The 144,179-nt window shown below is 40.0% G+C and overlaps 1 protein-coding gene across 4 annotated transcripts; it reads left to right on the top strand.

Moving 5' to 3' along the window:
- Positions 1–39,843: 39,843 nt before the first annotated feature.
- On the top strand, positions 39,844–132,609 carry A1CF (APOBEC1 complementation factor). Of its 4 annotated transcripts, none has more exons than XM_007520752.3 (12): positions 39,844–39,929; positions 75,510–75,653; positions 92,274–92,408; positions 95,250–95,380; positions 99,274–99,512; positions 105,961–106,125; positions 113,844–113,941; positions 115,589–115,862; positions 117,890–118,071; positions 120,445–120,581; positions 122,637–122,785; positions 129,845–132,609. In XM_007520752.3, exons 2-12 carry the CDS (start codon positions 75,555–75,557, stop codon positions 129,994–129,996), a joined length of 1,761 nt encoding a protein of 586 aa, XP_007520814.1. In that variant the 5' UTR covers positions 39,844–39,929; positions 75,510–75,554; the 3' UTR covers positions 129,997–132,609. The 4 variants fall into 4 exon arrangements, with proteins under 4 accessions (XP_007520814.1, XP_007520812.1, XP_060044573.1 ...); XM_007520750.3 differs by having other exon boundaries at positions 117,866–118,071; XM_060188590.1 differs by lacking the exon at positions 75,510–75,653 and having other exon boundaries at positions 39,850–39,929; positions 117,866–118,071.
- Positions 132,610–144,179: the final 11,570 nt, after the last annotated feature.

The raw sequence follows: 144,179 nt of genomic DNA, 5'->3' as shown, positions 1-144,179 counted from the left end.
TTGAAGTTTTCCCTCTGTCTCTTTCTGGCAGCCAGAGGAAGAGAAGATGGCTAAGGATTTTGACTCTATATGAATAAGGGGAATATAGAAGTTCTAATCTTATGAATGACAGATACCTTGGTCTTGGTCTTAGGAGGAAAGGGAATGTACAGGATGATGACTTCTCAACCATATTTCTCTATGTAAACTTGAATAAGAATTCCAGTGCCTAATTTCTTTTTGTTCTGTCTGATTTCCATCCTTTCTAAACTTCTGAGAACTTTTGCCAATGTATTTCAAGGTGAGTTGCTTTCTGGTTTTGGTTAACTGGTCCCTATGTTTTGATTGTTTTTTTGTTTGTTTGTCATAGCCAAGAGATCTGAATAATAATATCACTATCCTGATGCACACACACACACACACACAAACACACATACACACACACACACACACACACACACACACACAGTATGTGTGTCATCAACAGCAATTTACACAACCCATTTTCATGCCCAAGGGTGAGAGACCCCAGGTTTAATCCCTGCAACCTCAATGTGCCAGAGCTTAGGAGTGGTTCTGGTCAAATGAATTTTTAAAAATATAGATTTCATACAAACTTCTGAAAATTCATAGGAACAGTTGGAAGGTCTGAAGGCCATCTGGAGGGAACCTCATACCTTCTGGGCCTGCTCAAAAGGTGAGTCTCCGTGTTAGATGGCACCAAGGGACATTGTCAGTCCCTGAGAAACAGTCCTGATATCTACACTGCTCAATAGTCTAGCTAACACTTAAAGGAAAATCTGATGTCTAGACCCTTACACTCAACCACATATTTGAAATAACTTAGTCTAATTATTTGACTCTCCCTTTGGTTGTTTTATTGCATTGCCTCTAGAAGCATGCTCACACTGCTCAGGCATAAATTTCCATTAATAAAACCTAGAAAATGTGATTGGGGGTTGGGCAGCAGTTATGTAGTCAAGCACACACACTGCGAAATATGCCCCCTGTGCCCACCTGCAGGGAAGAAACTTTACAAATGGTGAATTTTCGGTATCTCTCTCGCTCTGGTTTGGGGTGTCCTCCAGGGGAAAGGTAACGGGCTGGTTCTTTCTCACTCACGACAGGGGTGACACGAAGTAAAAGACACCGGGGGACTCTTAGCATGCCTAGAATCTGAGTCCTAGAATCCTAGAGTCCGTTTATTAGCAAAGTGGACATGAGTTAAATAGAAAGACAACGAAGGGAATTATTGTTGAAATATGTCAGAAATTACAGGTTTCTTAACAGTCAGCATGCCCCTAAGGTAGGGGGCTGGTATGACAGGAATTGATGAGATACAAGACAGTTATTCTCCATGACACACGCAACTTAATTATCCAAAGGTATTTGAGAGAAGCATAGGGGTTAAACCCGTAGAGTGAGACAGAGAGAAGATGGATATCAAAAGGCCATATAGTTTGGAATTTCTCTTGTCTGGGGTCTGAGGTGTGTGATGAAGTGTGTGATAAGGTGTAAGGTGTGTTCTTCTGTGATCAGAAGGTGACTTTGAATGAGTAAATCTGCAGCCATGTGGCCTGCAGTTAATGGAGGGAAGTACTGGGGTTTCTGTGGGCCTGAGAGTCAAGAAGGAAAGAACCAAGTCTGAGTTTCCCCCCTTATGCTCACCTTGGTTGAGAGAGACTCACCAAGAGGGTATCTTCTCAGACCTCCATCCAAAGATGGGGGTGGTTCTCCCTAAGCTCTATCAGGCTTACACATGGTCCCAACAGTGAATGAGTGTTTTATATGTACACTTCTCTTGGTCTGTATTGGGGAGAGAAGCGAAGGGGAGAGGAGGGGAAAGGAGGGGAGAGGAGGGATAGGGAAAAGAGGAGAGGAGGGGTATGGAGGAGAGGAGAGGAGAAGAGAGGAGAGGAGATGAGAGGAGGAAGAGAGGAGAGGAGAGGAGAGGAGGAAGAGAGGAGAAGAAAGGAGAGGAGAGGAGAACATAAGGAAGCAAGGAAAAATGGAAGGGAGGAAGGGAGGATGGAAGGGAGAAATAAAGAGAACTACCAGAAGCAGTGAATTTTCCATATGCGCCAAGCTCCAACAATAACACTGATGGCAATGAAAAAGTAGAAATAAATATATCTTTCTTATGGAAGAATTAAATTCATATGTATGATGAGATTAAAAAAACTTATCGAACTACTGCCGGGATAGCCTGAAGGTGCTTCTTCCTGAGCGAGTGCTCTCTGGGTTGGAGACAACTCAACTGGAGCCAACCTAGGCTGCTGCGTTGGTTGAGGGATCAGGGATCAGGAACTCATGCTGAGCTAATGTCGCAGGAAATACACTCTGGAACTCTCAGAGCTGGAAAGTAATTCCAAGTATTTTTACTCAGAAAAGCAGCTTCTATATATACTAGCCAAGTAGGGTGGAAACAGGGTGTGACATAGAGAGGGTGGAGCAAAGAAAGAGATTGGTGAAAATCAGGGTGTGACAAGGAGAGGGGGTGGAGAAAAGAGACATCTTGAGTCAGTGGGGATTAAACCATTGCCCTGGAGGAAGGGTGGTGCTTAGTTAACAGCGGTTATATAAATAGATCTCAGCTTTGAGTGGGATCAACCAATCCCCTGCAGGCATGGTGGTGCTTAGCTAAGCAGGATTAAAGACAGAAGCTTTAAGCCAGGAATCTGGCATACTACCCAACAAACTACAAGCCTACTTGCCTCCTTCTTGGACCACAGGACATTCAAAGAATAGAATAAAAGGGTATTTGGTAATACAACCTAAAACAAAGGAATGAAATGTCACCAACAAACAAACAAAACAGATACATTGGAGATATTTACATTGCAGTGGGACACATGGCTCATCTAGTCTACCCAGATCATACCCACAGGGTCTGAGCATTTTCCTAGTATCACCCTATGACTCAGGGGGAAATGAACTGCATGATTGACAGTCAACATAAGACAAGAGGCAAGGCGCCAAGAGAGAGAGAAGAGGACAGAGACACTGAGCCACATTGAAAGGAAGAAAGAATGTTCCCCTGGGGATCTTGAGATGAGCACCTAAACCAGAGGACAATGTACATGGGAGGCTGTGACAAGTCCACACTCGCTGCATGTTGGGGGCGCTGGCAGATGATGGTAGTGAGTCCCTCTGCATTTTCTGTCCCACTTGTGAACTTCAGCTGAGTTATAATTACAAGGTGAGCTTGACTTGTGTTTTTCTGGACTCTGGAAGGCTTGCCTAGTCGATTATAAGAATATCTGCTAGTGAATTGAGCCCTTGTCTAGACGTCTAAGTGAACAGTAGGGCAGAAATATCTGGAAAATGAAAATTTATCTCAACTATTCCTATGGAGGCTGAGGCAGGAGGTTCAGTAGCTAAGAGTAAACCTACCAAGTAAGCCAAACATTTCTCTTTCCTCTAAAATCTAGAACTTGATTCATCATATCCCATGGGTGACCCACTTCCCACTCCAAGGACTTCTAGACACCAAAGACCCTTCAGAGTTGTGCTTATTTCAAATCCTGTTTTTTTCCAGTCCATGAAATTTCTGTGGAACCAACCAGATGATGCCTCAGAGGGACGTAGTGAAATGACTCTGGCCCCTGTGTGACACTGGTCCGACACCTTCCATCAAAATCACCTACAGCCTGACGTGACATCGTTTTAAAGAGCTTTGCAAACCACTCAAATGCTCAGCAGTTCTTGCAGAGCAGAGGGAGCTAACAGCCAACAACTTAAGCAGACTGGATCGGTGAAGCCTGTCGTATCTGCTCTCAGAGCTGTCTTCACTTGGCCGCCTTCCAGAAGACTTGATTAAATCACAACCTAAATTTATCACTGACCTGTTTTCCCACCCCTGGTATAGGCAATTAATGTAAGTCCAGGGCTCTTGTGTTATTTTTGTATAAGACTTGGGTTTAGCCTACTCTGTTTTTCATGTCTGAGTTTGACACACAGTTGCCTTTGCTCCTAGTTACTGTCAGAGTGGGCAATGATCTAATAGTGTGTGTGTGAGAGAGAGAGAGCTGTTCTGGTGTGAGGCAAGTAACAGCACAAAAGGCGTCTCTAGAAAGAATGTCACACACATGCTGCCAGGATCTTTCCAAGGACACAAGACAAATGGAAATTCAGAGAAACAAGCCTTGATTCTATTCAAGTTTTAAAAATCCATATAATTGGGAGTTGGGCTGTAGCGCAGCAGGTTAAGCGCAGGTGGCACAAAGCACAAGGACCGGCATAAGGATCCCGGTTCGAACCACAGCTCCCCACCTGCAGGGGAGTCGCTTCACAGGCGGTGAAGCAGGTCTGCAGGTGTCTATCTTTCTCTCCTCCTCTCTGTCTTCCCCTCCTCTCTCCATTTCTCTCTGTCCTATCCAACAACGACAACAACAATAATAACTACAACAATAAAACAACAAGGGCAACAAAAGGGAATAAATAAATAAAATAAATATTAAAAAAATTAAAATCCATATAATTATTTACTGGCACTGAGAAAATTAAAAAAAAAAAACTTATATCAAACCCCTATTATCAAGATCATGTCTGGTGAGGTATTCATAGCCTAGAATTCTAGAACAGGATATATGAAAATAAAAAAGAATAGGAAAGCTATCAAGGGAAAGGATGGGATATGGAGTTCTGGTGGTGGGAATTGTGTGCAGTTGTACCCCTCTTATCCTATGGTTCTGTCAGTGTTTCATTTTTATAAATAAATTTAAAAATATATCCATTAACATTAAATACAAATTGAGACATTAGTGATGTACTTACCCTAACGTTTACATCCTGAGCCAGAAAGATAAAGGTGGATTGTACTTAGGACTGAAAATAGAAAAGGAATTTGAAGAAAAAAATGGAAAGAAAGAAAATAAATATACAGCTCCTCTCTCTGCCCTAATCTAGCTTTGCAGTCCTGTTTTCAACTCTGACACCATCTTCCCCGTCAAGAGTCTTAGCCTACCTGCATGTTAGTTATTGGGCTCAGGCAAAACTAACTAAAGCCATAGGCCCCTTGGTATATATCTAAAATGGACGGCTCACCTTCTTCTCACACCAAGGCCCTAAATTCCATCTTCTCTATTCTGACTTTTAGGTTCCTGATTATTAAATGATTTGCCTTATATCTTATTTTTCCTCAGCCATCAAGTTGCAGATGCTACCATGATGCCAGCCTGACTTCCCTGGGCAGACGACCGCACCCATGTGTCCTGGAGCCTCCCCTCCCCAGAGCCCTGCCCCACTAGAGAAAGACAGAATTCTCTTTGAATTAGAGATATGAATCAACCTGCCAAAAGCCATGTTCAGTGGAGAAGAAATTACAGAAGCTGGACCTCCCAACTTCTGAACCCCATGGGAAATTTTGGTCCATACCTCCTGAGAGATAAAGCAAAGGAAAGCTTCCAATGGATGGAATTGTACCCTTCTTATTTTGAAATATTGTTAATAAATATTAAATCACTAATAAAAAATAAATACATAAAATGTCAATATATACGTACAGGTATTAGTGATTAGTCTTCCTAGAAGGACACAGAGGATCCTTAAAATTAGTTAATTTTAAGGGCTAGGGTGTTATGTTAAGTTCACTTAGAGTGTGAACTCTATTGTCTATCAATTACACAAATTGCCTTATTCTAGAGTCACAAAAACTACATTGAGAAAGCTCTGTGTATATTTTTAATGTCCAATGAAAAATCTAAGCATGTGTAAATGGATCAATAAAAATTCATCGCCATTTGAAATCTATTATAACTACTAAAAAATAAATAAATGAAATATGCAGCTCCCGGACCAAATGAAAGCACATTTAGTGGAGAAAGGACAAGTAAGCCTACTTACAAGATATTGTGTAGTTCTAAGGCAAGTCCCTACATGGTAGTAACAGAGAAGAATGGAATCCAACACAGGATGAAATGGCTCGAGAAGAGAGGTCAGAGGTGGACATTCAGAAGGAGAGATGAAGTAATGAATGCGAATGAGAAGACCTCTTCACCATCAGGGATAGCAGTGACTTATAAGTTCCTGTGGGCAAAATAATCAAGTTTTCTTTTCTTATTCTTACTTCACTTTAATCGGCAGGACAGAGAGAAATTGAGAAGAGGGGATAGAGAAAGACACTTGCTTCAGTGCTCGTGAAGCCACCCGGCTGCAGGTGGGGAGCAGGGGCTCAAACCCGGGTCCTTGCACGTAGTACTATGTGTGCTTGATCAGGCCTACCACTGCCTGGGCCCCTCAGTTTTTTCCCCAAGCAAATATTCCCAGGCCATTCCTTCTTTCACCATCAGCCCATCCCAAATTTTAATATTTACTAGGTCCTGGTAGATCCCAGGAATTTGATTTTTTTTTTCATAAATATTCCTAGCTTATTCTATTTCAAGTGCTCTGAGACTATGTTTGAAGAAATATTTTTTTTACCCAAGTCAGTCCCAAATAAACTGTCTCTGACCTGAGATGGGCAATACGGACAAGTCTGAAGAGGGATCATCACCACTGACCTTATTTTGATGTATATTTGCAGCTGCAATCTATTTAACCTGCGTGTCCCTCCCTCCCTCCCTCACTCACTTGCCCTCTTCTCTGGAAATGTGCTCTTCAATGCATACCCTTTGAAATGAGAACATTTTCCCCACCAGACTTATTGCTGGGGCTCAGTGCTTACATGATTCCACTGTTCTTGGTGGTCATTTTTATGCCTGTTTTTCTTTTCATAGAAGGTGAAAGACAAATAGAGAGGGAGAAATCTATATGAAAAAAGAGAGATTTGTAGCACCACCTGGAGTCCCTCCTGCAGGTGGGGACTGGGGACTTGAACCTATGTTCTCTGTCATGGCTGTCAGGCCTTAAAGCCAGCCCCCACCCCCTCCTCTGCTCCATGCTCCATTGCTTGATGCTGTGGTTTATTTACATAATCATTGTTTGTTGGTCTGCTTCTAATTATGCTTCTAAGACCCCTTCTGTGTCATTGGTTTAATCCCCCCTGCTTAACACTGTCTTCTATCAACATAACCACTGTTAACTAAGCACCACCCTGCCTCCAGGGCATTGGTTTAATCCTGCTGGCTCATACTCTCTTTTGCTCCGCCCCCTCTCCTTGTCACAGCCTGATTTCCGCCAATCTCTTTTTGCTCCACCCTCTCTACGTCACATCCTGTTTCCACCCTACTTGGCGAGTATATATATAAGGACAGGATTGTGATTATATATAGTTTAGATAGCTTAGCTTAGATTGTGCTGCATTCCACATGAGTAAAGAGATTCTGCTTCCCAGCTCAGCCATGAGTCCCTGGTCTTCTGTCTCCCACCCACGAAGCTAGCCCGGCAATTGTTTTGCCTGAGACCTGTCCTGCCTGCAGGGTATTGGTTTAATCCCATTGGTTAGAACCTTTGCAACAGCTGCTATGGAAGCTTTCTACCTTCATGCTCTATTTTCTCTACCCCCTCTCCTAGCCATTTCCTTTTCCGATTTGCCACTTCTGGTTGCTAAGATATAAAAAGCATTGTCTCTGATCAATAAAAGCATTGCATTGCATTCCCATTCTGCCAGGAGTTCCTGGTCTCTTTCTCTCCCACGTCTCTAAGTAAGCAGCAGCCCAAGTTGGCTCCAGTTGAGTTCTCTCCAACCCAGAAAGCATATTCCCGGGAAGAAACACCAGCCAAGCTCACCCGGCATTCCTGAAGTGTGTATCCATATAACAGGATGAGCTATTACCAATCCCCTATTCTCCTGTAGCTCCTCTATTATGAATACTACTGATGATAATCCTCAGGATTTACTAATGGCTATAAAAATTACACCAAAACAGATCATATAACACAACAGATTTATATTTTGCTCTCGTATCAATAGTTGTTAGCATGCCACGTGACAGATATCTTTCCTCCTCTAGTTTACTCAGTTTTGCATGTCTCTACTAATGCATAGACCTGTCCTGTACCCTCTACCACTCTAGGCCCATGAGAGAATAAAGAGTAAATGAAGAGATTTTAATTGGCCACAAATGGAAATGAAACACAATATTGTTGTCCCCATGCCATTTGTTGGAATTTTCTCACACACAGACAACCATCTCTAAGTGGGCCTGAGAAAAGGAAATGGATTTGATTAATAACTAGTGAACTCTGAGAACCCCTACCATAAGCAATATATAATCTGTCAATATAAAAGCAAAAGGATAAAGAAGACTCATCTGTGTCTTATTAGAAGTAAAAAAAAAAAAAAAGTTGGGGAAAATATATACCTTAAAGCAAAAGTGCACAATAGTTTGCAGTGAGTAAATATAGCAAGCAAATAAAAAAAACCTAAAAGACACCTTAAAGTACCTAATGAAACAGTTTCTGCTTAGACCTAGATACCCTCCTCACCTACCTCCTATTGCACGTCCCTCAGTCACTCCAAAGTCCACCTTGTCAGACAAAGTGAGGACTGCAAAAGCTTAGTAAGGGCAAGAGACTGACATACTTTAATGATGACTCTTTAATCACTACCAGGCCACCCCATCACCTGGGGCTCTAGTCAGGGCGTCCTGGGATTCCCACACAGACATGATGGACCTAGACCTCTAAGAGACCCCTCTCTCCACTGTCACTGGTCATCTCCATCAGGAACAACTCAGTAGACCCCTTTGTGGACCCCTATAGGACCTTGCCCTCAATTTGGATCTACAATGGTAGGGACTCTTCCATTCTCTGAAGGGAAGTTGAACAACATATTCTACCTACCACCCAAGGAAGATGGGTCCTGAAATTAGTGCAGCCTAGAATGTACCTACTCATGACCACAGGAAGTGAGCTCAGACCTACAGGGATGCAGAGGTTACATAAGCTCCTGTGCAGACTATGGGCCCCCAGATCAAATGGATGGGGTTTACAATATTTATACACTTTTCCCATATTTGGAAGCCACTCTCTTCCCTGATCCAGCTTTCAAATCCTTTTTTCAACTATGATACCATTTCCCCAGACAATAACCTGGGTCCACCTGCATATTAGATGTCAGGTGCAGGCAAAAACTAGTAAATTCATAGGCCCCTTGGAATGTACCTAAAATAGACCAATCTATTAGCTTTTCCAAAATGGAGACCCCAGATATTCATTTGCAATAGTCTTGCCTTTAGGTTCATGATTAGTCAAAAATTTGTTCTGCTATATATCTTAACTCTTTTTCAGCCACCAGGTTCCAGATGGTACCATGATACCAACCTGACTTCCCTGGGCAGACAACCCCACCAGTGTGTCCTGGAGCCCCACCTCCCCAGACCCCTACCCCACTAGGGAAAGAGAGAGACAGGCTGGGAGTATGGATCCACCTGTCAATGCCCATGTTCAGCGGGGAAGCAATTACAGAAGCCAGACCTTCCTCCTTCTGCATCCCACAATGACCCTGGGTCCATACTCCCAGAGGGATAAAGAATAGGAAAGCTATCAAGGGATATGGAGTTCTGGTGATGGAAACTTTATGGGAATGTACCTCTACTGTCCTATGGTCTTGTCAATATTATTTTATAAGTAAAAAGAAATAAAAAAATAAAGATTGGTTTTTAACACTGCCCATCTAAACACTGCCAGATAAGATCATTCTTCCTCACATGTACATAAAAGTAGTAAACCTAAATTGTAGTTTTTCCAAATATTTTCACCATTAAATATCTCAGTCTCACTATAACAACTGAATCCAAACTAATATCAGAAAGTAAATCTCCTAACCAATTTGAACTCTAAAAATTTTTATTATATTTTTTTTATTAGAGACAGCCAGAAATCGAAAGGAAGGAGATAAAGAAGGAGAGAAAGAGAGAGAGAGAGAGAGACACCTGAAGCCCTGCTTCACCACTTGCAAAGCTTTCCCCCTGCAGGGGGTACCTAGGACTTGAACCCGGGTCCTTGTGCATTATAGCATGTGTGCTTGGTCAAGTGTGTCATTGCCTGACCCCCTTGAACTTCTTTCCTATTTGTCTGCAAGATGTTTTAAGTCTTGAAATATAACTGAACAGAATAGATTCAGTTGTTAAAAATTAAGGTTTATTTATCTGTTTGTTCATGAAATAGAGGGGAAGGAGATAGACATTTTCTTCTATAAATGTTAGAGCTTCTGTTCTAATATCCAGACCTTTGACTCATTTTGGTGTGATATTGGTGAATGTGTTAAATGGTGATATAGTTTGACTGTTGTACAAGTGGCTGTCCAATTTTCCCAGCACCATTTGTTGACAAGAACATTTTTATTCTATTGAATGCTTTTGGCCCCTTCATCATCAATTAGGTGGCTATCTGTTGGGACTATGTGTAAGCTTGATAGAGCTTAGGGAGAACTACCCCCATCCTTGGATGGAGGTCTGAGAAGATACCCTCTTGGTGAGTCTCTCTCAACCGAGGTGAGCAAAAGGGGGGAAACTCAGACTTAGTTCTTTCCTTCTTGACTCTCAGGCCCACAGAAACCCCAATACTTCTCCCCATTAGCTGCAGGCCACATGGCCACCTACTTTAAGATTCACTTACTCAAAGTCACCTTCTGATCACAGAAGAACACACCTTATTACACACTTCATCACACACCTCAGACCCCAGACAAGAGAAATTCCAAACTATATGGCCTTTTGATATCCATCTTCTCTCTGTCTCACCCTACTGGTTTAACCCCTATGCTTCTCTCAAATACCTCTGGATAATTAAGTTGCTTGTGTCATGGAGAATAACTGTCTTGTATCTCATCAATTCCTGTCATACCAGCCCCCTACCTTAGGGGCAAGCTGACCTTTAAGAAACCTGTAATTGCTGACATATTTCAATAATAATTCCCTTTGTTTGGTTTTCTATTTAACTCATGTCCACCTGCTAATAAACGCCATCTGAGCACGCTGCAGGTCTCCCCGGTGTCTTTACTCGAGAAAGAACCGGTCTGTTACCTTTCCCCTGGAGATCACCCTGCCAGAGACCCCGACAGCTATCTATGTGAGGGCTCATTTCTGGGCTCTCAGTTTTGTTCCATTGGTCCAAGTGTTCATTTTTATTCCATTACTGCACTTTTAATCACTATTGCTTTGCATAAACAGTGTAAACTTCAGTATAAACTGAAGTTGGGGAGTGTGATACCTCCCTCCATTTTTCCCCTTTTTCTGCAGGCATACTCTGGTGATTCATAGCTTACTCTGGTTCCATACATATATTTTTTAGAAGAGTCATTCAATTTCCTTGAAATAAATACCTTCAAGATCTTGATAGGGATTGTACTGAAATTGTAGACTGTTTTTAGTAGAATCATCTTTTTAATAATATCTATTCTTCTAATCCGGGGGTTCACGTTATTTTTTTCAAGGCAGGTAGTAAATAAACAAGCAAATGAAATAAACAGATAACAACTAAACACAGTAGAATTAGAATGAGGTGTGTACCTTTACCAGTTGTAACAGGTGAGGGAACTGACAGTGGGGTTTATGCACTTAGATGAGTGTCACATAATTAGTTAACTTAAGAACTGAAGCTAAACCCAAGTATAACAACAACATCTACGAGCTTAAAAATGCTGCCACTGTGTCGTCACTGAAAGTCCAAGTGAGATTTACATGCAACTTTCAGGTCAACTTTGCTTATCTTTACTTGGAATTTCTGGCTTTTCAACCCCTGAGCCCATATTGATTCAGCTCAATTCAGATGCATTTCTCAATCTGTGATCTTGGCACTTTCAATTTATGTACTTGTTCTCTGACTTTTTATACTCAGTGGAGGGGACAGCGGCATAACAATTCACACTACCCAGAGGATACACAATACTACCCATAAGAACATTGTCAGACCACATCCATTTTTTTTGTTGTTCATGATTTTAAAATCCTATCAGCTTATCTTTAAAAAAAATGTGAGAAAAACTTACTCATCTGTATATATGATCACCAGTAGTACTTTCTTTAGTCTGTTCCCAACGTAAATCACACAATAAATTAAAACATAAATCCAATGTGCAGAGGAGATCACATATCTCAGATCAAGATAAGGGCAACCAATCTCTTTCCCAGGACTAGGGTTGATAGCCAAGGTTCAGTTGATACTTGTCTACTTGTCCACTATCAGCAAATATCCCCACATAGCAGTGTCTGATTTTCACAATATGTTAGAAACCTTACCTAACTGGGACCATCTGAAATGTGGACACCATGCATAACAGAAACATTCAAGTTCTAGATTCTCCTAACAACTAAGTCTAAAATACCATACATACTTGCTCCAAGAAATTACTTTAGGGGCTGAGTGGTGGCACACCTGGTTGAGTACACATGAATGCTCAAGGAGCCAGGTTCAAGCCCCTGGTCCCCACCTGCGCAGGGAAACCTTCACGAGTGGTGAATCAGCGCTGCAAGTGTCCCTCTCTGTCTCTCTTTCTCTCTCCCCACTCCTCCTGATTTGAGTGTCTCTGTCCAATAAATAAAGATAATAAATAATTTTTAAAAGAAACTATTTTCCAATTTCACCTACATTTTAATGTGACAACTTCATATATTTAAAGACATATTTTGTAAATAATTCAAAATTTGATACTAATGAATCAGACAATAGAAATAAAATTTGATTTTAATTATAATATTAAACTTCAAAAAATGTCTTCAGGACAAAATCATTTAACATTGTTAGTTTTGTAAACAGATTTATTCGAGGGGCCAGGCGGTAGTGCACCTGGGTAAGCGCTCACTTTACAGAGCTCAAGGACCCAGGTTCAAGCCCCTGATCCCCACCTGCAGGGAAAAAGCTTCACAAGTGGTAAAGCAGGGTTGTAGGTGTCTTTCTGTCTCTCTCTTTCTCTGTCTCCCTCTCGCCTCTCAATTTCTCTGTCTCTATCCAATAATAAATAAATAAAATATTTAAAAAATAAATAAACAAAAAAGATTTATTAGGAATAATAGAGAAGAGGAGCATCACTCTGGTAGCTATCTTTCACCTTTTATTTCACTAGGCATTTCCAGCACCAGTCACGTTTGCCCCAAAGAATGGGCTATATATTTAACGATGAATTTATTTATTTTTCAATCAGAGCACCACTCAGCTCTGGTTTATGTTGGTACAGGGTGCCGGGATAGCCTGAGGGTACTTCTTCCCGAGCTAGTGCTCTCTGGCTTGGAGAGAGCTCAACTGGAGCCGATCTAGGCTGCTGCGTGGGAGAGGGATCAGGAACTCGTGCCGCACTAACTTCCGCAGGAGATACACTCTGGAACTCTCAGAGCCGGAAAGCAATTTCCAAGTGTCTTTAATCAGAAGAGCAGCTGTTTTTATACTCTCCAAGTAGGGTGGAAACAGGATGTGATATAGAGAGGGTGGAGAGAAAAGTGACTGGTGAAAATCAGAGTGTGACAAGGAGGGGGTGGAACAGGCGAGAATCCTATCACTGAACCACCAATGCCCTGGAGGGAGTGCTTTATGTAAATGTAAAAGTGATTTATGTAAATAGACCAAAGCTTTGGATCAGTAAATCCCTATATAGGCATATGGTTAAGCAGAAGCCAGGGGGAGGTGGCATACTATCCAACAACAGGGGATTGAACCTGAGACTTTGGAGCCTCAAGCATGAGAGTCTCTTTGCATAAACATGATGCTATCTCCCCCAGCCCTATGATATAATTTTTAAATGTCACACCAGGGAATGAACCTTGTCTCATGCACGTCTCAAGTATGCACAAAACTACCTCTACGTGGCCTTCGTCTTCCAATGTTTTCATTCATTCGCTGAGAAAGCTGGAGAGAGAGAGAGACAGAGACAGAGACACAGAGAGAGACAGAGAGCAGTGAGTGAGAAATGGACACAGAGAAAGGAAAAATACCACAACACTTCTTGACCTTCCTCTGCCATCCTAGGAGCTCTGGCAATATTTTCCATAAACTTCCCACGTGGCACCGTGACTCGAAACCCAGGACTACAGGCACAGGAAGGCAATTGCTCTACTGGATAAGCTGTCCTCTAGTCTCATGTTTTGTTTGTATTTTATTTACTGGTTTTGTTGAGAGATAGCAGAGCAGTAAACGCTAGAAGAAGCACAACCACTATGTTCAGTGATGCCAAACTCGAACGCAGGGTCTCACTCCCGTAAGCCAGGCTTTCTATGCTAAGCCCCCTGGGCGCCAGAATTTATTAGTTTTAAACACAGATAAAGAAAATAATTGGGGGCTGGGTGGTGGCTCAGGGGGCGGGGTGGTTGGGCATCTGGTTAAGCATGTACATTACAGTACACAAGGACCCAGGTTCGAGCCCCCAGTCCCCCACCTGCAGGGGGCAAGCTTCACAAGTGGTGAAACGGGGCTGCAGGTGTCTCCCTGTCTCTCTCCCTCTCCATCTCCTCCTTTCTTTCAATTTCTGGCTGTCTCTACCTAAGAAAGAAAGAAAGAGAGAGAGAGAGAGAGAGAGAGAGAGAGAGAAAGAAAGAAAGAAAGGAAAGACGGAAGGAAGGAAAAAAGGAAGGAAGGAAGGAAGGAAGGAAGGAAGGAAGGAAGGAAGGAAGGAAGGAAAGAAGGAAGGAAGAAAACCATTGTAGTAGTCACTGGGTAGTTTTTTAGCATGACCATCTTTTACCTGTTTGTGTACCTGGCAAAAATTGTTCTTTTCCAACCTGACCATGATTAATTGATCAGAAGAATAAATTTCCCTCCATCAATAAGTACTGTAGGAAAATAGACCTTAAACAAGCAAGTCTGAACCAACATAAGCATGCAAAATACTGGCTGGGAAATAGCGTGAAGAAGTCTAGAAAAAAAAGACCTAATTTCCAGTCTTTTGGACTGGAGCATATCTACAACACTCCACCCACACAGCCTACGTACCAACACTTAGCTGCTCCACTAGGAAGATGAACACTCTGTTCCTGGAAAATGCTGACTCCTTACCACCTAGATGGCTGAGTTCTCCTACTGAAATATCATAATGACCTGGACAACTACTTTACTTTGTCTTTATTTGGGAAGCACTTTATAAGACAACTGCTATCATCTGTATGTAATTTTACAACTCTATAAAATATATGCTAGAAAATTTAACCCACCACCAAAATGTCTAGATAAATATTTTTATTCATTTTTATTTTTATTTTAACCTTTAAAAAATTTTTAATTTTTACTTATTAGATAGAGACAGCCAGAAATTGAGATGGAGGGGACGATATATATGCAGACACAGAGAGAGAGAGACCACTGCGGCCCTGCTTCACCACTCATGAAGCTCTCCTCCTGTGGGTGGGACTAGGGGCTTGAACTTGGGTCCTTGTGTGTGGGGCTACGTGTAAGCTTGATAGAGCTTAGGGAGAACTCCCCCCCATCCTTGGATGGAGATCTGAGAAGGTGCCCCCTTGTGAGTCTCTCTCAACCGAGGTGAGCAAAGGGGAGAAACTCAGACTTAGTTCTTTCCTTCTTGACTCTCAGGCCCACGAAACCTCACTGCCTCTCTTCATTAACTGCAGACCACATGGCCGCCTATTTTAAGATTCACTTACTCAAAGTTCACCTCACCTTCTGATCACAGAGGAGAGCACACCTTATCACACACTCTTAGCAGTGACCTTTGATGTCCTCAATTTGCATCAAACCTTGCTTATCTTCTCTCTATCTTGCCTTAACTGGTTCAACCCCTTTCCTCCCCTCAAAACACCTTGGGTAATTAAATGCCTGCATCAGGAGACTAATCATCTTGACCTTTATGTATCTGCATCAATTCTTGTCATACCAGCCCCCTACCATAGGGGCAAGCCCACCTTTAAGAAACCTGTAATTTCTGACATATTTGAATAATGTTCCTTGTTTGGTTTTCTATTTAAACCTTTGCCCACCTGCTAATAAATGAGATCTGAGCACGATGCAGTCTCCCTGGTGTCTTCAGTTCATGTCATCCCTTGCACAAGCAAGAAAGAACTGGTCCTTTACCTTTCTCTGGTGGTGATCACCCCACCAGAAAGCCAACACTTGTGCCCTGTAACATGTGCTCAACCAGATGTGACACCACCTGGCCACTTTGTTTTTATTTTATAAATAATAATACAGAATGAACAGAGAACAAAGTTAAGGTGATCTCAAAACATTACATTTAGTCTGTCCTTAGATCTAGATTTTTTTATACACTCTTTTTGCTTATGCCACTAAGATGACTAAAGATGCAAAATTTATTTTTCTAGTAGACACAGATGCAGTTTTTTTGTTTTTTTGCTTGTTTGCTTTTTATCGCTGGAGCTCAGAGTCTGCACTATGAATCCACTGCTTCTGGAGGCTATCCACCCCCTTTTTTGTTGCTTTGTTGGTATTATTGTTACTGTTATTGTTGTTTTTGGATAGGACATAGAGAAATGGAAAGAGGAGGGGGAGACAGAGGGGGGAGAGAAAGACAGACACCTGCAGACCTGCTTCACCACTTGTTAAATGACTCCCCTGCAGTTGGGGAGCCAGGGGCTCGAACTGGGATCCTTAGGCCTGTCCTTGCTCTTCACACCATGTGCACTTAACCTGCTGCAGATACCGCCTGGCCCCTGAAGTTTTTATTTGCAATATTTAATATTACCATATATCTTACTAGGAATATTAAGTCAGACTTCTGTGTTGTAAAATCACTTTAACAGCTATATTTAGTGATGCTAACTCTTATACACATAGATTTACTTGCTCATTTTGATCTTAAGTTATAGGAATTGCTTTTAAATTTTAATTTAATTTTGAATTATGTAAAATACTCAATTCTAAACTAAAATACTCAAAAGATAATATATTCAAAGAAGTGTAGATTCAATCCCTCCACCCTGAACTGGTACCCAGTTCTTCTTAGATAATCTTCCTATTGTTATTACTGCTGTTATTTGAATACAAGCAAAGATGTACTCCTTTGCCTTCCTGTCTTACACACTTTCATAGCTTAAAGTGAGACATCTCAGGTCACTTTTTTATTGTTTGTTGGTTGCTGACGTGGTTGATGAGGTAATAGCCATTTCACAATTTCTTTTCTAGCTCACTGTAGCTTGTGGTATTAATGCTATAAATGTACCACGGAAGATAATATAAAGGCTGCATCTTAAAGTTGAGTTATGAACAATGGGGGATGGATTTTTTAAATTTTATTAGTGATTTAATAATGATTTAAAAAGACTGTAAGGTAACAGGGTTACAATTCCGTACAGTTCCCACCACCAACAGAATGATCCCCTATCTTCAGGACTTCCTTCCTTCCAAAGATATCCTTCCTTCCTACCAAAGATATCCTTCCTTCCTACCAATGATATCCTTCCTTCCTACCAAAGATATCCTTCCTTCCTACCAAAGATATCCTTCCTTCCTACCAATGATATCCTTCCTTCCTACCAATGATATCCATTTGCCAGATTTTGACATGTCTGGAGGAGGCAATGACAGACTCTCATTGACAAACATGAGAATTTGTTCAATGTTTCCAACTGAGAAAACTGAGAAAAGCCAGAACCACTGAATCAACATCATACCCACTGCTGGTTCAACAGTGATTTGTAAAATATGTTTTAAGATGCTAAAACATGGGAAACAGAACCACTAAAATACCTTTATTACTGTTGGTGATTCAGTCACCATGAGAACCACATAGTGAAAGGTTATGCTCTTTCTTCTCTCTGACTAACAAATCTTTAAAATCAAGTCCAACAATTGTTGAAGTAATTGATGACAAAGGTGATTCATTGCTTGAACGATGAATCATTGGTGAACCTCTGAAATACTAGAAAAGACTTTAAAATTCTTGAAGACAGACTGGTAGTAGGTACTAAGATTGCTCTAGATTCCATTGTCCAGTGCATGGAAACTTTGGTTGAGTGTTGTCATGATTGGCTGTAACATAAAGGGAGCCTAGTATGACTGAAGTGAATAAGTGAAGCGAATAAGTGAATAAGTGAAGCGAATTATTAAATTAATTATTAAATAAATAAATATTATAATAATATTTAATAATAAATATTATAATAATGACTTAATTTAATAATAAATTATTAAATAACTATTATTAATTATTATTAAATAAGTGGAGCGAATTATGGTCTGAAATTAAGGTCATTAAAAATGAGTTGCCATGATTTTCAAAGAGTATGAGAAGTGACAGTTAAAAAGAACCAAGAAATTCTTTTTGAACTTTAAAATGTAACTTAATAGCAAATGCATTTGAGTTGCTATAGTTTGGAAGAAAATATCTATAATAGCAGATTCAAATACTAGGATTTCTCCTGCAAACTGCCATGTGTGATAAATGGTTGGAGGTTGCATAGTTTACATATGGAAGGGAGAATAGGGAACATCAATCTATTTCAGTGAAATTTATACTGACCTTTTGGGTTCCACTATCAACAATAAATAAATAGCATCTAGTTGTGTGTAAGTATGAATAAATAAACAAATGTAATGCTAGAAACAGTGATGTAGTGATCACAGCCAAATGGATATCATATTCGAATAGTTTATATATTTAAAGACCTTTACATGTTTCTGAGTCATAGCTGGTGTTTCCTATGTCCATAAAGTCAGGCAATTTGTGGCTCCAAGCTCTTGCTTACTGATTCTGCAACCCTGACCAAGCCCCTTAATTTCTCTGTGTCAATCCTTCTATCTGTACTACAGATTGTAATAATACCTTCCTTTCAGAGTTGTTTTAAAGTTTAAGAATGGTATTGTGATAAGCCTTACATGATGTCTAATAGTCCTCCACTCATTCACTACTGTAATAATTCACTAAATGTTCATTGAATAGGTATCTTCCTGGTAAACTTCTAAGTACTAAGAATATTGTGGTGAGTAACTAGATAAAGTAAGGCATATACCAAGCCCTCATTAATTTTATTTTTTATTATCTTTATTTATTTAATGGATAGACACAGCCAGAATTTGAGAGGGAAGGGGGTGATAGAGAGGAAGAGAGACAGAGAGACACCTGCATCCCTGCTTCACCACTTGTGACGCTGTCCTCGGGCAGGTGGGGACAAGGAGCTGGAACTTGTGTCTTTACACACTGTAATGTGTGTGCAGCCAGGTGCCCCACCACCTAGCCCCAAGGCTTTTTTTTTAATTTTGTGAGGAATATGTCAATAAACTTGTGTAAGGAATCAGACAACATGTGTATATGTTTGCAATGGTTAAAATCATACCTGGACATCATAGCAGTGAAGACAGTCCCCAGTGGTCAAAGAAACAATTTATGCAATAAAAACAGTCATGGATCATGACACAAAGCATAAAATGAATACCCATTCATTAATTCTGGTTAAATAAAAATTAAATGAATAGTATTCCAGATACATTGGGGGAGTCGGGCTGTAGCGCAGCGGGTTAAGCCACATGGTGCAAAGCACAAGGACCGGCGTAAGGATCCCGGTTTGAACCCCGGCTCCCCACCTGCAGGGGAGTCACTTCACAGGGGGTGAAGCAGGTCTGCAGGTGTCTATTTTTCTTTCCCCCTTTCTGTCTTCCCCTCCTCTCTCCATTTCTCTCTGTCCTACCCAACAACGACGACATCAATAACAACAATAACTACAACAACGACAATAAAAAAGCAACAAGGGCAACAAAAGGGAAAATAAATAAATAATATAAAAAATGTAAAAAAATTAATAAAAAAATAAATTATGTATATATCTCCTTCTATTCTCTTTAACTAAGCATGGTGATTCCAAAATGTAATATCAAAAAAGAAAATAAATGGGTTATTTTAGGGGCCAGGTGGGTGGTGGTGCACCTGGATGAACCCACATTTCACAGTGCACAAGGTCTCAGATTCAAGCCTCCAGTCCCCGCCTGCAGGGAGAAAACTTCACGAGTGGTGAAGCATCATTGCTGGTTGCTGGTGCCTCTCTGTTTTCTCCCTCTTTATATCCCCTTCCCTCTTGAGTTATAACTATGTCTATCCAATAATTAAATAAACAAAATTTTTTAAAAGTTTAAGCGTTATTTTAGGGGCCAGATGGTGATGCACCTGGTTGAGTGAATATACCACAAAGCATAAAGACACCAGACCAAATCCCTGGTTCCTACCTGCAATGAGGACTCTTCACAAGAGTTGAAGAACTGCTTCAGTTGAAGTTCAATAGGACTGAGCAGCACTTGAGGTAAAAGAAGCAGAAGAATAAAAAAATAGAAGAAGGAAGAAATAGGAGGGAAGGAGAAAGAAAGAATGAAAAAAGAAAGAAAGAAAGAAAGAAAGAAAGAAAGAAAGAAAGAAAGAAAGAAAGAAAGAGAGGAAAGAGAGGGGAAGGAAGAGGAGGTAAGGGAGGAAAGGAAATGATGGCAAACATTACTTGAGCTAGAGAATAAAGGTCAGTACCAGTAGTCACAAATAATGTCAAGATCATAAACTATAGGCATCATGTGATTAAAATAGGACTTTGTTTCCGTAGTCTTTCTAAAAATTAAAAACCCTAGTCCAATAATGAGGAAATTCATCACATCACTCTCCTCTCCTTTCACGAGTAAACTAGAAATATCAAAAGATCATCTGGGACCATAAAAGGATAAGACTAGCACAACTTCAGGAACCCAACAAATCCCCAGTGAGCGCAAATACGTGTGTCTCCTAGACAGATAGGTGCCTAAGGAGAGACACAGCAGCTGGTAGCAGTCCGGCTGTTTACCGGACTGGAGGTTTACCTTACTGGAGGCACCAACATCAGTCCAGCTAAAAGCTCCCCAATGGTTGAAGCACAGAATAATGAAGTCAACATCCAAACACTAGTTAAGGAAATAGTCACAGGAGGGAGTAAAAAGTTTGAAAGAATAGTCATCAGAAATGAGACACAACAAATGAGACTCTGGAAGAAAACACTAATTATCTCAAGGTTATTAGAGAGCTGAAAGCTGAAATAGCTGAGCTAAGAAGACAACTAGCTGAGCAACCTAAAACAGTATCAGAACAGAGTAACAAAATAGATGAACTCCAGAAAACAGTAGAAGAGAGAGAGAATAGAATAAATGAGACTGATGACAGAATTAGCAAGATCAAGGACGTACTACAGACAACCAAAAAAGAAGTAAGAGATCTCAAAAAGATATTAAGAGATACTGAAAACAACAACAGAGACATATGGGATGACATTAAAAGAAATAATATATGCATTATTGTCTTACCAGAGTAAGAAAGAGAGGGAGGGGAAGAAAGCATTCTTCAGGACAGAATCGCTGAGGACTTCTCTAGTCTAGACAACATAAAAGGCATAAAGGTTCAAGAAGCCCAGAGGGTCCCAAACAGAATTAACACAGACATAAAGACACCAAGACACATCATATTTAGAATGCAAAGGAATAAGAATAAAGAAAGGATCCTGAAGGCTGCAAGAGAAAAACAAAGAGTCACCTACAGAAGAAAACCCCTAAGATTAGCAGCAGACTTCTCCACACAAACACTACAGGCCAGAAGAGAATGGCAAGATATCTATCGAGTGATGAATGAGAAAGGCTTTAAACCAAGACTACTGTATCCTGCTGGACTTTGATTCAGACTAGATGGAGGCATAAAATCTTTCTCAAATAAGCATCAGTTGAAAGAATCAGCTGTCACCAAGCCTTCCCTGAAAGAATTTCTAAAAGGTCTCCTATAAACAGTCAGACCACCATAAATATGCCATCTATCAGAACACTCTAAAAATCTACAAGAATGGCATTAAAATATCTTCAATCTTTGATATCAATAAATGTCAATGGCCTCAATTCACCTATTAAGAGGCACAGAGTTGGAAGATGGATCAGAAAACACAACTCAACAATAAGCTGTATACAGGAAACCCACTTTACTCAACAAGACAAACACAGACTCAAAGGATGGAAAACTATCATACAAGCCCCACAAAATAAGGTAGGAACATCTATTCTCACAACTGAGATGATAGACTTTAAAATTAATAAAATTTAAAAAGATAGGGATGGACATTACTTAATGCTCAGAGGATCAGTCAATCAAGAGGACTTAACAATTATTAACATCTATGCATCCAATGAGAAGCCATCTAAATACATCAAATATCTACTGAAAGAGCTACAGCTATATATATGAACAGCAGCACAGTCAAAGTAGGGGACTTCAACACCCCACTCTCTCCACTGACAGATCATCTAGGCAGAAAACCAATAAAGAACTGAGGGAGCTAAGTGAGGAGGTAAATAATCTAGAACTATTGAACATTTTCATAGTCATTCATTCTAAGAAACTGAAATACACAGTTTACTCGAGTCCACATGGGTCATTCTCAAGGATAGACCATAGGTTAGTCCACAAAGACAGCATCAGCAAATTCAAGAGCACTGAAATCATCCCAATCATCATCTCAGATCATGGTGGAATTAAACTAACACTTAACAATCAACAAAAGACTAGTAACAGTCCCAAAATGGGGAAGCTCAACAGTACACTATTTAACAACTATTGGGTCAAAGAGGAAATAAAGGAAGAAATCAAAATTTTTCGAGAGTTCAATGAAAATGAAGACAAAAGCTATCAAAATATTTGTAACATAGCTAAGGCAGTTCTGAGAGGAAAGTTCATAGCCACACAATCACACATTAGGAAACAAGAAAAATCACAAATAAACAACCTGACTGCACATCATAAAGACATAGAAGAAGAACAAAGGAACCCTAAAGCAACCAGAAGGACAGAAATCACTAAATTTAGGGAAGAAATAAATAACACTGAAAATAAGAAAACCTTACAAAATATTAGCAAAAGTAAATTTTGATTCTTTGAAAGGGTGAACAAAATTGACAAAACGTTAGGCAGACTCAGAAAACAAAAAATGGAGAAGAACCATGTAAATGGGATCATAAATGAAAGAGGAGATATCACAAAAGACACTGCAGAAAATCAACATATTATGTGAGGCTTCTATGAATAACTATATGCCGCCAAGCTACAGAACCTGTAAGAAATTACGATTTCCTAGATACCTATGAACTTCCAAAATTAAATAAAGAGGAACTAGATAATATGAACAGGCCTATCACAGATAATTAAATTGAAACAGTTATCAAAACCCTTCCCAAGAATAAAAGTGCTGGACCAGGTGGTTTTACAATGAATTCTACAAAATCTTCAAAGAAGAGTTAATACCTCTACTTTTAAAAGTCTTCCAGAAGATTGAAGACACTGGAATACTCCCTTCCAGCTTCTATGAAGACAACATCGCTCCAATATAAAAAGCAGACAGGGACACAACCAAAAAATAAAACTACAACCAATATCTCTGATGAACATAGATGCTAAAATATTGAACAAGAATCTAGCCAACTGGGTACAGCAGTATATTAAAAAATTGTTCATCAAGAGAGTCGGGTGTAGCACAGTGGGTTAAGCGCACGTGGCGCAAAGCACAAGGACCTGCGTGAGTATCCTGGTTTGAGCCCCCGGCTCCCCACCTGCAGGGGAGTCACTTCACAGGTGGTGAAGCAGGTCTGCAAGTGTCTGTCTTTCTCTCCCCCTCTGTCTTCCCTCCTCTCTCCAGTTTTCTCTATCCTATCCAACAGCAATGACATAAGTAAGAACAATAAAAAAACAACAAGGGCAAAAAAGGAAATAAATATATATATATATATAAAAAGATTGTTCATCATGACAAAGTGGGGTTTATCCCAGGGATGCAACGTTGGTTTAATATAAGTAAATCAATCAACGCGGTCCACCATATCAATAAAAACAAGACCAAAAACCACATGGTCATATCAACAGAATAAGAGAAAGCCTTTGACAAAATCCAAAATCCCTTTATGATCAAAATACTACAAAAAATGGGAATAGATAGAAAATTCCTGAAGATTTTTGAGTCTATATATAGCAAATATATTACTATTCAACATAGTGTTGGAAGTTCTTGCCATAGCAATCAGGCAGTAGCAAGGAATTAAAGGGATACAGATTGGAAGAGAAGAAGTCAAACTCCCTATTGCAGATGACATGATAGTATACATAGAAAAACCTAAGGGATCTAACAAGAAGCATTTGGAAATCATCAGGCTATACAGTAAGGTGTCAGGCTACAAAATTAACATTCAAAAGTTAGTGGAATTCCTCTATGCAAACACTTAAGTTAGAAGAAGATGAAATCCAGAAATCACTTCCTTTTACTATAGCAACAATAACAATAAAATATCTAGGAATAAGCCTAACCAAAGAAGTGAAAGACTTGTATACTGAAAATTGTGAGTCACTACTCAAGGAAATTGAAAAAGACACAAAGAAGTGGAAAGATATTCCATGTTCATGGGTTGGAAGAATTAACATCATCAAAATGAATATACTACCCAGAGCCATCTACAAATTTAATGCGATCCCCATCAAGATCCCAACCACATCTTTTAGGAGAATAGAATAAATGCTACAAATGTTCATCTAGAACAGGAAAGAACTAGAATTGCCAAAACAGTATTGGGAAGAAAGAACAGAAATGGAGCCATCACACTCCTAGATCTCAAATTGTATTATAGGGCCATTGTAATCAAAACTGCTCGGTACTGGGGGCACTGGATGGCTTTAAGACCTGACAGGGTTTCTGTATTGCACCAAAGTAAAAGACTCTGGGATGGGTGGGGAGGGTTCAGTTCTTGAAAAAGGATGACAGATGACCTAGTGGGTGTTGTACTGTTATATGGAAAACTGATAAATGTTATGCATGTATAAACTATTGTATATACTGTTGAATGTAAAACATTAATCTCCCAATAAAGAAATATATATAAAAAAGAAAATTCATCTGATAAGTCATAACTAAGGGGTATTGTACAAAATCTATGCCTAGTATTCCAGAATGAGTGAAATTTTCAGTTTAGATCTGGAAATGCTATACTGTTTACATTTTTTTGTAAATACAAAATTGTTCAAGAACTAATTCATTTTAAGTTATTATGTGAAAGGTAAAAATACTAGATAGCTTCGTTCATGAGTCAGATAGAAAGAGACAAAGTAAAGGATCAGGGGCTGGTTGTGGTACAAGTGGTTGTGCTCCTGGTCCTCACCTGCAGGGGGTAAGGTTTTGCAAGTGGTGACGCAGGGTTGTAGGTGTCTCTCTGTCTCTCTCCCTTTCTATCATTCCCTTCCCTCTCGATTTCTGGCAGTCTCTATCTAATAAAAATAAAAGAAAAGAAACATACATTTTAAAAGTAAAAAAATGCACAAATTCAATACAAAACTACCCTTTAGATTCTGATATCTGAACTGGTTGGGCTGGGGAGTGCAGGAGGTACAACATTGAGGTGGTCCAATAGACAGCAGGGGAGAGATTTTAGCACAGCTGCAGTGAATGTGATATGGCCACTTTGTAAAAAAGTAAGGGGAGACACCACTGAAATATATATGGTGGTGTAACCAGTTGTGTAATCTCAAGAAAAAGATATTTTTTAACAACTTAAAGAACATTTTAGAAAAAAGAAAGTACTTGTTCTAAATTTTAATAAACTTTCCCTCAAAAGTTTCTTCAAAGTCACCCTAAACCAGCACATACAACCAATCACCCTAAACCAGTAGAGCAGGCATTATATTCCACTTCTGATTTTTGTATTTGTATATAAAAGGATTTTCCTGGGGAAATGCTGGAAGAACTAAATTTGAACTTATTAAAGAGTAACTGATACTTTATTTCTGAGAAACTTTACTTTAAAAAAAAAGTAAAAGAAAACAAAACATCCCCCTTCTCAGCCAAATATCAACACTACTAAAAGTTCTTCATGTGAGTTATAGTAACCAAAGGCCATGACCTGGGGCAAGAGGTAAGATTAGTAACTACAATTGTTTTCTGCAAGAAACTGCCATCAAGTGGTGAAAACCTGTGAGCCCAAGATGATTGCAACATCTTGAAAGGGAGCTCCTCTTACTAGTCTTAGCACTTTGTAGATTAAGCATGAAAATTTCAGCTGAGGCAACCACGGTTCAAAAATTATAAAGTCAGACTTAAGCCAAAATCTTCCTGGCTTCATGATTTTTATGTATTTTGAATATTCTCTTAATTTTGAATGATACAAAGAACATAGCCTTCATGAGATGAAATCATTTAGAAAGGCCTGAATGATCTAGCCACAGATAGGAGTGAATGCATTAAGTTCAGAGGATGGCGAAAACTTCACTGATTTTTAAAAAAAGATGTTTAAATGAAGAAAAACAACTCTCTTTGGCCTCAAGTTAGCAGTCATATGTTTGAACTTGAAGGGACTCAGCAAAGTAGGTCTTACTGAATTAAGTGTGCCTCTAATTAGTGCTTTGCTTGAATGTCCTTTTTCACAGCAACTGAGTCCACAGTACCGTGACACTTGCTTTCTAACTGAGTGAAGAGAACCGAGTCAAGTTGTAAAGTTTGGTTGTTCTATTTTTAACGGTGCTCAGCTGTGTGAAGTTAATGGGTTAGAAGTAATCTGTGTGGACAGACCAAACTATTTCCAGCAATGAAAACCAGAAATATTTTAGTTGGCCAAAGCAAACACAACCTGAATCATATTTCACACTCTGAACAATCTCTTTCTTCAATCCTTCACCCCAGGGCTCAAGCATAATAGTACTACCCTGGTTTTAATTCATGTTTTGACATGAGCTGAATATACTGGGAGTCTGTACACTATTTCTTTCACAAATAGTGGCTCAAAAAGAAATAGAAAGGAACTCTTTTAATTAATAGAACTTCCTGGTTCATGAACTAATCCTACCTTTGTCATTAGTGTGTCACTTCAACCATTGATAACTCCCGTCATTAAATACAAAGTACACACTTTTGAACTACACACTTTTCAACTAGCTTGTGTGACAGAGAGAAGTAAGTCAAGCAAGAAGACCATGGAAGGTAGCACACACAGCTCGAGAGGCCACAGGTGCATGCCCTACCACCACATAATGCAAGAGCTAAACAGTGCTCTGTTCTTTCTCCTAACCTTTCGTTCCCATTAAAAAAAAATCTTGATGGAAAAATAATTTTACCAAAGTTTTGCAAGGGGGTGAAGGTGAGAATCTAAAGAAGCAAGCAGTTTAGCTTGTGGGACTGATTTTCTAGGTATTAACAAGGAGTCATTTCCTTCCCACATTTTCCTGCACTGGCCTCTCAAAACTTAGACCTGGATCCTGCCTAGTAATCAAATTGGGATTCAAGATTTGAGGGTCTCTCTCTCTATCTCTCTCTCTCATTTTTTCTTTCTTTTCTTTCACCTCCAGGGTTACTGCTGGGGCTCTGTACTGGAACCACAAATCCACTGCTCCTGGCAGACATTTTTTTTTCTATTTTATTGAATAGGACCGAAATTGAGAGGAGAGGGGAAGATAGAAAAGGGAGAGAGACAGAGAGACACCTGCAGACCTGCTTCACTGCTTAGGAAGCTTTTCCCCTGCAGGTGTGGAGCCAGAGCTTAAACCCAGATCCTTGCGTGGGTTTCGATCCCCCCCTAGGTGCTTATCTCTTTATCTTTTGTCTTATGTTTTAGTTGTTTTGGGGGTGAAGGGGGTAATGGACCTCAGTACAGTTGTGGGCACATGGGCACAGTTGCTCATCTCCCTGTGACAGGTGTCTGCAAAGCACTTTCACCCCCAGTTTAAGTCTCACTATCTCACCTTGGAATTGAATGCTGTGGAGGTTTCCTGCTGTGCGCATTAAAAATTACTTCCACCTCCAACTCCACCAGGACCCAGAGAGAGAAAAGGAAAAAGGAGGGACATTTAGATGTGGTAACAGGTGTAGGTGTGACCTGGAAAGGAAGAGAAGATGGGACCATGGGAAAAAAGGGCAAATATAGACCAGCATAGACAGACAGTTGGAGAAATAACAGTCAACCCATATCTGCAACCTTAAAAGAATTCTTGTAGCTTTGAATGGAGGGTTTGGGGACCCAGAAATCTGGTGGTGGGAATAGTGTGGAGTTGTACTCTGGTTATCTTGTAATTTTATAAATCAATATTAAATCACTAATAAAATTAAAATAAATAAATTGGGTTCACCATACATCTGTCGTCTTGGTTTCAACAGCTGTGACTCATCTGATGGTCACTAATTGTTTGGACAGAAAAAGTCCATTATAATTTTATTTATCTTGTTTCTTTCTTTTCTAAGTGAAGTCACATGGTGTTTGTGTCTCTTCTCCTTACTCATTTCACAAGACACAATACCCTCTAGTGCTGTCCCTATTGTAAGTGTCAGGTGTCACCTTTCCGTAGATGAACAGTGTAGCATACCATGTCTTCACCAGTTGAGGAGGAGTCATGTTGTTTGCTGTGCTCCTTTATGGTAAATAATGCTTCCCTGAACGTGAGAGTCCAAAGTTGTCTTTGAATCAGTATTTCTGTGTGGAAACAAATTAGAAGATAACCTAACATACAAAAATTTCTATTTTTAATTTTTGGAAATCTCTATCCTATTTCTTTAAAAGCTGCATCACTTTACATTTCTCTAGACAGCGGATAAGCATCATTTTAACTCCACATCTTCTATAGAACTTGCTATTTATTTCTTCACTGTTAGATAACAGTCATTTTCACAAGTATAAAGTGAGACCCTACTGTTATTTGTATTTGCATTTCCCTAAGACAAAGAGATCATAAGCATCTCTTCTTGTGTCTCTTGGCATCTGTATATCTTCTGCGGAGAAGTGTTGCAGACTTCGGAGAAGTCTGCTGCCCATTTTTATTTGAGTTCTTTGTTGGTGTTGAATTGTCTGAGTTCTCTGTATATTTCAGAAAGTTGCAGCACACAAATATCTTCTCCCACTCAGTCAGTTATCACTTTGTTGTGCTTTTTCTGTCTCTAGGCAACAGGCATTTTAGTTTGATGCAGCCTCCTTGGGTTTTGCTTTTATTTACCTTGCCCCTTGATTATCCTAACACATCCCACCCACCCCAACTGTCTGCCAGCTCTGCTTAGGTTTTTTTCTTGCTGGTACTCAGTTTCCTCAGTTACAACACAGACAGTTTTCCAAATCTCATATATTCCCCCCCCTCTCTTCTCTCTCTTTCTCTCTTTCTTCCTCTCTCTTTCTTCTTCTCAATGTGGCTTGGAACTTCTGATTTAGTGGTCCACATGACAGCACACCCGAGGTTCTCTGCTCAGAATCCCAGCAGTAAATGTGATCATTAGGAGTTGAGAATACAAGAATATCACGGGGTGGGGGGATGGGGTGGGCAGTAGCACAGTGGGTTGGGTGCACATGACCAAAGCACAGGGATCAGCTTAAGGATCCTAGTTTGATCCCCAGCTTCCCCATGTGCAGGGGAGTCACTTCACAAGCCATGAAGCAGGTCTGCTGGTGTCATTCTCTCCCCCTCAGTGTCTTCCCCTCCTCTCTTGATTTCTCTCTGTCCTATCCAGCAACAACGACAGCAATCACAACAACAATAATAACAACAAAAATAATAAAACAACAAGGGAATAAAATAACCTCCAGGAGCAGTGGATTTATAGTGCAGGCGCCAAGCCCCAGCAATAACCCTGGAGGCAAAAGCGGGGGTGGGCAAAGCCAACATGGCTTCTTGGAGTCAACACCTGGTGTGAGCTGTGCAAGGAAGCTGCTTTCAAGCTGCGAGCTTAGGGAGAGGCCACCAGGTTCCAGATGCTACCATGATGCCAACCAGACTTTCCTGGGCAGACAACCCCACCCATGTGTCCTGGAGCTCTGCTTCCCCAGAGCCCTTCCCCACTAGAGAAAGAGAGAGGCAGGCTGGGAGTATGGATCCACCTGTCAACACCCATGTTCAGCGGGGAAGCAGACAGAAGCCAGACCTTCCACCTTCTGTACCCCACAATGACCCTGGGTCCATACTCCCAGAGGGATAGAGAATAAGCAAGCTATCAGGGGATGGCATGGGATGCGGAGTTCTGGTGATGGGCATTGTGTGGAGTTGTACCCCTCTTATCCTATGGTTTTTGTCACTGTTTCCATTTTTGCTGGGCTAGCTTCGCGGGTGGGAGAGACCAGGAACTCATGGTGACGTGGTGATACGAGTCTTTGTTCATTCAGGAGCCCCAGAGTCCAGTGTGAGTACAGCAGGGGTTCAGCCATGTGTACGCAATGACCCACTCCCGCTCTGCATGCCTGCCCTTCTTCAGGTCTGAATGCAGGAGAGGAAAGAGAGGAAGAGAGAGAAACCAGAAACAGAAGTGGCTTTATAGGGTAAAACCGAGAGTGGTAAGTCGGAAAGGAAATGGTTAGGAAAGGGGGTGGAGAGAGGCAAAAGGCATGCTGGTTATTGCATATTGTGCTGCCAAGAACATGTGTGTACACAGATCTTTTTGGATGGATGTGTCTGGTTCCTTAGGATCTATCCCCAGGAGAGGAATTGCAGGATCATAGGGTAGGTCCATTTCTAACCTTCTGAGAGTTCTCCAGACTGCTCTCCACAGAGATTGGACCACTGGGGTGGGTGGGTGGGGAGAACATAGGTCCAAGAAGGATTCAGAGGACCTAGTGGGGGTTGTATTGTTACATGGGAAACTGGGGAATGTTAAGCATGTGCAAACTATTGTACTTACTGTTGAATGTAAAATATTAATTCCCCAATTTAAAAAAAAAAAGAATAGGAAAGCTATCAGGGGAGGGCATGGGATACGGATGGTGGTGGGAATTGTGTGGAGTTGTACCCCTCTTATCCTCTGGTTTTGTCATTGTTTCCTTTTTATAAATAAAAAAATTAAAAATTAAAATTTTTTTTTTAAAAAGGCATGCTGGTAAGATGCAAGCATCCTTCACAACTGTTGCGATGGTTTTAACTGGTGGGAATTAGCAATACCCTGAGGGGATAACGTGGTGGGTTATCTTTCAGGCAAAACAATGATTATGTAAATGGACCATAGTGTCAGCAATGGTGCATGGAGCAGAGCTGGGGGGGGGGGGCTGGCTTTAAGGCCCGACACATTTTATAAATAAAAATAAATAAACAAAAAGAATATCACAGAAGTTGACTGCAGAAAGGACAGTGAATACTTAGAGGGCGCTGGTGTCCGTCCAGTTAGGGGCTGGTGAGAAGCGGCTTCTTGCAGCTTTCTGTGCAGGACAGTGCTGCCCCTGGGCTCTAAGAAAGCTGTACTGAGGCTGCTTAATCTTCTCTCTTCTTGACTGGGATTCACTCCAGCAAGCCGAATATAGCTTTCTTTCTTTTTTTAAAAATTTATTCTTATTATTTATTTATTTATTTATTTATTTTAAAAAGGAGACATTAACAAAACGATGGGATAAGAGGGGTACAACTCCACACAATTCCCACCACCAGAACTCTGTATCCCATCCCCTCCCCTGATAGCTTTCCTGTTCTTTATCCCTCTGGGAGCAGGGACCCAGGGTCATTGTGGGATGCAGAAGGTGGAAGGTCTGGCTTCTGTCATTGCTTCCCCGCTGAACATGGGTGTTGACAGGTGGATCCATACTCCCAGCCTGTCTCTCTCTTTCCCTAGTGGGGGTGAGACTCTTGATTCCTGGCTGCCTCTGTCCAATAAATAAATAAAGATAAGTAAATAAATAAAATAATTAATAAATAATAAAAATAATAAAATAAATAATAAATAAAGATAATTTTTAAAGTTTTTTTTATAAAAGATATAATTGAAGATACCTAGTGACCCAGAAAAACCATTACAAGGCATGTATTTAAAGGTCCTGAAAATACTATGCACCCCTATGTTCACAGCTGCACTATCCACAACTATCAAAATATAGAAGCAACCTAAATGCCCAGCAGTACTGACTTAATTGATGACACAGTTGTGGAACAAACATTCAGTGGAATACTGCTCTGCAATTAAAAACGGCACTGTGTCCTTGGGGGTAAAATGGATGGAATACACAGTGAGGTCGGGAGATGAAAGACAACTAGCAGTAGTTGGTTTTGTTAAAATATAGAACCCAGAGAACAAAAACACATGAACTTGAAAAAACAAACAGACAAACAAACAAAAAAACAAGCTCATTAACCACTATTAAATCACTGAATAAAAAAGACATATTTTGCTCAAAACACTAAGTAGAAGACACAGATATGGTGATCATTAACAAAGAGATTATGTCATGCCACTTTTTTTTATTTATAAAAAGGAAACATTGACAAAACCATAGGATAAAAGGGGTACAACTCCACACAGTTCCCACCACCAGAACTCCATATCCCCTCCCCTGGTAGCTTTCCTATTCTCTATCCCTCTGGGAGTATGGACCCAGGGTCATTGTGGGATGCAGAAGGTGGAAGGTCTGGCTTCTGTCATTGCTTCCCCACTGAACATGGGTGTTGACAGGTGGATCCACACTCCCAGCCTGTCTCTCTCTAGTGGGGCAGGGTTCTGTGGGAATTAGAGCTCCAGGACACATTGGTGGGGCTGGTTGTCTGTCCAGAGAAGTCTGGTTGGCATCATGGTAGCATCTGGAACCTGGTGGCTGAAAAGAGAGTTAACATACAAAGCCAAACAAATTGTTGAAGAATCATAAACCTAAAGGCTGGAATAGTGCAGATGAAGAGTTGAGGGGTCTACCATTTTGTAGATAGCTAGTAGGCATATTTTAGTTATATTCCAAAGCTTCCTTAAAGAGATACTCTTTAAGGGAATTATTTTAAAAGACCACTCTTTAAGGAAGTTATTTTAAAAGGAGTGGAAATCTTTCTGTTAGAATTATTTTCAGGTAGGCAAGTATAGGTAGCATAATGGTTATGCAAAGAGACTCATGACTAAGGCTTCAAAGTTCTAGGTTCAGTCTGCACACATCACCATAAGTCAGAACTGAGCAGTGCTCTGATAAAATATATACATACAGCTGTCTTTTCCCCCCTTTTGTTGCCCTTGTTATGTTGTTGTAGTTATTGTTGTTAATGATGCCATTGTTGTTGGATAGGACAGAGAGAAGTGGAGAGAGGAGGGGAAGGCAGGGGGAGAGAAAGACAGACACCTGTGAAGCTGCTTCACCAACTGTGAAGTGACTCCCCTGCAGGTGGGGAGCCGGGGGCTTGAACCAGGATCCTTGCTTCAGTCCTTGGGCTTTGAGCCACGTGTGACCCCCCCCATACAGTTGTCTTTTAAAAAACAGTAAGGAAAAAAGAGTTATTCTCTTTATTAACAGAGCATACGGCACCACAAATCAAAGACCTAACAGTGTTCTGAAGTATTGATAAGGTTAACAACTAGATTTGGTAAATGGATTTCATTTTCTAAAATTGTGCTTTTTTTTTTTTTTTCAAAATTCAGAGTAGGTTTCTGGGTTAAGTTCATTTTGTTTTTAAGCAAGACATTTACAGCTCTAATTTCAGTAATGTTTTTAGTGGGGAAATGCTTTCTTTACAAGACCAGTATTGTCATTTTCTCATCTCTCCAAAGCACCACCAAAAGATAAAACTCTCCCTCCCTCTCAGGGAAAATTCAGCCTCAACCCCATTCCCTCTCCTCACTTCAGTGCCTCATGTCTGCGGGGCAAAGGTCAAGGATTCGTTTCTCCGCTTGTTGGTTCTCTTCATTTTGTCTCTCTCAGAAACCCCACATGAGGAGATCAGTAAGTATTTTCTCATGACTTATAAACATGATTGCCTTCAATTGAATTCATTTTCTCACAAAAGACAACATTTCGGTTTCTTTCTTGAGGCTGAGTAGGATTTCATGATGCTTAAGGACCAATTTCCTCTTCCACTCACCCAGGACGACTGGACTCGTGGCCTTCCGAATGTTGGCTATAGTAAACAGTGCTGTGGTCCGTGTAGATGTGCATCTCTTTTGTCAGGTTCATGTTTCTGTCTTTCAAGAGCACTGAGCATGAGCTCAGTATGTGAAAGGAAGGAAGAGGAATTGAAAAGCAGATCCACTGAACCCATGCTCAGGGCCAGAATCACACTGCACTGGCTATAGTGGCTTTTAGGTTTGGATTAGACTAGATAGTCTCATTTAACCCTACCACTATATGATCTTTAAAATATCTTTCAAAAGAAACAAATACAACTTCTTACGAAGTAGAGATGTGTGCATATGTGTTTTAATCAGTTCAACACTAGATGGCTCTAGTTGCAAAATCAATACCTTTTCAAAAATCGAAAACCTTGGGTTGTAGCATTATGGCAACAGATAGATTCTAATGCAATGAATCAAATCCTGCTATATTTCAGCATTCCTGAAATTAAGGAAGGCACCATCTCCAGTAGATCAGGCATAAGCCCTGAAAGCTTTTATTTCAGAAATTAAATCGTTGTGTTATTATTATTTTTTCTTTTTTAAATTTATTTACCAAAGCACTGCTCAGCTCTGGCATATGGTGGTGCAGGGCATTGAACCTGGGACCTTGGAGCCTCAGGTAATAGAGCCTTTTTGCATAACCATTATGCTATCTACCCTCTGCCGCTGTGTTATTATAACTAGAGAATATAGATCTAAATTGTTCTATAATTATTTCACTAGATATTTCCATGTTGCTCTTTTATTACTGAAATAATTTTCACATATACTAACTTAATTGACCCTATCAACAATCAGTTAGGTAGGTAAGGGAAGTGGGCATTTTCCTCTGAAAGGTAAGTACACAGAAATTCAAAAAACAGACATCAGCTGAACATTAAACAGTTTATAAGTATCAGTACTAACCTACCCAACAACCAGTTCCTAGATCATACATAGTATAATCACCCAAGGGGAAAGAATTTCACTCTTTGGAGTGTGTCTGAGATCATCTTTTCATTTAGAATTATTTCTTCGGACACTTCAATGTCCCTGCTCAGCCACCAACTACCTAAAATAAATGTTTGCTTTTCACATTTTTAGTGAGATTCGTAAGTTGCTTACAAGACCGCACAGCCCTTAGGGATTCACCTCTCAACCCCTTGTGTGGTGCCAACGTGTCACCACCAATGTGTCTACACCCTGCTCAGCGCCCCTCGCCTCTTCCTATAGGTGGGGAGCTGGGGGCTCGAACCAGGATCCTTATGTAGGTCCTTGTGCTTTGCGCCATGTGCGCTTAACCCGCTGTGCAACTACCCAACTCCCTTGTGTTTCCTTCCTTCCTTCCTTCCTTCCTTCCTTCCTTCCTTCCTTCCTTCCTTCCTTTCTTCCTTCCTTCCTTCCTTCCTTCTTTCTTTCTTTCTTTCCTTTACTCTGTCCATCTATCTGAAAAAGCCTAGATCAGTCTGCCTGATAACAAAAAATAAAATAAGAAAACATAGGTGAGCACACATAAACACACATGTATATGTTTACATTTACAGACTCAATTATTCAGCCATGCAAATGAAGGAAATCTTGCCACCTGTGACAAGTGAACAAACCTAGCAGAGACATTATATTAAGTTGCCCACCTCCAAGGCAAATACTGTAAGAAAGATCTCAATTATATGACAAAATTTAGTAACAATAAAAATTAATTATAATACAAGCCAAGGTTATGTCATATACTCTTTGGTGATAGAATTTGTATATCTGAAAGTTGCTAAAAGATTTAATCTTGAAAATTCTCATAAGAAAATTAATACCTGTGGCACATCTGATTAAATGCACACATGACATTGCATAAGATCCAGGTTCAAGTCCCTGGCCCCCACCTGCAGGGGAAAGTCTTCACAACTGGTAAAATAAGGTTGCAGGTGTCTCTCTCTCTCTGTCTCTCTCTCTGTCTATCTCTCTCTCCGTCTCCTCTCTCAATTTCCCTCTGTCTTCATCCAATAATAATAAATAATTTTAGAAAGAAGGAGGAGAGTAATACCTGTGTAACTATGATGATGTGTACTAACCAGGTTTATTGCAACTGGTCCTTGAAGGATATAAAGATACTGAAACAGTATCTGGCGTCCCTCCTGAAACCTAATATTGGTCAGCTTAATGTAAATACGATTTGTAATTTTAAAGGAACAAGATATGAAAAACTAAGCATGTGAAAACAGATTTTTTTTGTATGTGAGAATAACTGGTGAGTTACCATTTCATAAGTACTTAGGGATGTAATCAAAGTCCATTGTGCCAACTTCTTCCATTAATTCTACATCCAAACACACCACTCTAATCTGAATCTCTATCACTTGCACCTCTTCTAAGTGATCTCTCTGCTAGATACTGTTTAACTCCCACTTGACACACACACACACACACACACACACACACACACACACACACACACACACACACACACACTTTTAAAGACCAGAACACTGCATAGCTCAGCCTTACACTGGCACTGGAAACTGAACCTAGGACTTGAGAGTCTTGGGTAATTTAAGTTTCTTGCATAACCATTATATTATCTCCCCCACCCCATATTTTTATTTTAAATAAAGAACAGAGATAGGCAATATGATCCCATGACAATTTTTCCCAACTCTATTCCCAGAATATATATACAAATAGAGCATGCACATCACCTTTGCAAAAACATTCCTTGACTTCCCATTACCTCAGGAAATACTGAAAATATGCAGCACCTTAGCATGTGCCTCTGCAGCTAACTTCCTCCTTCTCCATGACTCTTCTTGGAGCTGGCCTATTAGTGATTCGAATTTGCTAAACGCAGGACATCTGCAGGACACATTTTCTCCTACTAGAATGACTACCTTTCCACACAAATGTACCCCCAGATTTCAGAGAAAATAACTGAAGTGCTAGAAGGCTCTTCTCACCTCCTTCCCAGTCTGAGTTGATTGTCCCTGTCTTTTATGCTGTTTAGTATCCTATGATTTTGCTCTCCAATAGTGATCACTATTACTATTACCTCACTGACTGGGAGGAGTACTCACTCAGCATGACAGTGTTTTGCAAAATACTGGATTCTTACGGAATCACAATCTTTTACAAGCTTTAAAATTATACTACACAGCAATAATAAGTCATATCATATGTAGTAAACACACACACACACAGTGTAACTGAAGCAAAGGCTTTATGAATACTAATCAGACTTTCCAGAGGCAACTCACTTAGTTTTCCCACTTTATTCTGGTTTTTATTATGTTGGGAACAACTCGTTTTATTGACCTAATTGCTTACTAATAGATCCAACTCTAATTTTCAATAAATATGCACCTCACACAATGCCTAGGACATAGTAGTTTCTCAATAACCATAAAACAAACAAATGAAAAAGAAAATGGAAGTTGTCAGAGCCTATTTAAACCAGCTATGTTTGTTTTGTTGTATGAAATTTTTATAATCAGCTTGTCTCTTCTAAGTGAATGAAAGACTAGCAGAGCTAAACCTGGCTTATTTTTACAAAGTAAAAGCAAATCTTGCCATCTTGGGTACAATTTGCTCCCTTGATTAGAATGATGAGATCAAGGCCATGAATTTACTTTTATCATATCAGTTGGTTCTTCTTTGCCCCAAAACTACAGAATGTCCTCCTAAATAACCCTCAAAAAAAAAAAAAAAAAAAAAAAACAGTGCAGCTTTACTTTCATTTTTATCCCTAAGGCTTTATTCTTTTCAATGCAACCAAATATTGTTTTGAAAGCTAAAAAAGCAAGAAATTTTCATCATGGCCATTGGTTCTTACGAACAATCTATGAATGTCCTACCTGAATGGTTCTGTTTTAGGGATGTTTTGTCTTATTTCCAAACACACTGATTTAGATGAAAATACTCCTGCTTTGTTGAATGCCAGGACCCATCAGATAAGAATAATATTTGTATAACTAGTAATTTATTCTTGTCTATGTGTTTTGCCTTTTCCTCCAGATGCCTAAAAAGCCTGGCTTTCCTTTATCTCCGTTTCTTAATATCCTGGTATCTACCACACAAAACAAAGGAAATCCTTCCAAAACAGATAACCTTAGAAAATTCTTTTTAAGTTCAGGAAAACTCAAGATAAGAATTTCCCTTCCTTTTGAGAGCCACACAAACCCAGACTGAGCTTTCACCAGGAAAACCAGTTACACAGCTTGGTCCCAGCTCCCCTTGATGGGAGTGAGGGAGGTGGCAAGGCTGGGGAAGGATGTGAGCTGTAAGTCATAAACTCTTCTGCAGGTCTCACTCCCGGGACAACGCAGTTTCAGGGCTTAACAATTTTTTCTTCAGTCTTGTCATGTGCTGCTTTGGGGGAAGCTGAGGTAAATTAAGGCATTTTCAAGTCTGAGAACTAAAAACTGTAAAACAGGGCTGGCATTCTGATAGGATGTTTTCAAATATTCATGGGTGCATTCCCTTGACTGTTCTTCCTCAATGTCTATATTTTGAGCTTGCTGTTCGTTCTGTGCATGGCTAGAGGTAAGGAGCTCTCATTAGCAGCTGGTTCCTAAAAATAATGCGATTCTACTTGCTAGAATGGAGGCCAAGTGGCTGTGTCCTCTGATTTTAGTTTGGGGGGCACGGTTCTGTAAACCTTTATTCAAAATTAGGACAATAGTGTTGTGACTTTTTTAAAAAAATATTTATTTATTTATTTTCCCTTTTGTTGCCCTTGTTGGTTTTTATTGTTGTTGTAGTTATTGCTGTGGTTATTGCTGTCGTCATTGTTGGATAGGACAGAGAGAAATGGAGAGAGGAGGGGAAGACAGAGAGGGGGAGAGAAAGACAGACACCTGCAGACCTGCTTCACCACCTGTGAAGCGACTCCCCTGCAGGTGGGGAGCCGGGGGCTGAGCCGGTCCTTGTGCTTTGTGCCACGTGTCCTTAACCCACTATGCTACCTCCCGGCTGCTGTGTTGTGACTTTTAAAAAATATATATTTATTGCAGATGATCTATGGTTTTGTTGATGTCTCCTTTCTTAAATAAATAAAATTATATATATATATATCTATATATATTTATTATTGGATAAAGACAGAGTGGAACTGAGAGGGAAGGAGGAGATAGAGAGGGAGAGAGATAGAAAGATACCTGCAGCCCTGCTTCCCCCATGCAGTTGGAGACCAGGGTCTTGAACGCAGCTCCTTGCTCACTGTAACGGAGCATTTCACCAGGGGTGCCACCACTTGGCCCTGCAAATTATATTTTAAAAGTCGGTTTGAGGAGCCGGGTGGTGGCGCAGCGGGTTAAGTGCACATGGCATGAAGCACAAGGACAGGCGTAAGGATCCCAGTTCGGGCCCCAGACACCCCACCTGCAGGGGAGTGGCTTCACAGGCCGGGAAGCAGGCCTGCAGGTGTCTCTCTTTCTCTCCCTCTCTCTGTCTTCTCCTCCTCTCTCCATTTCTCTCTGTCCTGTCTGGCAACAACAACAACAACAGCAGTAACAATAAGAAGGGCAACAAAATGGGGGGGAAAATGGCCTCCAGGAGCAGTGGATTCATAGTGCAGGCATCGAGTCCCAGTGACAACCCTGGAGGCCAAAGAAAGTAGGTTTGGTTGCCCTTAGGAGTGCTCTATACAAACTGGAGTTCTTACTAGAGACTTTAGCATGTAGATTCTCTATCTTTGCCAAAACTTACTCCCCAAGAAAGACAGTGACCACTGAGATTTTGAGCACGGAATACAGAGCCCCTGTATGTAGTGCATTATTCTGCATTCACAATGATGGACCCCTCTTAAAATCTGAATAAACAATTTGTAAAAAAAGAGACACTTGATCTGGCTCTCCACATGATCTGACTCAATTCACTTGGTTATAGAAAGGCTTTGTGTATTTTATTTCTGCATGCCAGTCTTTATCTACACACTTGACCTGAAATCCTGCTTTACTCCATGGGCTATAGAAATGTCAGAAATGCTTTTTTGGAAAAAAGAAGAAGGAGAAGAAGAAGGAGAAAAAATCATGTTTCCCAAACTGCAGTGGATTATATTTAAAAATATATCTCTAAATTTGTTTCCAAATAACATTCATTTTATATTAATATTTTACCACCACACAAAATTTATTTTGATTTATAAATAAACAACAACAGTAGTTTTGCAGATCATCTGGACTGTAGTGACCCAATTATCTGGTCAAAGGGCTACATGGATGCAAGAGACAAGGTGAGTTAAAGTTTAACTCTCAGGAATTGTAAACCAAACCTAAGCCACTGAACCTTTGGAGTTTGATATGATGATTAGGGCATAAGCAGAGTGACATGTTGAATTCACCATAATCAAGGAAACCTTTTCCGGGTGGGATCTCTGAAATCATTCAGGTACGAACCATGCTTTTTGATTTTCTATTTCAGCTCTGGGAAACTGTGCAGTGTGAATCAGTGAGACAGTTTTTACCCTCTTCTGTCACAGCGCTTGAAACGGGGGATTTTTACTCACTATACTCATGAAACTATCTGAAAACAAAAGAATACATAGTTGGGGATCATGTAATCTCAAACTAAGATGCTAACTCTCTTTCAGTCATTGATTTAGACAATCTCTGAGGTTTAAAAATGTAATTTTCAGAATATAGTTGCTATTTCTTCAATGCTTATTCAGCAACAGATAAACAGCAGGGGACGTCATGCTATATTCCAGTCCTAGGAGCCGTGGAAATAGAAAAATGTAATTAACAACATAATTAACAACATAATCTTATCATCACTAGCAGATTCTTAGTTTTCTGTATTCTGAGTTCTTATACGTTAGACTTTAACTCTGTTGTTATACTACAAACTGAAGGAGCGTCTTAAGATTCACTTTACATTCTAGTAAAAAAGACAACAAATCTAGACATGGAAAATGACTGGCTTCAAGTGTGTTAGAACTCAAACTTGGGATGGCTAATGATTAGAACTCTTCAGTTCAGGATGACCTAGACAACTGCTACAGTAGCTCTATTTTCATGTGATCATAATGGTCACTCCAAACAAGGATGATGACAAGCAGAATATAATATTTTACCTAAAAATAAAAAAGAAAGAAAGCAGGCACTTGCCAAGAATATGTCATTCCTACCACCAATCTTGAACCCTCTAATTGAAATAGATACTTTCCATGATGAACAAATAAGACCCAAATAGCATGGGTGCTCAATCGGACATCTTTATGTCCTGCAGACCTTTTGGATGTGTACTGCATATCTTCATCAGGGTAAAAATGCAGTGTTATTTATGCATTAACAGTATGCAAAACTTATTGACAAGCACAGTGTGATGATAATCTAGATGCATCAAGATATGTTGATGGAGTCTAGAACAGATTTTTTTCTTTAGAATAGGTTTTGTAATATGTGGTTACAAACAAGAAACAGGAGAACAGACTGGCAATGAAAGTGAAGTCACTTGTCAGAGTGCTGAGTTTCTCCGTGGCTGAGGACTGGTAATAGATGAATTGCGGGTTCATATTTGAGTCATATTTTTCTGGTATAATGTTTACATTGTCCATTTTATATAATTTCATATTTTTACTGTTTCCAATTATTATTGACCAAGTATGAGAACAAAGGAAAGGTAGTAAGAACAAGAACATAGTGGAGGTGGGCAGGCATAATTAATGATGTGACAGGTATGAAACATTGATAATTTAATTATTAATTTCATTAGGGATAAGACAAAATGGATTTGGTGTCATTTGAAACATCAGCTCTCCCTACACAACATTAATCACACATGAAGAAACATGGGTCAAAAATATGACTCTTGTGAAATAAGTTGAGGAAACACTAGTTAGATAAGTCCAAGCAGGTTTTGTTAATCCATGTGTGTTCTGAGGAATAACAAAAACAAATATTTCTTAAGTACTGTATCTGTATTCACAGTTGAATTTAGTTTCTTTGCATTTGTTTTGTCTCACATCATTCTTAGGACAGCTCTGTAAGCTAAGTGTCCTATAACTTTGAACACATGAGAACATTTAGGAACAGATAATTTACCCAAGAAACTCAGTCACCCACTTGGCAGTGCCAGATTCCCCAGGCAGATGGTCTGACTCATAGAACCATTACAGTGTAGACACAAGGCTGGGGAGTTACTCTGTGTGTAAATATGTTCATTCATGGTGATGACCTATGTGAGTGGAGAAGGTTTAAACAGACATCTGTAGCATCATCTACCTACAGCTCTCAGAGAAATGATGTTCTTCTGAGCCCAGACGAAGAAGGGTCAAGGCATTCAGAACTATGCCCAGCACTTAACAACCAGATCAATTTAAACCATCATGGTTGAAAATAACTAAGGGATGATACAGTCTAGCTACGATTTATCAAACGGGGCCTTGCATATTTTACAGGCTTCTAAATTAATTACAAAAAAAGAGAGAGAGAGAGAGAAAAGAATGAACTTTTGTCCTGATAGATCTGGAGTGCAATGCTTAACTCCAAAACTATGTAGGTTTGTACTTTGAGTATACTATTTAACTTTCCGGAATCTTGGATCCCTCAGTTGTGAAACAAGAATAAAATCTTTTCTCCAAAGAATTTAGTAATGATTAAATAAGATAATATAGGAAAAATAGTCAAATGTGGTTTCTGGTACATAATAAAGACTCAACAAAACTCTTGAGTTTTTTTTCTCTTACCTTTTCCCTATATGAAATGGCTTTCAGAGGCTTCCTAAAGCATCCCAGATTACTCCTGTGTTCTTTGCTGTCAGAGCAATACTAATAGACACTTGAAATACACATAACTATGTTTTAACACCTGTCATAGTCACAAACACCTATCATTCTTTTTCTGAGACAAAATATTGTTTCTCTTCTAAACATGCACATAGTATGCTTGTATCTTAGAGAATGTAGCTCAAGAAAGCAACTTAGTTGAAAACCAATATCTTTCTTTTTTAACTGACACTGATGAGGCCCTTTCATGCTATGTGCCATTTCGCCATACAATCAGTTGATGTAAAAATCTGTTTCCATCACTGTCTTTTAAAACATTGCCATCCCTGGAAAAAAAAAAAGCTGACTAGGACGCTGGGTACTATTGCACAATTGTTTTCATTACCTTATGTGTCTCTGACTCAGTAAGTTCAAACAAGACAGTATTGATCCACAGAGGACAAACACCATTTTATCTAATTCATGGACACAGTCACCAGGTCTCTCTAAAGTGCGGTTCTAACAGTCCAAACCTCCTCCTCCCCTCCCCTACCCCGGGGGAAAAGTATCTGGAAGAGAAGAAGCACTGCTGTATTAATGTTTTCTTTTTTAAAAAAATTTTTAAAATATTTATTTTCCCTTTTGCTGCCCTTGTTGTTTAACATTGTTGTGGTTATTGATGTCATTGTTGTTGGATAGGACAGAGAGAAATGGAGAGAGGAGGGGAAGACAGAGAGGGGGAGAGAAAGACAGACACCTGCAGACCTGCTTCACCACCTGTGAAGCGACTCCCCTGCAGGTGGGGAGCTGGGGGCACGGACCAGGATCCTTAGTCTGGTCCTTGCGCTTTGCGCCACCTGCGCTTAACCAGCCATGCCACCGCCCGACCCCCTTGTATTTAATGTTTTCTATCAGCCACCTGAGTCCCTGATCCCCCTTGCCTGGTATTGTAAAAGCCAAGCAGATATTAGTGACACAGGCTTGCCGACTGCGAATGGAGTCACAAGAGCCGGCTTGTTATTTCATTATCAGCTCTAAAAAGTATTTGAGTGTGATAAGAGTTTCTGTGAAATGTTTTCGATGAATCCAAACATGAAATCTCTTTTGTGGGAATTATTGCTTTGATTAAAATATACTGATATCCAGAGCAAAGGAACTTGGCATTTTAAAAGATGCACAAACTAGGTGTTTTTTTCCCCCTCCTTTTAATTGAATATGTATGTGAAAAGTGTGTATGTAAATAACAACAACAACAACAAAATCATATGGAAAATCTTTCCCAATTTGCTTATTCCGGTAAGGCTTATTTCTTCGTAATATTAAGAAGGAAGTAAAAATAAAGGCTAAGGAAACACTAACATGCCTAGCAATGTAAATTGTATCCTCTCCCGGTCAATATTGAGACTGTAAGAAATTAGCACGTGAGTAGTGAGTTAGACACCTACATACACTCACACAAACATGCTAGACTCCATATCTAAAATCTTAAGTTTTTCAAACCATTGTTTACAAAAACAAACAAACAAAAAAACCTGGTGAGGCTGGGCGGTTGCACAACAGGTTAAGCTCACTTGGCTCAAAGTGCAAGGGCCTGCAGGAGGATCCCTGTTGGAGCCCCCAGCTCCCCACCTGCAGGCGGTGAAGCAGGTCTGCATGGGCCTACCTTTCTCTCCCCCTCTCTGTCTTCCCCTCCTCACTCCACTTCTCTCTATCCAACAGCTACAACAAGGGCAACAAAATGAGAAAAAAAGGCCTCCAGGAACAGTGGATTTGTAGTGCAGGCACCGAGTCCCAGCAATAACCCTGGAGGCAAAAATTAAAGAAAAAAAAAAACACCTAGTAATAAAATATCACTAAAAATAGTTAGCATGTGATAATTTTCCAGGAGAAATGATTTAGTGAGCAAATTTGTCTGCAATCCATAAGATTTCACCTTTGCTGACATTCACTATCTTCTCTCTTCCAACTGTTACAATATCATCACTGTTTGGGAGTGCTCGGATAGGCTAAGGAACACTAACTTTACAAAGCAAACCTCGTTACAATGATCCTTTTTTTTCCACAGAATTCTCCAGCTTACAAATATTTCACAGAGACCAATTTAGATTGTTTAAATAATTTTTTTATGAGAGAAAGAGATACAGAGAAAAGCACATAAAGACCAAAGTGTTTCTTTTTTTAAACATGTGTTTACATTATTTCTTTTACTTATTTATTGATTTATTGGATAGAGACAGACAGAAATCCAAAAGGAGGGGGGTGATAGAGAGGCAGAGAAACAGAGAAACACCTGCAGCCCTGCTTCACCAGTCCTAAAGCTTCCCCCCTGCGGGTGGGGGCTGTGTATAACCTGTGTGTTCAGCCAGGTGCACCGCCACCCAGCCCCAGGTCCTGAGCATTTCTCAGCTCTGACTTGCGATGCTGAGGACTCAACCTGAGACCTCAGAGCCTCAGGCATGAAAGTCTTTGCATACCCACCATGCTGGCTCTCTCGCCTGATTAAGACTTTGAATGGAAATTTTCTTCATTGTCCATTGAGTGTACCACATACCATCCAAGGAATTGAGTGATATTTTTTTCACTCTGAATTTTAAAAACTGGTCCATGGAAATATACTTTCATGGAAAGTTGAACAGCCTACTAATGATTATTTAGTGAGTCTACAACTGCTATGCTGGACATTAACCGATCTACTGGTGAAGTCGAGACAAGATGAGTGCATGAAGACAAAACACAAGAGTCACAGATGGAGTGGAAGGAGACCCAACCCCATAAATCCCACAAGTAAATGTCTCCACAGAAGGCGTAAGCCAGAAGATGCTGTAACTAGCAGTATGAGAGAAGGGGTTCTGTATGTCCTGAAAGACTAGCAAGGACCTGGTGGGTTATGATATATAAATGCAATCATTTGTCATCTCTTTTTGTCTTTTTTTTTCCAAAAGGGTTATTGCTAGGGCAGGGGGCTTGCACGATTCCAGCTTTCCTAGTGGTTTTTAGTTTGAAGGATAGAGGTGAGGCTTAGCAAGAGGTAGGGGGGCTCGGAGAGAGAAGGAGAGGCACCTGCAGCCCTGCTTCACCATTTGTGGAGCTCTCCCCACACCCCCTGCAGGAGGAGGAGGGCATGAAGCCGGGTCCTTGCACATATGTGTCTCTCTCTACTGGGAGAGTTACCACCTGACCCTTAATTTTTTGTTTGTTTGTTTTCTTTTCTTTTTATTACCACCACACTGAAGTCATTGCTGGAGCTTAGTACCTGCAGGACAACTCCATTCTTCCCAGTAAACAGTTGTGAGTGGTGTTTGGTTTTTTTTTTTGTATTTTTTCCTCTTCCTTTTTTATATGATAGGAAAGAGAAAAATTGAGGGGAGAGGGTTAGAAAGAGAGGAAGAAAGAAAGAGAGACCCTGCAGTGCAGCATTGCCTCACCACTTGGAAAGATCCTCCCTTGCAAGTGGAGAGCAGAAACTCAAACCTAGGTCCTACGGTAATGCCTGCCCTACACTGGCTACGCCACCATCCCACCCCTTGACCGTCTTGTTTTTTATTTCTATTAACATATTTGAGTTCTTTGCTACTGAGTTGTCCTATCAGAGTTTCTTATAGAGATTCTCTTTTCAGTTGGGGATTTCTGAATGAAGTGAATTGGCTTACTGGTGTACTTATCCCTCTAATCTCTGCACATTTGTAGTGGAACTCAGAAATCACAAAATGATTATTATAAAAGGGGGAAATGTTTGAATGGCTAGATGAGCGTTTTAGAACTTCTCTTTAAAGTACTTTCTTGAAGATTACTGACTGTGCTTCATGGCTCAGGCATTGATGCCAGTCAGTTAGAAATATCACCTAATTATGATAGCAGATACCAACTCCTCCATCTGTCTTTAACTCGTGTGCTATGCCAGGCTCATAAAAAACAACTTAAGTCTTATGGAATCTGAAAACAGGTGCTACTGCAGTACCTTTTCCCAGTAAATAAGTCTTAGGGTATTGGGGAAATCTGCTCCAGGTCACACATTACGTGATTGGATCCAAGCAGAAGCGAACACACATTAAGCTTGACCACCACTCTCGTGAAAACAGTCTCCATGGAACGTGAAGGAGTTTTGAGTCTTGGAACTCAAAGGAGACTGCAATCCTTTGACAGAAAGAAACTGAATGTGGTTCCCAAGGATAGATTCACAATATTGCAAGCACTTTCCATTGTACAACTCCTTAATTCCTTGATTTTATAGCAATCGTGAACATCAGATTGACAGGACAAACACAGGTCAGAGAAATACTCTCTTCACTCAGAATCCCATCTACTCTTGCAATACCCAGACCCAACACATGACACAGTCAGTGATCAGTAGAAGGAAGCCCACTGTGTGACTTTGAGAGCCTGCCAGACAAAAATCACAAGAGGACATGTGTGAAGGGTAAGACACAACACAGAGAAGATAACTCCAGAAAACAAACTGTCCTGAATGACTTGACTGTCCTACACCCAAATTCTGAAGGGGACAAACAGCAGTTACCTGGAGGGCTCCCACTGTTCCCCAGAGGCATGGTAATCAGGCTGCTAGGTCTGGAGACACCAAGGGAGTCCCATATTTAGACTGACCTAATTTAGAGCTTTAAATTGATAGCTTCATGCCCTAAAATAGCAGCTCCTGTCTCAATAGAGTTACTCGTTTCTGATAATAAAACTGTGTTTCTAGAAAAAAAAATCTTGTTAAAATACAAACTAGTTGGAACAGAGTGTGAGTGATAAGGATACTTTGAGCTGTTAACATGCAGGAGTATCTTTAGCCTAAAATCACTTAGCATATAGGTTAACCAGCCTAGTAAAGTCTTTTTTTCCAGAGCATTGCTCAGCTCTGGTTTGTGGTGGTGTGTGAATCTTGGCATCTCAGAGTGTCACGTGTGAGAGTCCTTTTGCATAACCATCATGCTCTCTTCCCTGCTGGCCTGGTCAAGTCTGCAGAGAATACTGCACAGGACAAATAGCTGTTAATAGCAGGGAGGCCAGAGACAGACAGCAGTGGGGTTGCTGTGAGTAACCAGAAGACAGTGAAGTGTCTGAATGGCACGTATTACATCTGTAAAGATGAATTCACTTTTCTTTTTCTTTTATTTATTTGTTATTGGATAGAAACAGAGAGAAATTGAGAGAGAAGGGGGAGATAGAGAGGAAGAGAGACAGACAGCTGCAGACTTCCTTCACCACCTGTGAAGCAACTCCCCTGCAGGTGGGGAGCCGGGGGCTTGAACTGGGATCCTAACCGGTCCTTGTGCTTTGTGCTACGTGTGCTTAACCCGCTACGCTACCCCCCAAGTCCTATGAATTCACTTTTAATGTATTAAATAATTTTGATTTCTCATTAACGACATTCTCACAAATTGTATCTCACTGATACAAGTTGTTTCGTGTCTATACTTTAGTATTGAGTAGGAACTTAATCCAGGAGCACTAACATGGTTAGCTACATAGTGAAATTCCGATGCCATCCTATGGCCCCCTGAACCTGTTTTAAGAGAGTGAGACAATGTGTCTAGAAATTCTTAGGCTGACTTGCCTTTCAAACTTAGTCAAAATTTCAAATATCTACATAAAAATAATAATTGAATATTTCAAAACTTTAAAGATTTCAACAATTCTTTTTTAATTTTAAATTTATTTACATATTTATTTATTTATTTTTATTTTATTTATTTATTCCCTTTTGTTGCCCTTGTTGTTTTATTGTTGTAGTTATTATTGTTGTTGTCGTTGTTGGATAGGACAGAGAGAAATGGAGAGAGGAGGGGAAGACAGAGAGGAGGAGAGAAAGATAGACACCTGCAGACCTGCTTCACCGCCTGTGAAGCGACTCCCCTGCAGGTGGGGAGCCGGGGTTTGAACCGGGATCCTTATGCCGGTCCTTGTGCTTTGCGCCACCTGCGCTTAACCCGCTGCACTACAGCCCGACTCCCTATTTACATATTTAAATGAGATAAAGGTAACAGAGAGAACGATACAAACACACACACAGAGAGAGAGAGAAATACCAGAGCATTGCTCAACTCTGGCTGATGGTGGTGCTGGGAATTGAACCTTATCTCCCCAGCCTAATTTCAGTGATTTTAAAGCCCAATGTACTGGTTCATTGACATGGAAAAGAAGAAATAAGTGATTATATTGTTCATTAGAAGGCTCTAGAAGCAGAATATATTCTGATCCTACCACAGTGAAGGGCTCTTATGGCCTTCAATGAAACCTGGTTCATTTGCAGAGAAGCACCAAAGAAATGTGGGTACTCCCACCAGCGCACATGCCTTTTAGGCTCTGTTATTTTTCATAGTGACAACATAAACTTATCAGTACTCTAAGCCACTAATAAAGAGTGTGAAGCACTAAACTGGTTATTGGTAAGGATAAAATTATCTAACCCACTCAAAGTAGAAGTAAGTCCCCTGCATAAACTTGTCCACAGAATCAGAAGAGAAAATCATTAAGGAGAAGCTGAAATGGGCATGAGAACAGCCAAGCAAGAGATGAGGAACTAGTGCTCATTTAGATTGAAGTAGTTCCGAGAAAGGGATTATTACTATTAATGGTTTTACAGAAGAGGAAAGAGGTTCACAGAAGTTAAACAATTTTCAAATAGATAAAAATAGGTCAAAGTTGTTAGAGCAAGTTATTCTGAGTTTAGGTGTTCTGAGTCTTAAGGGTTTTCTACTAAGCAGCATAGTCATCTCTTTCTTTACTTGGGATGATTAAGTTGTTTTTATTATCATTTTTATAAAAAGAAAACACTGGCAAAAAAACATAGGATAAGGGTGGTACAACTCCACACAATTCTCACCACCAGAACTCCGTATCCCATCCCCTCCCCTGACAGCTTTCCTATTCTTTATCCCTCTGGGAGTATGGACCCAGGGTCATTGTGGGTGCAGAAGGTGGAAGGTCTGGCTTCTGTAATTGCTTCCCTGCTGAACATGGGCGTTGACAGGTGGATCCACACTCCCAGCCTGTCTCTCTCTTTCCCTAGTGGGGCAGGGCTCTGGGAAAGCGGAGTTCCAGGACCCATTGGTGGGATAGGGTCGTCTGTCCAAGGAAGTCTGGTCAGCATCATGGAACCTGGAGGCTGAAAAGAAAGTTAACATACAAAGCCAAACAAATTGTTTACCAATCATACAAAGCCAAACAAATTGTTGACCAATCATGGACCTAAAGGCTGGAATAGTGCAGATGAAGTGTTGGGGAGGGGGTCCTCCATTTTGTAGATAGCTAGTAGGCATATTTTTGTTATATTTCAAAGGGCCTATAGCAATACTAGTTTTTTTATTTTCTCTGAGCCTGAAATCTGATATGCAGGTGGATCCAAGTTATTGTCTGGGGAGGTGATGTCATGGCTGGAAAAGGGACAGAAAGCTGGATCAGGGAAGAGAGTAGCTCCTTAATATGGGGAAGGAGTATAAATATTGTTGACTGTAAACCCCATTGATTTGATTTGGTCTGGTGCCCATATTCAGCTTAGGAGCCTGTGTGACCTCTGCATCCCTGTAGATCTGAGCTCACATTCTGTGGTCATGAGTAGGAACATTCCAGGCTGCTCCAATATCAGGACCCATCTTCCTTAAGTGTAACATAGAGTATGTTATCCAGCCTCCCTTCGGAGGATGAAACATTCTCTACCGTTGTTGATCCGAGTTGAGGGCAAGGTCCTATGGGGGCCCACAAAAGGGTCTTTTTTATTGTTCCTGATAGAGATGACTGGTAACAATGGAGAGAGGGATTTATTTGAGGTCTAGGCCCATCATGTCTGTTTGGGAATCTCAGGACTCCCCGATTAGGGCCCCAGCTGATGGGGTGGCCTGATAGTGACTAAAGAGTCATCATTGAAGTATGCCAGTGTCTTGCCCTTATTCAACTTTTGCAGTCCTTGCTTTGCTAAGGTTAGCTTTGGAGTGAGTTCGAGAAGTAATAGCAAGTAGATGAGGAGGGTATCTAAGTCTAAGTAGACTCTATTTCATTAGGAACTGGATATTGTGTATTTTTGCTTTCAGGTATATATTTTGTCCTAGTTTATGGATACGTGTGAACATCTGCTCTATCTCAGGGGACCTGGTCTATATCTAGGTTTTGGGACTTTGTTAGGAAGTGAACCTCCTGGAATGGAATTAGAGAATCCTATGAAAGGAAAGCTCTCACTCGAGTAATGAAGCTGAAGGGCTGACATTCCATGCCTGAAGTCTCTGGACACAGTCTGAAGTGATGCATGCTGAGGTGGTATTCGTTGCATTGATTAGGTTGGGATTGGTGGATGCAATATTGTTTGGTATGAATTGAGAGAAGCATGCAGGAAAGTGCACCCCACCCTAAGGTTCCATGACTGGGGGAAATATAGGCCATATAGTGGAAATGTGAGGTTCCTGCTGTCTTAGAGTTCAAGAAGACAATAAATAGTTATTGTTATAATCACATTATTTGGTAATTGGGTTAACTTTGAAAAATCCCTTTGTTAGGATTTGCTGTATAATACCCAACATCACCATAATTTATGTCCTTTGACATTATTTGTATATAGCTGTGCCACCAGTTGCTTCTGTTCTCCCTGGTCTATGCTTTTCAGAGAGTCAACATATCAAAGACTCAGCCTATGCATTAAAAAGACTCAGTCTGTGCTGTAAAAGCTTGAGACATACAATCAATTTTCCCCTCTCATATCAATTAAAATGTGATTTATATGACCACAAATTAATAGGAGTGTGCATAAACACCATTCCCACCACCAAAAGACTAAGTCCCATCCCACTCATCCACCCCACCCCTACTCGCTGATGCCCTGGGAAGCGAATATCCACCCTCACCCTCACCCTCACTGTCACCTCACCCTCACCCAAAACTCACCCTCACCCTTAACCTCACCTCAACCTCAGCCTCACCTCACATCAACCTCACCTTACCTCACCTCACCTCACCTCACCTCACCCTCACCTCACCCTCACCTTACCCTCACCTCACACTCACCTCACTCTCACCTCAACCTCACCTCAACCTCACCCTCACCATCACCTCACCCTCACCTCACCTCACCTCACCTCACCATCACCCTCACCTCACCATCACCTTACCTCACCCTCACCCTCACCTCACCTTACCTCACTCTCACCTCACCCTCACCATCACCTCACCCTCACCCTCACCCTCACTGTCACTTCACCCTCACCCTAAACTCACCCTCACCCTTAACCTCACCTCAACCTCAACCTCAACCTCACCTCACCTCAACCTCACCTCACCTCACCCTCACCTCACCCTCACCTTACCCTCACCTCAACCTCAACCTCACCTCACCTCAACCTCACCTCAACCTCACCCTCACCTCACCCTTACCTCACCCTCACCCTCACCTTACCTCACCCTCACCTCACCTCACCTCAACCTCACCTCAACCTCACCCTCACCATCACCTCACCCTCACCTCACCTCACCTCACCTCACCATCACCCTCACCTCACCATCACCCTCACCTCACCCTTACCTCACCCTCACCCTTACCTCACCCTCACCCTCACTGTCACCTCACCCTCACCCTAAACTCACCCTCACCCTTAACCTCACCTCAACCTCAACCTCACCTCACCTCAACCTCACCTCACCTCACCCTCACCTCACCCTCACCTTACCCTCACCTCACCCTCACCTCACTCTCACCTCAACCTCACCTCAACCTCACCCTCACCTCAACCTCACCCTCACCTCACCCTCACCTCAACCTCACCTCAACCTCACCCTCACCATCACCTCACCCTCACCTCACCTCACCCTCACCTCACCTCACCTCACCATCACCCTCACCTCATCCTCACCTCACCTCACCCTAAACTCACCCTCACCCTAACATCACCCTCACCCTCAACCTCACCTCAACCTCACCTCACCTCACCCTCACCTCACTCTCACCTCAACCTCACCTCAACCTCACCCTCACCTCAACCTCACCCTCACCTCACCTTCACCTCACCTCACCCTCACCCTAAACTCACCCTCACCCTAACTTCACCCTCACCCTCAACCTCACCTCAACCTCAACCTCACCTCACCTCATCCTCACCTCACCTCACCTCACCCTCACCTTACCTCACCCTCACCTCACCCTCACCTCACCCTCACCTCACCTCACCTCACCCTCACCTCACCTCACCTCACCCTCACCTCACCTCACCCTCACCTCACCATCACCCTCACCCTCACCTCACCATCACCCTCACCCTCACCTCACCCTCACCTCGACCTCACCCTAAACTCACCCTCACCCTAACTTCACCCTCACCCTCAACCTCACCTCAACCTCACCTCACCTCACCTCATCCTCACCTCACCTCACCCTCACCTTACCTCACCCTCACCTCACCCTCACCTCACCTCACCTCACCTCACCTCACCCTCACCTCACCTCACCCTCACCTCACCTCACCTCACCTCACCCTCACCTCACCTCACCTCACCTCACCTCACCTCACCTCACCATCACCCTCACCTCACCTCACCTCACCCTCACCCTAAACTCACCCTCACCCTAACTTCACCCTCACCCTCAACCTCACCTCAAACTCAACCTCACCTCACCTCACCTTCACCTCACCTCACCTTCACCTCATCCTCACCTCACCTCACCCTCACCCTCACCTCATCCTCACCTCACCTCACCCTCACCCTTATCCTCACCCTCACCACAGGGTTTTTAGTTTGGTGTCCTACTCCACAGTGTTTCCTTTTTATAAATAAAAATTAAAAAATAATAATAAAATTGAATTAAAGAAAGAAAACAAATGCTATTTGCTTGATAAATTATGAGTTCATGAAAAACAAAGCAAAAATTTTAATTGTATGATCTGACATGGTTTCATGCATATTAAAGATACATAATGCGATTTGTGGGATAAAAGAGTCAAAACTGAAAAGACATGGAAAGGGGGAGGGTAGTTAAGAAAAAATAGTGAGTGTCATGTGCTAACTTCTGGGTTGCATACTTTCTCAGCGTCACTGTAAATCTCTGAGCTAGACACCAGTATTTTCAATTGTCAGTTGACATAACTATCATCTTATTAAGTAACCCAACATTTCTGCAAACTTCTGAAGTGATGAAATGCCAACATTCAAGTCTAACTTAGTCTGAATTTATGCTACCATTTTCCTAGGACACAGTTATGTTGATGAATCAATAATGAGCAACACACAGCTGTAACTGCATATTCTAGAACCTAGGATAAGCGTATCTATTATGAAACTAGCAAACAAAAGGAACAAGAGCAAAGTCTGGAATATTCAGAGGGGTCATATGAAATTTCCACCCAGTTCAACAAACACCCATCAAGTGCCTACTAAGAGCTCGGCCTAGTGTTAAAGACATGAACTAAAAATCTGTGTGTAGTTTCAGGGAATCTGTAAGATTCACTTTCTTTACCCCCATTATTATAGTTCTGATATGCTTTTTATTTCCTGTTTTTCACTAGACTAGTCTTTCTGCCTCTAATATGCTCTCAACAAAACTCAGAAGTGTCTTGTTAGAACGATTCCATTCTGACCCCAGTGACCTCAACATAAGACCAGAGCATTGCGTCAGACTAATATTGATTTAATTGTTGCCTCATTAACCAAATTACCTGTTGCTGCCCCAGCTCCTTCCCAGTCTCTCCTATCAGCTTTTCTTCAACATTTTCCACATACTCAACCTCACACCATCTATGCTTTTTCTTACACCTCTAAACCATGAAACCCTTTCTTCTCACTTGTTTTCCTAATTTCTAACTAGCGTGAAGATTTGTCTGAATAGAGAAAAGGTATACACTATAAGTTGTATAGAGAACCAAGTTGGAGAGTTCATAAAACAGAAAATATGCCAGTACTTGATTAAAAAATGAACAGACATTAAATTTTAATAGGAGACTGTCATAGCAAAATATACAGAGTTGAGAAATTGATTCCACTGTTTGTATTAAATTAGAGCTTGAATGAAGACAATAACTAGGTATGAATTAACGATTGTTAGATGGTAGTTAATGGCAGTGGATATCAAAAACCAAAAAGGGTAAACTATCAAGATGCAGTGGCTGATCGGAAATGAGTAGTCAAGAATTTAGCAAGGGCAGATTATGCCATTTCATTTATGTTAGCATAAATCAGAATTTACATATTGGGTTGTGAGAAAAGTTATGATACATTTTTGCACAGAAAAATATGTCATAGATTTTCTGACAACTCAATCATATCTTCAGGAAAATGTAAAATGTTCATTGCCATGCCAGGTTGCCTTAGGATCACTATTACAGAACTTTTCAAAGTGGGATGTGGTATGGTTCACTAAAAGAACAAATGTATTCTGTTAGTTAATGTTTGGCAGTATTGGTGAGAAATAAATTTTAATCTTAAATTTTCCAAGTTGATCTGCGGAAACTATAAATATCAGCAAAGTTCAAAATAAAAAAACCTCAGTAAGAAAAAAAAAAGAGATGAGGACACTTAACTACTAATGAGTGAAAGATAGTTCTTAAAACTCATTATCACAATCTGTGACCTTTCAATTAAAGAATCGGTTCTGGTATCACTGAGTAAGCACCTGCTTTACACTTGAGTTTGTCTACATTGTACCCCGTGCTTAGATCACTGATACAGAAGTCTGCTCACAAATTAAACATAATGCAAACAAATTCTATTCTTACTAGGTTAAACCCTGTTAAATTCTCCAAACTCTTCCTACTTGTTTCTTTGGGACAGTGAGAAGAGTTGGATATCATGATTGCATGAAGATACAACAATAGCATAGCTGTATATAGTTGACAAATTACAGTATCCAATGAATGTAAACTCTAATAACTGGTCTTATAAGTATTAGGAAGATAACTAATGTGTGTACATTAGTCAGAAGGTTCTCCAGAGAAACAGAAACAGTATTCCCACTGCAATTCCAATGCACTAGTAAACAAACATAAATAATTTTGGTGGTGTCATTGTTCAACTTGCTGTAAGTTATTAGGTTGTTGGCAAAGTCATGATGCATTTTTGTATAAACAGAAAAATACATCATGACTTTGCTAATAATCCCAATATATGATAGATAGATAGATAAACAGATAGGTAGATAGATGATAGATAGGTAGATAGATAGATAGATAGATAGATAGATAGATAGATAGATAGATAGATGGATGGATGGATAGATAGATAGTAAGGTAGATGCTAGACAAAAGAAAGGCAGAGACTTTCATGAATATGATCACTTAGTTAAGGTTTTTGAGAAGTCCTAACCTTTGCAGTTGACAAGCTGGAAATCCAAGAGAACAAAGTAATTTGGGAGACTGACGAGGAATCAAGAAGATACAATGTTCCCACCAAGACTCAAGGACAAGAGGATGAAGTCCCAGCTTAGTATCTAGCAGACTACCCCCCTCTAACTCAGCCCAGTAGTGTAGGAGTGAATTCATTTCAGTCAGAAAGATTATAGAAAGAATTTTGGATACTCTAGGCAAATGGAAACAGGGAAACAAGATATTAAAAAAAAAAAAAAGAGGGAATCATATCTTAGGGAAACCCAATGGATAGCTCTACAGTTTCACTAAGAACTAGGTTGAAATAGGACCAGATTGTGGCAGGAACCAAATGTCAGCCTAAGAGAATGAAATGATTCCTTATTGTTAATGAACCAAAGTTTGAGACTAGGGAATTGTAGGAGAGATACCTTAAGGTGAGCCTTCTAGCAATGGTGTAAGATCTCGTGGAATGGCATGGTCTAGAGTGTAGTAAGTATTCTGTATCTTGACTGAGCCTAGGTTAAGTCCAATAATGGAAGAAAGTTGGGTGTGTTAGGAAAGTATAAGAAGCAGTAAGAAAGGATACTTATACACAAAAGTCAGGAAAGACATCAAAACCCAGACTCTATTAGAAACTTTTATTGGAAGTTAGTCTGGAAAATGTAAGAAATTCCGTACTTACACAAGGACCCAGGTTCAAGCTCCTGGTCCCCACCTTCACAAGTGGTGAAGCAGGGCTGCAGGTGTCTCTGTCTCTTTGCCTCTCCATCTTCCCCTTCTCAATTTCTCTGTCTGTATCTAATAGTAAATAAAAATAAAATAAAATGGCAGATAATTATTACATAATAATTGTAGGCAAAAATATTTAATCCTTTTCTCCTGTAATCTTTACGTTTCTTGTATAGACTTCTTAAATAAAAATTTGTATATGAGTCACCATCCCACCTATTGAGCAGAGAGAGAAAATTCACTCGCCACTAGCCTCTTTTGTTTGGCATCCAATTTGTTTAGACTAGCTTTTCCTTAAGCAGTCTTAAACTTACCTGTCTACTGTTATCACTTGGAGAGTCTTTAAAACATACCCTTTCCTGACTTCTACTCTAGACAGCTGAGTCAGAATTCCTCCAGAGGTGGGAAGAATGGCACCTTAGAGGTGCTATAAGGACAAACCAGGAAGTGTGTTCTTACCTAGTCACCCCTACAGCTCACAGCTACTGTTATCTGACAGTGACTAAGGCTGCTGAATCTGGAAGTAACCATTTGGACTAGATTTTAATTCTGGATCAAACACTTAAAAATAGGACTGTGCTGAGCAAGATTTTGCAAGTCACAGTTAAGGAATCCATTCAAGCTGTATGTCTCTTCTGAGTAGATTACACTGACATTGATTTCCAGAATATGACCAAAAAAAAAAAAAATGAGGAAGGAGTCCCTTGACAGAGTAAATATGACTTGCAAAACCACAGGAGCACTTAAAGGTAAATTTCAAAGCTCTATTTTGACAAGACTTGCATAGGCTGATGCCTCTTCGTCTACCTTCCAGTCTGTGATTAACAGTTTCTGCTGAATCCCAGGGATTTAAGAACTTCTAACTGGTCTTTCAAGGGCATTTTAAGCAAATAAGTGGCAAAACTTTTCTGCAGACTATCAAGTGAGCCTCTGTGTTATCCACTGAGTGGGCATATGCTGGAAAGCTGGAGGCTCTGCGTCACTTGTGATCTGAAACAGGGTTTTTTTAATGAGAGGAAATTGTTGTTTAAAATTAGTTATTCCTCAAACAAAAGCGAGAAGAATTTCTAGGTGTCAGAATTTTTTTTTGCAAGAATTAGTGTCTAAAAGCCCAGAAGAATATTAGTTCAAGAGCCTGGGTAACTTTGTCTTTTGAGGTGGGAGTGTAGATGACTGCTTATTTTGAAACATTTTTTTTAATTGTTAAATTGTATGTTTATAATATCATGATTTAGCCCAGACATTTGTAAATGTGTGTGTGTGTGTGTGTGTATTAAAGTTGCATATACTCTAAGACATTTATAAAAATTAAAACAGTCATCTGTATGTCTGATTCGTTTTATTCTTATAAATTCTAGCTTGATTTTTACTCTACTATTATTTTACTTTCTCTAGATGCACTTTTACTACACTGAAGTATGGCTTCCCCTTTATCCTTTTGCTATTTTAAGATATTCTAACTTAAGACTTACAAGGACTCCTGATTAGATAGCATATTAACCTAAGCGTCAACAGTAGTAAAAGCACCTTTGTAAAAATAAGCATTTCTCTAGGAGGTTGTAATCAACCAGCACTGTTCTCTATAATGACTGTCTTGTGTTAAAAGCATACCTCATGTTCCAGTCAGAATGAGAAACTTTATTAGCCAGAAATATCTCCAGGTTATTAGAAAATACAAAGCAACTTATTAGAGAATGGGTTAGTAGAGTAGGAGACAGAAGAAGAGGAGGGAAATCATATGGATATTTGAAAGTTGAGATGAAGGGAGTAAAAGAGGCCCATTTCTCAAAGGAGTTGTGTTTAATGTCTGTGAGGAGTACTTGCAGTTTTGGTTAACCACCGCTTGGTCCATAGTTAATGTCTTCTTCCTGCCTGTTTAACTATGATCTAAGAGTCAAAGGCCAATGGGAAGAAGAAATGAACCCTTTAATGCAAATATAAGCATAGAAATTATCCTGAGAGTTTAAGTCATATTTTGCCAAGCGATAGCTATTCACCTGTGAAGGTGACTTCTCTCTTCTCTTCCAAGAAGTGATGGTTCTGTGAGGTATAACGACTGTCAGTTATGACCAAAGGTGGTCTTATCCTGACTGTTTCCAAATCCCTACCCAGAGTGCTTACCCAAAAGACATAGCACTGAAATGTCCACTGCAGACACTCGAAGTGCTGAATTACCACAGGGCTGTAGATAACTCAGACCATCTGTCTCTATGGAAGAGAACATGGCCTTAAAATATACCCTCATGAGTTTTGTCTTGTCGTCCTCACAGTAGTGTTTTTAGGAATGGGTACGTAGATTTTGTCATCTCTCTCCTTTCTCTACACAACTACTCCACTTATTTTTAAATAAATCATTTCTTTTATATAACATTTTATTCATTTATTAGTGAGAAAGGAGGAAAGAAATAAAGAACCAGACATCACTCTGGTACATGTGCTTCTGGGGATCAAACTCAGAACCTCACACTTGAGAGTTCAGTGCTTTAGCCACAGCTCCACCTCCCGGACCACTCCATTTATTTTTGAACAGATGAAACTAGGGAAATGTCATTCAAGTATAATTTTTAAATGCTTATTTATTATTGGAGAGAGACAGAGAGAAATTGAGAGGGGAGAGGGAGATAGGAAGAGAGACAGAGACCTTCAGCCCTGCTTCATCACTTGTGAAACTTTCCTCCTGCAGGAGGGGACCAGGGGCTTGAACCTGGGTCCTTGCCTACTGTAATGTGAGTGCTTAGCGAGGTGTGCCACTTCCTGGCCCCAGATATTCATTTATTAGAGCACAAATCTTAACACCAATCTACAGAACTGTAGGAAGACAAAGGAAAAGACTGACCCTGCTAACAATGATATAAGGACCTCAACCCAATATTAGTATGCTAAATCTAGCCAAGGATATAAAACATAATACACCATCACTCATCACTCATCTCATGAACAGAAGAAAGGTTTTATCATTTCTAAAATGAATAATAGAATTCATTACAACAATTTAAAATGGAAAATGATCATTTCAATAAAAAAGTGGTCCGGGAGATGGCACAGTGCATAATGTGTTGGACTCTCAAGCATGAGGTCCTGAGTTCAGTCCCCAGCATCACATGTACCAGAGTGATAATCTGGTTCTTTCTCTCCTCCTATCCTTCTCATTAATAAATAAATATTTTTTAAAAATTCAGAAAAAATAATAATAAAGTTCAATCTCTATACATAATGTTTATCAAGTAGAAAGCAAGGACTAAATATGTAAACACCCAGAGAGCTATAACAAAATGCATACTTATGGTGAGACACTGAAGACATTCTATTTAAATAATAAAGAAAAAAGAAAGAACACAGGCTCTCAGACCCTAAGCTATCAAGATTGAAATCCTGGGTCTGCCCCTTATTATTGGAGTAACCTTGAACCCAACAAATTTTTCTTGTTTGCTTGTTTGCATATATCAAAAGAATGGCAATATCTATCCCATTCTGTTTAAAGTTTAGGGAACAAAATATATAGTAAATTCAGTAAATAGTAGGCATATTGCCTGAAATTTTAAATTTATTTTTTTTTTTATTTATCATTGTGGGATGCAGAATGTGGAAGGTCTGGCTTCTGTAATTGCTTCCCTGATGAACTTGGGTGTTGACAGGTAAATTCATACTCCCAGCCTGCTTCTCTCTTTCCCTAGTGGGGCGGGGTTCTGGGGAAGCAGAGCTCCAGGTGGGGCTGGTTGTCTGTCCAGGGAAGTCTGGTTGGCATCATCTTAGCATCTAGAACCTAGTGGCTGAAAAGAGAGTTAACATATAAAGCCAACAAATTGCTGAACAATCATGAACCTAAAGACTGGAATAGTGCAGATGAAGAGTTGGGGGGGAGGGTGGGGGGAGGTGTCTCCGTTTTGTAGATAGCTGGTAGGCATATTTTAGTTATATTCCAAAGGGCCTGTGGCTATTCTGTTTGTTGTTGTTGTTGTTGTTTGCGTGTTTATTTTCTTTCCCCTGAGCTTGAAATCTGATATGCAGGTGGATCCAAGTTATTGTCTGGGGAGATTATGTCATGGCTGGAACCATGTAACAGCCTTTTGGTCAACTCCAGGCTCTTCCTACAGATAGCCAGGTAGGCTGCACTATCTAGCGTTAAGTATACTCAGTGACATTCCTCCAATGATAAAACCACTGACTGATACAATTCTCAGAGAGTTTCTTCATCAGAATAAATGTATCCCTGTGTCTTGGTTTTTGTTTTAATTTGCTATTTCTCATCACTAAAGTTGATGGCTACATCTTAGTGACAAGTTTACAAACTATTTTCCTCTCGTGAATTAATTGGTCTTTTGATGATTTGTTCACAGACCAAGTATATATAGATTTTATGACTGTATATTATAGATGTCTCTTCTATGATAAATGTCTATTACATAAACAGTAAACATTTTTCTTTAAATCTTTGACTTATTTTAACTTTATTTTCCCACTAAAGATATTTGTAGTTTATCTAGTCAAATATAGATGAATTTTTTGATGTATGACCCTTATAAACTTAGTAAGAAAGGCCTTTTTTTTTTCTTTTTTACTGTCACCAGGGTTATCACTGGGGCTCAGTGACTGACCCCTACTGCCATTTTCCCCGTTTTGTTTTTTCTCTTTACTTTTACTTGATAGGACAGAGAGAAATTGAGAGAAAGGGGAAGAGAAAGAGGCAGGGAGAGAGAGAGACACCTGCAGTCTGCTTCACAGCTCATGAAAACTCCCACCTGCAAGTTAAACCAGTCCTGTGCATTGTTGTGTGTGCCCAGCCAAGTGTCAAGAAGAGCCTTAAACATTATTTTTTTCTTAGTGATTTAATATTAATTTGTAAAATTACATGTCAACAGGGTTATAATTCCATACTGTTACCACCAGAGCTCTGAATCCCCAACCCCCTTATTGTAAGCTACAGCAGTTTTTCAAAGAAAATAATCTTTTTTTTTTTCCCACCACCCAATCTCCATATCCCACCCCCTCTCCAGTAGCTTTCCCATTCTCTATCCCTCTGGGAGCATGGACCCAGGGTCATTGAGGGTTGCAGAAGGTGGAAGGTCTGGCTTCTGTAATTGCTTCCTCGCTGAACATGGGCGTTGACTGGTCGGTCCATACTCCCAGTCTGCCTCTCTCTTTCCCTAGTAGAGTGCCTTAAACATTATTATCTTCTCCCTTTACTTTCCAACTAGTTACATAATGCTTTAAAAATGGGATTTCTCAGGGATTTGGGTGGTAGCACAGCAAGTTAAATCGTGGCACAAAGCTCAAGGACCGGTGTAAGGATCCTGGTTTGAGCCCCGGCTCCCCACCTGCAAGGGAGTTGCTTCATAAAGATTGAAGCAGGTCTGCAGGTGTCTGTCTTTCTCTCCGCCTCTCTGTCTTCTCCCCTCCTCCATTTCTCTCTGCCCTATCCAACAATTCTTCTTCTTCTAGCGTTTGCCCTTCTTCCGTAGCCAGTCAACAGCGTCAGGTTGAGCCTGATGTCAAGTTTCGAGACCTCCTTCAATGAGGACAACAATAATAACTGCAACACTAAAACAACAAGGGCAACAAAAGGGAATGAATGAATAAAGGGATTTCTCTAACCCACTTCATATTTTAGCATATGCTGAGAGGTAGTATGTCAGTTTTATCCCCGTATGAAATTATCTCTAAACTTCCTGTGATTTGAAATGGCACCTACTGGCAAATTTCAACTTTCAACTATGGGTCTAAGCAATTTTGCATACTATAATCTACATGTCTCCTGTTGGGTCTGTTTTCATTTTAACTTGAATCTAGCTTCAAATAATTCTGTTCTTTCAATAGTTTTCGGGACACTTGGTGCACATGTACTCCTGCCAGTTGAACACAATCATTAGATTTCAAACTAATTGTATCAGGATTTAGGTTGACAGGGCAAGAGCTGTTGCCTGTATAACAGAAATCATCTATTTCCCCAGGCCATTGTGTTCTCCCTTGTAATTTCAGTCTTTGTTTTCAATCGTTTTCTTGGGGGTTAATGGTTTACAGCCCATTCATGGTGCTGGGTACTTCTCTCATCTCCCTGTGATGGGGGTTGGCAGAACACCCTCTTCTCTTTCCTCCCACTTAGGGCCTTTCTCACCATCTGAAACAGGACCATATAAAGTTTCGGCATTTTTCATATGTTCTTATTTATAAATTTTATCTCTATTGTTTAGATTTTCCCATTAGGTTATATTTCACTTGTCATTTCTGTCTTTCTTGTTGTTGCTGCTGTTGTTTATTTGTTTCTTTGTTTTACTATTTTATTGGATAGAAAAAAGAGAAGTTGAGAAGGCAGTGGAAGATAGAGAGGGAAAGGAAAAGATAGCCACATTCAGACCTGCTTCACTGCTCATGAAGCAGTCTCACTGCAGATGGGAAGTGAGGGCTGGAACCCAGGTTTTTGTGCTTCATACTATATGAGCTTAAGCAGGTGAACCACCACCCAGCCCCGCAATTCTGCTTAAGTAAGAATAAAGTTACTGTAACTGTTCTTGTAGTGTTAATTAGTTCAGAATTTTTGTACAATTTACCCATCTTTAATCATAATAAATAATTGCAGTGCTCTATTAAGCATGATATATGCATTGTGTTTTTGATAAATACTTTTTAACAATTCAAAGAGGATTTATTCTATTGCTGGCTTACTAAGTTATTATTTGAAAATTTTGATTCTTTTATTATTTAGCCTTGAGCACTGCTAAGCTCTGGCTTATGATGGTGTCAGGGATGTCTTAGCCATGAAATCTTCTGTGTGAACTGTGAGGATATCTCCCTGGTCCATTTGATTTTTTCGTTATCATTTTTTAAAAGTTCTTTTAATTTTTTAATCATCTTTATTTACTGGATAGAGACTGCCAAAAATCGAAAGTGAGGTGAGTGATAGAAAGGGCAAGAGACAGAGAGGCACCTGCAGCCCTGCTTCGCCACTCACAAAGCTTTCTCCCTGCAGGTGGGGACCAGGGGCTCAAACCTGGTTCCTTGTGTACTGTAACATGTGCACTCAGCCAAGTACGCCACCACCCAGCTCTTTTCATTATCATTAAATCAGTAGACAGTACAAAATTTGATTAAATGCCTCTTTACATTAACTGAAATGACTGTGTATATTTTCTTTTCTTCTTTATCAGTACAGTCAAATAAAATAATAGACTCTCTAATGTTGAATAATCTGGGTATTCTTGTCAAGCATCCATCACTCAGAACTAGTATTTGTTACGTGTAGTGTATGCAGTTATATTGTATGCGTTTATGTGCCTGTGTCTAGTGGTTGCTAAAGTTTCCTGTGAAATATTTCCCTGACTTTGTATCAGAGGTGTGAAGAGTCTGTAGACAATAACTTCCTCATTCATTTTTGATACCTATATGACTATATAATAAAATGTATTTTTCTTTAATAATTTATAAAAATTGTCTTTAAAAGCTGTTACTTGTACTATTTTGGAGAAAAAAAAAGATTTTTTAAAAAATATGTAGTATTCCATTGTGTAGATATATCACAACTTGTTCAGCCACTCATCTATTGTTGGGCACCTGGGTTGCTTCCAGGTTTTGGCTATTACAAATTATGCTGCTAAGAACATAGGTATACAAAGATCTTTCTGGATGGGTGTGTTGTGTTCCTTAGGATCTATCCCCAGGAGAGGAATTGCAGGACCATAGGGTAGGTCCATTCCTAGCCTTCTGAGAGTTCTCCAGACTATTCTCCACAGGGGTGGGACTAATTGACATTCCCACCAGCAGTGCAGGAGGGTTCCTTTGACCCCACAACCTCTTCAGCATTTGCCGCTGTTACCTTCTCTGATGAGTGACATTCTAACAGAAGTGAAGTGGTATCTCATTGTTGCCTTTATTTGCATTTCTCTGACAAATACTTGGAGCATATTTTCATGTGTTTTTTTGGACTTTTGGATCTCTTCTGTGGTGAATATTCTGTCCATGTCCTCCCCCCATTTTTGGATGGGGTTATTTGTTTTCAGTAGTTGATTTTGGAAAGCTCTTTATTTATTCTGGTTATTAGCCTCTTATCTGATGTATGGCATGTAAAGATCTTCTCCCATTCTGTGAGGGGTCTCTTGGTTTGGGTAGTAGTTTCTTTTGCTGTGCAGAAGCTTTTAAATTTGATGTAGTCCCATAGGTTTATGCTTGCCTTAATCTTCTTTGTAGTTGGATTCCTTTCATTGAAGATGTCTTCAAAATTTATGAGGAAAAGAGTTCTGCCAATATTTTCCTTTAACTATCTGATAGTTTCTGGTCTAACATCCAAGTCCTTGATCCACTTGGAATTGACTTTTGTATTTGGTGAAACATAGTGGTTCAGTTTCATTCTTCTGCATGTTTCAACCCATTTTTTCCAACACCATTTGTTGAATAGACTCTGTTTTACCCATTAGTAGTCCAGGCACCTTTGTCAAAGATTAGATGTCCATAGGTGTGGGGGCTTACTTCCAGGCTCTCAAACCTATTCCACTGGTCAATATGTCTTTTCATGTTCCAGTACCAAGCAGTTTTGATGACAATGGCCCTATAATACAATTTGAGGTCTGGGAGTGTCATTTCTCCGGTTCTGTTCTTTTTTCTCAAGATTGTTTTGGCAATTCTAGGTCTTTTCTGTTTCCAGATAAACATTTGTAGCATTTGTCTATTGTCCTAAAATGTGGTTGGGATTTTGATGGGGGTAGCATTAAATTTGTAGATGGCTCTGGGTAGTATATTCATTTTGATGATGTTAATTCTTCCAACCCATGAACATAGAATATCTTTCCACTTCTTTGTGTCTTTTTCAATTTCCTTGAGTAGTGACTTACAATTTTCAGTATACAAGTCTTTCACATCTTTGGTTAGGTTTACTCCTAGATATTTTATTGCTTTTGTTGCTATAGTAAAAGGAATTGATTTCTGGATTTCAATTTCTTCTAACTTAGTGTTTGCATAAAGGAATGCCACTGACTTTTGAATATTAATTTTGTAGCCTGATACCTTACTGTATTATCTGATGATATCCAAAAGCTTCCTGCTGGATTCCTTAGGTTTTTCTATGTATACTATCATGTCATCTGCAAATAGGGAGAGTTTGACCTTCTTCTCTGGCAATCTGTATGCCTTTAATTCCTTGCTTCTTCCTAATTGCTATGGCAAGAATTTCCAACACTATGTTGAATAGTAATGGTGATAGTGGACAGCCCTGTCTAGTACCTGATCTGAGGGGAAATGCTTCCAGTTTTTCACCATTGAGTATGATGTTGGCTGTAGGTTTGCTATATATAGATTCCACTATCTTCAGGAATTTTCTATATAGTCCCATTTTTGTAACATTTGCATCATAAAGGGATGCTGTATTTTGTAAAAGGCCTTTTCTTCATCTATTGATATGACCATGTGGTTTTTGGTCTTACTTTTGCTGATGTGGTGGATAACATCGATTGATTTACATATATTAAACCAACCCTGCATGCCTGGGATAAACCCCACTTGGTCATGATGAACATTTTTTTGAATATACTGCTGTATCCGATTGGCTAGAATTTTGTTCAATGTTTTAGCATCTATGTTCATCAGAGATATTGGTCTGTAGTTTTCTTTTTTGTTTGTGTCCCTGTCTGCTTTTGGTATCAAAGTGATGTTGGCTTCATAGAAGCTGGAAGGGAATATTCCAGTGTTTTCAATCTTTTGTAAGACTTTTAAAAGTAGAGGTATTAGTTCTTCTTTGAAGGTTTTGTAGAATTAATTTGTAAAACCATCCGGTCCAGGACTTTTATTTTTGGGAAGGTTTTTGATAACTGTTTCAATTTCATTAGCTGTGATGGCCTGTTCATGTTATCTAGTTCCTCTTTACTTAATTTTGGAAGTTCATAGGTATCTAGGAAAGCATCCATTTCTCCCAGTTTCTCTAGCTTGGTAGTATATAGTCGTTCATAGAAGCCTCACATGATATGTTGAATTTCTGCGGTGTCTGTTGTGATATTTCCTCTTTCATTATTTAAGATCTGATTTATTTGGGTCTTCTCCCTTTTTTGTTTTGTGAGTCTGGCTAAAAGTTTGTCAATTTTGTCCACTCTTTTGAAGAACCAACATTTACTTTCATTGATCGATTATATGGTGTTCTTATTTTCAATCTTATTTATTTCTGCCCTAACTTTAGTGATTTCTATCCTTCTGGTTGCTTTAGGGTTCCTTTGTTGTTCTTTTTCTAGGTCTTTAAAGTGTTGCTGTTGCTGTTAATGCATTGCTGTAGCTCTTTCAGTAGATGTTTGATGTATTTAGATGGCTTCTCATTGGATGCATAGATGTTAATAATTGTTAAATCCTCTAGATTGACTGATCCACTAAGCATTAAGTAGTGTCCATCCCTATCATTTTTAATTTTATTTATTTTAAAGTCTATCATGTCAGATATGAGAATAGCTGCTCCTGCCCTTTTTGTGGACCATTAGGCTTGTATGATAGTTTTCATCCTTTCACTTTGAGTCTGTGTTTGCTTGTTGAATTAGGTAGGTTTCCTGTAGACAGCATACTGATAGGTTGTGTTTTCTGATCCATCTTCCTACTATGTGACTTTTAATAGGTGAATTGAGGTCATTGGCTTTTATTGATATCAAAGATATTTTAATGCCTTTCTTGTAGATTTTTAGAGTGTGCTGATAGATGGCCTATTTATGGTGGTCCGACTATTTATAGGAGACCTTTTAGAACTTCTTTCATGGCAGGTTTGGTGATTTTTTTATTCTTTCAACTGTTGCTTGTCTGAGAAGGTTTTTATGCCTCCATAGAGTCTGAATGACAGTCTAGCAAGGTACAGTAGTCTTGGTTGAAAGCCTTTCCCACTGAGCACTCAATAGCTATCTTCCCATTTTCTTCTGGCCTGTAGTGTTTATGTAAAGAAACTATAGGTGTTTAAACTGTAGGTGTTTAGGTGAAGAAACTGCTGCTAATTGTAAGGGTTTTCCTCTGTAGGTGACTTTTTTTTCTCGTCCATTCTTGAGGATTCTTTCTTTATCTTTATTCCTTTCCATTCTAAATATGATGTGTCTTGGTGTCTTTAAGTCTGGGTTAGTTCTGTTTGGAACCCTCTGGACTTCTTGAACCTTTATGTCTTTGATGTTGTCTAGACTAGAGAAGTTTTCAGCTATTGTGTCCTGAAGAATGCTTTCTTCCCCTCCCTCTCTTTCTTCCTCTGGTAAGATAATAATGCTTATATTATTTGTTTTGAAGTCATCACATAGGTCTCTGTTGTTGTTTTCAGAATCTCTTAATCTTTTTTTTTTTTTTTTGAGATTTCTTACTTCTTTTTTAGTTGTCTCTAATTCACCCTCGATCTTGCTAATTCTGTCTTCAGCCTCATTTATTCTATTCTCTCTCCCCTCTACTGTTTTCTGGAGTTCATCTATTTTGTTACTTTGTTCTGATACTGTTTTAGCTTGTTCAGCTAGCTGTGTTCTTAGCTCAGCTATTTCAACTTTCAGCTCTCTAATAACCTTGAGATAACTAGTGTTTTCTTTCAGAGTCCCATTTGTTGTTTCTGCATTTCTGATGACAATTCTTTCAAACTCTTTACTCACTCCTGTTATTATTTCCTTAACTAGTGTTTGAATGTTGATCTCACTATTTTGTGCTTCACCCTTTGGGGGGCTTTTAGCTGGATTCTTGTCCTGGTTCATTTCTCGAGTATTTCTTCTTGTTGGTTTAATCATTTTATATAGTATGTTATGAGGGTCCTCTCTCAGTACTTTTCAAATTACTCATCACTCTTACCTGGATTTACTTGTGTCTAAGTAAGGTAATTAAAGGGTTCACAGCTGTGGAAATTGACAGTTATTTCAATATTATTTTAATCCCTGTGTTGGAACTCAGGCTTAAAAGCATCTTTAGTTTTTTTTCTTCCCTTTAGACTATGGGAACCTGAGGGCTTTTAAACTATAAGTAGGCTTCTTAGCTTAATCACACTGACTCCTCACCAAGAGATAAAGCTGGGTGGGGCAGAGATAATCCAGTGGTTATGCAAAGAGTCTTCCACAGCCCTACAGCTAGGCCACTGAGGTATAGATTTTCTCCTGAGTTTCCTTCTAGTTCTCTGTCCCCTGTGGTGTCAGCACAGGGCCTCCCTGTAGCTGCTCCATAGTCTGAGGGCCATAGCAATGGAGACTCACAGTTGCCTTTGGTGAGTCTCAGGGGAGTCCTCTCCTCCCTTCAGCCATCCCCTTGTTGGTTAAACAGACTGGAGGTGGTGTCTTAACTGGTAAACTGCCAGACTGTTACCATCCACTTAATCTCTCCCTAGGCTCCTCTCTGTCCACAAGCCACACATGTTTGCACTCACTGGTGATTTGGTGGGTTCCTGAAGTTGTTCTAGTCCCATCCTGTTATGGTCCCAGGTGGTCTTCTTTGGTATTCCTAGTAGACCCAGGAGAGGAGGTGACTAACTGCAATTTCTAAAGAGAATACTAGAATTAATTTATATTTCTTTATCATCTAATGCAATGTAATGTTGACTTTGCATAAACTTTGGTCATAAGTCCTTCACAAGCTATTTCAGTACAATCTAAGTTTTTTTTCCTATAAAATCCCCAGGAGATACTAAAAATGGCTGCAGTTATTTATATAACTACTTGCACAAGTTGCACCTTCAATAAGAGGTATAGTGGTTGGCTTACAAAATTACAAGACAACAGGGATACAGTTCAGCACCATTCATACCACCAAAGTTCTGAATCTCCATTTCCTCCATTGGAAGGTACAGCAGTTTTCCTAAGGTTGCAGATATGGATTATCACTTCTACAACTGTCTGTATTTGTATTTATTTACATCCCTCCCCCATTATGATCCCCTCTTCTCTTCCTTTCCAAATCACCTATTACTACCTCCAAATATCCCTCCCTTTTTCCTCCTCTCTCTCTGGGTCCTGATGGAGTTAAAGTTCTCAGCCCTCTGGCCACCTTCTGCCCCACTGGGAGTATGGACCAAAATTCTTTATGGGGAGCAGAAGGTGGGAGGTCTGGCTTCTGTCATTGCTTCTCCACTGGACATAGGTGTTGGCAGGTGGATCCTTAACCCCAGCCTGTTTCTGTCTTTCCCTGTGGGGCAGGGCTGTGGGGAGGTGGGGCTCCAAGACACATTGGTGAGGGCGTCCATCCAGAGAAGTCAGGATAAAATCGTGGCTGTATCTACATCTTTGTGGCTGAAAGGTGGTATGTATAAAACAGGACAAAATGATTAATGAACAGGAAACAAAAAGTAGGAGTGAAGCAGATGAAAACAGAGCTCTTAGGGTGGAAAGAAACTAGGAAATCTGTTTTAGGTATGTTCCTAAGAGCTCATGAATACTGTCATATTTTTGCTTGAGTTTCATAGCTAACATGGAGTTGAACAAAATATTGTCTGAGAAAAAATTGTCAGAGGAAAGGGCTAGAAAGTTGGACTTGGACAGAGAGTAGCTCCCATTCTTGAAAAAAAAAATTGTGACTAAAATTAACTGTTTACCTCACCCACCTGCTCCAGGGCCCATATATATATTTATATACTTAATACAAGGGCCTGGGTAACCTCTGTGTCTCTATTGATCTGAGCTCCCAGCTCATGGTCACAGCTAGGAGCACTGTGCTCCTTACAGGACCCGTCTTCTTCGAGTGGCAGGGCAGGATGTCCCAGCCTCCCTTCAGAGACTGGAGCAGTCCCTACCATTGCTGCTTTATGGTGAGAGCAAGATGGAACCAATTCTTATGTACAAAAGCAATTTTTATTCTCTTCAGATCAGGATTACAATGAAAGAAAACAGCGTCTTTACTCCTTTCCCTAGTTTAGATGTGTAAATCAGGAGCTATTCCACTGTTTGTCCTTCCTGTTCAATGTCCCTCTCATTTCTGGATCCTTACTGCCCTCCCTGAGTCATATCTCCCTGGCTCCTAAGGTTAAGGGTCATAAGCAGCACTTTGAACGTGACCTACAGTGACCCCTGGACATTTCTATCCAGCAGCCTCAACCCAGAGTGGCATGAATTGTCCATTCTAATCCACCTGTAGCTTCCAGGAATGCAGAGATCTTGAAACCCCATTACCTTCCCTTGATCAAGGAGACTCTGATGTTCCAAAGACAAAACCAGAAAGCTATTGAGGAAGAGTGAATCTGAATGTCAACCCTTTTTCAATCACCTGGCACTCAGAAATGTACCCTTCCTGTCTCCTAATTCTGATAACATCTTCATAAATACAGAGAACAGCTGGGGAGGTAACAAAAGGGATATGCAAAAAAGAGTCTAATGCCCAAGGCTGGGAAAACCCAGGCTTTATAATACCCTGTACATCCTTAGACAAGGATGGAATGGTGCTGTTCACAAAAGAAACTACATAGTGCTATCATGATGCCAACCTGACTTACCTGGGCAGGTGGCCTCACCAATGTACCCTGGAGCCCTGCCTCCCACTAGGAAAAAAGAGAGACAGGATGGGAGTATGGATCCACCTGACAATCCATGTTCAGCAGAGAAACAGTTACAGAAGCCAGACCTTCTTCCTTCTGCTTCCCACAATGGCCCTGGGTCCATACTCCCAGAGGGATAAAGAATAGGAAAGTTATCAGGGGAGGGGATGAGATATGGATTTTTGGGGAGGGCAATATTTAGGAATGTAACCCTCTTAACCTATAGTCCTGTCAATATTTCTATTTTATAAATAAAAATTAAAAAAAAAAGAAAGAATAAAACTGCATAAAGCAGGTGGTCATCTCCACCAGGCCTTTCTCACAACTGCATGACTATCTCTTCACTTTGCTTCTCTGCTCCTGCTCACAGCACTCACAGCAACAGCTAAGTTGGGTTGGAGTGTTTGTCATATGCCAAACTTAAGACTTCATGGGTGCTTCCTATTTCATCTCCCTAATCGCACTGACAAGCCCCACGTTAGTATATTTTGTTTGTTTAAAGAGGCTCCCTCAATCTTTCCTGGAGTTCCCATTGCAACTTGTTTTCACCCCGTCTTCTCTCTGGGCCATTATCGTCTAGCTAACAGTGCTTCTCCAGGAAACTGTTCACTGATTACTGAGAAAAGCACTCTGAATTGAGCAACTGAAATGCCCCATGACTGGGCTGTAGCATATCTGGTTAATGCACTCATTACATCACACAAGGACCCAGGTTCAGCCCTCAGCCCTCGCCTGTAGGGGGAAGCGTCACAGTTGGTGAGGCAGGGTTGCAGATGTTTCTCTCTTCTCTTTCCCACTCTTATTTCTCCATTCCCTCCCTGAGTGGAGCACAATGGTTTAAAGACATATTTTGTTCTTTTTCTTCCCTGTGAGCTATAAATAGTCTTCTTAGCTTAATCCCTCACTCCTGACCAAGAGATAAAGCAGGGTAGAGAGAGACTCTCACAGCCCCACCACTAGGCCACCGACGTATAGATCTTCTCCTGAGTTTCCTGGTTAGTTCTCTGTCCACTGGTGTCAGCACCAGGCCTCCCCTTTGAGGCTCCAGCTTCTGAGGGCAGTAGCAATGGAGACTCACAGTTGCATTTGGTGAGTCTTACGTGAGTCCTCTCCTCCCTTCAGCCATCCCCTTGTTGGTGAAACAGACTGGAGCTGGTGTCTCAACTGGTAAACTGCCAGACTATTACCAGCCACTTAATCTCTCCTGAGGCTCTTCTCTGTCCATGAGCCGCATGTGTTTGCACTCACCAGTGATTTATATTCTGATGTTGGGAAATTGTGAGGATGTGGTTGAGTTCGGCAGGGTTCACAAAGCACCCTGAACTCCTGATACTATGACCTATCTACATAATCATTGTTTTGCCTGAAAGATCCCCACCCATTCCATTCCTTGATCTATCTTCTTTCTACCCTCAAGACCCTCCCTGCCTCCAGGATAGTATTAATCCTGCCAGTTAAAATCCTTGCAACAGTTGCTAAGGAAGTTCCTACCTTTCCAGCTCCATTTTGCCTTTCTCCGCCCTTTTCCTAGTAATTTCCATTTCCATTTCCAACTGGCCACGTCCAGGTCTGTCCTTTAAAAGCTTTGGCTCTCTGATATATATATATATTGCATTGCCTCCTGCTATGTGTTTGGTTCCTGAGTCATCTCCCTTGCGTAGCTGAGTAGCAGCCCAGACTGGCTCCGGTAGCGTTCTCTCCAACCCAGAGAGTACGTGCCTGGGAATAGGCACCCCCACGCTAGCCCAGCATTCTGACACAAAATTTAATGTATAAATACTACATGACTTGGCCAACCATTATCTGTTTGATCCCTACTTCTCATTCCCTCAGCTTCATCCTGTGAGCATATGTTTTCTTGAAGCATTTAAATTCCCCACCTCAGCTTGCATGTCCTCTGCCTGGAATGCTCTTCTCCAGATATTCTAGGCCTCTTCCCAAGTTCATTCTCTCAGACAGATACACAATTGTGTGAAATGCAGTAGAGAGTGGGGTGTTATCTTTACTTTGTGGATAGAGATAGCCAGAAATCAAAAGAGAATGGGGTGAGAGAGAGAAGAAAAGAGGGGGTCAGGCAGTAGTGCAGCAAGTTAAGCACATATGGTGTGAAGCGCAGGGGCCGGCGTAAGGATCCTAGTTCGAGCCCCTAGCTCCCCACCTGCAGGAGGGTTGCTTCACAGGTGGTGAAGCAGGTCTGCAGGTGTCTGTCTTTTGCTCCCCCTCTTTGTCTCCCCTTCTCTGTTCATTTCTCTCTGTCCTATCCAACAACAATGATACCAATAACAACAATAATAACAACAACAAGAGCAACAAGGGCAAAAAAAATGAGGAAAAAAATGACCTCCAGGAGCAGTGATTCACATTGCGAGCACTGAGCCCCAGCAATGACTCTGGAGACAAAAAGAGAGAAAGAGAGAGAGAGAGAAAGAGAGACAGAGAGACACCTGTAACACTGCTTCACCCTTTATGAAGCTTTCCCCCTGCAGCTAGGGACTGGGGTCTCGCACTTGAACCCAAGTCCTTGAGCACTATAACATGTGCGCTCAACCAGGTGCACCCCCACCCGGAGCCTGAAATGCATTTCTTCTCCTGACACAAATGCTGTTTTTTTTTTCTTCTCAGAATTTGTCAAAAGCACATTATATATTTTTCTTATTTATCTTATTTTTTTGTCTCACAATGAAATGCCAAGAAACTCAAAATTGGGGAGTGGGGATTCATTCTCAGTATCCCTCTAAGTCCCCAGTGTCTCAAAAATGATTGCATGATAGGAGGTACTCAGTAAATATTTTAAAGGACTAAATACTGAATATTCCTGAATGTTTTAATTTTGCTCCAGTTGTCTTAATTCCCACTGTGTAAAGTTCTTAAAATCTAGTGCCTCAGTGAGTTATATTGAGAACTACTCTTTCAAAATACAGTGTTCTCAAATTTGAAAAATTTACAAGATGTTATTTTAGAAAACATATTGCAAAAATTTTCTGTCAAACTGACCAAATTTTTCAACAAAAGTTTGTCTTGCTTAAAAAATATTTATCTAGGACCCAAGTTCACTCCTTAGACTAGATAAATATTGGAATAAAGAAGTACTTTTGGGGGGGGGGAAAGGGCACTGAAAAACAAACTTCTCTTCTGGAAAATTCTGAATTATAATTCTCTCTCCTGATTGCAAATGACCCCACAGTGTCTAGGGACATTCTATAGATTTATATAGTGAGCATGTATGTGGCAAAAATAGCTTTCTTATGCCCAAACTTCTCGAATCACCTTTACTAATTACTAACTAAAACTCAAGGTAGGTTTTGAAAGTAAAACTTGTCATTTCATCATGAATTGTTTTCTTTCAATAGACAAGATGATGTTCAGTAGAAAACAAATCTACAACCTGGCCCCAAATCAATAAACTTTGCTTTCAAACATCTGTAAGATTCTCCATTAATCTCATCAGACTCGGTGGCCTCTCTCCTCCTGCTGACTTCATTGAATATTGTGAGAGATTTTGACTAAACTGATGAAAAGACTAAATTAGCAATGTTTGGAAAATTTTAGAGTTAAATTTTGTCTTCAAAGCTAGTGTTTCAGTAATATTCCAAATATCTTTTTTAGATTTTTTTAAAGAGAATTTTATAGATCTTCCTTGAGATTTTTTTGTGGACGTTTTCACTAGCTTGGGATTATAAACTAAATACAGGTCTCAGTTAGCTCTTCCTGGGAATACTCATAGAAAGATTATCTGTCTAAAAAAAAGTAGTCAGTTGCACATGTTCCACCCTAGATTGCTGTGTGTTTATTGCAGTCACTTTCAGAAAAAGATTCTAATTTATTTTAGCCAAAAGGCAAAGTTGGGAATCTTTGTTTATATGTGTAAAATGTAAAGCACAAGACTAACATGTGAAGTGAACAAGTTAATTGACTGTAAAGTATAATACTCTACAGATAGGCAGTAGGTGAAGCCGGTATACAAATGAAGTAACAGTGACCACAACTTCTTTAAAAAAAAAAGTGAGTGAGAAGTGAATTGACAGAAGTTGGGCACCTACATTATCATAAAGGGCAGGGCCATGTAAGCTCACATCTGTATGAGGAGCACAAAATTTTTCTCTCTGTGTGATGGTTAATGAATATTGAATCACGGGATGTTTCCCCTCAATTATGTTGAAAATCATAATTGCTAGATTGTGGTTATTAGTTTGGATACTTTTTCATCCTCTTGTTTCTATGATGAAATAGTTTGACATGGCATTGTACTGCAATGATCACTTCAACTCCATTGTGTCTATGTGACCCAGTTTTTAACCCAGTTTCCTAGATTATTACTGGTTCATTCACCCTGAATCTTTTCATGACAACCAAAATCAGTATAGGGTAGATATCTCCAAACATGAGACATAAAAAGTGTAAGGTACAGATAGCCTAATACGTTTCTCTCCATTTGGGTTAGTAGAATGTGTTTAAAGCTGAGTGAAAAATTAATAATTCTAAATTTTAACTAAAAGTTAAACACATTTTATTTTTAATTTTTGATAGGTTTAACATTTGGTTTAAGCTAAGATTTAGTGCTGTTTTTGTAAACCTCCCCCACACACACACCTGTATACAACATACCCAGTGGGACCCTCTAGCCACACTGTCCACTTTCCTTCTGACACCTAACCATAGAGTCCTACTTCTCTGTTAGAGAGGACACAGAACAGATCTTCTGTGTGTACGACTGCTAGTTGCTCTAACCGCAATAACCTTTAATAGAGAATGCCTTCTAAAGACAACATGAAAAGGACAAGTTTGGACTTGGCAATAGTAATTTACTTAATTTATCTTAAATTTGGTTTCAGTGAGCAACCCTAATTAACCTGATTTTTTGCCGATAATCACTCTCAATGGAATCAAATCACAAATCCGGGGATGGATTGAGCGGCATCCAGAAGGAAGCAGCCCTCCGCGCACTGGTCCAGCGCACAGGATATAGCTTGGTCCAGGTAGGAATTTACACCTGCTGGGACCTACTCTTGACTTGACAGTGGTGGAATCTCAGTGGTCGAAGATGCAAAAAGTAAACGTTCAGTCACTCCTGTCACTCTGGAGGTGGAAATGTCTTCCCAAGGGGGAAGAAAACAGTTTCAGGTTAGTCAACGACCTCACCTGATCTTCTCGCTACCCTTTTTTTCAACCCTAAGGTTGAGATTACCAACTCAACCTTAACTTGTCATTTAGAGACAAAAATCAGTATCCAAAGCCCTAGAGACAATCACAGATTAGAAAGGCTACTTTAGGATAGGTTAACATAGCTGGAATTTACCAACCAAATCTTCCTGTGAAGTAGAACTAAGTGTTTCAAGAGTCAGCAGAGAACTATCCAGAAACCAATCTTAGTTTCCAGAGAGATCTGGGAGGAGGAAAGCACGGCTATGAATAAGACTCGATGTAAGATCCAGAAACTGATCATCTGGTCAGTTATGCAAACCCAAAATGCCTTCTCACAATACCTGCCCAGCCAGCTAAGGATACTTAACGATTTCTCTCCCGTTCAGGATTTCTTAAAAGGTCAAAAAGACAAATATTAAGATGCACTACTCACAGAGATTGGCTATGAAGCAACATGATGACCATAGCAAAGATAACCTCCTTTAAGGATTTTTATTAGTATTGGGCAAACAGTACTAAATGTTTACAAAAGACAAAATAGGGTGACTGGGTGGTGGCACACCTGGTTGAGCACACACGTTACCATGCACAAGGACCGGGGTTTGAGCCCCTGGTCCCCACCTACAGCAGAAGATCTTCACAGGTGGTGAAGTGGTGAAACAGAACTAGTGTCTCTTTATCTCTCTCTTTCTATCTCACCCTCCCCTCTCAATTTCTGGCTGTCTCTATCAAATAAAGATAATAAAAAATTTAAAGCAAGACAGTATTAGGTATATAAATTGTCTCTCATATTTGAAGAAACATTCATCTTCTTACATGAATAAGTATATTTTAGCTATTGACTTCCACCCATGTATTTTTTCAACTTATGCAAATCAATATGCTATTATATATATTTTTAAATTTATTTATTGGGGTATTAATGTTTTACATTCTACAGTAAATACAATAGTTTGTACATAGCATTTCTCAGTTTTCCACATAACAATATAACCCCCACTAGGTCCTCTGTCATCCTTTTTGGTCAATACGCTATTATAAATGTCATACCTGGAAACAAAATATGTAGCAATGCTCTTTTATTACGTATGTCTTTTTCAAAATGCTAAAAGTGTACCATGTTTATTTTTCAATTAATTTTAAATAATGGCATATTTTGTTAGATATGTTTCACTTAGCTATATTTTTCATCCCAATGAAAGCATTTTGTTGGACATTGTAAGACTTCAAAAAATATTATTTTATGATAAACTTTGTAAAGCTTCAAGTCAAGACAAACAATGAAGTATTATTAGCTTTTAATTCTTAAATAAAAATAAAAATATTTTAGGAGCATTTATAAACGTCTCAACATTTTCATTTCCAAAATTAATGTGCTTTAACATGAGTGACTTACTGATCTTGAATTTATTTACTTATTATTTTACCACAGCACTACTTAGCTCTGGCTTATGGCGGTGTGAGGTATTGAATCTAGGACTTTTTTTCAGGCATGAGAGTCTCTCTGCAAAATCATTATGCTATCTACTCCTGCCCTTGATTGAAAAGATTTTATGTAGGCTCCTTCCACATAAATAGGTATTTTATGATCTACAGAGAACATTCTTTAGCATTTAGCTTATAAGAGTTACACTAAAAATAATATTATACATAAGTTTCAGTATAGCATTTCTTTTGTAACAAATACTTATATAAATGTTATGGCAATTTTCAATTTTTTTAAAATTTTAGCTTCTTGATACTGAGACATTTATACGAAGACAGTAGCAGTCAAAAGCATTTAACCCTGTCTTGTAAAGTAACGTGCCGTTATTCAGACCTAACGCTGTTCCCCTCGTAGGAATTTATCTACAATGATTTAAATGTGACAAGAGACATGCATTGACCTACCTGGTGAGAGGCCATTCATAATACTAAGTATCCCAAACCTGAATGTGTGAAAGTAAGAAAGCTATTAAGCTATGAGTGCATAGCCATTGCATTCAGCAAACAGAATATCATAAGAAATAAATCCTGAAATGATAACGTTATAAATTATCTATTTAATTTCATTCTAGACACTTTTTACTTTCCTTTTCTGCACCAAACCAAATTAAGAGCAAGTCTTGTGGCTTTATATGTTAATTTCTAGACAAAAAAAAAAAGATCCTCCACTGAATAATTAATATGTTCAATCTATTAAATTAAAAACGGGAGTAGGGCGGTAGCACAGAGGATTAATCGCATGTGGCGCAAAACACAAGGACCGGCGTCAGGATCCCGGTTTGAGTCCCCGGTTCCCCACCTGCAGGGGAGTCGCTTCACAAGCAGTGAAGCAGGTGTGCAAGTGTCCATCTTTCTCTCCCCCTCTCTGTCTTCTTCTCCTCTCTCCATTTCTCTGTCCTATCCAACAGGACGACATCAATAACAACAATAATAACTACAACAACAATAAAAAACAACAAGGACAACAAAAGGGAAAATAAATTAAAAAAAAAAACTAACATAATTCAAAGTCAAAGCTAGTTCCCTTCCCCAAGTATGTCGAGTTATAAGAGAATATCTAATTTTTTTCCTTTTGTTTGACACTGACTGAAAATTTGCTAACTCATTTTCTGAGGCAGAGTTGAAGAAGAAGGGAAAAGATAAAGATGCAGGAAATCTTTCACTTGGCAGATACTAGCACTGGCCACTGAGCCTAGCACGTTTTTAAATCTCTTGGGATACTTTGTGGGATCAATGCTGCCATGTCACCAAGCTGCATTCTCCTCTGGTCATCTCTCTGTCTCTCTCTGTCTGTCTCTCTGTCTCTCTCTGTCTCTCTGTCTCTCTTTCCTTCCAGGGTTACTGCTGGGGCTCCAGTGTCTGTGTCTGCACCACAAATCCACTGCTCCTGGAGGCTTTTTTTTTGTTTCCTTTTTGTTCCCTTGTTGTTTTATTGTTGTTGTGGTTATTATTATTGTTACTATTGATGTCATCGTTACTGGATAGGACAGAGAAAAATGGAGAGAAGAGGGGAAGACAGAGGGGGGAGAAAGACAGACACCTGCGGTCCTGTTTCACCGCTTATGAAGTGACTCCCCTGCAGGTGGGGAGCGGAGAGCTCGAACCAGGATCTTTGCGCGGGTCCTTTCACTTAGTGCCACATGCGCTTAAACCGCTGCATACTGCCGGACTCCCCCAGAAAATCCATAATTTTAAAAGAAAGTCTCTACAGCATATATGAATGCTTTAATTAAATGGTTGAGCCTTTTTCTCTGTCCTGCCACTCAGGCCAAGTCAAAACCTGAGTTCTCACTTTTTCATTTATTTTCTTAGTGACTGATCCCACAAAGAGAGACAATCGTTGTCTTCCTGAAGATAATTCTCATGGGAAGACAGAAAAGAATTATTAAGAAAAGTAACTATAGATCCTGGTAAATTATATGAATGTCATAAACCAGGTTTTAGAGCAAAAAAAAAATGATATCTGGTGGTTTTCTTCAGACAAAATTCAGGTGAAGCTGAAATTTAGAGGGTGAGAGAAAATAATCTATCCAGGAACAAGAGAATAAAAGTGCACATGTCCTTGGAAGAGAGCCAGCTGGGCAGTACCACCGAGACAAAAGGTGGAAGATTCACATGACATCTGAGCAGTGTAGACATCAGCAGGCAATAATTTCAAAGACTGCAAATCCAGAATGACAGAAAGAGAGAGAAAACAAAACAAAACATTTAGTTGTTTACTGGATTCAAGTCCTGGCTTTTTAAAAACTTTATTATTATTTGTATTTATTTATTGGATAGAGACAGCCAGAATTTGAGAGGGGAGGAGAAGGAGAGAGAGAGAGAGAGAGAGAGAGAGCTGCAGCACTGCTTCACCACTCATGAAGCTTCCCCTGGGCAGGTGGGGACCAGGGACTTGAACCCAGGTTTTTGCGCACTATAATGTGAGTGCTCAACCAGGTGCTCAGCATGAGCTCCATCACCTGCCCCCTCACTTTTCCAGGTAATAGCATAGTTCTGTGACTGCATAATCTTGTAACAGTATAAAAAGAAAAAAAAAATATAAGAACTCTTGAGACGGATATGTAGCCAGGTAAAAAAGATACTAAGTTGTATAAGTCAACAATTAGATTATTGCAGATAAAATAAATGTGGGGGGAGTCAGGAGATAGTGCAGCGGGTTGAGCGCAGGTGGCGCAGAGTGCAAGGACCAGCTTAAGGATCCTGGTTTGAGCCCCCAGCTCCCCACCTGCAGGGGAGTCGCTTCACAGGCGGTGAAGCAGGTCTGCAGGCGTTTGTCTTTCTCTCCCCCTCTCTGTCTTCCCCTCCTCTCTCCACTTCTCTCTGTCCTATCCGACAACAAGGACATCACTAATAACTACAACAATAAAACAACAAGGACAACAAAAGGGAATCAATCAATAAATAAATATTCTTAAAAAAAAAGAAACGGAGTCATTTTCCCCTTCTTCCAGCTAGTTTGCTGAAAATTGTTACCTCAGACTAGGAACAAAGCTTGACTTTGCTAAGCATATTTTTTTTTTCCTTCTTCTTCTTCTTCTTTTATTGATCTGTACCAATTCTGTGTAGATGTTTGCTCTAAATCTCTTGTCTCATGTGACATGCAACTATCTTTTCCATTGACTGGGTTGCCTAGTTATCCTTGGATTTTACTAGTTTTTGATGATTAATTTTGCTTTTTTTCTTTATTTCGGGGATTAATGGTTCACAGTCAAAGTAAAATGCAATACTTTGTACACCTGAAACATCTCTCAGTTTCCCACATGACACTCAGAGCGTTAAGTGGGGTTTCAACATAGCCGCATATTTTAATTGTGGTTCATTCAATTTCTCACTTCAAATACCCAAGTATGAAGGTAGAAACGATGGTGTCAGATCAACAGAAGTCTAATTAGGATAGAATCCCTTTTCTAAATGAGCCCCAAGTTAAATTAACTCCCTCATCCCCACAGTTGTTCATAACTGGACTATTTCTCAATTGTATTTTTTACACACGTGGCAATCAAGATAAATATCTTCAGAAACACAGTCCGTTAGCTGGCTCCACCACACAAAAAGTCTAGTGACTGAAACACAGATTTGTCTTCATGGTACAAATAGAGCTCTTGGGTTCTCCTTTTTCTCTCCTCCTTGTTCTTACCACCTGCTTCTATCTCTGCTCTACAGAGACATATGTCATTTATCATGTACTTGAATATTAATTCTTTAAATAAGGGGCACTGAGCACAAGAACAGGATGAGACCATGGGCCCCTCCGAGGCACAAGTTCCCCAAAGTCTTAACACTCCAGCCACCCACAAGACAACTTTATTTTAGTGTTGACAATAAGCCTTGTCATCCCGGCCAGAAATGCCAGAGCCCAGTGTGGGAGACTCCAAGGAACAGTGCCGTGAAACCTTTTGTAGAGACTGTGTGTCCCTCATGTGATGGGAACTTCGGTCACCCAGGGAAGAGAAATGCATTCCAGAGGCTATTTTCTTTTTTCTTTTTTTTTATTTAAGAAAGGATTAATTAACAAAACCATAAGGTAGGAGGGGTACAACTCCACACAATTCCCACCACCCAATCTCCATAACCTACCCTCTCCCCTGATAGCTTTCCTATTCTTTATCCCTCTGGGAGTATGGACCCAGGGTCATTGTGGGATGCAGAAGGTAGAAGGTCTGTCTTCTGTAATTGCTTCCCTGCTGAACATGGGCGTTGACTGGTCAGTCCATACTCCCAGTCTGCCAGAGGCTATTTTCTAACAGCAATAAATTTCTCGCCAAATCGCTTGGCAGAAGTGGTCATTTGAGGCCTTTAACATAAGTTTCCAAATATCTATAAACTATGTATTATATTCCTCTCCCTTAAACAGATGCATATAAGACTTTCTTTTATTTTTTTAAAATTTGAATCTGATAATACTTAATAAAGGTATTTTCTTGGTAATATTCTTTTTTCTTTAAATATTTTAATTTTATTTGGGTTTTTTATTATTGGATACAGAGAGAAATTGAGAAGGGAGAGGGAGAGATAGACAGACACAGAGAATCAGAGAGACACCTGCAGCCCTGCTTTACCACTTGGCGAGGCTTCCCTGCAGGAGGAGACCGGGGGCTTGAACCTGGGTCCTTGCTCATTGTAATGTGAGTGCTTAACTAGGTGCACCACCGCCTGGCCCCTCTTGGTAATATTCTTAACAGTAAACATGATTCTAACAGTAGGTGTTCTTCACCATTCAGATAGTGTGTAACAATATACTTAATAATATCAATCATATACATCCCAAATCTTACAAAGACATTCCGAGTTTTCTGATGAATGAGCTCCTGGGGGAAAAGAAAGTAAAGATGAATAAGCATCTCGATCAACACTTGCCTACGAAGACTTTAGGAAGTGCTTCAGGAGAGTGTCACCTGCAGGAAAAGCCCTTCTCTGAAGCCTTACTCTTTCAAAAAAAAAAAAAAAAAAAACCTGATAGCAAACGTTCCACCTGACAGAACACAGAATATAAAAATACAGACAGAACTTGAGAAAGAACACAGCTCAAAAAGCAAAAAGCAGGAAATGAAAGCAAACACCTGGGAAACGCAGAATGCAATGCCTCAACAGGCCAGGACCTCTGGGTGTTTCAGATCCTTCCCTCACAATGAACGTACCAGGTGTACTCAAGGTACCAACTGCCAACCTTCCTAACCCTGCTTAATGGGCAAGTGGTAGCTCTGAGTAAGAGGGCAAAGGAAGGATCACACAAAGGGGTGGGGCAGATAGCACAATGGTTATGCAAACAGCTTCTTATGCCTGAGACTCTAAAGTCTCAGGTTCAATCCCCTGCACCACCATAAGCTAAAGCTTAGCAGTGCTCTGGTGTTTCTCTCTCTCTCTCTTTGCATCTCTCTCAAAAATAAAATAAATAAAATATTTTTAAAAGGGTCACATCAGTCCAAAGAGCTATTTGTCACAACTGCTAAGTATCACATAAGCATAACTACTAAGTGTCTTTTCAAAAAAAAGACATCTATGCTTGTGGGGAAAATATATATATTTCACTAACCTAAGATCCCTAAAGTAGAATATTATCTTTTGAACATGGTTGTAGATAAAGGTTTAAAAAAACTGAACTATAATAAAGATCTTTAATCTTTATCAGATTACATACAGACTCTTTCATTCCACCATTAATAAAAAGCAAGCAGAGAATTATGCAAGAAAGGTCTAACCTCTGATCTGCCCATGCCATCCAAGTGTCAAGTGTGATTCTGGAATTATTTAGTTGGTTTGACGTTATACTAACACAGTCTCCATGATCAATTATGCCAACAAGCCATATTACTCATATGTCAGCTTACAATACTTAGATAACCACTTACAACAAGAAACTATAGCTTAGAACCCACTATTTAAAGCGGCAATGGCAATATGAGATGATCTTGAAAAACAAGGTCAGAAAAGAAAACACAAGTAGAACCTGAACTGGAATTGGCATATTGCACCAAAGTAAAAGACTCTGGGGTGGGTGGGTGGAGAGAATACAGGTCCAAGAAGGATGACAGAGGACCTAATGGGTTTTGTATTGATATATGGAAAACTGGAAAATGTTATGCATGTACAAATTATTGTGTTTACTGTTGAACGTAAAACTTTAATTCCCCAATAAAGAAATTTTAAAAACGAATTAGAAAATAAATAAATAAATAAATAAATAAAGTGGCAACCAGTTTGCCAGTTGTGCAACAGCCATGTTTTAGAGTTAACAATGCCAGTGAATCTGTTCTGGTTAAACCAGTGTTGGCGATTTTATCACAAACTTCAATCTAGCTATTTGCAGAAGACAGAAGACACAAAAGTAACTATTTCTAAACAGGTTAGTGATTTGCCCAGAATGATGTTAGAGGTAAATATTTCAGTCTTCAGGCAAACTTGAGAAAACAATTTTCACAGCTTAGATAGCAATGCAAACTTCATGCTTAAGTGAGGCAGAGACCTGACTGTGTCTTTCAGCGTTGGGCTTGGCTTACAGGCAACTTCAGGATGATTTTATTCTATTTTATCTTATTTTGTTTTATTGTTCTGTTTCATTTTTTTAAATTTCCTTTATTTACTGAATAGAGATAGCCAGAAATCAAGAGGGAAGGGCATGATAGAGAGGGAGAGAGACAGACAGACAGAGACACCTGCAATACTGCTTCACCACTTGCAAAACTTTCTCCCTGGAAGTAGGGACTGGGACCTTTGCATATTATAACATATGGCTCAAGCAGGTGTGTCACCATCAGGCCCCGGATGTTTTTATTTGTCACCTATTTGTTTTATATTGATCAATAGTCAAAAATATAAGTGCACCTTCGTTTTCAGAATCTACATTTATCATTTATGAGATACAAAGATAGCTTACTACATAAAAAAGCAAAGGAGAAAAAGTGTGGTCGTAAGAGCTATGTCATGAATTTGTGTAGGACTTTAACAGCTGTCTTCTTTTTAAGACATTTCTTAGAGGTGCAAAGCAGAGCGCTGAGATTATTAAATGAATGTAACAGTGGCACAGCATTAAATAGTTTTCCTGGTGATCAAATTATTCTGCTTCAATTCTCTTTCAGTTTTTCTCATGATTAATGTTAGTTGTTATGTCTTAAAACAATTTTTTTGTCCCTGCTATTTTTTTTTAAACAATGAGAACAGGACTAATGATTAGTCCTCTCAGCAGATGAAGTCTAGTTAGCATTTGATTATGATTTTCTTTTCTTTCCATTTGTGAGAAATCACACAGATATTCCATCAGTAAATTACGTGTGACACTGTGTGTGTGAATGTTTTTTTTTATTTATAATTTTATGTTTTATTTCTCTTTTTGTTCATCACTGGGATGTCACTGCTCCAGGCTGACTTCTTGATATAGAAACATCTGACAGAGACAGAGAGAGACAGAGAGAGACAGAGAGAAATAACTTTCTCTCTTCAGTGCAGTAGGGGCTAAGCTCAAACCTGGAGAGTCCCTGCTGAAAATAAGTTTCTTTAAGGAACAAACAGAATTAGTGCAAAGAAGGTCACCAAGTCAGGGCCAGGTGATGGTGCACCTAGTTAAGTGCACATGTTACAATGTGCAAGGACCCAGGTTTGATAGCACAAGTAGTGAAGCATGGCTGCAGGTGCCACTCTGTCTCTCTCCCTCCCTATCATCCCTTTCCCTCTCGATTTCTGCCTGTCTTTATCCAATAAATAAATAGAGATAATTAAAAAATAAATAAAAAGAAAGTCACCAAGTCATTAACAGAATAGGTGTAATGTATACACAATTGCAAATGCATTGCTTTTCAAATTAGTTATAGGATCCTTCCCCTTCAAGATCTTATTGACTAGTTCAAAAATGTCCAAACTGAGTTCAAAAATGAACATTTACCCTCATTTCTTTTTTTGCCTCCAGGGTTATTGCTGGGGCTCAGTGCCTGCACCATGAATCCATTGCTCCTGGAGGCCATTTTTCCCCCTTTTGTTGCCCTTGTTGTTGTAGCCTTGTGGTTATTATTGTTATTGTTGATGTTGTTTGTTGTTGAATAAGATAGAGAGAAATGGAGAGAGGAGAGGAAGACAGAGGGGGAGCGAAAGACAGACACCTGCAGACCTGCTTCACCACCTGTGAAGCGACTCCCCTGCAGGTGGGGTGCCGGGGTCTCGAACCGGGATCCTTATCCTTATCCTTGCTCTTTGCGCCCATGGGCGCTTAACCCAATGCCACCGCCCGACCCCCTACCCACATTTCAATATGATGTCAAAGTCAGCCTCCCTTTCACAAGCAGTCTAACACCATCACATGACCTTTATAGTCACCTAGTTAAATGCTATCGCATGTAAATGTAGGAGTTGAAGTCAGGAAAGATTTAATGTCTCGTCCGGTTCCCTGATTTGTCAGAATTGAAATGATGAGAGTGTGGTAAGTAGAGAGTAGAGACAGCACTCAGGGGCAAGCTGGTTCAGCTGGGAAGATGAGTGCCTCACCCTAAGAAGGAGCCGGGGTTGGGCATCAAATAGAATGACCACTCTACGGAGGAAGCACAAGGCTGTGGCTCTTTGTCCGGCTCTCTGGACCACCAGCTCACATCCCAGTGTCAGAAACACGGGCCTGGATGGGATCATGGCACTAAAGCCTGATTTGCATATGATGCTCATGTTCTAGTTCCTCTTTTTGCTTCTAACTATAGTTCCACTTCCCTACAAATCTTAACCCTATTGTCATTGCTCTTTCGAATTTTGGAAAAATATTTGCCATGCATGTCTTAAAGGCTTGCAAAGATCATTAAAACATAACTATCGCACAATGATGTGTGTGTGTGTGTGTGTGTGTGTGTGTGTGTGTGTGTGTGTGTGTGTGTGTGAGTGTGTGTGTGTGAGTGTGTGATGGTATATAGAAAGAAAGAAATAGAAATAGTGTCTAATGAAGAATCCATTAAATCTCACAAATCAAGAACTGGAAAAAAACAGGATAATTGCTACAAAGTCAAAACATTGTCATCAATTGTGTGACCAATTTCCAGGGGTCTGATCAGAGAGGCACTTTTCTGGTGCTGGTGACTAGCCTATCTGTTGATGTTGAAAATGTTGTCAAGCATTGATAGTGTTTCCAGCACCTTGGAGAACAGGAGCCAAAAACAAAACAAACACAGTCCACTGGGAAATGAGTTGGGGGAGGACATCTAAAAGCAGTTTGAAATGGAATATTTATAATTGCTCACCTTTTGGGCAAGAAAAGACAAAGAACTAAAGAAAACCATAAAAATGATTACGGGTTTTGAAATATAATTTTGCCAAAGAACCATTGAAGGAAATCACTAATGGGGGAGAGGGGCAGTTGACTATCAGCTGATTAATCTGTATCCTTTCCGTTGCTACAGGGGCTCATTAATGGGAGCAAGTCACCTAGTCTCCATGTTTGGTGACGTTGAGCAGTGGAGTGGGCTTGATACAAAACACGTAGAATCATGAGACTTTCATGTCTGAAAACTCAACTCCGCTTTCGAGCACTGTATATGTCATGAAGTTCTCCAGAACAAGACTCACAAGGCCTTTTAGTAATTTTTTGATATAAAATAATGAAAGCAGTGTGGCTTTAGGCAAGGCAGATATCTCTGGGTCGTTTTTCTCACTTGTGATACAAATATTTTGAGTAATATTGGGTTATCAGAAAAGTCCTGACATACTTTTCTGTTTTTCTACGCAAAACTGAACCATGACTTTTCCAAAGACCCGGTGCAAAAACCAAAGGCTCATAATAGCAAACCCCATAACAAGATTTAAACTTTTTTGTCTTCATAACTTTATGCTTATAAGACTTTAAATGAGTGGTCCGGGAGGTGGTGCAGTAGATAATTGGACTCTCATGCTTGAGGTCCTGAGTTCAATCCCCGGCAGCACATGTACCAGAGTGATGTCTGGTTCTTTCTCTCTCTCCTCCTGTCTTTCTCATGAATAAAGAAATAAAATCTTAAAAGCCTTTTTTTTTTTTAAAAAAAAAGACTTTAAATGAATGCCGTATCTTGGATTCCTCCTCTGTAAAGTGAAAATAATAGTATTACCCTACAGATTTTTGTTTTTTAGATTAAATGAGTTAGCATATGTTAATATTCAGCAGAGTGTCTGACTCCTTTAGGGTAAACTGGGTTTTTTCCCCTTTTTGTTGCCCTTGTTTTATTGTTGTGGTTGATATTATTAATTATTGTTATTGATGTCATTATTGTTGGATAGGAAAGGGAGAAATGGAGAGAGGAGGGGAAGACAGAGAAGGGGAGAGAAAGACACCTGCAGACCTGCTTCACCACCTGTGAAGTGACTCTCCTACAGGTGGGGAGCTGGGGCTCGAACCAGTATCCTTAAGCCAGTCCTTGCACTTTGTGCCATGTGTACTCAACCCACAGAACCACTGCCTGACCCCCTAGGGTAAACTGTTCTTTTAGCTATCATTGCTATCATATATAATGGCAATTCAATCCTGTCTGATTAAGCAGGGAAAAAAACTTATTTAGGAAGTTCATAAAAAACTTAGATATACAGATCCAGTTTTAAAAGCAAGCTTTCACTTGCAAATTTGAAAACGACAGTACAAACCTGAAATAATAAAATGTACTATCACCAAGTGCTCAACAGAAAGGTCACATAATTGCCATCTCTTTGTGGGGACTCAAGTGTTACCTTACTTCATTAATGACTGTCTCTGCTATAATGGAAGCAGATCCCTGGTGTTATTAACTCCTAGAGAAAGCATCGTGGGCTGATTTCCCAGTAGATAAAAAGTTCAGATGCTAGGTAGCCATGAAACTTACAGGTTAGGATATGATGTTCAGGAGTGAAAGAAGCCTATATGATCTGAGGTGAAGAGATGATATTCACAATCTCTTACGAAGAACTCTGTGGTTACATTCTGAAAAGATTAAAGTATCTGTCACACAAGAAGCTTTCACATGCTCTCGGAATGTACTAGATAGGTTCTATGCTGATATTTAAATAAAACCACTGGATTTGCAGCTATAATTAGGCCTTCAATTCTGAATTTGCCAAGTTTAAAGATTTTCACTTATCCTTGTAGGACTAAGTTCAAGTAAATTATTTCTAAGTCTTCTACTAGAAAAAAATAAATAAATAAAAATAAAAGTTCCCAGAGTTGAATGAACATTTTCTCAAGGAAAACAAAGACCTCTCTTTTATTCTCTCTGGACTATTAATACATGTACAATTCTTAGAGGGAACACATATCACTAGGACAGCCAGGAGGAGAAAGAGCAGTTAGAACTGTTTTATTTTCAACTCTCCAGCTATAAATACCCAGCCTAAAATACCAGCCACCCAGGTCCCCACTCTGCTATCTGAGTAATGGACATCTATTCTAACCCCATGACTAATGCCCAGCGCCTGTCATAAATTGGCCTGGATCACTGCCCCAGTGCATTCCAAGCCCACTGGGCAGGCTCACTTGCACCCCACCCTGTGCCTGAACTTCATGGCATTGCTGAACTCATCAGATGCATCATGACCTTAGAATATATTCTTGGGGATTTTCTTCCAAGTGTTTATAGAAACCAGAGGAAGAAAATAAACTCTCCTGCCAGTTATTTGGACATATAAGAAAGCTATTTCTTCAACACAGAGAAAACAGCTTCATGCCATTTACAGCACTTGCAGCAAAAGAAAAGTTGAATGTCAATTGAGAAAGATCAATCTGTTGACCGTTTGTTTATTTTATATTGTTTTTTAAAAAGAATTTTCTTCCCACATCATTTTTTTTTCATTTTCCATTTTATTGTCCTTGTTGTTTTTCATTGTTGTTGTAGTTATTGTTGTTGTCATTGTTGTTGGATAGGACAGAGAGAAATGGAGAGAGGAGGGGAAGACAGAGAGGGAGAGAGAAAGACAGACACCTGCAGACCTGCTTCACTACCTGTGAAGCGACTCCCCTGCAGGTGGGGAGCCGGGGGCTCAAACTGGGATCCTTATGCCCATCCTTGTGTTTCGTGCCTCGTGAGCTTAGCCCGTTGTGCTACCAACCGTCTCCCCGTCTGTTTATTTTAAATCAGACAAACTTTGTGAAAGAATTTCTGGAATGGTCACAATAGGATTACAGAGAGATTTGGTTTTCTCTATGTGGTGAACAAAGGCAGTACCAAATTTATGTCAGACTTACTCCAGTTACGTGCTGGGTAAGTATGTCCCTAGACATTTCAGATACATACAAACGGCACTACAGGGGTCATATCATCAGCTAGATAAGGAGAGTTGACCCAGGCAGGTGAACTGTAGTTTGGCATAGATACTGCCTCTCTGCAAGCAACAGATATAAGATATGCCCCCGGGAGTCTGGCGGTAGCGCAGCGGGTTAAGCGCACGTGGGACAAAGCACAAGGACCAGCAGATGGATCCTGGTTTGAGCCCCTAGCTCCCCACCTGCAGGGGAGTCGCTACACAAGCAGTGAAGCAGGTCTACAGGTGTCTGTCTTGCTCTCCCCCTCTCTGTCTTCCCCTCCTCTCTCCATTTCTCTCTGTCCTATCCAACAAGGATGAAATCAATAATAATAATAATAACTACAACAATAGTAAAAAGACAACAAGGGCAACAAAAGGGAAAATAAAATAAATAAAATTTTAAAAAGTTTAAATAAAAGAAGATGTGCCCTTTCCAAAAATGTGTATAAAAAGATTGGAAATTGGAAAGGGTTTTCCAGATGGCAGAGAAATTGAAATTTAATGGAATCATATCTATTTTTTCACTAATAGGTATTTAAATGTATGGATCTGTTAAAAGACCCTGCATAAGGTAGGCACTACGCTGAAGGGCCAGGAAAATAGACTGCCTGGTTTCAAATCCTCAGTCAGTAATACCAAAGTTCTGTGACTTAGGTAATCTTGTAAGCATATAAACATAAAAAAAAAAAATACAAGAACTCTTGAGACAAACATTTAAATATTTAGTCAGCTAGAAAGATACTCAGTTGTGCAAGTCAGAAAGTAAGGAAGGTGAGACAGGGCATGTGCCTGACACCTTCACCTACACATTTAGACCCTATAAACGGCTAGGAGTGAGGAGGTGATCACAGCCACTGATAGAACTTATGGCCATGTGGTCCCAAAAACCTTTGTGCCTCTCCCCCACCACATTGAAGGACGTTTGGGGGACCAGGTAGTGAGTGGTACAGCTGGTTAAGTGCACACATTACAGTGTGCAAGGACACAGGTTCAAGCCTCTGGACTCCTCTTGCAGGTCCCTGAAAGCTTCAGGAGTGAGGAAGCAGGACGGTAGGTATCTCTCTGTCTCTTTTTCTATCTCCCCCCTCCCCTTTCAATTTCTGCCTCTATCCAAGAATATATATATTTGAAAGGCATTATGATGCTATAGTGTTTCATTCTCTCTTCCTCTCTATCTAAAATAGCTATCTCAGGGGTTGGGCTGTGGCACACTGGGTTAAGTGCATATAGTATGAAGCACAAGGACCCATACAAGGATCCCAGTTGCAGCCCCCGGCTCCCCACCTGCAAGGGGGAAGCTTCATAAGCAGTAAAGCAGGTCTGCAGGTGTCTAACTTTCTCTCTCCCTCTCTGTCTTCTGTTCCTTTTTCAATTTCTCTGTCTTACTCAAAAAAAATGGGGGAAAAAATGGCCACAGGAACAGTGGATTCATAGTGCAGATACCGAGCCCCAGCAATAAACCAGGAGGCTAAATAAATAACTAAAGTAGATGTCTCTATCGAAAGTGAAATAATAAAAAGTTATTGCACTCACATATAAAAGAAAGGGAAAGACTGCCTTGGTATACGTAAAGATTTAACAGTGAAACTAGAAGTTGCTTTACTTTAATTTTAAATAACTATTATAAACACCTTTAAATAACTAACATGTCTTCAAAATATACAGTTTGAAAGGGATAAAAAGAACTTTAATAATAACTCCTTCAAGATAAATCAAGTGACACATTGGGGAATTGTCCTTGTTATCTTATATATTAATTTTTCAACAGTGTATATCATCTTATAGTGTGAAAGTGTTTGAGTATCAACTAGAATTCATATAGACAGTTGGTCTCTTACTTTTTCTTTCTCCAAAAATCATAGTACAGGCAGAGAATTTTGACTTTATATAAAGAAAAGTTCATTTACCTTCCCCTAGTCAATGAACTATTTCAGACCAATAGTGGTGAATTAATCCACCACTAATGGGAGATTTCTAACCTCTAGAAAAATACACTCATTACCAAGCCAGTCCTCAAAAAGAGACACTGAGTTTACCAGTAATTTAGACAAATTAGAGGGAGTGGAGATGGGGAAAACTAATTCTATTTGGACTGAGAACAGTAATGTTACAGAATATTTGAATCCCTCCCCACCCCAAAACCCCCAAATTAACTAGTCTACGCCTTCAAATTATGTAATGCTGCATCTATATAATGCTTCTATTTAGGACATCACACTGCACAGACGCGAGAACAGATTACTGCTCTATACAGCTCCTGACTAGAGTTATTAAAGTGTATTTGGTACATCATCTTCATTAATCAGTAACGATATTATTGCCACTTTGCTTATGATAAAACTGATGTTCAAAACCACTCGCACAAGGGCTCACAGTTAGTGATTTGTTGGCATCAAGAGCCTAGTTCAGAATCCATGCCTCCACACCACATAGCCTTGAAGGACGAATGAGATCCCCGAGTTCAAGTTATAATCAAACCTTTCCATCATCGGGTTTTGGTAATATTAAATGACAACAAGGAATTCAATAACCTGCTATATTTATGTGGCATCTTACCAGTTTTCACAATGTGTGTCTTGGCCGAGCACAGAGCGTGGGTTGAGGTTCACACAAGAGACTTTGCTGGCTCTTCTCTGACCAGTGTTCCCCTGTTACTTCACTAAAATAAATAGTATTAATATGAAGGGATTTCAAAATATAGTAAACAACTCAATACTTTGTTTTCTTTTCTCTCTCGAACACAAATCACTCTGGATTTGCAGGAAAATGGACAAAGGAAATATGGTGGTCCTCCTCCCGGCTGGGATGCTGCCCCACCAGAAAGGGGCTGTGAGATTTTTATCGGAAAACTTCCCCGAGATCTCTTTGAGGATGAACTTATCCCATTATGTGAAAAAGTGAGTTCAAAGTGAATGATATACATCGCCCCACCTTTTAATAGAAAAGTGCTACTTTCTCAACTTTGACTTTGTCAGCCTCATTCTCCGTTGTCGGTGATGGTTTCTGTTTCATCTGCCATGCCCTACTCCAGAGCAATGACAAAGCCTTCTCAGCACTGGCAAGGCTCATTTTACAATCACTGCCATGATTCAGTTCTGTCCTATAACTCTTGCGGATGACTTTCAAACCTCTATCTCCACTCCTCTATCTCCACTGACAAGAGCATCTGTCTCACTGAGGACTCACTGAGCCTTTCAATCTAGGATAGAACGACAGCAATCTGCCTATAATATAATAATATTGTTCGAATTTGATATTTAATATGAGATCATAAGGATTGCCATTTTGGAGGCCAGATGGTAGCACACCCCGTAGAACACACACACTCCCATAGTTCAAGGACCTGGATTCAAACCCCTGGTCCCCACCTGAAACAAGGAAAGCCTCACAGGCAGTGGATGGATGCTGCGGGTGTCTCTAAGATCCTCAAACAAACAAAAAGGCTGCCAGGGATAGTGGAGTCAGTGTATAGATTCTGAACCCCAGCAGCAACCTGGTGGCAACGAAAACAGACTTACACTCATGGTGACAGAATTAAATAGTCTTCTTTATATATTTGTACTGTTATTTGATTTTAGAGAAAGACCAGAGCATGCTCAGTTTGGCTTATAGTGGTGCTGGGGATTGAACCTGGGACCTCAGAGCCTCAGGCATGAGAGTCTTTTGCATAATCGTTACGCTGTCTTCCCCAGCCCTAAATATTCTTCTATAAGTCTGAATTTCGTATTTGCTTTAAAATATCGACAGTGTTAACAACAAAGTTTTTCAAGGGAGCATAGATGATTATTTTTAGTAGTTTACCAAGTAGTATTTGGGCAACCATACTCCTAGGAGATTTCGTTAAAAAAATGAAAGTTTTCCTTATTTTATGTTCTGCTAGGAAATAACGCTTATTATAGTGATGGTCATCATATTGTTACAACCCACTTACCCCAAGAACAAACCCAGGAAAATGTGTAGAAAGATGGGAAACAGACATTTGATTAGCTACTGCAGAATGGGACACTAACCCAGCTTGGGTTAACAACGTGTTGGTGCATCAATCAACACTGTATGCCCTAATGCATTCCTTTGCAGCATTATTACCTCCCCCAGCTTCTCAACCGGCTGGATACTTTGGGGGCTCACAATCTTATTTGGACATCTAGTAATAGATAAAACAATATTTTAAATATATCTTTTCTCATTCTCTAGTTATTTAACTACTGATAGAAATCAGCCCATCTCCTGTCTGAGTTTAAGATGGCGATGGCGGGGGTTAGGGAGAAGATTGGTTTCCCTTGTAAGATAAAGTTCTTTGTATAAGTTTGTTGAACTCTTTTCCTGGAAAGCTCCCTCCCCTCCCCACCGTAGGAGGGGGGATGAAACGCTAACGTCTGTTCTATTCTGATACTTTATATATTAATATTTTGAAAAGGGAACCGTCTTCACTTCTTATAATCATAGTGCAAGTTCTTATCTTTCCCTGGCAAGTATCTGCACACCACTCCCAACTCCAACTTAAGTCCTCTTCTGCCATCTTGCACTGAGTCCCCAACATCCCCTAGCCCTACCCCAGCATCCTTGGCTTTGTTGCAAAAGACTATGCCTAGTCCAAGATTCACCCATGCTTTTCTTTCTCTTCCCTTCTTTGACTTTTAGAGTCACCTAATAGGAAATCGCCTGCTACTCTTTAGCTTTTGCTTTCCCCAAAAGCAAAAACTCACTGTGTGCATACCTGTATGGACTCAATTCTGCAAGGAAATTATCTACTAGATTTAACTGCAAGGAAATTATCTACTAGATTTAACCATGAGCTTCAAGAGGGACCAGCAGCTGTTTTCTAACGAGGAGAGAAACAACACTGAATAACTTTGAATGGGTTGAGGCTGAAGTCACGGCATGTATTTAATGATGCCTCTTCTCCCTACAATGCCCTCAGATCTCTTTGGACTACTAAGTCTCCATGTCTGGAAGCTAGAGAATATTTGAAGTAGAAGGAAAGCTGGAGTCAGAGTACTTCTACCTGTACAGATCCTAGCACTGAGGCAGTTGTGTTAAGACTAACATTTCCCTCAAAGCTACAGATTTTTTTCTTTTGTTTTTATTTATGATTCACAGTACATTCCAAGATTGTAAGATTACAGGCTATAAATTCCACAATGCACCCACCACCCAAGTTCTGTGTCTACCACCCTCCCCCCTCCCAAAGATAACTACTATAATTCTCACAAAGTCTTCGAAATAGTCTGCAACTTTCTTGTTGTTGTTTTTTTTTTTTGATTGTTTGATTTTGCAAGTTCATGTGTATTAGTTCTCTAGATTGCACATGAGTGAAACTATGTGGTAGTTGTCTTTTATCTCTTTACTTATTTCACTACAAGTTACAAATTTAGACAACAGGGTTCCCCAGGCTATCCTCGGAAATGCCTGTTCTATTGATCAATGAAGTGTACTTTTTGAAGACAGATTTATTGTCGGGTCCGTATGACATTGTATAAATCCCCAGATAATTGTGTGATGAATGGTCACTCAGTCTATCAGAAACATATTCTGTTAACTCATATTATAATGTACCTTGTACTCATTCCTTAATTTTGCCCATGAGCAAAATCATGGGTCTAAGACTAGTATGAAAACGTGTAAATCTTTCCACATATGCCAAATATGTCAGAACAAAGGCTAAGGCTTCAAAAACTCTGTGTGTGTATACACATTTGCAAGTATAATTATAAATGTCCTTTTTCTATTACTTGTAGATTGGGAAAATTTATGAAATGAGAATGATGATGGATTTTAATGGCAACAATAGAGGATATGCTTTTGTAACATTCTCGAATAAACAGGAAGCCAAGAATGCGATCAAGCAACTTAATAACTATGAAATTAGGTAAGACTCCCTTTTTCCGCACTGAAAGTAAATCAGGTAACACACCTTTATTTCTCCTCCTACCAAACTTATCTTGTTAGAAGATAGGATATACAAAGCATCCAAGTCAAAAACAAAACATGCTAGTTTTTCACCTTGGAGAAAGCCAATTTAATGAAATAGTTGTTTCACATCAACACTATATAAGATGGTTAACTAAGTTCTAGCATGTTCAAAGAAATACAAACCATTTAATTATCATATTTCTCAAATATCTGCTGTTTCATACTCTTATGCTCCAGGGATTTGGGCGGTAGCACAGTGGGTTAAGTGTATACTCTTATACTTCAAAATATGGGAAATAATAAGATATATTCCATACTTATCTATCCTAATAGTATGTATATATATATGTGTGTATATATACGTATATGTGTGTATATATACATATATGTGTGTATAAATACACATTTATGTGTGTGTATACTCAGATTTATATTATTATTTTAAAGAGGATTAAAATATAAAACTATGAAGAGTGACAAAGTAAAGAATGTATGGCTACTATGACATGGTGTATTTAAGGAAATACTACACAGGATGGTAAAATTTGATCTGAGACTTGAATAACAGTCAAACTTGGAGTGAAGTCAGTCCACCCAAGAAAAGCATAGTAAGAGCAATGAGCCAAAAATAAGTGGAATTTTGATGTCTTAGAAGGAAAAAAAAAATCCTGCATGGCTAGACCCAAGACACAATAGCTGAGGGCAATACAGTTGGAGAACTTTTTAGTTCATGCTTAAGAATTTGGATTTGGGTCGGGGGGGCACGTGGTGGTGTAACTGGCTAAGCACTCACACTACAGTGCACAAGGACCTGGGTTCAAGCCTCTGGTGCCCACCTGCAGGGGGAATCCTTAGCGAGTAGTGAAGCAGGGCTGCAGGTGTCTCTCTGTCTCTCTCCCTTTCTATCTCCCCTCCCCCTCTCCATTTCTCTCTGTCTCTATCCAATAATACATGCATAAAAAAAAGGTATGAAATAAGCTGGATTATAGGGGCTGTGTGGGGGCACCCCCAGCAGAGCACACACATTACCAAACATAAAGATCTGGGTTCAAGTTCTGGTCCCAACCTACAGAAGAGAAGCTCCATGAACAGAGGAGTCGTGCTGCAGGCGTCTCTCCACTCTTCCTCCTTCTCTTGCTTCCTTCCCATTACTCTCATCTTCTTTCAAAAGCACAAAGCTGGGGCCGGGTGAAGGAGCACCTGATGGAGCGGCCAAGTCACAATGCACAAGGACCCAGGTTCGAGTTGCCAGTCTCCCACCTGCAGGAGCAAAGCTTCATGAGTGGTGAAGTAGCGCTGCTGGTGTCTCTCTGTCTCTCTGCCTCCCACTCCTCTCTGGATTTCTGACTAAATAAAGATTTAAAAAAAAAACTTTAACAAAAAGCTATCATTGAAATAAAGCTGTGTAATCTTATAGTTCTATATCCCTAGGCCTTGGTATTTCATGGAGCCTGAGTCTTGTTAACAATACAGGTTATATGAAGCTTTCTTTTAAGTTCAGAGGGATATAGGAGTGTCTATGTAGGAAATCAAGAAGGCCTGTCGTTGTGATTACTTACTTAATATACTACTACCCAGTATTCCAGTCAGTTCACACTGGATCTCAGAAATAAAATGAAGGCACACAGCTACTTTAAAAAATTAAGCATCATGGGGCTGGAGAGACAGAATATGGCTATGCTAAACACTATAACACATGCTAAGGCTCTGAAGCCCCAGGTTCAACCCACAGCAACACTATAAACCAGAGCTGATCACTGCTTTGATAACTCTGAATCTTTCTCTTTGTATCTCTGTCTCTCCTTAAAATAAAATATTTAAAAAAAATAAGTAGCATAATATGTTGAATATAAAGTTGCAGAATAGACATCCCAGGTCAGTTTTGCCTTGATTCCCACTGTCGAAAGTCAGTCCTGACAGAGGACAGAGACAAAAAAAAAAAAAAAAGAAGAAGAAGAAGAAGAAGAAGAATCTTTCTTGTAGAAAAAAAAAAGAGAGAGAACAACTATAACTTGCTTGGAGTCACTGTTTCTCCAGGGACAGACATGGAGCATATCCAAAGAATGTCCAGAATTGTCATGCCATCTTTTTTTAAAGAAAAAAGCATTTACGTATTATTGGATAGAGACAGAGAGAGACTGAGAGGAGCACGATCCTGGTGAAAATATCATCTACACTACTGGCAGCTGAAAAATCCCTCCCTTTACCTGGCTGAGTATTTTCCTTGATGAGATATGTTTTCTTCTAAGGAACTACCTATTTTTAATAACTTCTGTGTCAGTGCAAAAATCATAAAGTCAGATATACAAAACATACAAACGAAAAGGAAAAAAATACTAATAAAAGGCTAAAACCATTCCTTGATAATCGCTTCCCAAAGAGAATCATTTTGACTTTTAATCATCTTCCTAGGTTTTTCTATATACTTTTATATATATATATATATATATATATATATATTTTATTTTATCTATTTATTCCCTTTTGTTGCCCTTGTTGTTTTATTGTTGTAGTTACTATTGTTGTTGTCGTCGTTGTTGGATAGGACAGAGAGAAACAGAAAGAGGAGGGGAAGACAGAGAGGGGGAGAGAAAGATAGACACCTGCAGACCTGCTTCACTGCCTATGAAGCGACTCCCCTGCAGGTGGGGAGCCGGGGTTCGAACTGGGATCCTTATGCCGATCCTTGTGCTTTGCGCCACCTGCGCTTAACCCGCTGCACTACAGCCCGACTCCTCTATATACTTTTAATGTCAAAATCTTCATCTCATCTACTCGTCTTTAAAGAAAAAAATCAGCAGTATATCTTTTTTTGTAGTCAGTAAATTTCTGTGTAGAATGGTTACAGAGAATTCAGTAATATGAATGCCCTTCTTATAACAGAGGTTCTCAGGCAAATGCTGTGTCACTCACACTATGGAACACTTAGAAAAGTCAACAGGTGTTTTTGAATGACCTAACTCGTTGGTCACTCTTCTGTTTAGTAAGCAGAAAGGACAAGCATGCTAAGACACACACTGCATAAATGTCAAAGCTGGGCATCAGTATTCTCTCGGTGAGAGGCACATCAGATCCATATGCTGAAATACTTGATTCTCTCCAGTTTGGAGGCTATTTTAAATCACAGCTATACATATCCTTAGACCAAAAAGTCGGTACTCATCTTCTTTATTTCAAAATATCACTTTCTCATAAGGGATATTATTTTACCAGAGACTTTACACACTTAACGATATATATTGCTAAATGTCTCCCAGAAAAAGTTAATTACCAATGAAGTACACCGACTTCCTAAAGGAAGAAGGAGAAGCTGGACCAGCTTGAGCAAGTCACTTAATTTCTTGGTGTTTCAAGTTCTTTATCTATAAAATGAAAGGAACACCTATTCTGCTATCTCTGTCTTGGTATGTTGGCTCTAAGATATGTGAGAAATGCATTCACTATCAAGGAATATTTTAATAGCAATCACCTAAGAGTTGCTTTTTTCTCTATTTGGTAAAGAAAGGAAACACCAGACTTTACAAAAGTCTGGGACAGTGAGTGCATTAAGGAGTGCACTAGGCAGGGACTGACAGTAACCAGATGGATTCACATCTGTTCTTAAGACAACAGCAGACACTATTCAGCTTCAAATAGTTCTCCCTTTGAAAATGTAGAGCCCAAGTTGATAGGCCTTCCATATTTTCAAAAGCAACCACAACTATCAGAAAATAATGATAATAATAACCCAAGCACCATAAAGACAAAGAACTTATTTCTCTGCTTCATACCTGGCCCAGGGTCATGCATTCCTAGTCTGTCTTAAAAAAAAATGTCATCTCACAATCAAAATACCTGTTATCTCGGCAGAAATGGGCGTCTCTTAGGGGTCTGTGCCAGTGTGGACAATTGTCGCTTATTTGTTGGAGGAATCCCAAAAACTAAAAAGAGAGAAGAAATCTTATCAGAAATGAAAAAAGTCACCGAAGGAGTTGTGGATGTCATTGTCTACCCGAGTGCTGCAGATAAAACCAAAAACCGGGGCTTTGCCTTTGTGGAATACGAAAGTCACAGGGCTGCCGCCATGGCCCGGAGAAAGCTTCTGCCAGGTTAGCCTCGCCCCCCTGCAATTCTCTGTCTCTCTCTCTCTCTCTCTCTCTCTCTCTCTCTCTCTCCCCAACCCTGGGGTGAGATGCCTTCACTCCATTGTGCGTGCCTCAGCCTGCTAAGCTCCTTGCGAAAAAAAATGAAATGCTTTATTTTTGCACTCTCTAAGATTTTGGTTGGTATAGTTTAAACTCTTCATCCTTATTATCTATACATTATATAGTGGATTCAGTTATATGAAGTTTTCACATTAGTTAAGAGAGAGAGAGAAAGAGAGAGAGGGAACACAAGCCGTCCCATGCATTGAGTCTAATGGATATGCAATTTAGAAATCAAGAAATTTCTAGTAATCAACCCCGGTGAAGACCCCACCCTCATTGTCACCAAGACACTTCCTCAGGCAAATTAATAGGAAAAATTAAGGGGGCAGGTGATAGCACACCCGGTTAAGGGCACAGACTACAGTGCATAAGGACCCAGGTTCAAGGCCTCGGTCCCCACCTGCAGGGGGAAAACTTCATGAGAGGTGAACAGGGCTGCAGGTGTCTTTCTGTCTCTCCCACTTTATCTCCCCCCATAGTTTCTCTCTGTCTCTATCCAATAATAAATAAGCAGTATTAAAAACATTATATAAAAATCTCATTCACTCTAAAATATTGGCTAAAACTCGCACAGGTTAAAGTATTTGGATTATAAAAGAATGATAAGCTAGCTCATTGCAATCACCTTCTCATGAGCATTAAACCAAACCAAAACAAACAATAAAAGCATCTAGATTTATGCTGTTTTTGTCTAGTTCTAATATATATATGGCAGGACAATCTCTGTCAAACTTTTCAAAATTGGAGGTGGACATCAGAGTGGCAGTGCAAAATGAAGAAAATAAAAGCAGACACCAAAACATTTCTAAATCCAGCAGACAGCCAAAGACTTTAAAGTTGATGTTTCCACTCAGGGCTTCTGTACTACTCGTGCATAAGTTTTCTGTCTCACTAGAAAACCTCATGGTACTTAACCTCACCTGGTTTGTGATCATGTGTTACTCTTTCTTCTCCCTCCACCTCAACAACTCTGCTGCCGGATCCTCTTTCATACCTACTCATCCTCAAGCTTCCCTTATAGTCTAGACTTGTATGCAGATGGCCTCAGATGGATGGTGGTCTGACTTAATACTTTTTAGACTTGAATATGCATTCTGTAAATGCATATGCATTCTGCATTCAATTTACAAAGTTTATCAGGATACAACTACAGATCAAGGGAGATCTGCATTTCCCAACCTTCCACTATATTAGGACCTTATTCTTCTAATTGCTATGCTCTGAACATCACCATCAGACTTATAGCCCTCAAGCATGTCTTTTCATAGAATCCTTGGAAATTCCATCTCTGTCTGTCCATAGACTGAGCAGTGTAAATCCCTTATTTACAAGTCAGACCATGAAGATTCACTGAGTCCTTTTTGCAGAAACCTGTGATTGTCATAATCCCAGTCTTTAATGCTTTTAGTCTTTGCTAACTGTTGTCCCTCCCTCCCCCACTGCAACAAATCCTCTATCAAGACAAACTCCTCAGTGTCCTAGGTCATGACATACTCATTTCTGTCACCTGTTTTCCTAATACTGCATCTCCTCCTCTAATGATGGACCTGCCACTCTCTGTCTCTGTTCACTCCTCACATCCAAAACCTCAGCCCACCCACCATTCAGTCAGGAGACTCTCTGCCACTATCTTAGCCCACATTTATCACTTTTTTTTCCTTAGTGAGTTATGAAAATACATATAAAAACATCCGAAGAATGAGGAACATTAACAATGATAGAGGGTCTAGAATTAGAGAAGGATCAGAAAAAGTTCTCTGAACTAGAAAATCCAAACTCATCATTAACTTTCCTTTCTTCAAAGAAAACAGCATAAATTTTTTTTTTTTTACCTGAGAGTCGACTAGGACAGACAGACTTGAGCAGTGGGGCCTCCAAAACAGCTTCCAGCACAAAATATCATCTTCCCCTATATCCAAGATACAGTCATATTAGGAGTTGCCTCTCTCTCTCCACTCACTTCCCACCTTCACCATGAGGCAATCCTTGTTTTCTGGACCTTTGAAATGGCCTCAGCTGTGCTAAGTATCATTCAGCTGGATACTTCTCAATCTATCTCATGAGCAGACTAGTAAGATGAAGCACAATGGTAAACAAGTCAGCTAGAGCAAACAGGTCTATTCCTACTGAGATTTAAAATTAAATGTGACCCATTTTGCTATTACTATGACCTCATTTTAGATTCCATGACAACACAAGAAAGGACTGTGATAATCATTGTCATCTGAGATCCTAGTTTGAAAGGGTGAGACGATCTTTAAGAATTAAGAAAGAAAGAAAAAAGAAATGACCTCAAGAAGCTTTTCCTCTTAACTAATTCAGATTTGAAGATAAGAAAAAAACATATGGGAGTGGGCGGTAGCGCATAAGGATCCTGGTTTGAGCCCCCAGCTCCCCACCTGCAGGGGAGTCACTTCACAAACAGTGAAGCAGGTCTGCAGGTGTCTGTCTTTCTCTCCCCCCTCTGTCTTCCCCTCTCTCTCCATTTCTCTCTGTCCTATCCAACAGCAACGACATCAATAACAACAACAATAATAACTACAACAATAAAAAACAAGGGCAACAAAAAAGGGAAAAATAAGTATATATATATGTTTCTCAGTGATCCATGACTCCACAGTCATCTCCTGGTTAATCATGGCAACTCTCTCTCAAGAAAACTCTTCTTTCCCGAGGTATATGTGGGAATCAAGTTGCATTCAGCTCAGAGGTTTATGAAGCATTTTCAGGATGCTCTGTGGGAAAGTCCCAACAGTAGTTATTCTGAACTAGAGGCACTTGGTGTATTTATGAACGTGCAGACTCCAGGGCTCCACCACCATCATTCCTGAATCAGTATGACTCCTAGAGAACTTGATGATGTAAAATCAGGGCAAGGACTAAAAATGCTACTGATCTTGGAAGCACAGTTCGAGAAATAGGCATCTCCATCAGTGATCTTCCTTGTTGGCTGCAAATATTAATCATTTTCTTTTGTTGTCCCCAAATCCCTAGGAAGCATATAAGGAAACAGCTTTCTCTATTCCAGTTTGAGGATAATTTCTGTTTCCTAGTCAGAATCATTGATTTGATCCTCAAACTTGTCTAACTTCAAAGTCCATATCCTTACATCACATTGCTTTTATTTTATTAGTGCTTTAGTGCTGACTTACAAAATTACAAGATAACAGGGGTACAACTCTACTCCATTCCCACTACCAGAATTCTGTATCCCCAATCCCTCCAATGGAAGATACAGCAGTTCTCCTAAGGTCACAGATATGGGTTAATTATTATTTCTACAACTCACATGGCACAAAGCGCAGGGAGTGGTGTAAGGATCCTGGTTTGAGTCTCCAGCTCTCCACCTGCAGGGGAGTCACTTCACAAAAAATGTCCATTTTTTTAAGGTTCCCTTTTCCTTTCCAAGTCATACCTACACCTGCTACTATATGTAAATGGTCCTGATGGAGTGAGATTTCAGCCCCCCGATCATCTTTCTTCTGTCATTTCTCCCCCTCTGGAAGTGTGGACCAAAATTATTTTGGGGTGCAGGAGGTAGGAGTTCTGGCTTCTGTAATAGCTTCTCCACTGGACATAGACATTGGCATGTCAATCCATACCCCTAGCCTGTTTCTGTCTTTTCCTAGTGGCTGAAAGCTGGTAAGATAAAAAGCAGGATAAAACAATTAATGAATAGGAACCAAAAAGTAGGACTAGAGCAAATGAGAATAGGGATCTTAGGGTGAGAGAAGCTATGAAGTATATTTTAGGTATATTCCTAGGGGTCTGTGACTATTGTAGTTTATGCTTGAGTTTGATACCTTACTTGGAGCTGGATAAAAAATATTGTCTGAATGAGATTGTGTCTGAGTTGATAAAATGGCTAGAAATTTGGATTAGGTTAGAGAGTAGTTCCTAACCTTGAAGAAAACCTATGAACAAAGCCTAGGACCCATAGCTATTCATATTTAGCACAGGAGCCTATGTGTATGAGTCCCTATCAGTATGAGTTCTCAGACCATGGTCACAGCTGGGAACATTCTAGGCTGCACTCATTTCAGGACCTGACTTCCTCAAGGGGCAGAGTAGGCTGACTCAGTCTCCCTTCAGATGTCCTCACATCCCTTTACGGTACTGACCTCCTAAGGGACTTTTTTTTATTGTTGTAGTTGATGTTGTTGTTGGATAGGACAGAGAGAAATGGAGAGAGGAAGGGAAGACAGAGAGGGGAAGAGAAAGATAGACACCTGCAGACCTGCTTCACTGCCTGTGAAGTGACTCCCCTACAGGTGGAGAGCCAGGGGCTCAAACAGGGATCCTTACGCCGGTCCTTGTACGTTGCACCACATGTGCTTAACCCGCTGTGCTACCACCCAAATCCCCTGAGGGACATTTCTATGCTTCTTGTACATCTCACATCTGTCCTCTTGAGCATTTTCAAAATTTTCAGGGTTGTGGATGTTTACCATTGTCCTATACTGGGAAGCTAAAAGCCAACCTGTTAGAATAGTAACTAGGTATATAGTGAAATTAATGAAGTTGCTTTTGTAAGTCCATGCCACTTGTAATCTCCAATTACAAAGGTCCATGGACCAATCAGAGGGAAATCAAAATGTCAGAATTTGTAGATTTCCATAAGATTACCGATCTTACTTCTGAGGATGATGTCCTCATCAACTAACTCACAAAACTCTGCAAATTTAAGGCAATTAAAATGAAAGGAAGGATAAAGTAAGGATGAAAGTAAGGTGATAGAAATAAAAAGGAGGTTAGGGAAGAAAAAACGATAGTGGAAGAAAGTATTCACTGAAATGCAATGCAGAAAAAGGAAGCTGAGCCACTGGGACACTAGGAGCCTCTCTATGTTCAGGGAGCTATGGGATCTGTCCCTTCACTGGGTTTTAGAATTTCAGAGAACAGAAATTACTGTCAATTACTTTCAGAGAACTACAAAGCATATTTTATTTGCCTTAGGTTTTTATGACCTTCAGAAGACAGTTTGCTCAGAAACAATATAAAGATTTCCTGTCAAATTTAGAAATTATATAAATATATACTAGCCTGACTATAAACAAAAAAGAAATTGGGTTAACCCTCATCTTACTCTCATGATTTCAAAATACACTCACACAAGGTATGTGCACAAAATGTGAGGAATCAAACAAAAACCCAAAAGGAGAGTTACTAGCAGTGAAACTGTCCTAGCCAAATTACTGTCTCTAAAACTCATTCTATAAATCTTCTGTGAAATGGAGAATGCCATCCTCCTTTCCAAAGGTTCACTGTGAGAAGGAACATAAGCAACATCTGGGAGACATATAGCATGATACAAAACACTCAATAAATTGCAATGTAAGAATATTTAAAAAAGGCATATAGCCATGGATAACAACTCCTCTTTCTCTAAAAAAAGAAAGAAAGTTCAATTCCTTATCATAGACTCTTTCACTGTTCTTTATCTATCTGTCTTACTAATTTGGTTTTAAAATAAAGTGCTCTAGGGGTGGGTGGTGGCACACCTAGTTTAGCGCACATATTACAATGCCAAGGACCTGAGTTTGAGCCCCTGATCCCTACCTAAAGGGGGAAAGCTTGGCAAGTGGTGAAGCAGGGCTGCATGTGTCTCTCTGTCTCTCTTTCTCTATCACCTCTTCCCTCTCGACTTCTAGCTGTCTCTATCTAATAAACAAAGATAGTAAAAAAAGATATAACATTTAAATTTTTTCTCTAGATTCCAAAGTTGGCCATGTTCTGACAAAGAACTGAAGGCCACACAGCTGAAGGGAGCCCCACTCAAGGGACAGAGAGCTAATGAGAGGTGGCTGAGTACCACTACCCCTCACCCTTATAAACCATTATGTTTATGCCTCATCAACGGCACCTGGCCACACAGATTCCAACAGATAGATTTCCTAGTGACCTTTCTAATGATTTATGAAGTCAAATTGCCTGAGCCTTATGTACACTTATTTCCTCTCTCTCCTTTTCCAGCTCACATTCAGCTACTAGCTTCACCCTGTAAGAGCCATTCCAAGATGCAAACATGACCACCATTGTCCTGGTTCTGTTTAATTTCAAGCCACATGCTACTTTCCTTTATATTCAATCCTTATAATAAGCCACTTGTCATACAACCTCTTAGACAACTCTTACATTTATTTAGAAGGCTGTTCAATATCAATAATCATCTTTTTAACATTGGTCTTGTTCAGTGAAGACTTCAGAGGTCTGTTTAATTTACAAGACTTTTAACACGAACTGAGCTGATAATAATTAACTTATGTACAACTAAGCATACTTGTGATCCTTTATTTTCTTTTTTAAAATTTATTTAATTTTAATTTAATGTGTGATCCTTTTTTAACAGGAAGAATTCAGTTATGGGGACATCCTATTGCAGTAGACTGGGCAGAGCCAGAAGTAGAAGTGGATGAAGATACGATGTCTTCAGTGAAAATTCTTTATGTAAGAAACCTCATGCTATCTACCTCTGAAGAGATGATTGAGAAAGAGTTCAACAGTATTAAACCAGGTAGGACACAGCATGGAGTATAAGTTAACCATAAGTTTAACTGCATTTACTTGTTTGATGCTTCCGATAAAGGTTGTCTTAGGGACAATAATTGCTCTTTAGCTGATGTATATTTTTTGCTAGTGTATCTTGTGGCCAATTGTATACAGTGTTTCTCCTAAAGATTATCAAAGGGTGACAGTAGTGCTGTCAGAATATTTTAGGAGACATGTCTTACTTTCTTTGTGTGATTATTTGAGTAGATAAACTGATTGAGAAGTAGGGGGTATGAAGGAGAGTGTCTAAGCCTAAGTAGTAAATATTGGATTAGATTATGATGCCTTCTTTCGGCCTTTCTACTTGCTTTCAGTGACTATGAGGTCTAAATCAAATATTAAATGACTACTGAGAACTTTTACTTTGAGATATATAGGTAGCCCTAACTTACAGATACCTGGATACATGTACCCAGCCCTCTTGGACCTAGCCTATATCTAGGCTTTGTAACTTTGTTGAAAGTGTGCCATTTAAAATGGAACTAGGTAGTCCCATGTGTTAGGAAAGATATAAGATTACTGGAGCTGGGAAGCTGACATCTCAGGCTTAGTGTCTCTGGCTACAGTGCAAAGTGAGGAGGATGTGGCATGGTGTGACGTGGTATGACAGCAGTTGTATTGATCTAGTCGAGGTTAGCAGAAGCCATCTAACAGGGTAAAAGGTCAAGGGAAGAGGTGCCAAGAAATACAAGCAAAGTCCCAGAGGTCCCAGGACTGGGGGAAATAGGATTTTAAGGAGAATGGGGAAGGTTCTTTGCAGTCTTAGAGTTTAAGAAAGCAATAGATCATTACTATAACCAATTTACTTAGGAGCTTGGTTGAATTTTAAAATCCCATGGTTAGGATCTACCATACTATACTGACCTTACCATGATTTATGTCACTTAGTGTTATCTACCCAGAACTATATCATAGATACTGACAGGACCAGATGACTGGTCTAAGGTTATAGATAACTGTGTATTAGAAGAAAAAAGAAAAGTTATGGCAAGAAGTGAGCAGATAACTCTTTAAAAACTCAATTTACAGTCTGTATGCCTTAGAGAAAGCTATACATTCCTGAAAAATATCTCATTAGATCTTAGGTTAGCCCTGGCTAACCAGAAAATGTTAAACTGGCATTTGGAGCAACAAAGGACAATCAGAAAAAAGAAAAAAAAAAAAAAAACAGGGCCTGAAAATGTCTGTTCCTTCCCAGTGTGGCCTAGAGGTGTCTGCTTCACTTCTAGTCATAGTTGTCCTACAAAATCTGGTGTCTCTAAAACAGTGTCGTGCTTTGGAATCACAGGGGAGCTTTGCTGAAACACATCACTGGTCTTGCCCCTGGATTTCTGCTTAGTTCACATGTGTTATATTGTCATTTTTCTCTTGCCAAAGAGAAGTGCGTGGTGTCAATAGATGAGATTTTGTCCTTTCTAAAACATATTGTATTTGTTCCTGGAAATGTAAAACAATTAGGAGCATCACACAGCAATGTGAGAAAGAGCAAGGTACATTCTACATCTTGAGATTTAGACTGTCAGATTATAAACTTTCAATTATGTACTTAAAAAAAAAAACTAGTGGGAGTTGAGCGGTAACACAGCAGGTGAAGTGCACATGGCACGAAGCACAAGAACCGACGCAAGGATCCCGGTTCGAGCCCCCAGCTCCCCACCTGCAGGGGAGTCGCTTCACAGGCGGTGAAGCAGATCTGCAGGTGTCTGTCTTTCTCTGCCCCTCTCTGACTTCCCCTCCTCTCTCCATTTCTCTCTGTCCTACTCAACAATGACGACATCAATAACAACAATAGTAACCACAACAATAAAAACAAGAGCAACAAAAAGGGGATAAATAAATATCTTTAAAAAAACAAAACTAGTAAAGTTACATTCTCTCAAACGTCTTCACAACTGGAGTCAGAGTTTTGCCAGCTACAAAACTTCCCTTTCTAGTAATCCATAGCACAATTGGGAATTTTCTCTTAGCATACCTACGAGTTGATAATTCAGGTAACACCCTAGAATCATTCTAGAGATGGCCTCATACTGAGAACAGACATGGTGCATGCAGCCACAGATACTGAGCAGCTTCAAGGAGACATCAAAGTGCTTTCTGGGGAGTTGAGTGAAAAGGGAAACAGTATGTTACTTTGGAACCTGATACAACACTGTACACATTGTGACTTACATCACCACCTTGTCTCTGATCATAGATGGGTGGAAGAGCATTCACTTCAATAGCTTGAGTTCTGAACATAGGTAAACACCAACAAGCTGGAAAGTGGGGCAGGTCAGCAACGTATCTTGACATTGTGATAGCCCGTGAGTTCCTTCTGACTCACTTTTTTTTTTTTTATAAAATGCAAGAGATGACCATGAGAAGATCTGTTGACTTACCAATTCTGAAAACAAATTAGTAAAATGACAAGATGATATTCTCTCGCTGTGAAATACCACACGTTTCCTAGTAATATGAAGACTCCTCTATAAACCCCTCATATATTCAGTGCATCAGGCCTACACTTTCTTCATTTCTTTTTAATTGAAAGGTCAATGCTTGACAGTGCCATCACTGACAGAGGCGTACAATTTTATTATGTACCAGTCCAAAGTTTCCTTCCCTCCTTCCTTCCCCCTTCCTCCCCAGAGTTCTTGATTTTGGTGCCGCACACCACGTCCAGCCCATGTTTCACTTTGTGCTCTCCCTCCCCACCCCTACTTGACTAAGTCTCAAGAATAAGTGAGATCAGTTGATACTTGGCCTTCTCTTTTTGGCTTATCTGACTCAACATGATGTTCTCAAATTTCATCTAAGAAGATGTAAAGGAGACAACTTCATTTTTTTAAGCTGATTAATGTAATTCTTTCATTTCTTAAAACTTATAGAATCATCCTTCCTTGTGAGATACAGATCTCCAAACTCCAGGTTTGCTTCCAGGAATAACCCTGTGAGTGTGGAAGGTGGTTTGTGCATCTCTTTAAATTATATTGCCTGTCCATGAGCTCAGCTAGACGAGTGACAGAGGATAATCTGGGCTTGCTTGCAACCTACATGACCAGAAGTTTTCTAATTGAGACCACTCTCTTGTATTCTACTCCAGCCTAAAATTTTCTAGACATTTTTATTAGTTATCTACAATTGTCAGGTTTTGTTTCCTAAACTTCTTGATAAAAAATCAGTTTGACTATGCACAAGGACCCAGGTCCATGTCTGCACACCCCACCTGCAGGGGGGAAGGGCAACTTGCTAGCAGTGAAGCAGGTCTGCAGCTGTCTAACTTTCTCTCCCCCATCTCAGTTTCTCTGTGTCTAATCAAATACAATCGAAATAAGGAAAAACTGACCGCCACAGGGAGCTATAGATTCATAGCACTGCACTGAGCCTCAGCAATAACCTCTTTGGCAATAAATAAAATAAAATAAAATAAAATAAAATAAAATAAAATAAAATAAAATAAAATAAGCCAGGCGGTAGCACAGCAGGTGGAGCACATGTGGCGCAAAGTTCAGGGACCGGCGTAAGGATCCTGGTTCGAGTCACCGGCTCCCCACCTGCAGGGGAGTCGCTTCACAAGCAGTGAAGCAAGTCTGCAGGTGTCTGTCTTTCTCTCACCTCTCTGTCTTCCCCTCCTCTCTCCATTTCTTTGTCCTATCCAACAACAATGACATCAGTAATTCCTACAACAATAATTTAAAAAAGGGCAAAAGGGAATACCTAAATAAATATTAAAAAAATAAAATAAAAACAAAAAAGTTAAATTCATTAGTGTATCTACCCATGTGATTATTAGAAATAATAAATTTAGGGTGCGGGAGATAGCATCATGGTTATGCAAAAGAGATTGTCATGCCTGCAGTTTCAAAGTCCCAGTTTCAACCCCTGCACCACCATAAGCCAGAGCTGAGTACAGTACTCTGGTAAAAAAAAAGAAAAAAAGGTGGGGAATAATTGTCCCTATCATGTACTGTCTCCTTGTCACTCCTGTCAGGAGGAATAATCAAAGCTGGAAAGTCAAGTGCTATACTCAGTTCATAACAAGAAAAATGCTTGATTGCTGTCATTCAGGCTGCTCGACTTTCACTCTCGCCCTTTTCCCAACTACAGATGGAAGCCTGATAATCTCTACATTGCTTCTTAGGACTTTCCCTTCATAAAACTTGTGGGTCCCACCACAAGTTTTTAATTCAGTAGGTCTGGGTGAGACCAAGAGTTTGAATTCCCATTAAATATAGCTTATATATGATATGGTATGTGATATGAAATATGATATGGTATAGCTGATACTGTTGATCTATGTGGTTTCAAAGAACTATTTAAATATATATAACTGTTTGTTTATTTATTATTGGATAGAGGCAGACAAAATTGAGAGAGCAGGGGTAAGTAGAGAGGAAGAGAGACAGAGAGACCCCTGCAGCCCTGCTTCACCACTCATGAAACTTTCTCGGTGCGGGTGGGGACCAGGGGCTTGAACCCGGATCTTTGCGCACTGTAATGTGAGCGCTTAACCAAGTGTACCACCGCCTGGCCCCAGTAAGAGTCCTTTTCATCATTGCTGATGGATGACCATTGATAGTGGCCACTGCTACTCTGTTACCTCAGTATCTGTCTAATCATGATTAATCAATAAGTAGATTCCTCGTGATCAATCAATATACTACACACTGAAAAAGGAATATAGGTAAATAAGCCATGTGGTGAATACAGAATGTTTTAATTATGTAAACTTTCTCTATTTTTTTAATATTTGTTTATTTTCCTTTTTGTTGCCCTTGTTGTTTTATTGTTGTAGTTATTATTGTTGTCGTCATTGTTGGATAGGACAGAGAGAAATGGAGAGAGGAGGGGAAGACAGAGAGGGGGAGAGAAAGACAGATACCTGCAGACCTGCTTCACCGCCTGTGAAGCGACTCCCCTGCAGGTAGGGAGCCGGGGGCTCGAACCGGGATCCTTGCGCCGGTCCTTGTGCTTTGCGCCATGTGCGCTTAACCTGCATGATCCAGACTTCCAAGAGCAAGTACAGCTCAACATCACCAGCACAAAAACACAAAGGGATTAGAGCCAGATGGTAGCGTGCTTGGTTGAGGGCACATGTTACAATTCAGGGTAAGCTTTGCCAAGTGGTGGGACAGTGCAGTGGCTGTCTCTCTTTCCTTGTCTCTCCTCACCTTCTCCATTTCTGGCTGTCTCTATTCAATAAATATGATGAATGGGAAAGCTGTCAGGGGAGGGGATGGGATATGGAGATCGGGTGGAGGGAACTGTGTGGAGTTGTACCCCTCCTATCCTACGGTTTTGTTAATGTCTCCTTTCTTAAATAAATTAAAAATAAGTAAATAAAATAAATAATAATTGTAAGAAGAGAGATGTGTGTCAAGGGCTGGGTGGTGGCACACCTGGTTGAGCACACCTGTTATAATAGACAAGGACCCAGCCCTGACGTAAATAATAGGCTGGTGGTTTACTTTTATTAGTAAATAGTATGAACATGTAAGTATTTGTAAAATACAAAAGAACAAAAGCTAAACTAGACAAGATTCCCTGCAGTCTCTTCAACTTTTCTTTCCTCCTGAAAGTGCCCTAGTTATCCATATTCAGTATTTATCTTTCCAGCTCTCCTGTGGTGTGTATTTACATTGATGTATGCATACTTTTGGCTTGGGATTTTAAAGCTTATTTTAAAAATACACATTTTGTAATTTTTAGATGACAGTACACCTTGAACCTTTTCATGTAAGTACACGTAGGTCTGTTTTGTTCTCTTTGAAGATTCTTGGTGTTGATATGAACAGCCTAGATTTATTTGATTACTTACGAAAATGAACTTTGCTTTCATTTTGCTATTTTAGTAGTTCAGAATCGTACCTCTGTTCACGCTCCTTTGTTTATGTGTGAATGCTTTTGCAAAAGCCTATGGTAGAATTAGGATCTGTCTTCATTGTTTCCAAACTTCTGATACCAGGGAAAGCAAAATAAGGATCTTGGTTTGCAGGTATTCTTTCAGAAACATGTTTTTAAATCAAAAGTTTTAGAAGCAGATAGGAAAGCTACTTGTAGTTTCTTTTTTAAAAAAGAATTTATTTATTTATTCATGAGAAAGCTAGGAGGAGAGAAAAAACCAGACATCACTCTGGTACATGTGCTGCCGGGGGTGAACTCAGGACCTCATGGTTGAGAATCCTGTGCTTTATCCACTGCACCACTTCCCGGACCACTTTTTAAAATTTCTTTAGTAGAGGATTAGTGGTTTACAGTGGACAGTAAAATACAGTAGTTTGTACATGTGTAGCATTTCTCAGTTTTCCACATTAACAATTCAACCCCATTAGGTCCTCCTCTGCCATCATGTTCCAGGACCTAAACCCCTACCTATAAATAAATTTTCTATTTTGATTACTTTTACAACTTCAGTCTTTACAATACATGCTGCTTGGGCAGGGTCCTGTTTATTTTGACATATACAGTTGGGTAAGTTTTGACAGGTATTTACAATTATATAATATGCCCATCATAAAAATAAAGCTTTCCATCATTCTAAATTTCACTCAAGCTTTTTTCAAGTCTTTTTCTCCACTCCACCTCTGAAAACAATAGATCTATTTTCTCTATGTGTAGTTTTGTATTTTCTAGGATGCTCTTATAAACTGAACCACACAATATTTTGAACTGAAACAAACAGTATTTTGTGCCTGGCTTCTTAGTTTCTATGTAAATTCAGACCGCATCAGAATCTTTAATTTTCAAGTTAAAAATAAATTAAGGTAGGAATCAGGTGGTGGTACACCTAGCTGAGCAAAGACTCAGGTTCAAGGCCCTGGTCTCCACATTAAGGAGAGGAGGTTACAAGTGGTGAGATAATGTTACAGGTGTCTCTCTCTCTCTCTCTCTCTCTCTCTCTTTCTCTATTTCCACTCTTCCTTCTCAGCTTCTCTCAGTCTCTATCCAAAAACAAATACATTAATAAGTAATTTTGTAAATGAATTAAAGGGAGATTAAAGAAAACCTAAATTTCAGGTCCTGGAACATGATGGCAAAGGACCTAGTAGGGATTGTATTGTTATGTGGAAAACTTGGAAATTTTATGCATGTACAAACTATTGTATTTACTGTCAACTATAAAACATTAATCCCCCAATAAAGAAATTTAAAAAATCATTTTATTTATTTATTCATTTATTGGATAGAGACAGGAAGACATTGAAAGGGAGGGAGGAACAGAAAAGGAGAATGAGCGATACCTATACCCCTGCTTCACTGCTTGTGAAGGTTCCTTCCTGAAGGCTGGTCCATAAAATTTAAAAAGATAACCATCTAAATGCATGTTTATCAGCTGGAAAATATTTGAACTCAAATCAATTGAACAAATAATTTCGCTATGCATAAGTTTTTGTGTTTTATAATGAAAAGCATACGCACACACTACTTACTTATCCTCTTAAAAATATAATATTTCTGTTATGTAAGTGAGGGACACAAATATATAACTAATGATAAAAAATAAAATAGTGCTAAGGAAAATCATGAACAGAATCTTCTGCTTAATATTTACGTTTTCAAACCTGGACACTTAAAATAGTCTCAATAAGGTACTCACCCAAATACCGAGTCTCAAAAAAATACTCTTGGAAGCTAAATACTAAATCATTTAATTTTCCATGCAACCTCAAGTTTGCTAAGAGGGCAACTTCTCTCTGTTGGCAGGCACCGTTGAGAGGGTAAAGAAGATTCGAGACTATGCTTTCGTACATTTTAGTAACCGAGAAGACGCAGTTGAGGCCATGAAAGCTTTAAATGGAAAGGTAATGTGGAACAATGGAAAGACTTCATTAGACTTTGATGTCCAAATTTCATTCAAAAGAGCAATCTTTAGCTCCCTCTCACTCAAGCTGTCTCTATCTGGCAAGAATGCCTCAGTAATTGGAGATGGGTGAAAGGGAAGTGAAGAGAGACACAGTAGAGATGTAGCTATTATGTCCAACTGGAGGTCTGATTCTGTCAGACTTGGACAAGTTGGTGATCCTTAGTTTGATCAGAAATGTCACTTAGAGGAAGTTATTTAAAGACATCTTTTCACATCTCGATCCTCTTATTACTCCAAATATACTAAGACATCTATAGTGCAATATTTAGATGGATAATGATCAGAAGTGATATCAAGACGGTTGTTGATGTCATTCTTCCCTCGGAAGTTAATCTTCTATCTCTAGAAAATGTCCATTATCCTCACACTGGCAAGAACGGGGTCTGGGACTTTTATTCATGGTGTGTGCATAAAAACCAACATCAACCAATATACATCAAAATACTAAGTTTAATACATTGTTTTAAGTGAGTAGGGAAATATAGGACAACACCAATTATAATATCTCATTTTGTAGTAAAGAATCCTTAAACTAAAAGCATGTCTTGATATAGAAGTACCTATAAGGATTTTTTTTTTCTTTACTGGGGAAATGAAGTAAAGAATTTGAATATCTTCTTCTCAAAGTAGAACTGAAGTTATCGAGAACTTTATATCCAAGGTAACTCCATGTCTTGAATACTCTAGGAGTTTCCCCTATGCAAAGCTTCCTGTTGTATAACTGCCCTAAACAGCAAGGCAGTTGGCTGACAGGGAGCTGGAAAGGTCTAACTGGGCTGCCCACACCAAAGTGTTGATAATTGTTGACACTGACCATAGCTGATCTTCTTATTGGTTTGTTTTTAACCTCGCTTAAGTGTGTAAAATTGTAGAGGCTATAATCCAACCATTACTAATCTAGGCTTTTCTTTTTGTGAATACAGAAATATATAAATAACTACATTTCTTAATTATTCTATCATGGGGAGAGGCTTCATGGTTCATACTACAGCTTTTGCACTCAAGTACAATTTCTGATTTCCCTGTGACACATATGTGCAAAACACTCTCCCCCAAACTTAGGCCCTTTCCCACATAAGTAAAGAATTTAAAGAAACACATCGTGCTAAAATATGACATAATTCTCTATCTTGTTGACTACTCAGGTAATAAATTTATAAGCAAAATGCCAATGGAAATTAGCTACTTTGTCTCTCGAAACCTTAATCAATGCAAGTTACCAACAAAAACCACCCTGAGATAATTTTTTTTTCCACTTTTTATTAGTGATTTAATAATGATCAACAGGATCGTGGGGTAGGAGGGTTATAATTCCCAGCACCAGAGTTCTCTACCCCATCCCTTCCCTCTAGAAGGATGGACCAAAGGTCATTGTTGATTGTATGGTTGTTGTGGTCTCCCCACACCTCACTCTCCACGCATCATCCTCTTCAGGAGCACACAAACAGGAAGCTCTGCCAAGACTGTGTGTGGACAGGGCAGCCGTCAGGCTCGCACAAGGAAACTTGCTGGGAAGGCTCAGTCACAGCGGGTTATCTCCCTACCTACTCAAGTGGCGTGCTTTTCCCCTTATTCTCTACAACAGATGCTGGATGGTTCCCCCATCGAAGTGACGCTAGCCAAACCAGTGGACAAGGACAGTTATGTTAGGTATACCCGAGGGACAGGTGGAAGAGGAACCATGCTACAAGGAGAGTATACCTACTCTTTGGGTCACATTTATGACCCTACCACGGCCTACCTTGGAGCCCCTGTCTTCTACGCCCCACAGGCCTACCCAGCTATCCCAAGTCTTCACTTCCCCACCACCAAAGGACATCTGGGAAACAGAGCTATCATTCGAGCCCCTTCTGTTAGAGGTAATGCTTTTTGTTGTCTCAGAAAAAGGCAGTAAATTTTGTACGATCTGTGTTGCAGTATCCTCAGGAAAGCTGGATGTGTCCGATGCAAGAAAGGACCTGGAAAAAAAAAAACTTTTATAAAAAATCAAATATTATATCAATATTTTCTCTCCATAGGAATATTTTTTTTCACATTACAACTGGCTTTTGAAAAACATAGAACAATGTGCGAGTAAGGTGAATACACACATCGGACCTACACCCAGGCCCGTAAAATTAAAAGTTTCACAATCCCTTCTCATTGGACCACCACATTCCTATCATGTGTCCCCCTTCAGTACGTGCTAACACTGATTCTCTCAATAAACATTTCTTTTTATCTATTTTTGTTTATTTATTATTGGATAGAAACAGATAAATTGATAGGGAGAGAAAGAGAGACATCTGCAGACCTGCTTTACCACTTATGAAGCTTTCCCCCTGCAGGTGGGGATCAGGGGGCTTGAACCTGCATCCTTGCTCACTGTAATGTGTTTGCTTAAGCCAGGTGCACCACTGCCTTCCCCCTTCAAAAAACATTTCAAGGCACATGTGAACTTTATGGCCACTCAGAACAGTATCTTCATATATAACTCTCACAGTATTATTAAAATGTTCTAACATATAAAATTCTCACCTGCCTGGCCCTAGAAATATGTGCAATATCATCTAAAAACCCATCCTATGAAGAAAGGTCTAGTTCCCCAGGACATGGAGAATGAAACTGTAAAATCCCAATAGAAAAAATAAATAAATAAATGAGCTTTCCGTGGTTTCCAAGCAATACATCTTTGCTATTGAATCTTATAATCATTCCACGTGTTCAAGAATTTTCCTGAACTTGTTTAGTTCAATAAATATAGAAGAAAAAGCAATTTTTAATTTCCAAGAGCTAATATTGCCTCTGCATATGGGAAAAATCAGAGTGTTTTTTCTAGGATATGGCTGATGCCAACAGAATCCCAGTTTTGTCTTACAAATATGATATCAACCCAGGAAATTCAACACAAACTGTCATTAACTCTATTGTTGGGTTTTGCTTAGAAGCAAAGGGCCATGTCCAGATGATTACGTAAATGATCATCTTAACTGTGTTTTACTATTTTGCAGGAACACTGAATTGACCATCCTAGGAGCTGAGGTCTTCAACAGTCTTAAAGTTCCACACTCAAAACGCAATAGCTCAACTCAGAATTGTAATACAAGAGAAAATAGAAGGATTTCTATCAGGATAATCTCTATAATGACAAAATAGGTCATGGAAGCTATTATGTATTTAGAATCTAGGATCAAATTATTAAATTACCCATACATTAAACACAAGCTTTCAACCAGTTGTAATGTAGAAAAAAAAAAAATTCTCCCCTCCAGGGAGGAAAACAATTCCTCTCATATAGCAAGAAAGGAATCAGTGCATGATAGTCATGGATGAAAGATAATTTAATTTCTATCTCTTCTTGTCATGTAGCAACACAAAAAAATCAAATGGCATCTATTAATGAAACTCAATATAAATACAATTTCATAGAGAAAGAGCATAAGAGAAAATTATTGGTTTTATAACAAGTTATTGGGAATTACTAAGGAAGTTAGAATTCATTTCTGATTTACTGATATGATGAGTGACGACAAAAATTCAAAACTGATTTCAATCTGGATGGTCATATTATTCTGGAATGTTTTAATAAATACCTTCCCAACATTGAATAGTCTATAAAAAATGTCAACAAAAACTAACTGAACAGAATTACAAAAATTTGCTTTTAAAGTTGCTTATGTATATAGCTTTGATGGTATTGCGTTCTATAAATCGTTTAAAGAATTCTACTTTACCTTGAGTTTCATTACATCAGAATCCTCATGGCTTCTCCACATCTGCAGGGCAATAATCAATGTGACTTGGGCTAACTTTTCCATTACAGTAAGATTTAGGGTGATTTTCTGGTGGTTTGATTCAGTTTAATGCCTTCTTACATTCCTAGAAATTTACATGAATGTACCTGTAGGGGCTGCGGGAGTGAGAGGACTGGGCGGCCGTGGCTATTTGGCATACACAGGCCTGGGTCGTGGCTATCAGATCAAAGGAGACAAGAGAGAAGACAAACTTTATGACCTTTTACCTGGCATGGAGCTCACGCCAATGAATCCTGTCACTTTAAAACCCCAAGGAATTAAGCTTGCTCCACAGGTAGGTGATGTTAGTCTAGAAACACTATCTCTAAGTGGGACGGGAGACCGTCATTTATCTATCATCAGATTATTTGACTTAGAGGCTGGGTGGTGGTGCACCTGGTTGGGTGCACATGTTTCAGTGCATGAGGACCTGGGTTCAAGTCCCCATTCCCCCTACCTGCAAAGGGGAACATTCATGAGCAGTGAAGCAGTGCTGCAAGTGTCTCTACCTTCCCTTGCCCTCTCAATTTCTTCATATCTCTAACCAATAAATAAATAAAATGATTTTTTAAAAGTAACATTCATTTTAAAAACAATGACTTAATCCCTACTAGAGCTATGGTTTTGTTAAATACAGTGACCAATCAATATAATATACTAGGAGAGAATGCTGGACATTAGAAAGATCGATAACCTTAAACAATCTTCCTTTGCAATACAGAAATCCTACGAGTCATTAAGAATGATTGGGGGTCGGGCGGTAGCGCAGTGGGTTAAGCGCACGTGGCGCAAAGCGCAAGGACCAGCTTAAGGATCCCGGTTCTAGGCTCCGGCTCCCCGCCTTCAGGGGCATCGCTTCACAGGCGGTGAAGCAGGTCTGCGGGTGTCTATCTTTCTCGCCCCTTTCTGTCTTCCCCTCCTCTCTCCATTTCTCTCTTTCCTATCCAACAGCAATGACATCAATAACAACGATAATAACCACAACTACAAAAAAAATGATTAACCAATAAATAACACAAAAATAACATGCTACAGAGGCTTTACCTCAGGACAAATGCCCTTTGTGTGTAAGCCAAATTGGCTGGCAAATAAAGTATATTCATAACAAGGAATGAGTGGACTGTTGGGGACATTTTGTCCCCCTTGAGAACATTGTGTTTAAGAAAACACAGCATGTTTCCTATGGTGATAATATTAGCTATTGAATGGCACCAGTAACATCATGCTGGTCTTCTGCACTGATTATTTTTGAGCAGAAGCATTATGGTGAACTAGTGTTGCTTTCATTCACAGTTCAAAGTTTCCATGTTTTATGTAAAGTTGTGTTTTTTCAGCTAGTGGATAAACAAAAGTTGCTCCAATATGGAAACTGAATAACAGGGAAATAATAAAACAAAATAGAATCTGTGTGGAGCACTAGTTTATTTCCTGTGCCGGCAGTATCTGCAGACTAATATCCAGTTCTCAGCGTCTTAGTTATTTGTTCTGAATAATAACTAGTTATTTGTTGCCGGGCTAGTCTGGGAGTGTCTTTCTCTCCCCCTCCCTGTCTTCCCTTCCTCTCTCCATTTCTCTCTGTCCTATCCAACAACAACGACATCAATAATAACTACAACAATAAAACAACAAGGGCAACAAAAGGGAAAGTAGACAAATATTAAAAAAATAAACTAGAGAAAGTTTACATAATTAAAACATTTTGTATTCACTACATGGCTTATTTGCCTATATTCCTTTTTCGGTGTGTAGTATATTGATTGATCACGAGGAATCTGCTTATTGATTAATCATGATTAGACAGATACTGAGGTAATAGAGTAGCAGTGGCCACTATCAATGGAATGGGATAAAATAGAAGCCCTCATAGACATCCTTGGGGCATCATTCTAACCCCTCATTACTTCCTCAATTATCATTTGTTTTTTACAGTTTGCTGAATCTGCTGGCTAGTAGAAGCATCAGTGTTTGTGAGGCACACAAAATAACTTTAAGAGGAAGAAAATATGTCTTTCATAATGTTTCACCACACAGTCATGACAAAAAGAGTGAAAACACTCCAGAAGGTGCTAAAATCAATAACAGAAAAAATTTACAGATGTGTTTTATCAAAGACCTGACAACACTCAACAAATGAAGTTCATCCATAAATACAAATCAGTTAAATTTTAACTCTCCTTTTTATGAAAATGTGAAGTTATGGAATCTAGGAAGAATAGCATGGAGTAATAATGCATTATTAAGTTATGTTATATAAAGCACTAGAAACAAAAAATAGCAGTAATGTGTAGATGCAGTCACAGAGCACAAGAAATTAAACATTTGTTATATGTCATATATACTTATATGATATATAAGTATATATCATAGATTTAATGTATATCAGATTCGGCAAATGTACAACTAATGGACTCCATTAAAACATATTAGAATAAATGATGTGAAAATTAGTTTCATGGATTAACAGATAGGGCATCTTAAATGGAGTTCAAATTGAGCTCATCTTAAATTTTATGAATCATTAAATTCATAAATTTCATCAAGTGGCATTTTATATCTCCTTATGTCAGTTTAAACTCTGAAGACCAGAGTTTAAATAACTTGGAAGCTGGAGAAATCATGCCAATGTGACATTTGAAGAGGAAACCTTCTTTTGTTTTAATTCTTGTAGATATTAGAAGAAGTTTGTCAGAAAAATAACTGGGGACAGCCAGTGTATCAGCTGCACTCTGCAATTGGACAGGACCAAAGACAACTGTTCTTATTCAAAGTGACCATTCCTGCTCTGGCCAGTCAGAATCCGGCAATGTACGTGAGTTTAGAGTAAGGCTCTTGTAAAATAAGTAATGCGTTTTGTCTTTAATCAAGAGGAATACTCAAGTCTCCTGCTTCTCTCTCGCTCTTGCTCTCACTCTGGTTCAGAAACTCCTTGAATCTGATTTAGGTCATCAACCTGTGCCTTACACCACCAGGTTTTTTTCTCTTTTTTAGTTTTTATTTCTCTGTTTATTATTGGATAGAGACAGAATGAAAATTTTAAAAAGGGGAGGTGATCGAGAGGAAGAGAGACACCTGCAACCCTGCTTCACCACTCGCGAAGCTTTCCCCCTGCAGGTGGAGACCAGGGGTTTGAACCGATGTCCTTGCACACTTTAAGGTGAAGAGCTCAACCAAGTGGCACCACCACGTGGCCCCCAAGTCTACTACCTTTTTATCTGTGATCAGAGATACATAATTTGGATGTACAATCCAACTAAAAGGTTTACAACTAAAAGTCCCTAAATTTTACAAAATGGTGGATAGAAGTAGAGATACAAGGCAACAACCAGATTGTTTTGAAAACGATGATTAAAATGCGGATAATTAAGACAAGCAAATGTGCTGAGAAAGCGGTGACCAGATGCTCTCTTAAGCTTTATGAGACCTATGGAGGACATCAGATGAGGGTGGCGCAGGACTTGAGTGGTAGGCGCAGCAGGTTACCACACACCAGGCATGGGATCTTCTGATTGTGTGAGCTGCTCTTAATTGTTAACAATAGAAAAATGTTTTAAATCAATATACGAGCTCAAATTTCGTACAGACAGCAAAGACTGTGTGGCAGAGTCAACCAGTGAAAAGCTTCTAGTGCAGAGGAATTGGAAATGGGAACAAGGCGTATTTCTTCTGTCCTCGTTGTAGTTGGAGCCCTATAATATCGCCACATTTCTACATAAAAACGTCATGCTCCATCATTTAGATTTGGGGCCAGATATTTGGTCTCGCTATTAGCACCTTCTGAATTTTTTTTAAAAATTTAATATTTATTTATTTTCCCTTTTGTTGCCCTTGTTGTTTTTTATTGTTGTTGTAGTTATTATTGTTGTTGTAGTTGATATCGTCATTGTTGGATAGGACAGAGAGAAATAGAGAGAGGAGGGGAAGACAGAGAGGGGGAGAGGAAGACAGACACCTGCAGACCTGCTTCACCACCTGTGAAGCGACTCCCCCGCAGGTGGGGAGCCGGGGGCTCGAACCGGGATCCTTATGCTGGTCCTTGAGCTTTGCACCACGTGCGCTTAACCCGCTGCACTACCACCCAACTCCCAGCACCTTCTGAATTTTATCTTGAGCTTCTATTTCTATGTATTTTATTTTTTACAAATTTTTAATTATTTTTCTTTACTTATCAGATAGAGACAGCCAGAAATTCATAGGAAGGGGAGAAAGGGAGAAAAGGAGAGAGAGAGACAGAGAGACAGCTGCAGCCGTGTTTCACCACTTGTGAAGCTTTCTCCCTGCAGGTGAGGGGCGGAGGGCTTGAACCCGGGTCCTTGCACACTGTAATGTGTGTGCTCAACCAGGTGCACCACCACTGGGCCCCTTCTACAGATTTTAGAAACCCTTGTGTTTGACACATACCTCTGGAGGAAAACAAACAAACAAACAAAAAAACCCTGCACTGTCTTGAGTAGTAACCACGTTTTCACCTTCAGCCACTCATGTTCTTTCTTTATTTTTTTATTTATTTATGGGGGAAATTAATGTTTTACATTCCACAATAAATACAATAGTTTATACATGTATAACATTTCTCAGTTTTCCATATAACAATACAACACCCACTAGGTCCTCTGTCATCCTTCTCGGACCTGTATTCTCCCCCCCCCACCCAACCACCTCAGAAAGGCACAAATGTTCAGAGTCAGTTGACAGATCTGCCTACGTGCCTGTACATGTAGAAGCTTTAATAGCAAAGCAAATGAAAAATAGACTCACAAAATTTCCTTTATCAGATAATTAAAAAAAAAAAAAAAAGCAAGGAGTGTCTTGTCATTCCTCTTATCTCAGTCGCAAAGAGTTGATGTTATAATCCCCTTGTAGACACCCCTTCACCCCTCCAAAGCTGAGTGCCTATGTGGACGAGGCCAAGACTCATGCAGCCGAGTACACCTTGCAGACGCTGGGCATCCCCACCGACGGAGCCGAAGCCCCCACCACCACGGCTGTGGTCTCCGCTGCTGCTTTTCCAGGTAAGGAAAACTGTGCCTGCCGGGGATATTTGGGAAGCCCTCCTGGAGTGGTCTGCGGTCACCCTCTGTGTCCCGCAAGGACTTTCCGGATTGGAAAAAAAAAAATTCAAGTGTGGAACCAGATCAGGACTGTCAGAGTGAGGTCAGCTGCAAGGGACTGCGTGTGCATGAGTGAGACTCTCTCTGCATCTGGGTTACTTCTAGTAAGAGCACTGACCTACCTAGTCACGGATGTTTGTTTCTTTTTTTATTTTTTAATTTTTTAATATTTATTTTATTTTATTTTGTTGTCTGTTGGTATGCTTCTACGTCTGCTTCTAAAACGCCTTCTGTTTCATTGGTTTAATCTCCCTGCCTAACACTGTATTCTATTTACATAACCACTGTTTGTTTGTTTTAATATTTATTTTATTTATTTATTCCCTTTTGTTGCCCTTGTTGTTTTATTGTTGTAGTTATTATTGTTGTTGTCATTGTTGGATAGGACAGAGAGAAATGGAGAGAGGAGGGGTAGACAGAGAGGGGGAGAGAAAGACAGACACCTGCAGACCTGCTTCACCGCCTGTGAAGCGACTCCCCTGCAGGTGGGGAGCCGGTTGGAACCGGATCCTTATGCCAGTCGTTGTGCTTTGCGCCACACGCGCTTAACCCGCTGCGCTACAGCCCGACTCCCTCATAACCACTGTTAACTAAGCACCGCCCTGCCTGCACGGCACTGGTTTAATCCCCACTGGTTCATGATGTCTTTTTGCTCCGCCCCCTCTCCTTGTCACATCCTAATTTCCACCAGTCTTTTTTCGCTCCACCCTCTCTATGTCACATCCTGTTTCCACCCTACTTGGGGAGTATATATAAGGACAGGATTGGGATTAGAGATAGTTTATCTTAGATTGCGCTGCGTTCCACATGAATAAAGAGATACTGCTTCCCAGCTCAGTCATGAGTCCCAGGTCGTCTGTCTCCCGCCCGGGAAGCTAGCCCGGCAGTTGTCCTTGTTCTTTTATTGTTGTTGTAGTTAATAATGTTGTCACTGTTAGGACAGAGAGAAATGCAGAGAGGAGGGGAAGACAGAGGGAAGAGAGAAAGACAGACACCTGAGACCTGCTTCACCGCCTGTGAAGCGACCCCACCCCCTTGCAGTGGGGAGCCAGGGGCTCGAACCTGGATCCTGATGCCAGTCCTTGCACTTCACACCATGTGCGCTTAACCCTCCCGACTCCCCGGATGTTTGTTTCAATTCTACATAGCAAACCTGTGTGCCCAGAATGTGATGTATCAATACCATCTCACTAATGCCCATAGCTCTGTATTCTCCATCAGAATACCTGTACAGATGGTAAAACCAAGGACTTGAGGGGAGTCAGGCAGTAGCACAGTGGGTTAAGCGCAGGTGGTGTAAAGCACAAGGATGGGCATAAGGATCCTGGTTGGAGCCCCTGGCTTCCCACCTGCAGGCGAGTAGTCCCTTCCGGGTCTGCAGATGTCTATCTTTCTCTCCCCCTCTCTGTCTTCCCCTCCTCTCTCCAATTCTCACTGTCTTATCCAACAACGATGACAATAATAACTACAACAATAAAAAAACAACAAGGGCAACAAAATGGAATGAATAAATAAATAAATAAATACCAAGGACGTGGAAGACATGATCACTTGGACAAGGTCACTTGACCGCCCTCCCTGACTCTAATGTTAGATTCTATTTTTGTTACTTTGCTCTCTGAGAGAAGTTGTAGATCACATTTATCTTAAAAATCAAAAACGCTGTATGAGAAAGATGAAGAGATCCTTTCAATATGTGGAGGATGGGTCTCTCATTTTATCTGCTATATATTTTAGGACTGAGTACATGCAGATTACTTAAAATCTGTCTGTAAGGTAAGCGTTTTTTCAGGAGTACATTTTCAAGATTTTGAACCCACTTTTAGTATGTATTCACAACAAATACTAATAATTAAAAAGTGTGTCCTCTGGAGATTAGAGACAAGATAAATAATTTTTTCCTGTAGAATAAATATCTTCCTCTTTAAAAAATATATGCAAGCTTATTTCTTTTGAGAGAATTTGTCATTCTGACATGTCCATATCAGCATCCATTTCAATAAAGCCAGATCAGAGTTCTACTTAGACACATAAATAGGCCACTCCTATCTAATGATTAATTTATATATCGGTTTTGTCCATGTGTGAGACTACGGTTCTCACAGCTACAACACTGGGAGTTACTCTGATCTTATTTCTCAGACACTGTGATTACAACCTCCATTGTAATCTGAGAGGCTGGAATCTGGAAGACTCCTGTGTCACACTTCATTTCACCTGACCTCTGTTCAGTCTGGTTTCCCTATAGAAGGTAACAACAGTGTATGATGCAGCCTGAGGTGACCAAAGGCAACAGCTACCATAGCAGAAGGGCAAGGTTACCCCTATGCTTACTTGCCCTAATCAGGGTGTCAAGCATATCTGCCTTCCAGGCACTAGAGACAGACTTAGTTCTTGGAGAAAGTGAAGCCCTGGTCTTGTAGGAAGCTGCACCACAGAGATCCTTGATAGATGTATCGTGAAAATAAATAGCCACTGTGGGAAGAAATTTTTTTATTATAAAAAAAGAAACACTGACAAGACCATAGGATAAGAGGGGTACAACTTCACACAATTCCCACCACCAGAACGCCGTATCCCACCCCCTCCCCTGAGAGCTTTCCTATTCTCTATCCCTCTGGGAGTATGGACCCAAGGTCATTGTGGGATGCAGAAGGTGGAAGGTCTGGCTTCTGTAATTGCTTCCCCGCTGAACATGGGCATTGACAGGTGGATCCATACTCCCAGCCTGTCTCTCTCTTTCCCTAGTGGAGTGGGGCTCTGGGGAAGCGGAGCTCCAGGACACACTGGTGGGGCTGGTTGTCTGGCCAGGGAAGTCTGGTTGACTTCATGCTAGCATCTGGAACCTGGTGGCTGAAAAGAGAGTTAACATACAAAGCCAAACAAATTGTTGACTAATCGTGAACTTAAAGGCTGGAATAGTGCAGCTGATGAGTTGGGGGGGAGGGTCTCCATTTTGTAGATAGCTAGTAGGCCTATTTTAGTTATATTCCAAAGAACCTGTGGCTATAATGGATTTGTTGTTGTTGTTGTTGTTTCTGTTGTTTTCTTTCTTTCTTCTTTTCTTTCTTCTTTTCGTTCTTTCTTTCCTTCTGTCTGTCTTTCTTTCTTTCTTTCCCTAAGCCTGAAATCTGATATGCAGGTAGACCCAAGTTATTGTCTGGGGAGATGATGTCATGGCTGGTAAAAGGACCAGATATGGGAAAGGTCAACCCCAGAGATCCCTGATAGATGTACCATGAAAATAGATAGCCACTGTGGGGGAGAATTTTTAAGTTTACTTTCACATTGACAAGGACTTGCTTTTAGGCAAGAATGTTTTATCATTTCTTCATTTCTATTTGCTCCTAGAAGAAGTTAAAAATATTTAGGGCATGAAAGCTGTTTGGGGAATGCCTAAGAATTAGAAAGCCTCTCTCACAACTGCTGTAGACTCAAGCAAAGAACAATAGACTCCAAGAGAGGAATCTATTTAAAACGCAAACACTAGGGCCAGGCGGTGGCACACCTGGTTAAGTGTACACATTGCAGTGCACAAGGACCCAGGTTCAAATCCCTGGTCCCCACCTGCAGAAGAAAAGCTTCATGAGTGGTAAAGCAGGGCTGCAGGTCTCTCTGTCTCTTTCCCTCTTTATCTCCCTCTCCCCTCTCAATTTCTCTGTCTCTATCCAATAATATATAAAAATAGATAATTTCAAAAAATATTCAAAAAAACACAAATAACTGTGTACTTAAGCAGTCAAAAACAAAAAGAAAACTCATAATCCTCCGGAGATAAGTCTACCCTACACAGACACATACATGCCCAGATAAATGTAGACATAGATATATGGATCATTTTAGAAATACTCTTTCCAAAATTGTGAAAGTCATTTTTAGCACAGTTCTTACATCTTGGAAAACTCGCCAAATATCACTAGTGCATTAGTCAGCATTACTTCCCAAAGTGAACAAGTCAACATATGAATTCAATAAAAACAAACAAACAAAGCAGTCCAGCTAGCTTCAGCTTCCTACAACCACTTCCTGAGAGACCATCAGAAAGAAATCAACGTGTTTGGGGCTGGGAAACCTTACCAGAAACTTACGTTCCTTTAAAAAACAGGTCCCCCCTTTGTTACTCAACTAAACTTTTTTTAAATATTAATTTAATAGTGATCTACAAGACCATAAGATAAGAGGGGTACAATTCCAAAGAATTCCCACCAACAGAGTTCTGTATCCCACCCCCTCCATTGGAAGCTTTCCTAATCTTTTTTTTTTTTCCTCCAAGGTTATTGCTGGGCTGGGTGTCTGCACCATGAATCCACCGCTCCTGGAGGCCATTTTTCCCCCTTTTTGTTGCCCTAGTTGTTGCAGCCTCGTTGCGGTTGTTATTGCCATTGTCGATGTTGCTTTGTTGTTGGATAGGACAGAGAGAAATAGAGAGAGGAGGGGAAGACAGAGAGGGGGAGAGAAAGACAGACACCTGCAGACCTGCTTCACCGCCCGTGAGGCGACTCCCCTGCAGGTGGGGAGCCGGGGGCTCGAACGGGGATCCTTACGCCGGTCCCTGCGCTTTGCGCCACGTGCATTTAACCCACTGAGCCACCGCCTGACTCCCAGCTTTCCTAATCTTTATCCCTCTGGGAGTCAGTTTCCTAATCTTTATCCCTCTGGGAGTCAGGACCCAGGATCATTACGACACGCAGAGGGTGGAGGTCTGGCTTCTGTAATTGCTTCTCTACTAGACTAAACTTTTCCCCTTTCTTTATAATCATTTATCATTTGGGGATCCTCTCAGAAAATTACCCAGACTGGCTTACATCATTACATATTTCCTTGAATGAACAGTTGTCTAGTTTTCTTGCTCAAAAGTGAATGCTAACCAGCCAGACATCATAGTAACATGGGAGCACATGAGTAATTTCCTTATCAAGTCCCTTGGTTGTCTGAAGGCTAAGGTGGTTACCCAAACACACCACGTGACACTACTGGTCACCTCCGGAGCACCACACAAAGGGGCGGGAAGAGGATGCTTCTGCCATTCGCAGGCAGGGCTCTATGGACAAACTACACACCTGCCCTTTTTGGAGTTGTATAGAAACACACTTGTTCTGCTCATCTACCCAGCCCCCCACATCTTTGTAGCAGAGACAGTGTTTAACTTACGGAGGAGATGGAGGAATGGGGGGGTGGGCAGAACCAGATTCTAGTGCTATGCCAATATATCAACTGCTGCTCTCCTCTGTAAATGATGAGACCTTCAGACAGAGTTCAAAATCACGAGTTACCAGCACCTCCAGGGCATGATAAGTTTCTGTCTCTTGGGCTTTATCCCCAGTGATTCTAATTCTACGTGGAGTGATTCTGACACAGCTGGCTAGTCCTTCTTTAAGAAAAGCATTATTCTAGGTCTTTCCAAATGCCATTTAAAAAAAAAATCATCGAGTCTAGGGGTCGGTGCAGTGACAAACCCGGCTCAGCGCACATAGTACTAAGTGCCGGGACCTGTGCAGGGATCTGGGTTCAGCCCAGATCATCACCTGCAAGGGGAACACTTCATAAGTGCTGAAGCAGGTCTACAGATGTCTCTCTTTTTCTTTCCCTCTCTAGCTCCCCTTATCTTCCAATTTCTTTCTGTTCTGTCCAATAAAATGGGGGGGGAATGGCCTCCAGGAGCAATGGATTCATAGTGCTGGCACCAAGCCCCCGCAATAACCCTGGGAGAAGTAAAGGGAGACAGAAATGATAATAAAGTAAACTCACTGAGTCTAGAAATGACGTTCCTGAGTGTCCCTCTTAAAACACACATTTTTCTGGGGTCATCTATCCAGGGAAGTCTTGTCGGCATCACAGTAGCATCTGGAACCTGGTGGTTGACAAAAGAGTTAACATACAGAGACAAATTGTTGACCAATCATGAACCTAAGGGCTGGAATAGTGCAGATGAAGAGCTGGGGGGGGCCTCCATTTTGTAGATAGTTAGTAGGCATATTTTAGTTAAATTCCAAAGGGCCTGTGGCTATACTAGGGGTTTTTTTTTTCCTTTTTATTTTTGCCCCTGAGCATGAAATCTGATATGCCAGTGGATCCAAATTACTGTCTGGGGAGATGATGTCATGGCTGGAAAAAGGACCAGAAAGCTGGATCAGGGAAGAGAGTAGTTCCCTAATATGGGAAATGGGTATAAATGTTGTTGACTGTAAACCCCATTAATTTTATGTGATCTGGGGTCCACATTCAGCTTAGGAGCCTATGTGACCTCTGCATCCCTCTAGATCTGAGCTCACATTCTGTGGTCACGAGTAGGAACGTTCCAGGCTGCCCCAATATCGACCCATCTTCCTCAGGTGTAGCATAGAGAATGTTGTCCAGCCTCCCTTTGGAGGATGGAACATTCTCTACCATTGTTGATCCAAGTTGAGGGCAAGATCCTATGGGGGGCCCACAAAGGGGTCTATTGTGTTGTTCCTGATAGAAATGACCAGTAGCAATAGAGAGAGGGATTTATTAACAACCCCACCAATGTGTCTTGGAGCTCTGCTTCCCCAGAGCCTGTCCCCACTAGGGAAAGAGAGAGACAGGCTGGGAATATGGATTGACCTGCCAACGCCCATGTTCAGTGGGGAAGCAGTTACAGAAGCCAGACCTTCCACCTTCTGCATCCCACAGTGACCCTGGGTCCATGCTCCCAGAGGGATAAAGAATAGGAAAGCTATCAGGAGAGGGGATGGGATACGGAGTTGTGGTGGTGGGAACTGTGTGGAGTTGTACCCCCTCTTATCCTATGGTTTAGTCAGTGTTTCCTTTTTATAAATAAAAATACTAAAAAAAAATTAAAAAGAAAACAGTAGAAGCATGAAATACAAAAAAAAAAAAAAATTCAGTTTCATTTTGAAGCAAAGGATTTTCCTATTACAGAAAGAAGGCCATGAGTCCCTGTAAGGGTGATGTTCCCTCTGTGTGTTTCCTTCTCAGGATACGCTGTCCCCAATGCCACCACACCTGTGTCTGCTGCGCAGCTCAAGCAGGCGGTGACCCTTGGACAAGACTTAGCCGCCTACACAACCTATGAGGTCTACCCCACCTTCGCAGTGACCGCCCGGGGCGATGGATACGGAGCTTTCTGAAGATACGTTCTTCACTTAGGCATAGGACACGCACCACTCTAACTAGAAGAAGTACACAGCTCGCTCAGGCTAGAATGCTCACAAGTAGTGCTTCTTCTTCAAATAGTGCCTTTCCTGAGACTGTATTATTACAACTGGGATAGAAGTATGTTATTTCTTACAAAACCATCTAATAAGGAGTTCCATCGAACAGAAAGTCAGTGAGCTGCTGCCCTGAAAAAAAAAAAAAAAAAAAAAAAACAACCTGGAGGAGTGAAAAGGGAGCTTGTAGTCAGAAGAAAGCAAGGGCTGAACTGATCGGAACAGTCAGTAGCGACAAAGCCAAGTAAATTCTCTAGTCTTCTGCGTCTGTGATACACAAAGTTAGAAAAGGCAGAGGCTTTTCAAATCACGATACTCTCTGCCCACTGAGTGGGTCACGTTCCCAGGGATGGAGTCAGTCACTTCTGTCTGAAAGTTCTTCCCCCGCCCGCCCGCCCCAGTCAAGTTGTCTTAGACCAGCCTCTCCTTGTCTCCCAAAGCCCTTGAAACTTCTTGGAAATTGGTGTGAGAGAGACATGGCAAAAACAAGTTTGTTTGTTTTTAAACTATAAACCCAAGTGTACTTTTTTTTTTTTTTTTTAAGAAACCTTGCACTACATAAGCCATTCAGGAACCATTCCTACAACTTGAAATTATCTTTCCCATGTCAAATATTTTTACTTGACCATATTCAGCTCAGTTTAATTCTGTTCACATGTAAAATTGTAAAAAAAAAAAAAAAAAAAAAAAGGAAGAAAATATAACGAAAACTGAGCCTACAGAGGATCACATATGATTAATTTTTTTCCTGTTCAGCATCTTGACTGAAAACTGAAGATATATTCTTTTTTTCTTTGGTCTTTTTTTTTTTTTTTTTTAGGCATCCAGTTTACTATTCAGCATTGAGAGATAGTTAGATTAACTTGGTTTCAACCTTGATATAACTAACTTATTTATAGTAAGTTCATAAAAAAAAAAATCGTGTCTTCTCAGTATCTGACAGTGGTACCAAATCTGAGTCCTTTGACCTAGAACAAGAACCCTTTTCGTTTAGAAATTGATTCCTCAGACCACAGCAATTATGTCATTATGCACATTCGAGATGTAGGCCCTTGCTCTAGTAACTGGGATTAACGGTGTTTCAGAAAATGTAGCAGAGGAACAGAAGTCACTAGCTTCTTGTCATAGTTTTGATTTTTTTTCCCCCAAACATATATTGGAATACCAAAAAGCCAAATCCATATCACTACTTCATCAATCTCATCTGGAATTTCTACTAAAAAGATACCTTGGCTCTTGTAAAATTCTACAGATGCCAAAAAAAAAAAAAAAATGATCACAAAAGCCATACCAAGTGGAATTTTGAGTGGAATTCTACATTCTAAAGTCAAGCCAGATCCCAGTCAAAAGCAGATAAAGCCCAGTAATAATTAGAAGTCCTGGTAACTTTTCAGTTCTACTAACTCCACCAGGTATTAAGATCTACAACTAGGCAAGCATTTTGGTTTTCAACTTAATGCATCATTTTCTGTGGTTCACAAATGTGACTGTATATTAGCAATATCTGGAGAACTTTTCAGAATACCAATGCCAAGATCATGCCTCAAATTAATGACATCAGAATATTTTTAAGATTAGACTGTGGTGTAGATACTTTAGTTTTAGGGACATAGAGCCAGAAAAAAAACAAGAATGAATAAAGGAGAAAACAATGCCAAAGCTTCCTTCCAACCTGGGTTATACAAAAAACATGGCAAAGCAGTATGCTATCCAAGTGAGTTATTTCCCCAAGCCCAGAACCTGGTGTTAGTATTGTTTTTAAAGGTCCTTAGGCAGTTCCAGTGTGCAAGTAAGTGTAGGAACTGCTATATCCCTTTTATATGTATTGTATTCTCAAGTTTTTCCTGTTTCATTTCTGTTAAATAGGAGAATCAAGAACACTCTATCAAAGCTAAAACAATCAAACCATATTTATATATTTTACATCAAATAAAACACATGAATCTGAGTATAGTTTTTATCAGTTCCAAACCAAGCTAATTCTAAAAATAAGGAAAACAAATTCTTAAGTGCTTATTAGGTACAATTTATACTCATCCCACAGACCTACTTCTGATACTCAAAGGAAGTAATTACATGTGGGAGCAGATAAATTCATATTTGGTGAAAAAAGAAGCATTTACAAGTCCAAGATTTAGTTCTTTAAAATCCTAGCAAGTGAAAGGAAAAGATGACTTCATGAACAGTCACTATAAAATAGCATTGAGCCTAAGAGTCTTCTATTTAATCAAGATCAATGAGTAATTAGTTTGTAAAAGAATTTTCACTATGAGAAAAAGAAAAAAAAAACATTATTTCAGGCTAAAGGATAATCACTTTTCCTAAAAAGTTAAGAGCAAAGCAAAACATAAAGTCACAAAGCCCCAAGAAGATCAATAACATAGCAAAAGAAAAACACAAATGTTGATGATATTGACTTCTTTAGGGCTGACTTTATTCAAATGAGTAGATGCAATTTTATTTGATGCCGCATTGTCTTCATGGATACACAAGTACCTGGAATAAAATATAGACCACATCTCCATATCCGTCTCCCTGGCAGACTCTCCTCTTATTTTGAGAGAGAAAGCAAGAAGACATATACACGTTTTCCTCTCTTCACATATGTAACTTTGTTGAGGAGACAGAAAAAAAAAACTTTGGTGGAGCTGTCAGGGCCAGGGGGTGGTGCACCTGTTTGAGCACACATGTTACAGAGCACAAGGACCTGGGTTCAAGTCCCTGGTCTCTACCTGCAAGGGGAAAGCTTCACAAGGGGTGAAGCAGGGCTGCAGGTGTCTCTCTGTCCTTCTCCCTCTCTATCTCCCCACCCCCTATTGATTTTTCTCTGTCTCTATTGAAATAAAGTAATTAATTTTAAAAATACTGGAAGGAAGGAAGGAAGGAAGGTAGGAAGGAAGGAAAAGAAGGGAGGGAGGGAGGAGCTGTCTATAGGACCTTCCTTTAGGGCCTGAAGAACAGAATAGCATCCCTACTCAAGGTTTCTCCTGGGTCTCTGGAGTAACAGTACATTCTGGCTTTCCAGTTCACTTTATAATATACATATATATTCCAGGCTAGACAAAAAAGACTATACAGCAACCTACATATCTTTTGGACCCTTTTAATATAGTAGGATTAACTTTATCTCCAGAATAGACAGAGCTTAAGCAAAATGGCCCAGATGCTTCCTTCTAACTAATTCTTAGTAAACAGAAAACATGTGTCATTTTGTCCAGGGCTGTCCTCAGCCCACTCTGTTTTTATCTCTATCTCTATCCAGCCCCTGTCTGACCCCAATTTTCTTCCCACTATGTGTGAGTCCTGAGTTCTGCCTTCAGAGCACAGAGCTATTAGCCAATGCACTAGACTGGGTGGAACACAAGAATGAAGACAGTTCTTTGGGACATGTTTGACCTGTCAAAGGGCTGTAAGTAGGACAGCAAAATACTTCTTCCTTGTGCCAAACTGCTTATACTCCCAAAATAGCTAAGACTTCATTGATAAATTTTCATCTTGGGCAGGGGTAGTTAGTATAGTGGTTATGCAAAGACTCTTCAGAGACTCTCATGCCTGAGGCTCCGAAGTCCCAGGCCAGAGCTGGGCAGTGCTCTGGTGTTAGGGAAAAGAGAGAGAGAGAGAGAGAGAGAGAGAGAGAGAGAGAGAGAGATTTACATCTTAAAAATGATTTAAACTTTTTCCTTGATGTTCTAAATTTTCCTCAAACATGAATCCCCTTGCATTTCACTTTACCATTATAAATATTCAACTATTCTTAAAAAAAAAAATCCTCGTGTAAAGGTTTCATTATTTTTAAGGAAATAACATGACTGGGATCTTCCATTTCTATAGAACTTTTTAACTCTTCTCTTATTTCTTTATAACATTAAGAATCAACCATATTTACAGTTTCCCACCAAACACTGTCTTTAGAGCCCATATGCCTGTGTGTACTACACACCTACTAGATGATATCCACTGTGAATCCGAATAGACATAGATTTTCTTTTTTTTTGTTCATTGGAATATGCATTTTAGTGATTCCTTTTGTCTTTAAAAAGTGAATATAATTATACTTATTTAAGTATGCCTTCGACTTGGTTTTGTCACCTAGTCAAAACTCCCCCCACCCCAAAAATACATTCTATTCAAACATGGAGTTTCTACTGTTATTGTTCAACACTATGTTAGCGATGTAGGCTATTTAATATTTCACCCTATATCACTCTTATTATTATTTTAGTAGTATAACCTTTCAAAATTTTCCCCAGGAAAATATATATAGGATCATGCAAAAAAGAAAAAAGACAACATTGGTTAAAAATCCAGAAAGAGCTCTGAAGGGTGGCTCTCACAGTGTTGCATAATGATTTATTATGTCAATGAACAGATACTTAGGATTCTATCTACTTAGAAACATCTTAGTAGTTTGCTAACTCTGTCTCCTAAATATGTCTGTGTATATATTTACCTACTTAGAAAATAGAAACCTATCTAGAAACCTTTATAGTCCCTACATGTTGCATGATCCGAATGAAGGGCATATGTTTTTCAAACATTTATTTTGGAACTTGGTCTTTTTGACCAGAACAATTGGCTCACAGACCAAAGAAAAGATATATTTAAATCAATTCACTATCGTTAGTTTAAATATTTATTGTAATTATTGCTATTTTTCTCCTTCGGCTCCTTTGACTTTTTTTTCTACAATTCTGACTGCAAGCAATTCAGATACTGCTGTCCCCTTGGTATAAAGAAAACTGTCAGCAAAATCCATTCTAATTTTCAGATGTTAAACTTTTCCTTCTCTACCTTTTTGTTATTATTGACTATTTATGTGATGTAAGTTAGTTGAGGTACCAAAAGAAAGGTAAAAAAAAATAAATAAACAGTATTAAATAGTGTGTATAAAGTGCTTATTTTTGTACTTTGAGTACAAAGTTTTATAGAATTCTGTGACCTACCTAAAATAATGAATAAAATTATACCATTTAGTCATTGAGGAAATGATTACTGGTCTATATGATATAACAATAACAGTTTCTGCACAATGGTCAGTCTCATGCATGAAGGGACAATTCTGTACTGTAATGATTAGTGTGATTCCAGAGTGATGAAATGATTTTAGCTGAATGTTGAAGTGCCATTGTGAATTTTTTTTTAATATGAAAAGGAGTTACTGACTTGGTTTTTCTTCCTTGAAAGCTCAAGTTTTATAATTCTGAGTAAAAAATAAGAAAAAATATTAATGACTGATAATTGCAATCTTCTTTGGTGATATTTCTACTTGCATATTTCATAAAAGTTCCCTGTGGTATATATTCTTACTTTTAAAAAAATGATTAGTGAGTCAATACTGATTTACAAAATTACCTGTCAACAGAGGTATAATTCCACATCATTCCCACCACCAGAACTCTGGATCCCCAGTCCCCCCATTGCAAACCACTGAAGTTCTTCGAAGGTTGTAGACAAGGCTTAACTCTCATCTCTTCAACTATCTGTCCACATTTGTACATAACTGCCCGCTTTCGCTTCAAGGTCCAGTCCTCTCTTCCCCTCCAAGCCACACATAACCCTATTACTACATCCAAAAGTCCTTCCCTTTTTCCTTGGTATATGTTCTTTCTAAAATTATTTGTGTTTATCTGAAATTCAAATGCATCTGGTCAACCTTTTAAAAAATACATATTGGGCAGGGGTAGACAGCATAATGATTATGCAAAGAGCCTCCAAAGCCTGTGGTTCAATCCCCTGCATGACCATAAGCCAGAGCTGATCAGTGCTCTGGGAATAGGGGAGAAAAAAAGAGATTTTGTTTGAGAAAATAATGATTTTCAAGGCAGTGGTCACAAGTGTAGTTTGTCATTTGCCCATAGTAGGTGTCTGCCACCACACCTGCCCCTAGCTGACACCTTCCACCACAATGCACTGTGTCCCAGAGAGCATGTCACTTCCCTCCTGGCAACCTCCTTTTACAGTCCTTGGACCTGCTGTAGCAGACCCAGCCCGACTCGTGTTATTTTAATCTGCCAAACCCAGTGCTAGAGAATGAGGACTCATAGCCCTCTCCCCAACTTTGCCATCACTAGAACATCACTGCTACCTACTGAATTTCTTGGACAGAGAGAAAGGAAGGGAGAGACATCATAGCCCGCAAGTATCCTTCCATGCTATGACAGCCCTTGTAGAACACACAGAGGCTCCAAACTGAGGGCACAGGACACTTCCTCCCAGGGGAGTTGTTTCACCAACCCTGGTGCATCTCCTCAGAATAAAAGTAACATTTAACAACTAAGCAGACAAGTACTCCGAAACTGTAAATAATATGACTTTAAAAACTTAAGTGAGCATTGACGTCAACATGTGTCTGCAGGATATTTGCTGGTCCCTTGAACAAGAACAGAGAGGATTGTTGCAGTACTAAATCTAGCCATCTGAGTCCTGTCGGCCCTTGAACTAAGAAAGGTTGGTTATTATGTGTGAAAGGATCAAGGTTATTTTTGTTATTCAAAAATTAACAATGGATAGTTTGTGACCAAGATCATAGACTGCCCATAAAATCTAAAATATTTATCATCTAAAGTTTTGTCAAAAGTATATGCCAACTCTACACTAAACCAATGTCACATATTTTAACTTGTGTTACAAGTAGCATCCCTCCACACACACACATACATACATACATTCTTTTTTTTTAATAGAGGTGGAGAGAAATGGAGAGAAAATGAGAGAGAGACGGAGAGACAGAGAGAGGGAGAGAAAATGAGAGAGAGAGACAGAGAGACAGAGGGAGAGGGAGAGGGAGAGGGAGAGGGAGAGGGAGAGGGAGAGGGAGAGGGAGAGGGAGAGGGAGAGGGAGTGAGCATGGAGCCAAAGCTTCCTTCAATGTGGTGGTGTCTGGGCTCAAGCCTAAGAGGCATAAGCACACCGGCTTTTAAGTGCCAAGCTCTGAAGTAGTTGGTATTATATGAGGATTCTCGTGACAATCCCCCAAATATCAATGTTTTAAATAAGAGGGAAATTCATTATCGCTCACCCAAAAGTCTCAAAGGCACTAATATGCCGGTATTCCACTCTACGGCGTGATGTAGCTTCACCTGCAAGTTGATCATCTCAGGGATAAGATTATGACACTTATGAATAGAATAAAAAAGAGGAAAGTACATTCACTAGACACTGCCAGACAGCACATGGTTCATATTCCATGAGCAAGAACTTGGACACACAGCAACACCTAGCTGTGTGAGAGAGTGGGAAATGGATAGGCCTTAGCAGGGAAACTACAATACCTATTTCAGCATAAAATAATGAAGATTTAATAAAAACATCCCAAATCCTACATCACAGGAAAGATATGAGGATCAAATAACTAAAAAATTATGAGATTTAGAGTCGGGTGGTAGCACAGTGGGTTAAGCACATGTGCAAAGCACAAGGACCGGTGTAAGGATCCCAGTTCGAGCCCCCGGTTCCCCATCTGCAGGGGGGTCACTTCACAGGCAGTGAAGCAGGTCTGCAGGTGTCTATCTTTCTCTCCCCCTCTCTGTCTTCCCCTCCTCTCTGTCTTATCCAACAACAACTACATCATCATCAACAACAATATCTACAATAATAAAAAAAAATAAGGGCAACAAAAGTGAATAAATCAATCAATAAATTTTTTTTTTTAATGCATGAGATCACTGATGTCAGGCCAGGCATGTGTTACATTCATCTTGGTTCTCTGCCCATCAAAGAAAGAAACTTCTGACTTAACTTAGAGTTTGGTGAAGTGTCATCATCCATTTTGTAGAAGGGATAATTCCACCCATCCAGCTGAGGTGTGTGATCTGGAGCACAGGAGCCCTGGCTCACTGAAAGTCATTACATGCTCCCAGGAGTGCTCAGAGGCCACTTCTGAGATAAGGTTAGAAGAGACACCACTTTCAGGCTTGCTGGCCTCCGGCTGAGTCTTCCTACCCGCTGCCTGTCGGAGCTGTGCTATGCCAGAGCCATAAGGCAAGGAGCTAGAGGCAGCCAGCTGACAGCAAGTGAGGAACTGGGTCCTGCCAACAATCTCTTGATTGGGCCCGGAAGCAGCTTTCTCTTAAGCAGAGCTTTGGCAGAATTGCAGTCCCAGCAAAGACATGAACTCAAGATGATGAGAGAATCAAAAGTACAAAACCCAGCTAAATGACACCTGATTCTTGTCTCATAAAAAGTGTGTGTGTGTGTGTGTGTGTGTGTGTGTGTGTGTGTGTGTGTGTATTTGTGGACTGAGACCCACTAACCTAGCATTCAAGGTCCATTTTCACTTCATTCTAATGATACTTTATTTTCACCAGAGTACTGCTCAGCTCTGGTTTATGGTGGTGTGGGAGATTGAACCTGAGACTTTGGAGCCTCGGACATGAAAGTCTCTTTGCATAACCATTGTGCTACCTACCACCCCACCCGCAGTAATACTCCACCATAACCTGGAATGACTACAACTTCGGAGCCCATCTGAACCGAGTTGGCTCTGCTAATAACTAGTTATTAGTAAACTGAGAAATTAAACTACATAACTCATGTTCTTTATTTAAGAGAAATTAAAATTAGAAACAAAAACAGACAATTGCTATTATGAAAATTGGTAGAGAAATGAGAAAAATTTTTCCAGGTTATTATTTTTAAGGACCAAGGAAAAGTCAGGTTTACAGGATTCAGAGCTGCCTGCACTGAAGTAAACCAACTTATTTCTCCCACTGATCGTAAGAGAAATCTGCATAGCAAGCCTGGGTAAGAAGTCAAAACCTGGAAACTAGGCCACAACGGTAATGAGTCTACCGGTAATATTTTATTCCTTGAGTGACTCAGAATTTCACCTGAGGCTAACATAAGTCACAGAATGGTGCAACAAGTGTAGACAATAAAGTTCCTGTGTAAATTCCCCTTCTAGCTAGAATACCAGAAATGTAGCTCCCCCCAAAATCCCCATGCTGTCCCTGAGATAAGGGTTATTCTGATTTTTCACTTTTTAATTTTCTTTTTTCCCTTCCACCCAGCTCCACCTTGTCATAAGACTCTTGTGAAACAGTGGTAATACCAGGTAGCACAGAGAAAACTCCTCTCTCCAAAAGAAAGACTCCCGGGAGAGTCTTCATTTGAAATACTTCTTGTTCTCAACTTACCCAGAGCTGACCTAGTAGTATACAAAGGGCTCACACAGGAATCTCTAGACACAGACATAAGGGCAATCCTAGAGAGGAGAGAGAAGGGGAAGGGAAATTTATAAATCTACACACTCACAGATACAGACTCTGCATGCACCCAAGGTTACACTGACTCAGAAAAACTCAAAGGCGTTACAAAGACTATTGTCAGAGATAATGAAGTCAAGTTCATAATGATAAATAAATTGATGGGAGTGTGGTCCAGGAGGTGGCACAATGGATAAAGCATTGGACTTTCAAGCTTAAGGTTTTGAGTTCAACCCCCGGCAGCACATGTACCAGAGTGATGTCTGGTTCTTTCTCTCTTTCCTATCTTTCTCATAAATAAATAAAATATTTTTGAAATAGAAGTTGATGGGAGATAGAACTACGCTAAATATTTATGTAGCTAATAACAGGATTTCAAAATACATGAAAACAAATCAGTGGAATGAAAAGGAGAAATAGAAAAGGCATCATTATGGATGGGGATTGAAATATTACTTTCAGTATTTTTTATTGGCACCAGGGTTATTCCTGGCACTTGCTGACAACTGGGCACCTTTTTACCCCTATTTTACTTGTAGGACAGAAAACCAAAGGGGGTGGGAGAGGTTGAAAGGAAAAGAGAAAGATACTGTCAGATAAGATAAATCATACCTGACTTCCTCAGGTGTTCTCCAGAATTTCTTCCCCTTCAGTGATAGTGCAAAAAGAAAGGTTCCTTGTCACAAAAGTTCCCAGAAACTCGTGTAACTGGGGTTCAAAGCCCTCTGGTTATTTCCCTAACATTTTCCCCTCTGGGAATGGGAACAACATGGCCAAAAAAAAAATGGAGGGTAGAGAGGGAAGGAGTTCTGGCTTCTCTGATGGACATAGACACAACTGATTTTTTTTTAACAAAATTTCAAATCAAATTAAGAAGAGAAAGGTATTTTCAGAAATGGTGTTGGAATACTTGAATAAACTTTGATCCACTCATCACACAACATACAAAATGTCACTCAAATGGATCGTAGAATGAAAATTAAAAGTCAGACAAGAAAAAGTTCACAGAAGAAAAAGAAAAAAATGTGTGAGCCTACAATAAACAAAGTCTTATTTGATAACATACCAAGTGCATAACCTATAAAAGAAAAAAAAATGGATAAAAAAACTTCACCAAAATTAAAATTGTCTGGCCTTCAAAATAGACTGAAGTAAGTCACAATCTTGAAGTAAAACTTTGCAAAACTCGGGGTGGGGGTAGATAGCATAATGGTTATGCAAAGAGGCTCTCATGCCTGAGGCTCCGCAGTCCCAGGTTTAATCCCCCGCACCACTATAAACCAGAGCTGAGCAGGGCTCTGGTGTTTCTCTCTGTGTCTTTCTCTCTCTGCATCTCTCTCAAAAATAAAATAAATAAAAGACTTTAAAAAAAAACTTTGCAAAATTCATCTTTGTCTTTCTGACTTAGCTCACTTAACATAATTCCTTAAGGATGAATATGGGATGATGTCACTCTCAGGTAGACGTTGCAAAACAACATCAGAAGAGAAAACACAAGTAGAACTTGAACTGGAATTGGCATGTTTCCCCAAAGTAAAAGACACTGGGGTGGGTGGGTGGGGAGAACACAGGTCCAAAAAAGATGACAGAGGACCTAGTGGGGGTTGTATTGTTATATGGAAAACTGGGAAATGTTATGCATGTGCAAACTATTATATTTACTGTAGAATGTAAAACATTAATTCTCCAATAAAAATTTTTTTTAATTTTTAAAAAGAAATAGATTCAAATAATAATAATAATAATTCCTTCTAGCTCCATCCAAGATGCGTCAGAGAAGGTGGGTTCATTGTTCTTAGTAGCTGTGTAGTATGCCATTGTGCATATTTACTGTTGGTATGTTCCCTTCCCCCTGACCTCTGAGAAGAATTGGTTTGCCCCTTGCTAGTTTCGCAGCCCGCTTTCTCCCCGCCCCCTATGCTAAGAACAGGCAGAGTCCCAGCAGCAGCAGCGGAGAGAGGATAATGGAGAAAAGCACATGGTGTGGTGATCTGCCCATTCGTGAATAAAGATATACAGCTTCTCAGCCCAGCCATGTGTCCCTGAGTCTCTGTTACCCGCCCGTGAAGCCACCATGGTTAAAACAACATATGGCGCCCAATGTGGGGCCAGACCTGCGCATCTCTCAGATAAGTGAAGACAATTTGGCTACCTATGCACTATGGCCTTCTCTTCTGCTTGTGAAGAGATCTCCAAAGGCCTCTGCCCTTTCTTCAGGAGACTGTTTTGCTGTTTCTGGAATATTTATCTCTGGACCACTCTGTGGTTTCCGCCCAACTCCAGCTTGCAGGAGCCCAATGCCAGCCACAGGTGCCCAATGCCAGCTTGCAGGAGCCCAATGCCAGCCCGCAGGCACCCAATGCCCCGCGCCACGCTCCATCCAAGATGGGTCAGAGAAGGTGGGTTCATTGTTCTTAGTAGCTGTGTAGTATGCCATTGTGCATATTTACCACAGCTTTCTCAATCATTCATCTGTTGTTGGGCACCTGGGTTGCTTCCAGGTTTTAGCTATTACAAATTATGCTGCTATGAACATAGGTGTACACAGATCTTTTTGGTTGGGTGGTATGGAATGCAGCAGTGCAGGTGGGTCCTTTGTCCCCACAGCCTCTCCAGCATTTGTTGCTGCTGTCCTTTTTGATGTATGCTATTCTCATAGGGGTGAGGTGGTATCTCAATGTTGTCTTTATTTGCATTTCTCTGACAATCAGTGACCTGGAACAGTTTTTCATGTGTTTGTTAGCCATTTGGATCTTTTCTGTAGTGAATGTTTTATTCATATCCTCATGTTTGGATGGGATCATTTGCTTTTTTGTTGCTAAGTTTGCCGAGCTCTTTGTATATTTTGGTGATTAGTCTCTTGTCTGCTGTATGACATGTGAAGATCTCCCATTCTGTGAGAGGTCCCTTTGTTTGTGTGCTGGGTTTTTTGGATGTGCAGAAGCTTTTCAATTTGATGTAGTCCCATTAATTCATTATTGTTTTAGTCTTCCTTGCAATTGGGTTTGAGGCTGGACAACATACTCTATGTTCCACCTGAGAAAGATGAGTCCTGAAATTGTGGCATCTTGGAACATTCCTACTCATGACCACAACATGTAAGCTCAGATCTACAGGGATGCAGAGGTCACATAGGCTCCTAAGTTGAATATAGGCCCCAGACCAGATCAAATCGATGGGGTTTACAGTCAACAATATTTATACACCTTTCCCATATTTGGGAGCTACCCTCTTCCCTGATCCAGCTTTCTGGTCCTTTTTCCAACCATGAAATTATCTCCCCAAATATAATTTGGATCCACCTGCATATCAGATATCAGGCTCAGAGAAAAAAAAAAAGTAGTATAGTCATGGGCCCTTTGGAGTATAACTAAAATAGGCTTGATAACTATCTACAAAATGGAGGACACTCCCCCAACTCATCAGCTGAACTATTCCAGCCTCTATGTTCATGATTAGTCAACAATTTGTTTGGCTTTGTATGTTAACTCTTCTTTCAGCCACCAAGTTCCAGATGCTGCCATGATGCCAACCGAACTTCCCTGGGCAGACGACCCCACCAGTGTGTCCTAGAGCCCTGCTTCCCCAGAGCCCCGCCCCACTAGGGAAAGAGAGAGGCAGGCTGGGAGTATTGAACCACCTGTCAACGTCCATGTTCAGCGGGGAAGCAATTACAGAAGCCAGACCTTCCACCTTCTGCATCCCACAATGACCCTGGGTCCATAATCCCAGAGGAATAAAGAATAGGAAAGCTATCAGGGGAGGGGATGGGATATGGAGATCGGGTGGTGGGAACTGTGTGGAGTTGCACTCCTCTTATCCTATGGTTTTGTTAGTGTTTCCTTTTTATAAATAAAAATGTTTTAAAATTTTGCAAAACTTAAATATTATATAGAGCCTATGTACTGAATATGTAAAGAACTCCTCAAACCAAGCTCCAGTGATGTAGTATCCTTCTCCGCCAACTTGCCCCACTTCCTCACCCTCCTCCCTCCTTTCTCTAAAATAAAAGATAAGTAAATACATAAATAAATAAATTGGAGCGGTGAAGCCCTGATGACAACAAAAAAGGGATAACATGTGGCCTGAGAAAATGAGCATCACCCCTGACAATGACCGTTCCACCCAAGCAATAGGCAGATTCAATTAAAATACCAGTGCAAACAATAACATAAAATCCCAGTGAAATTTTTTTTAGGAAATAAAAACAAAGACATTAGAAATTTGTCTGGAACCGGCAAAAATCCAGACTTACTGAAGCAAGACTGAGGAGAAAAGAACAAGAATGCTGGCATCATACTTCCTAACTTCAAACTACATTACAGAGACTATTGTAACTGGAACCATGTGATGTTGTAATAAAAAATAGGTACACACATCAATGAAATAGCTTTGAGAGCCAAGAATAAACTCTCACACATATGGGCAGTTGGTATCTGACACAAAGGCCAGCACAGAAAACAAAGAGTCTTTTCAATCTATGGTATTGCAAAAGTTTAGCAATTACATGCAGAAGAATGAAATACTATTATCATATCTCATTATACAAAAAGTCATCTACACATGAACTGAAATCTTGCATGTTAGACCAGAAACCATGAAACATATAGAACAAAACAGCCGGGTAATTCACGATGTCTGCCTTTTAAACGTTTTCAGAGACTTAAGTTCGACAACAAAGAAAAAATAAACGCAAAAATAAACAGATATTAGATCAAACTGAAAACTTTGGCACATAAAAAGAAACTATCACAAAACAGAAAAACATTCAACTGAATGGAATAAAAAAAACATCCAGACATGAACCTCAGACAATGAAATAAAAGCCAAGATCAATGCAGAACTAGCAGAACTGAACAGCAGCAAAAGCATCAAAACTGGGGAAATCTAAACAGACTA

Source organism: Erinaceus europaeus, chromosome 1, assembly GCF_950295315.1.
Source record: "Erinaceus europaeus chromosome 1, mEriEur2.1, whole genome shotgun sequence".
NCBI lineage: Eukaryota > Metazoa > Chordata > Mammalia > Eulipotyphla > Erinaceidae > Erinaceus > Erinaceus europaeus.
This window is presented reverse-complemented; position numbering and strand designations above follow the sequence as displayed.

Excerpts from the sequence above, each read along its gene's own strand:
- A1CF (XM_007520750.3), top strand. The coding sequence starts at position 75,555 with ATGGAATCAAATCACAAATCCGGGGATGGATTGAGCGGCATCCAGAAG. Across the intron at positions 92,409-95,249 it reads TTATCCCATTATGTGAAAAA|ATTGGGAAAATTTATGAAAT; the intron begins GTGAGTTCAAAG and ends TATTACTTGTAG. Across the intron at positions 115,863-117,865 it reads TCGAGCCCCTTCTGTTAGAG|AAATTTACATGAATGTACCT; the intron begins GTAATGCTTTTT and ends TTACATTCCTAG.